This window comes from Sminthopsis crassicaudata, chromosome X, assembly GCF_048593235.1.
Source record: "Sminthopsis crassicaudata isolate SCR6 chromosome X, ASM4859323v1, whole genome shotgun sequence".
NCBI classification, from domain to species: Eukaryota; Metazoa; Chordata; class Mammalia; order Dasyuromorphia; family Dasyuridae; genus Sminthopsis; species Sminthopsis crassicaudata.
Genome location: NC_133623.1, coordinates 70,608,377 through 70,738,889, shown reverse-complemented (window position 1 = coordinate 70,738,889; position 130,513 = coordinate 70,608,377). Strand labels below are relative to the sequence as shown.

Sequence of the window (130,513 nt, the reverse complement as noted above, 5' to 3'; positions counted from 1 at the left end):
TCCTGCTGTAATCCTGAACCACCTAGCCTCATTTTCTTTCATCTGTGAAATGTGTATAATTATAGCACCTATCTCACAAGGATATTGTGTGAATCAATTGAACTAACACGTAAAGTGCTTTGCAAACTGTAAAACATTATATAATGTTAGCTATTTTTAAAAAGAATGAGTCCCTTAGCTAAGACTCTCTGAAATCACTACAGCCTGTTAATCATCTATAATTCCTCTGTTGGGCTGCATTTGACAACCCTTTATGGCAGACATAGGCTCCTAAATTTAGAACTGGTAGGGGCTTTGGAGGACAATTTAGTTCAACTTCCCCATTTGATAGGTGAAGAAACTAAGATCTAGAGGTGAGGTAGATGATTTGCCAAAGATCCACATGAGTAGTCATTGACAGATTGTATTTGAGTTTGTTTTCACACTCACGTGTCCATACCTCTTTCTACCATACCCCAGTACTGAAGGAGGAAATTATAGTTTTAACGTGGCTAACTAGGAATCTCAGTTACCTAATAAACAGAAGATATCAATGCATTTTTTCTCTTATTCCCATTTTTAGAGAAAGTTATTTCTCAAAGGACAAAATTTTTAATAACAAAAATATTAAAATATATATCACGGGATGCCTAACTCCGTTAATGAATGTCGGAGGTATACCTCTTTTGAAACAAAGTTTGGGCTACTCTTTTTGTTTTCAGGGATAGTGTTTGTTGTTTTTGATTCCTGGCCATGAGTAATTTCGAAGTTGGTCAGTAAAAGTGTGTGTTATATACACCCTAAAGAGAAATCAAGAATACTATAAAAAAGAAAAAGCCCTGAACTCAGTAGAAGTGTGATCTTTAAAATGTTGAGGAGAGTTTCTGGGTAATGAATTGTTTTATTATCTGGGTAATGAATTGTTTTATTTTATATATATATATATATATATATATATATATATATATATATATATATATATATATATATATATATATATATATATAAACATTATAAATAAAAAATGCTAGCATTTTATTAACAAAAGCATTAGTGACACTAATGCCAAAGACCAATCTTGGCGATTGGTTTACAAGCCCTTGGAAGAATGAGTGTTCCTGAAGATGGCATTTAACTCTGATTGTAATAGTCATTTTCTCATTACTTGTTAACTAACCAATGAGAGGTGTACCATTTACTTGTAAGTCACCTCCAGTCTCAAGGAAATCACACAGGTGATCATAGGCCAGCATCATATCATCCATATGTGGAATTATCGGTTACTAAATGGAGAAGGTTTTTGAATGCTGTGGATAAATTCACTTCTCCTGGCAGTATACTTTCAAGGGATGTCCACATTGAGGTTGACACACATGTTGCCAGAGATGGCTCAGTGTTTGAAAGACTCTGAAGGAAAATGTGGGCGAGAAAAAGTATTAGACTCGACTACCAAATGAAGGTCCACAGATCCATTGTGCCGACCTCGTTGTGTGCTTAGGAAACCTGGACAGTCTACCAGTACTGTGCCAGGAAAGGTAATCAGTTTCATTTGAATGTCTCTGGGAGATTCTGAAGATCACCTGGCACGATAGGGTAACAAACACTGAAGTCCTTTCTCAAACTAATCTGCCAAGCATTCTACTGCAGAGAGCTTAGCTCCTTTGGACTAGCAACTTTGTTTGAATGTTGAACGTACACTTACGAGAAAGACTGGTTTATAGAGAACTCGCACACAGGGCAAGTATACTCTTATGGTGGTCAGAAACAGTGATTCAAAAACACTCTCAAGATCTCTTAAGACTTTAGAATTGATTGCACAAGTTGGGACATACTGGCACAGGACTGCACAGCATGGCATGCCCCCATCACAAAAGGTCCCATGCTGTATGAGCAAAATGGAATTGAAGTGGCTTAGAAGAAATGTGAGCTGCTCGGAGTTAGAGAATCCACCCCAAATGTTCATATGGACTATTTGTGTCCGACCTGTGGCAGAGCATTCTGAGCTCATATTGGTCTGATCAGCCACAGTTGGACACGTTGGAACTCGACTAACAGTGATGTCATTTTGGTCCTCTTCAAGAACAAAGGACAACAAGGAGCCTAAGAAATCTAAACAAAGAATCTATATTCCCCACCCAAGCCTAAGCAAAGCCTAGTTGTCCATGGGCCAGGAGTTTCATCATAGATTAAATTCCTTGTAAGGCTGGGTGGGGTAACAATGCTGATCCCATCTATCATCAGTCCTATCCTCCAAAACCTTGAAATGAGGTCTTTAGAAATCTAAAGGGGCAGAACTTGGGATTTCCCCAAAATGTTGTAATGATCTTTTTTCTCAGAAGCATTGGCTTCACACCAGCGCTGCCATACATACACTAGCTGGCCAATATTACTAACTTCATCGCTTTTGAGTCTGTTTCCACTGAAAAGGAACTTGACCCTGAGAATTGTCAGACACCTATTTCTGGTGATTTAAATGGGGAGAATCACTGATACTTGTAGAAGAAACCTGTGAAGCAGTGCCTTTTAACCTCTTAGATCCCCTCAGTGTTTGAAAAGGCCTAAAGTAAAATACATAGAATTACAAAGAAAAACAATTATATTGAAGTGATCATCAAAAGTACTTTTTAAAAAGGATTTATATGTACAAAAATATTTGTGGCAGCTTTTTTTGAGGTGGCAAAGAATTGAAAATTGGGGGGGATGCTCATGAATTGGGGATGGCTGAATAAGTTGGGCCATATGATAGTGGTAAAGTACTGTGATGGAGGCAGGGGGTTTCAGAAGAACATGGTAAGACCCATATGAATTGAAGCAAAATGAAGTGAGAAAAACTGAGAAATCAGTGTGCAGTATGCAGCTAACTCCTCATGCCATAACAGCAATGTTGTAATGTTGACCAACTGTGAATGACTTGGCTACGTTGATCAATTACATAACCCAAGACAATTCCAAAGGACTCATGAAGTTCTATTTAGCTCCAGAGAGAAGTGAATGAGCATTCTAAATGCAAAGTGAAGTGTAATTTTCTTGTTTTAAAAAAATAATGGCCAATATGGAAATATGCTTTGCATGATTTCACATGTATAATTCATATATTGCTTGCCTTCTTAGCAGGTAGTAGAGAGGCAGGAAGGAAAGAGAAAATGTAACTCAATTAAAAAGAAAAAAAAACCAAAAAACGAATGCAAGACATATGCATGGGTAATTTTGCAGCATTGACCCTTGCAAAAAGTTGTGTTCCAACTTTTCCCGTCCTCCCCACCCCTTCCCCCAGATGGCAGGTTGACCAATACGTGTTAAATATGTTAAAGTATTTGTTAAATGCAATATATGTATACATATTTACAGTTATCTTGCTGCACAAGAAAAATCGGATGTAGAAATAAGGTAAAAATAACCTGAGAAGGAAATCCAAAATGCAAGTGGACAAAAACAGAAGAAGTGGAAATGCTATGTTATGGTCCACACTCATTTCCCATAGTTCTCTCCCTGGGTAGAGCTGGTTCTCTTCATTACTGAACAATTGGAACTGATTTGGTTCATCTCATTGTTGAAGAGAGCCACGTCCATCAGAATCGATCATCATATAGTATGGTTGTTGAAGTATATAATGATCTCCGGGTCCTGCTCATTTCACTTAACAACAGTTCCTGTCAGTCTCTCCAGGCCTCTCTGAAATCATCCTGCTGGTCGTTTCTTACAGAAAAATAATATTCCATAACATTCACATACCACAATTTATTCAGCCATTCTCCAATTGAGGGGCATCCACTCAGTTTCCATTTTCTGGCCACTACAAAGAGGGCTGCCACATTCTTACACATATAGGTCCCTTTCCCTTCTTTAAATTCTCTTTGGGATATAAGCCCAGTGAGAAACACAGCTGGGTCAAAGGGTGTGCACAGTTTGAAAACTTTTTGAGCATAGTTCTAAATTGCTCTCCAGAATAGTTGAATGCGTTCACAATGCCACCAACAATGTATCAGTGTCCCAATTTTCCCACATCCCCTCCAATATTCATTATCATCTTTTCCTGTCATGTTAGCCAATCTGAGAGGTGTGTAGTGGTATCTCAGAGTTGTCTTAATTTGCATTTCTCTGATCAATAATGATTTGGGCCATCTTTTTATATGGTTACAAATCTACTCATACATTCTTGATACTTTGAGATCCCCAAGAATATAGTGTTCTAGATAGTGCAATAAAGCACTAGCAAAGGATGCTTGTAGGAACTTGGCATGTGGGACGTTGCATATGCCATCAGACAAGTCATTGCTTTTCTGGTTTTATATTTCATTTATATTTTGGGGTTTTTTTTTTCACCTTTATTTCAATGGATAGCTCACTGAGTAGAGGACAGCGGAAGGCTATATTTTGAAGTAAAAGTAAAAATAAAGACATTTTTAAAAATTTGGAAGGTATAATTTAAAAAGAAGAAATTCTTGGGCCCCAGCTTAAGAATCTTTGCTATATAAAGCTTCTTGAAAGGACTAAAATGCTCTAGGGTGGTGGTTTGCTGGGCTTTAAGGTGAAGGTGGAGAAAATTAACAGAGAAAAGTGAACAGTTAGCTCCTCATGATTGAACTACTACACTAGTCTGCAGATTGGTCTGTCTGCCACCAGCCTCTCCATGCTTCAGTCCATCCTCAATTCAGCCATCAAAGTGATTTTCCTAAAGCTCTGGCCTGTTGCCTCCAGTGGCTCCTTAGTATCTCCAGGATCAATATATGTATATTCTACCCCTTGCTCCTTCTCTGAGATGGTAAGCAATCAGATATAAGTTATATGTGGACAATTATATAAAACATTTCCACATTCGTTTTGTACAAGAAAACTGGAATTTGGGGCAGCTAGGGGGCGCAGTGGATAGAGCACCAGCCCTGAAGTCAGGAGGACCTGAGTTCAAATCTGGTCTCAGACACTTAACACTTCCTAGCTGTGTGACCCTGGGCAAGTCACTTAACCTGATTGCCTCAGCAAAAAACAAAACAAAACAAAAAAACCTTCGAATTTAAAAAACAGTGAAAAATAATAGTGCTTCATCATTAATCCTATTGCTAAAAATAGCTAAATCATTCAGAGTTCTTCATCAAGTAGTATTGCTGTTACTGTGTACAACATTCTCCTGGTTCAGTTAACTTTACTTTGCATCAGTTCATGTAAGTCCAGGTTTTTCTTTTTCTTTTTTTTTTTTAATTTATATCTTTTTATTTACAAGATATATGATGGGTAATTTTTCAACATTGATCCTTGCAAAACCTGTTCCAACTTTTCCCCTTCTTCCCCCCCTCCCCCCATGGCAGGTTGACCAATCCATGTTAAATATGTTAAAGTATAAATTAAATACAATATATGTACTACATGTCCAAACAGTTGTTTTGCTGCACAAAAAGAATCAGACTTTGAAACAGTGTACAATTAGCCTGTGAAGGAAATCCAAAATGCAGGCGGACAAAAACAGAGGGACTGGGAATTCTATGTGGTGGTTCATAGTCATCTCCCAGAGTTCTTTCTCTGGGTGCAGCTGGTTCAGTTCATTACTGATGTATTGGATCTGATTTGGTTCATCTCATTGTTGAAGAGGGCCACGTCCATCAGAATTGATCATCATAGAGTATTGTTGTTGAAGTATATAATGATCTCCGGTCCAGGTTTTTCTTAAATCTTCCTGCTTGTCATTTCTATTACAATAATGTACCATTACAATGATATACCATGGCTTGTCTAGTTGTTCCCCAATTGATGGGCATCCCTTTGATTTCCAACCACCACAAAGAGCTGCTATTAATATTTTTGTACATGTGGATCCTTTTTCCCTTTTTTAAGGATCTCTTTGGGATGCACACCTAGCAGTGATGTTGCAGAAACAAAGGATATGCACAGTTTGATTGCCTTTGGCCATCTTCCCAATCACTCTCCAGAGTGATAGTCTCAGTTCACAACTGCACCAGTTCACAACTCCACCCACAGTGCATCAGCTCCCAGTTTTCCCATGCAGGATCAAATACATAAAAGCCTCTAATTTGGTATTCAAAGCTTTTCATAACCTATCCCCATTTCTACTTTTCCAGTTTTGTACTTTAATCCCCTCTGCAGACTCTGAAATCCAGTGGTCTTCTTGCTGTCCTGCCCAGCTCTGAGCGTGTTTTCAGTGAGTGTCCCTTATCCATGGAATAGGGGCAGCTAGGTGGCACTGCAGTGAATAGAGCACTTAGCTTGGAATCAAGAAGACTCCTCTTTCTGAGTTGAAATCTAGCCTCAGGTACTTCCTGGCTGTGTGACCCTGGGTAATTACTTAATTCTGTTTGCCTCAGTTTCCTCATCAGTAAAATGATCTGGAGAAGGAATTGGCAAAGCACTCCAGTATCTTTCCCAAGAAAACCTCAAATGGGGTCATAGTCAAGCATGATTGAAACAACTAAACAACAATAAAACATGAATGAGATGCTCTCCCTTTTCTATCTCTTGCCTCTTGTCTCTTGCCTTCCCCAATGAAAATCCCACCTTCCATTCACCTTTGCTAGTCCTCCTTAATTCTAATAATTTTTCTCTGTTGATTACTTCCTATTTATCCCATCTATATCTTCTTGGTACATAATTGTTTGTGTGTTGTCTTCCCCACTAGATTGTGAGTTCCTTGAGAGCAGAGGGTGTTTTTTGCCTTACTTTGTATCCCTCGTGCTTAGTAGTAGTTGGTGCCTAATAAATGCTTGATACCTGACAGCTGATTTAAAGAGGTGGTATTGATGAATGGGATGCAGATTTCTGGACTAAGGCTTTGGGTAGAGGAATACCGTAGCAAAATGGAACATGACTGAAATATGGGAACAGGAGACACCTTATTATAAAGGAATGGATTGAATTAGAAAGTAGTGAGATCATCCATATTTCACATTTTATTCCTGTGAGGAAATCCATGAAATCCAAGGGAAGCCTTGGTGGGGAAGAGGGATGCAAACAGCTGTGTTGCAGTGAGAATATGCTACTAATTACCTGATGGAGTGCCAGGGAACCTATAGTCAGAATCACATATGGTTGAGCAACTTGAGGGGGGAAATGATTAACATCCTAATAAGGAGAAAAGAGATTCATCCTTCAGAATTACATTTTCTTCCAAGTCAAAGAGAAAACAAAGTTCAGAGCCTGGCTTAAGATAGAAAGGCAACAGAAAGGATACATCAGAGAAGAAATGAGGAGGGAAGAAGAACTTTATATTTCTTACACTTGGGGTCGAGTCAGAATATTCGAATATGAAGATAGGGCATTTTATAACTATCTTTTTCTGAAGTTAATCTTCCAAAAGAAGGTGAGATATATGCACACAGTTTAGTGTAGAATTTCATTAACCATAAATAAGTAGAAAAGGGGAATTAGAGGAGATGAATAGTAAGTGAATAGTCAGGGAGATAATCAAAAGCAAAACAATTGTGAAGTATTTATTATAAAAGGATTAAGGAATTTGGATCTGGACTCTATGAAAAGAAGGGAAAAGTAGGTTCACACCATTTCAATTATAATAGTAGTGTTTATCTCATTTCCTTTATTTTTTCTTGGGGAATGGATAAGGGAGATTGGAAATATAATAGGATGTGGTAGGATAATCATTATTGATTAAAGACCTATGTCCCTGACACTAAGGATATAAATATAAACACTTAATCAGCCATGAATATGAATAGGATGACCTAGACCAGTGGTCCTCAAACTTTGGAAATAGGGGGCCAGTTCCCTGTCCCTCAGACTGTTGGAGGACTGGACTATAGTAAAAACAAAAGCTCCCACTCTGTCTCCGCCCCTCAGCCCATTTGCCATAACTTGCAGCCTGCCAGCCAGAGTTTGAGAACCCCTGACCTAGACTCTTCCCTGCCCCATCCTTTCCCCCAGCCATCCCATAGAAGGAATGGACTGGGGCCTGACCCCGCTACCTCTGTTGTACTCCTTGGAGTCTGAACTTCATTATTCATCAGTCACCTGCGAAAAACAGAAAATTGGTCCCCCGTTTTACTTTGTATTATTTTAAGGCTTAGTCAATTTATTATGTTTTAATGCTCAGTGTTATGTTAGCCTCCTCACTTAACTGTTCAATCAATTCAGTATCTTTCTGTGGCTTTGAAGATCAAATATAAACTCTTCTATTTGGCCTTTACAATCCTATACAACCTGACTCAATTATTTCCTCCCTTCCCCCCAGTGGGGTTTGATAGCATAGCATTTTTTTTAATAGTTTTTATTTACCAGATATATGCATGGGTAATTTTACAACATTGACAATTGCCAAACCTTTTGTTCTAATTTTTCCCTCCCCACCCCCCCCCAGATGGCAGGTCCACCAATACATGTTAAATATGTTAGAGTATAAATTAAATGCAATATATGTATACATATCAAAACAGTTGTTCCAAAACGCAGGCGGACAAAAATAGAGAGATTGGGAGTTCTCTGTAGTGGTTCATAGTCATTTCCCAGAGTTCTTTCGCTGGGTGTAGCTGGTTCAATTCATTACTGCTCTATTGGAACTGATTTAGTTCATCTCATTGTTGAAGAGATCCAAGTCCATCAGAATTGATCATCATATAGTCTTGTTGCCATGTATAATAATCTCCTGGTTCTGCTCATTTCACTCAGCATCAGATCATATAAGTCTCTCCAGGCCTTTCTGAAATCATCCTGTTGGTCATTTCTTACAGAACAATAATATTCCATAATATTCATATGCCATAATTTATTCAGCCATTCTCCAATTGATGGGAATCCACTCAGTTTCCAGTTTCTGGTCAACACAAAGAGGGCTACCACAAACATTCTTGTACATACAGGTCCCTTTCCCTTTTTTAAGATCTCTTTGGGGTACAAACCCAGTAGCAACACTGCTGGGTCAAAGAGTGTGTACAGTTTGATAACTTTTTGAGCATAGTTCCAGATTGCTCTCCAGAATGTCCAGATGTATTCACAACTCCACCAACAATGTATCAGTGTCCCTGTTTTCCTACATCCCCTCCAACATTCATCATTATTTGTTCCTGTCATCTTAGTCAATCTGACAGGTGTGAAGTGGTATCTCAGAGTTGTCTTAATTTGCATCTTTTCATATGACTAGAACTCTGACTCAATTATTTTTAGCTTCTTTGGACATTACTCTTCAACCTACCCAGCATGACCTTCTCAAGAATCATTTTCCATATGAAATCTTTCCTAACCTCCCAAATTGCTAATGCCCTTCCTCTCCTGAGCTATCTTGTATTTAACTACTTTGCATACACTTAATATTAATTAACTGTATTTATTTTTACTGTTAACAAAGCACTTTATTTTAAAAACATTGTTACATCTTATTTTGTTATACTGTATTTTTATGTTTTACTTTGTTTTATGTTATATCTTTGTTTTACATTGTGGAAGTTTCCTCATTTAGCCTTTCACCCTCATCTCTCTTCCCCTCCCCCTGCCCCCCCAGCTCCAGGAGAGTCATCCTTTGTAACAAAATCTGTAAATACTTTTACATGTGCTTATTGTCTCCCTCATTAGAATATAAGCTTCTACTGGGTAGAGAATGTTTCATTCTTTCTATTTGTTGCACAGCTCTTGATATATAATGCACACTAAAGTTAAGCTTGTTGATTACTGAGCTCATCCATAAAACAAAGGAGGGCTGCAAAAGGGATTAGAAAGCTGCATCCAATGCTTTGTTGTTTACAAGAAGCACATTTTAGACACATTCATACAAAATTAAAATTTGAGGACAGAAGAGAATCTTCTATTATGTCTCAAAATAGGATCTATTGTGGATCAAAAAAAAAAGCAGGAATAGCATTTATGATCTTAGGCAAAGTAGTAGTAAAAATAATCATGGTTAAAAGAGATAAGCAAAGATAAAAAAAATTGAATTATGGTTAAAAAATGAAACAACAGCAATATTTAACATATATCACTGAACTGTATCTAAAAACTAAATGGAAAAGTGAATTGAGCTGTTTTCATTTCTTTTTTTTTGTTTGTTTTTGTTTTTTTGTTTTCATTTCTTAAAAAATTAACAAAATGCACAATCATTAGCTACTTTGATTTTTTTTTCCAAAAAAAGAAAAAAAACTCAAGTTACCAAAATCAGTGATGAAAAAAACCTGACAAAAGATGAAGAAATAAAGGAAAGGATTGGAAAACTTTTGTGTTGTTATGTTGTGCCACAGTTGCCATTTATTATCCTGACTCATTTACCCCAAAGTGTTCTGGCTCAGTTTCCCTAAATTGTTCTGTCTCAATCCCCTTAGTTGCAAACCCCCCCTCCTCCGGTTCATTAAGACTGATACAACTCAGGGCTACTTGCTCTATGGTAATAAATTGTCAGTAAATTCAAGATAAGGGGGAGTCCAGACTTCCTGGCTCTAAGCTGGACACCTCTTTAACTCCCAGTTTGTTAGAATTTATGGTCCTAACTCCTCAGCCTGTCAAAACCGGATTGATGGTTCCTGCTTAGAGATTCCCGCTCACCAGAGTTTGGACTGCATCCCCCTGCCTTTGTTTAGCTACTGTGTATAAATGTCATTGAAAACTCACTTTCCTTGCTAGATGCTTTGGACATGCCCCCAGCACAATCTCTCCCTTTCAAATAAAATATTAAAACTCTCTAATCTCTATCCTGCTTCAGTTTCTCCGACATTAGTTACATGCCCAAAAAATCCTGATAAATAAAATTGACATATAGTGACAAAAATATAAAATATGGTCAATAAAACAAAACAAGAAGGAAAGAAACAACCATTTAAGTGTCTGCTAAGTTTCCGAGGTCACATTTGAACTCAGTTCTTCCTGACTTCATGCCCAGCACTATATCAAGAGAAGGTAAATTGCATAAGCCCTAAATAAACTCCCAAAGGAAAGAAAAAGCCCAGACCCAGGTGCATTTATAAATGAATTCTTGCAAAGAAAACTTTACTCCAATATATTGTGTAAATTGTTTGCAAAAACAATAGAGAAAAAAAAGACATTTTACCAAACTACTTCTCAAAAGACAAGAATGATGGATGTGATCAAAGGAGTTTAATGAAAGAAAAATATTAATCAATATATTTAATGAATACTGATGCAAAAATATTTAATAAAATACTATCAAAGGAGAAACAGCACAAAACTAAAATTATTCACCATGACCAAGTTGAACTTATGCCAGGAATTTCAGGTTGTTTCATCATTATGAAAATTATGAATATAAAAAACACAAACAACAAAGAAAAAAAACATTTTAACAAACTGCTTCTAAAAAGACAAAAATGATGTGATCAGAGGAGAGATGGTTTAATGAAAGAAAATTTATAAATCAATACATTAAATGAATACTAATACTAAAATATTATTGGGGCGCTTAGGTGGTACAGTGCATAGAGCACCAGCCCTGAAGTCAGGAGGACCTGAGTTCAAATCTGGTCTCAGACACTTAACACTTCCTGGCTGTGTGACCCTGGGCAAGTCACTTAACCCCAATTGCCTCAGCAATATATATCAAAGGAGGAACAGCAATAAACTTTAAACATTATTTACTATGATCAGATTGAATTTTTACCAGAAATTCCAAGTTGTTTCAACATTAGGAAAATCAGGAACATAAAAAACAAAAACTACATGATTATAGGAATTCTTGTAGAAAAAGCTTTTGGCAAAATACAACATGTTTTTTTAAAAAAAAGTTAAAAAGTATAAGTAAACAGTTTCCTTAATATGGTATAAAAGAAAAATGATTAATTCTTACATTTACTTTGGAATTCAGGCTCCAGTTTGCCAGAAACAGTTTTATATAATTCCCTTTTATCTATATCCAAGTCATAACTTAATTGGACAAAAAGATGTCCATGCCTTTCGAATAACTTCCTCCAGATTTCAGGTAACATTTACAGGAATTTTGAACAAAGAAAATTATTTATAGTTACATTTACAATATGATGAATATAGAGAAAAAAATTAAGAAATACTTTGGAATTCTGATCAGTGCCATAATAAACAAGGAGACTTCTGTCAGAAAGGTAATAAATTTAAATTGTAGCAAAATATGCATGGTTTGGGACACAGTGTGGAAATTTTATTTTGCCACCTATATATTGAAGGCTTTATTTTTCAGATTTTATTTTTAAATTTATTCAATTCAGAGAGTGGGAAGGGGTGACAGTGAAAGGAATTTCCTGTTTATATCTTCTGACCATTTATCTATTAGGAAATGGCTCTTAGTTTTATAAGTCAATTATAAATAAATCAATTCCTTCATATCCTCTTGGACATGAGACCTTTATCAGAGAAATTTGCTGGAAATATTTTTCCCAGTTACTTGCTTGCCACCTAAATTAAATTAGCTACATTCGATTTATTTGTGCAACAATGAAATTATACGTAATCAAAATTCAGGTTTTTTTGTCTTGTGTTCCTTTAAATGACTTGCTTTGATATGAACTGAAAGATAATTTCTTCCTTGCTCCTTTATTTGTTTATGATGTGATCTTAAATATCTAGGTCATATATCCACTTGGAGCTTGTCTTGGTGTATGGTATGAGGGACTGATTTAATTTTAGTAACCAGGTTTCTGTCCAGTTTTCCTAAAAGTTTTGGGGAAATTTTTTTGTTTTGCTTTTTGGTCAGATAACTAGAATCCTTGGATTTATTGAACCCAAATTGCTACTGTGTTTTTTTGTTTGTTTGTTTGTTTTTTATTTTTTATTTTTTTTACTTCTATCTGTGATGCATCTAATCTGTTCCACTGAATGACTTCTTCATTTTTCAAATAGTATCAAATTGTTTTTAATGATTATTGTTTTGTAGTACAGTGTAAGAACTGCCCCCCTTCCTTTACACTTTTCCTAATTATTAGCATGGGGATTCTTAACCTTTTCATTCCTTTATATGAATTTCATTACTGTCTTTTATAGCACTATGAAATGGTCCTTAGGTAGTTTGATTGGTGTAGCACTAAAGAAGAAAATGAATTTAGATAGCATTGTAATTTTTATTGTATTGGCTCAGTCTACTACCCATAAGTTCATTTTTGGCATGAAATGAAGTCATTCATAAGTCAATGCATAATTAACAAAATAGCAGCCCTAACACAGCAAGTTTATGCAACTAGGATACAGTGCAACAAATGCATCTGGTCAGATTGGCAGGGTATGATGATTTCTATGGTATTTAGTCATTCACCAAGTTCCAGATCCACCTGGAACTCAGGAGGAACTTTTTAGGCACTTAAGTGACCAAGAGACTGTATCAAAGGAGATAGATCTCTACAGTATTGTTCTCTTCTAAGGAAGAGTAATCCTTGTTGAAGGGAGAAGGGAAAACCATGCTACAGATTCATCCAATCGTATACCATCCCCATGGTGGCAAGCTTCTGAGGATCTCATGGAAGACCTTCCTCTTATTAAACAATCTTCCCGTTCCTAGATAGGAAAAAAAAGGAAAACTAAAAAATTACAAAGCTCCTTCCTTCCAACCCCGTAGATTCACTAGAAAGGAAGGTGGACACAAGCCAGAAATCCTAAGCTTTATTTCCCCATTCAGAAGGATCAAATTACATCTCAGTAATCTGACCCTTGAGTCAGATGGTGTCTTGTCTTTACAGTTTGTCGTAGATCTTGCCTCCTGATTTAGCTTCAGAGCCCTGAAAATATCAGGGTCACAGCCCAGATGATGACATCTCAGGTAGAGTCAGCAATATATTATACATCAAGGTTATTTCTAGTAAAAATGGTTCTGATCTCAAGATCAAGCTAATACTGAGGCCTTCTCTGTACCCATTCACTAATCCCTGCTTCGTCCCCCAAAACCTTTTCCTTAAGAACCTTGAGGGGCTTCCCATTTCTTTCATGGTGACTAAAGAAAGGTTCTCTATCACCCCCATTCAGGGACTCAGAATCGCCATCAAGTCATCTAGGGGGGAAATCCCTTTTCTTCCAAGTAGATACAAATTCCTCATTATTTCCCATTTGGCTGCTTTCCTGGACTTTATGTTCTGTGGTAACTTATTCTACAAGATGAAATCAGTTCAGGAACTCCCACCTTTGTACACAGGAACAGCAATCTTGTTCAGTGTTACTGTGAATGACAAAGCTATTCTGAGTATTCAATCAAATATGAAGGATTTCTGAAGGAATATGCTCTCTACCTCCAGAGAAAGAGCTAATATATAGAATTATGCATTGTACAGTTCCACATATATCTATACCAAATGTTGGCCTCTAATGCAGGGTTGGGTGGGAAGGAAGGAGACAAATTGGAACTCAGTGCAACAAAAATAAATGATTCCAAAAAAAGAAGCTCCCACCTTCTCAGCACCCTCCTCCCCCTGCTCTTGGGCCCTCTCTACCTCTAGCTGGAAGAGGGGGTAGACTTCTGGGCTTCTCCCATACCCCTGGTTTGAAGAGAGAAGACTATTTTCTATCCAGTTGCTTTCCTAGATTTCATGTCCCCCAGAAACCCATCATTCTGCAAAATGAAATCAGTGCTGAAAACTTTATTCTCCTTCCTGGCTGTGTGACCCTGGGCAAGTCACTTAACCCAATTGCCTAAAAAAGAAAGAAAGAGAAAGAAAGAAAGAAAGAAAGAAAGAAAGAAAGAAAGAAAGAAAGAAAGAAAGAAAGAAAGAAAGAAAGAAAGAAAGAAAGAAAGAAAGAAAGAGAAAGAAAGAAAAGAAGGAAGGAAGGAAGGAAGGAAGGAAGGAAGGAAGGAAGGAAGGAAGGAAGGAAGGAAGGAAGGAAGGAAGGAAGGAAGGAAGGAAGGAAGGAAGGAAGAAAGAAAGAAAACTTTATTTCCTCAGATCACTTCCCACCCTGAGTGTAAGACTCAATCATGTCCCCATAGAGTAACTTACTCCCCACCCCTTTTTCAGCTTTATTGATATCTTCCATTAGATTCCATTAGCACCTTGAGGGCAGAGACTGCCTTATGTCATTCTTTGTGTACCCAAAATAGTGCCTGGCACATAGTATGCACTTGAATGTTTATTAATTCTGACTCTGAAGTTCATCGCTGTTATACACCAATAGTTTCATTTCTGTACCATTAGAAAGCAAGGTGTCTTCTATCGATTGCTTCTCCCTCAAGACTTTTCTGGGAAGTAGTTGTCTGAACCATCCCAGAGGAAAGGTAGTCTGCTAATTAAGGAGAATCTGAATTATTTCTCCATAATATAGATATCTCTCAGAAGGAGTAAAAATGATGGGAGTTGAGGTCCCTTTAAGAACCCCCCCCCCTCCCATGGCTGATCTTTGATTTACAAATCCTGGTTACTAGACTGTCCCAGCCCCCACTGGATCTGAGCCAACTTGGGACACCACCCACAAGCCCCTTTAGGTATAAAAGAGCCAAACTGGAGCTCTCTCTTTGCAGGAGCCCTTCTCCCCCAAACATGGCATCCTTCCGGCCATGTAAGGGTTCCCACCTGCCCAGCGACCACTTCTGGCCCTGGCGTCTTTCTACCTTTAAACTTTACTTCCAAATCCCTACAATAAACCTTTTTATCAATTTAGGTTTTCGGGCCTGTAAATTCCTTTTACAGGGGACTCTGCACCGTCATGTGACTATCTTTGTGCCGACCCAAAAGGGGTTCCCCCTTCCCTAATTCTCGTCAAAAACTTTGAAGCCAAAGCAACTATTCTGGAGAAGGAATAAGGAATAGCTGGAGATGGCTAGTTGAAATTCTGGCCAAAAACCAGTCCATTATTTTCAAATGAGTCTTCCTGGAGACTGGATCCCAGAAACCATGGGACCAAAAACCCTTTCCTCCATAGAATGGCGGCCATTTGTCCCAGACATGACTTCAGGAGGTTGGACACCTGAGCAATTAGGTGCATTAAATGCTGCTGTTGATTAGCAGGAGCAAATCTCTTGCCTTGAGATGGAAATTTTGCCAGTTGGGGATAAGTTGAGAGTCATTTGAGCTAAGTACCACTCCAACTGGCACCGTTTGGTGAGAATATTTGCCTTATTCTTACTTAAGAAGATTGTGCGCACAAGCTCTACACAACATGATATTACCACATCAATGTCTGTTTGACAGTGAATAAATTCCCCAATTTCTGTTGTTGTTGTTTTTTAACAGATTCAACCTGGTTGATGTCTCATGATTGTAACATACCCCACAAGCAACTGAATCCAGTAGAAAGTATCAGCACAATTCCCCCAGTGATCCTGACCCCAAAGGGTGGAGCCTATGCTCTCTAGATCATATATTACTTGGCCAGATTCATTTCCATTACCCAGGAATTACTGTCGATCTAGACCTTCTCTGTTCCATCCTTCAAGGCTTTCCTAGATATGCAGCCTAAAATTTATCCTATTGAAAGGACTTTCCAGGATCCCCAATCAGCAAATTGGCCAGTACCTGTTTTTGTACAGCCAGAGAGATACAAATGGCTTTTACATTTTTAAATAAAATTTTATTGTACTTTAAAATGTAAAAAACATTTCTGGTAGGAAGCCGTACAGCAGGTGGCCAGCTGATTTGGTCACTAAGCATAGTTTGAGGATTCCTGCTCTAGGATATCATTCCCTATTACCAGAGTTGTGACTGATGAAGTACAGTCGTATATGCTTCTCTCGTAGCAGATGGGGTCATTGGCAAACAAATGAAATCAGTGTTGCTTAGGAACCAGAACCTTATTGGTGAGGCCTACTGGACTAACAGAAGAGGCAGGATTCCAGGATGTGTCCTAAACAACCAGTCTCTGACAGTTATTACTTGTTTTTGAAAGGCATTGACACCAGAGGGAGCCAGATAGATGGGATTTTGAATGTACCATTTCCATTTATTAGCAGAAGCTTCCTGTATCCTACCCACTTTGTTTTTGTTTTTTTTAATTTATTTATTTTTAATACACATTGCTTTATGAATCATGTTGGGAGAGAAAAATCAAAGCAAAAGGGAAAAACCATGGGAGAGAGAAAAAAAAGTTTTAAAGGAGTGAAAATAGCATGTATTGATTTATTTTCAGTCTCCTTAGTTCTTTTTCTGGATGCAGATGGCATTTTCTGTACAAAGTCTATTGGGATTGCTTTGGATCACTGAACCGCTGAAAAGAATCAAGTCTTTCAGAGTTGATCATCGCCCATTCTTGCTGTTACTGTGTACAATGTATTCTTGGTTCTGCTTGTTTCTCTCAGTATCAATTCATGGTTATCTTTCCAGGCATTTCTAAAATCAGCCTGTTCACTGATTTCTATAGAACAATAATATTCCATTACCTTCATATGCCACAACTTGTTGAGCCATTCCCCAATTAATTGATGGGCATCTACTCATTTTCCAATTCCTTACTACCACAAAAAAAAGCTGCTACAAACATTTTTGCACAGGTGGGTCCTTTTTCTGCCTTTATGATGTAAAGTTTTTTTTTGTTTTTTGCAAGGCAATTGGAGATAAGTGACTTACCTAGGGTCACACAGCTAGTAAGTATTAAGTATCTGAGGTTGGATTTGTACTCAGGTGTTCCTAACTTCAAGGCCAATGCTCTATCCACTGCACCTAGCTGCCATACCCACTTTGTTAGAGGGACAATTTTTCATCATTCATCTAACTCAGGGGTTCTCAAACTATGGCCGGCCCGCCAGATGCGGCTTGCTGAGGACGTTTATGCAGCCTGCTGGGTTGTGGCAAATGGCCTGAGGGGCAGAGACAGTGTGAGTTTTTGTTTTTACTATAGTCCAGCCCTCCAACAGTCTGAGGGACAGTGAACTGGCCCCTATTTAAAAAGGACCACTGATCTAACTCATACTAAGCAATTCTACACAAAGGGTAATTGTATGACCCTGTGTCATCAGTTCAGTAGCAATTAGGGCCCAGTAATAGGCACACAACCGCTTTTCTTTTTTAAAATGTTTTTTCAATGAAGAAAATCTGTCTTTTCTTCTTTTCACCCCCCCAACTCACCCTGGTCCCCTATTGAGAAATCATGAAAAACAAAACTTCTGTTACAAACATGTATAATCAAACAAAACAAATTCCCTTGTTGACCATACTAAGAAAAGATATCTTGATCTGCACCCTGAGTCCATCATCTTGCTATCAGGAGGTAAGTATCCTTCATTGGCATTAGGAGCATGACTCTCTTGTATTGCCCAGACATAGTTCCAGGGCAAGGAGAAACACTAGCAGTTCAGACCCTGCTCCCAGTTGCAGGACAGAAAGGGGTACTTCTGGTTTTTTACAGGCCAGCACAGCAGTGGTCACACCTCTTCTTAGATTATACCACGTTGAATGAACTGAAAACCTGTAGGCCCCCAGAACAGCCCTGAAAACAGCAGAATAAAAAACCTGAAGTTTGAGATACTGCCACCTCCACTCCAGGAGCAGAGTCCAACTTTAACATAAAAGAGTTAAAAGTCAAGAGATAGGCTGGAAAAATGAGCAAACAACAAAAAGAACCTGACCGTAAAAGTTACCATGATAACAGGGAAGACTAAAACACAAATTGAGAAAATAATAAAATCAAATATGTGAAGCTTCAAAAAATAGTGTGAATTGGTCTTAGGCCCTGGAAGAGCTCAAAAAGCATTTTTAAAAAAACAATAAGAGAGGTAGAAGAAAATTGGGAAGAGAAATGTGAATGTTGGCAAGAAAGTCATGAAAAAGAGTGATCAGCTTGACTAAGAAAGGCATGAAAATAACTCCTTAAAAAGCAGAATAGGTCAAGCTGGTAAAAAGATACAAAAATTCACTGAATAACTGCTTTAAAAAATAGAATTAACCAAATTGGGGAGGGGGAGGATAGAAAAAAATCAATGCTTCACCTGTCTTCATGTTGCCTTTTGGAACAAATTGTTGTCATCTGCCCATTACACCAGAATTCTTTACATGCTTGTGATAAATAATCCCCTAATTTACTGGATGAGACGCTTTGATTACCCTCAACCTGGTTTAGCTTGCCTGCTTAAACGATTTACCAGGGTATGGTTGCTGCACATGGAGCAGATTCTCGGAGCCACAGGTGACAGGTGGATCAGAGGGATACCAAATGTGGAAAGTAGCCTTGTAAAGGGCTTGGCAGTCTTCACACCAGAAGTACTAGTCTTCCCTGAACATACCCTACACTTTGCAACTCTGTCATTATTAGGAGAGTTGGAAAGAGCATATATAGAGAGAGGGCACAATTGTGAGTTGACATGATGGAGTGATATCCAAAAAAAAAAAAAAAAAAAAATTCAGGGTCAGAAAGAGGGATAAGAGAGACACAATGGGGTAAATTATCTCACATAGAAGAAGAACAAAAGAGCTTTTATAGTGGAGGGAAGTATGTGGAGGCAGGCAACATTTGAAACTTACTCTCATTGGAAATGGCTCAAAGAGGGAATGCTGTGTACACTTAGTTATAAATAGAAATCTATCTTACCTACAAGGTAGTAGGAAGGGAGGGGATAAGAAAATGGTATTTGATAGAAAGGAGGGCAGATTAGGAGAATCAGTGGTCAGAAGCAAAAACTTAGGAGGTACAGGATAAAAAGAGAGAAAGAAACAAAAGTTAATGGGATGGAGGGAAATACACAGTAATCATAATGTGATGTGAATGTGATTCAGATGAATTCACCCATAAAACAGAAAAAGATAGCAAAATGGATTAACAACAAGAATCCTAAAATGTGATGATAACAAGAATCACATCAAAATGTAGAAAGAGCAGAGCACTGAATTGGGCATGCAACTGAAAACATTAGAAAAAGAACAAATTAAAACTTCCCAATTAAGCACCACATTGGAAATCCTGAAAAGTAAAGGAGAGATTAATAAAAGTGAATGTAGTTTTCTTCCCTTTTGGTCTTATTTTTCTTGCACAACATAACATACATTGAAATGTTTAAAAGGTTGTATCTATTTAATCTATGTTGGACTGCTTGAGGGGAGAGGGGAAAATAAGGAAGGGAAAGAAAATAAGTTGGAACAGAAAGTCTTACAAAACTGAATGTCAAAATGTGGTTATTCGAGGCAGTTCCAATAAACTTGGGTGGAAAATGCCATCTGCATCCAGAAAGAGAACTGAGGAGACTGAATGTGGATTATAGCATAGTATTTTCACCTTTTTTGTTTTTTCCCCCCTTTTGTCTGATTTTTCTTACACAACATATCAGATATGTTTAAAAGAATTACACATATTTAAACTATATCAGATTGCTTGCTGTCTTATAGAGGGGGAAATAAGAGAATTAGGAAGAAAGATTTGAAACAAACTTTTTAAAAAATGAATGTTGAAAACTATCTTTACATGTATTTGGAAAAATAAAATATTATCGAGAAAAAATAAATAAAATTGAAAGTAAGAAAACAATCGGCCTAATAACATGAAGCTAGGAACTGGTTTTATGAAAAAAAGAAAAAACAATAAAATAGATAAATTATTGATTAATGATTGAAAAAAGAAAGCCATCTTATCAATATCAAAAATGAAAAGGGTAAATTTACCACCAATTAATAAGAAATTAAAATATTAGGAGCTATTTTGACCAATTATATACCAATAAATCTAACAATCTAAGTGAAATGGATGAATATTTACAAAAATATAAATTGCCAGATTAACAACAGAGGAAATAAAATACTTAACCCTATCTTGGAAAAAAGAAATTGCCAAGTATTATATATAATGGGGATAAATTAGAAATATTCCCAGTAAGATCAGAATGTTAGCTTTTAGAGGCAGCTAGTTGAGAGCACCAACCCTGAAGTCAGAAGGACCTGAGTTCAAATGTGACCTCAAACACTAAATACTTCCTAACTGTGACCCTGGGCAAATCACTTAACCCCAAATGCTTCAGAAAAAAAAAATAAGTTAGCTTTAGCAATAAAAGAAGAAAAAGAAATTGAAGGAATTAGATTAGGCAAAAAGATATGATGATATATTTAGAGAATCAACTAAAAAACTACTTGAAATAATTAACAACTTTAGCAAAGTTGAGGGATATAAAACAAACCCACCTAAATCATTGGCATTTCTATATGTTAGGAACAAAACCCAGCAACAACAAATGGAAAAACAAATTCTATTCAAAATAACGAAGCAATATAAAATATTTTGGAGTTTACTTGCCAAGACATACCCAGGAACTATATAAATACAAATGCAAAACACTTTTCATACAAATAAAGTCAGATATATATAATTAGAAAACTATCAATTGCTCATGGCTAGGCCCAGCTAATATAATGTAAATGACAATTCCAACTAAATTAATATACTTATTCAGTGTCATATCAATCAAGATGCCAAATAATTATTTTATAAAAGTAGAAAAAATTTTAATTCATCTGGAGATTTTTTTCTTAGGGAGTTGATTAATAGCTTGTTCAATTTCTTTTTCTAAGATGGGACTATTTAGATGATTTTTTCCTCTTCTGTTAATCTAGGCAATCTATATTTTTGCAGGTATTTCTCCATTTCACTTAAATTATAGAATTTATTGACATATAGTTGGGCAAAATAACTCATACTTATTGCTCTAATTTCCTCTTCATTGATGGAAAGGTCTCCCTTTTCATTTTTAAAACTAATAATTTGATTTTCTACTTTCTTTTTTCTAATCAAATTAACTGAAGGTTTATCTACTTTGCTGGTTTTTTCATAAAACCAACTCTTAGTTTTCTTTATTAATTCAATAGTTTTCTTACTTCCAATTTTATTAATCTCCCTTTTTATTTTCAGAATTTCAAATTTTGATTTGTTCTTTTCTAGCTCTTTTAGCTGCATTCTCAATTCATTGATCTTCTCTTTCTTATTTTATTCAAGTAAAGATCTAGAGGTTTAAAATTTCCCCTAAGAACTGTTTTGGTTGCATCCCACAAATTTTGGTATGTAGTCTCATGTTATTCTCTTGGATGAAATTATTGATTGTATCTATGATTTGTTGTTTCACTCACTCATTCTTTGAGATTAGATTATTTAGTTTCCAATTAATTTTTGGTCTATTTTCCACTGGCCTTTTATTGTGTGTAATTTTTATTGTATCATGATCTGGAAAAAAATGCATTTACTATTTCTGCCTTTCTTCATTTAATTTTGAGGTCTTTATACCCTAGTACATGGTCAATTTTTGTATAGATTCCATGAATTACTAAGAAAAAAAGTGTACTCCTTCCAATTTTTTCCAAAAATTTGTCATACGTAACTTTTAAAAAAATCCTATTTAACTCCTTACCTTCTTATTTATTTTGTGATTTGATTTATGTAGTTCTGAGGGTAGTTCTCACAAGAGTGAGAAGCTGCTCCTCCATGAAGAGCCAGAGCCAGAGGCTGTGTCTGAGGACTGGAGAACGTATGTGGTCACTGGCCGGACACAAATGCTCATGACCTTCTTCAGGGATATAACTCTGGATCCAGACACAGCCCACATTAATCTTGTTGTGTCCAAAGACCTGAAGAGTGTCAAGTACACAAGCGTCCCCCAGGACCAGTCCAACAACAAAGACAGATTTGTCCATTCTCTTACTGTCCTGGGGGAGGTTGAGATCTCCCAATAGTATAATTTTGCTGTCTATTTCTTTTTGCAGCTCTCTTAATTTCTCCTCTAGGAATTTGGGTACTATGACACGGCTCATATATGTTTAGTATTAATATTGCTTCATTATTTATGATACCCTTTAACAAGATACCGTTTCCTTCCTCATCTCTTTTAATTAGCTCTATTTTAGCTTTTGCTTAATCTGAGATCAAGATTGCTACCCCTGCTTTTTTTACTTCACCTGAAGCATAATAGATTCTGCTCCAGCCTTTTACCTTTGCTGTAAATGTATCACTCTGCCTAAAATGTGTTTCTTGTAAACAACATATTGTAGGATTCTGGCTTTTAATCCAGTCTGCTATTTGCTTCCGTTTTGGGGAGAGTTTATCCCATTCACATTCACAGTTAAAATGACTTATATTTCCCACCATCTTATTTACACCAGGTTATGATTTTCTTTTTCCCTTCCCCCTTCCCTCCTCCCCAGTATTTTGCTTCTGATCATCACTACCCACAAATAGCCCTCCCCCTTTCTTATACTTTTTCCCTACTACTTCTGTTTTCCCTTCTATTACCCTTCCCCTTTCCTTTCCCTTTTCCCCTCCCACTTCTCTATAAGGGAAATACAGTGTTAGTAATTTTAACTCAACCTCACTCTATCAGAACTAGATAAATGGAATGACAAAATAACCAAGAAAGAAGTTAAGGCAGTAAATAGAATTTTAGAATAGACCTAGAATAGTGTGATAGACCTTTGGTGTAAATTGAATGGGACGATACTTTTTCTCAGTAATACATTGAACCTACACAAAAATTGACCATGTATTAGGGCATAAAAAACTCAACATCAAATGCAAAAAGGCAGAAATAGTAAATGCATATTTTTCAGATCATGATGTAACAAAAATTACATATAATAATGGGCCAGAAACTATGCTTAAAATGATCAAACTCTGCATACCGTTTGATCCAGCAGTCTTTCTACTGGACTTATATCCAAAGAGATCTTAAAGGAAGGAAAGGGACCCACATGTGCAAAAATGTTTGTGGCAGCCCTTTTTGTAGTGGCAAGAAACTGGAAATTGAGTGAATGCCCATCATTTACAGAATAGTTGGCTAAATTATGATATATGAAAGTTATGGATTATTATTGTTCTCTAAGAAACAACCAACAGGATGATTTCAGGGAGGCCTGGAGAGACTTACGTGAATTGATGCTAAGTGAAATGAGCAGAACCAGGAGATCTTTATACATGGCAACAACAAGATTATAAGATGATCAATTCTGATGGACATGGCTCTCTTCAACATTGAGATGACTCAAACCAGTTCCAATTGCTCAGTAATGAAGAGAGCTATCTACACCCAGAGAGAGAACTATGGGAAATGAGTGTGGACCACAACATAGCATTTTCACACTTTCTATTGTTTGTTTGCATTTTATTTTGCTTCATTTTTCTCTTGTGTAGTACAATAATTATATAAATATGTGTGCATATGTTGTATTTAACATATATTTCTACCATGTTTAACATATATTGGACTATCTGCCATCTAGGGGAGGGCATGGGAGATTGAAGGAGAAATTGGAACACAGGGTTTTGCAAGGGCTAATGTTGAAGAATTGTCCATGCATATGTTTAGAAAAATAAAAAGATTTAATAAAAAAATAAAAAATAAAAATAAAGGGCCAGAGAAAAATAGACCAAAAATTAATTGGAAACTAAATAATCTAATCTCAAAGAATGAGTGAGTGAAACAACAAATCATAGACACAATCAATAATTTCATCCAAGAGAATAACATGAGACTACATACCAAAATTTGTGGGATGCAACCAAAACAGTTCTTAGGGGAAATTTTAAACCTCTAGATCTTTACTTGAATAAAATAAGAAAGAGAAGATCAATGAATTGAGAATGCAACTAAAAAAGCTAGAAAAGAATAAATCAAAAACCTCCAATTAAGTATTAAATTTGAAATTCTGAAAATAAAAAAGGAGATTAATAAAATTGAAAGTAAGAAAACTATTGAACTAATAAAGAAAACTAAGAGTTGGTTTTATGAAAAAACCAACAAAGTAAATAAACCTTTAGTTAATTTTATTTTTAAAAAGGAAAAAAGAAAATCAAATTGCTAGTATCAAAAATGAAAAGGGTGAACTTTCCACCAATGAAAAGGAAATTAGAGCAATAATTGGGAGCTATTTTTCCCAACTGTATGCCAATAAATCTGATAATCTAAGTGAAATGGATGAAGACTTATGAAAATATGGATTGCCTAGATTAACAGAGAAGAAAATAAATTACTTAAATAGTCCCATTCTAGAAAAAGAAATTGAACAAGCTATTAATCAGTTCACTGAGAAAAAAATTTCCAGGGCCAGATGGATTTACATGTGAATTCCAGCAAACATTTCAAGAACAATTTATTCCAGTACTATGCAAACTATTTGAAAAAATAGGGAAATAAGGAGTTCTACCAAATTCCTTTTATGACACAGATGTGGTGGTGATACCTAAACCAGCTAGGGTGAAAACATAGAAAGAAAATTATAGACCAATTTTCCTAATGAATATTGATACAAAAATCTTAAATAAAATATTATCAAAGAGATTACAGCAAGTCATCCCCAAGATAATATGTTCCGATCAAGGAGATTTTATACCAGGAATGCATGGCTGGTTCAATATGGAAAACTGTTAGCATAATTGACTATATCAATAACCAAACTAACCAAAATCATATAATTATCCCAACAGATGCAGAAAAAGCATTTGACAAAATCCAACACCCATTGCTATTAAAAACACTAGAGAGTGGGGCAGCATCAGCCCTGAGTCAGGAGGATCTGAGTTCAAATCCAGCCTCAGCCACTTAACACTTCCTAGTTGTGTGATCCTGGGCAAGTCACTTAACCCCAATTGCCTGGGGGTAGGGGAGAAAGGAAAAGGGAAAAAAAAACATCATCGAGTATAGGAATAAATGGATAATCAGTAACATCTATTTAAACCATCAGCAAGCATCATATATAATAGGGACAAACTAGAACCATTTCCAATATGATCAGGGCTTTAATAAGGTTGCCCACTATCACCATTACTATTCAATATTGTGTTAGAATTGTTAGCCTTGGCATTAAGAGAAGAAAAATAGATTAAGGGAATTAGAACAGGTAATGAGGAAACTGAATTATCACTCTTTGTAGATAAGATGATAGTATACTTATAGAATTAACTAAAAAACTACTAGAAGCAATTCACAACTTTAGCAAAGTTGCAGGATACAAAATAAATCCACATAATTCATCAGCATTTTTATATTACCAAGAAAATCCAACAGCAAGACATACAAAGAGAAATTCTATTTAAAATAACTGTCGATAATATGGGGATATTGGGGAGTCTATCTGCCAAGGCAAAGTTGAACTATATCAACTACAAAACACTTTCTACACAAATAAAATCTGATCTTGGATGTGGTTCTCTTCAACAATGAAATGATTCAAAACAGTTCCAGTTGTTTAATAATGAAGAGAGCCTAGAGAGAGGACTATGGGAACTGAGTGTGGACCACAACATAGCATTTTCACTCTTTCTGTTATTGTTTGCTTGCATTTTTGTTTTCCTTTTCAGGTTTTTTTTCTTTCTAGATCTGATTTTTCTTGTGCAACAAAATAACTACATAAATTTGTATACATATATTGGATTTAACATATATTTTAACATGTATTGGACTACCTGCCAACTAGGGGTGAAGGTGGCGGAAGGAGGGGAAAATTTGGAACAGAAAGTTTTGCAAGGTCAAGTTGAAAGAGTACCCATGTTTATGTTTTGTAAATAAAAAGCTATAATAAAATAAATTTAAAAAAAACAAAAACAAATAAAATTATATGTAATCAATTGGAAAAATATCAAGTGCTCATGGATAGGCTGAGTGAATATAAGAAAAATGACAATCCTACCTAAATTAATTTACTTATTTAGTGCCATACCAATCAAACACAAGAAATTATTTTATATACCTAGAAAATATAACAAAGTTCATCTGAAAGAACAAAACGTCAAGAATTTCAAGGGAATTAATTTTAAAAATGTAAATGAAGGTGGCCTAACTGTGCCAGACCTAAAACTATATTATAAAGCAATGGTCACCAAAACCATTTGGTACTGCATAAGAAACAGAGTAGTCAATCAGTTGAATAGGTTAGGATCACAGGACTAAATAGTCAATAACTATAGCGATCTAGTGTTTGACAAACCCAAAGACCCCAGCTTTTGGGATAAGAACTCACTATTTGACAAAAACTGCTGGGAAAATTGGAAACTAGTATGGCACAAACTAGGCAATGACCTACACCTAACACCATATACCAAGAGTAAATCAAAATGGGTTCATGATTTAGACATTAAGAGTGATAAATTAGAGTAATAAATTGGGAAAACATTTTTACATTTAAGGGTTCTGATAAAGGTCTCATTTCTAAAATAGGTAGAGAATTGACTCAAATTTATAAGAATTCAAGTCATGCTCTAATTGATGAATGGTCAAAGGATATGAACAGACAATTCTCAAATGAAGAAATTAAAACCATTTGTAGTCATATGAAAAGGTGCTCTAAATCACTATTGATCAGAGAAATACAAATTAAGATAACTCTGAAATACCACTACACACCTCTCTGATTGGCTAAGATGATAGGAAAAGATAATGACGAATGTTGGAAGGGATGTAGTAAAACTGGGACACTGATACATTATTGGTGGAACTGTGAATGAATCCAGCCATTCTGTAGAGCAATATGGAACTATGCCCAAAGGACTAGCAAACTGTGCATACCCTTCTATCCAGCAGTGTTTCTACTGGGCTTATATCCCAAAAAGATTTTAAAGTAGGGAAAGGGACCTACATGTGCAAAAATGTTTGTGGTGGCTAGAAACTGAGTGGATGCCCATCAGTTGGAAAATGGCTGAATAAGTTATGGTATATGAATGTTATAGAATGTAATTGTTCTATAAGAAATGACTAGCAGGATGTTTCAGAGAGGCCTGGAGAGACTTCTATGAACTGATGCTGAATGAAATGAGCAGAACCAGGAGATCATTGTACATGGCAACAACAGTATTATGCAAAGATCAATTTTGATAGACGTGATTCTTTCCAATAATGAGATGATTCAGGCCAGTTTCAATAATCTTGTGATGAAGAGAGCCATCTACTCCCAGAGAGAGGACTGTGGGAACTGAAATGTGGATCACAGCATAACATTTTTACTTCTTTTGTTGTTGTTTACTTGGATTTTATTTTCTTTCTCATTTTTTTCCCTTTCAGATCTAATTTTTCTTGTGCCACAAGATAATTCTATAAATAGGTATGCCTATATTGAATTTTCATATATTTTCCTATGTTTAACATGTATTGGATTTCTTGCCATCTAGGAGAGGGAGTGGGGGGAAGGGGGAAAATTGGAACACAAAATTTTGCAAGAGTCAGTGTTGAAAAATTATCTTTGCATAAGTTTTGAAAATAAAAAGCTTCAATAAATAAAACAAATATGTGTGTGGGGAGAAAATTCATCTGGAAGAACAAAAGACTGAGAATATCAACATAATTAATGGGAAAAATGCAAAGGAAGGTGGCCTTGCCATATCAGAGCTAAGATTGTATTATAAAGCAGCAGTCTATTTCGTCCATTTGGTACAGGGGCAGCTAGGTGGCGCAGTGGATAGAGCACCAGCCCTGAATTCAGGAGGACCGGAGTTCAAATCTGGTCTCAGACACTTAACACTTCCTTAGTGCGACCCTGGGCAAGTCACTTAACCCCAGCCTCAGGAAACAAAACAAAACAAAACAACAACAACAAAAAAAAAAAAAAAAAAAGAAAACCAAAACAAAACAACAACAACAAAAAAAAAACATTTGGTACAGCCTAAGAAATAAAGTGTTGAATCAGTGGAATAGGTTAGGTATATAAGACACAGTAGTCAATGATTAAGCTACTATTTGATAAAACCCAAAGAAAGACTCCAATTTCTGGGATAAGAACTCAGTATTTGACAAAAACTGCTGAGAAAACTGGAAAATAGTATGGCTGAAACGAGGATAGACCAATATCTCACACCCTGTTTCAAGATGAGGTTGAAATGGGTTCATGATTTAGACATAAAGCAAATTGGGAGAACAAAGGATAGTTTCTTTGTTTTTTTGTTTTGTTTTGGTTTTGGTTTTTTGGCTGAGGCAATTGAGGTTAAGTGACTTGCCCAGGGTCACACAGCTAGGAAGTATTAAGTGTTTGAGGCCAAATTTGAATTCAAGTCCTCTTGACTTCAGGGCTGGTGCTCTATCCACTGCACCATGTAGCAGCCCTGCAAGGGAAAGTTTACCTGTCAGATCTTTGGAGAAGGAAGGAATTTATGACCAAATAAGAAAATAGAGAGCATTATAAAAGGTAAAATGAATAATTTTGATTATGTTAAATTTAAAAGATTTTGCACACACACACACACCCAACCCAATAATTTCAAGGTCAGAAAAGTAGCAGAGGAGCACCTCAGTAGTACAGTGCATAGAGCATTGCTTCTAAAATCAGGAGGACCTGTATTCAAATATGGTATCAGACATATGTAATCTTGGGCAAGTCACTTAATCCAGCTTGCCTCACACTCACAAATAATAATAATAATAATAATAGTAATAAATTTTAAAAAGAAAAGCAGAAAGTTTGGAAATATTTTTATAGCCAGTGTTTCTGACAAAGGCCTCATTTTTCAAATATATGGAAAACTGAGTCAAATTTATAAGAATATATGTCATTCCTTAATTGATAAATGGTCAAAAATATAGACAGACAATTTTCAAGTGAAGAAATCTTTCATTGCTCTAAATCACTATTTATTAAAGAAATGCAAATAAAAATAACTCTGAAATACTACCTCACACCTATCAAATTGACTAAGATGACAGAAAAAAAAATGATAAATGTTAAAGGGATGTGGAAACACTGGGACATTAATGCACGGTTGGTGGACTTGTGAACTGATCCAATCATTTTGAAAAACAATTTGGAATTATGCTTAAAGAACTATAAAAGTGTCATACTTTTTGATCTAGCTACAAAGAGAACATAAAAAAGAGCACATATGTTTTACAAATGTGTAGCAGCTCTTTTTGTGGTATCAAGGAATTGGAAATTGAGGGGATGCTCATCAATTGGTGAATGACTGAATAAGTTGTGGTATACTCTTGTTCTGTAAGAAATAATGAGCAGAGCAACTTCAGAAAAAACTGGAAAGATTTTCATGAACTGATGCTGAGTAAAGTGAGCAGAACCTGGAGAGCATTGTATAGATTAATAGCAACATTGCTTAATGATCAACTATGATAGATTTACCCTTCTCAGCAACACAGTGATCCAGGATAATTCTAATAGACTTGATGGAAAATGCTATCTACATCCAGAGAAAGAATTATGGAGACTGAATGCAGATAGAAGCATACTGTTTTAGGTGTTTGTTTGCTTTTTTTTTTCCTTTCTCATTTGTGGTAAGTTCGCCCTTTCATTTTTGATGCTAGTAATTTGTTTTTCTTATTTTATTTTTCTAAACAAATTAACAAAAAGTATCTATTTTGTTGGGGTTGGGTTTTATTTTTGCTTGTTTTTTTTTTTTTTTTAACCAACTCCTAATTTATTTACTAATTCAATTGTTTATTTTCAATTTTACTAATCCTTTGATTTTCAGAATTTCTAATTTGGCATTTAATTGGGGGTTTTTAATTTATTCTTTTTCTAGCTTTTTTGGTTGTGTGCCCAATTCATTGATCTCCTCTTTCTCTTTTTTATTCATGTAGGCATCTAGAAATATAAAATTTCCCCAAAGAATTGCTTTGACTGCATCCCATATGTCGTCTCATCATTGTCATTCTCTAGGATGAAATTATTGATCTTATAATTTGTTGTTTGACCCACTTATTCTTTTCTTTAGGAATAGATTGTTTTATTTCTAATTACTTTTTAGTCTTTTCCTTGCTCTTTATTGCATGTAATTTTTATTGCATTGTGATCTGAAAAGGATATATATTATTTCTGCCTTTCTTCATTTGATTGTGAGGTTTTTATGCTCTAATACATGTTCAATTTTTGTGTAGGTGTTAAGTACCACTGAGAAAAGTTATATTTTTTTTCTTTCCCCATTCAATTTTTTCCAGATAACTATAGTATCTAAGTTTCCTAAGATTCTATTAACTTACATAACTTTTTGTGATTAGATTTATCTAATTCTGAGAGGGGGAGGTTTCCCCCACTAGGATAGTTTTGCTATATATTTCTTCCTATAACTGACAACTTATTTTCTAATAATTTGGAAGCTGTGCCACTTGCTGCATATTCATATGACTTCATTGTCTATGGAATCCTTTAGTGAGATGTAGTTTCCTTCCTTATGTCTTTTAATTACATCTATTTTTGCTTTTGCTTTTTATGAGTTCAGAACTGCTAGTCCTGCTTTTTATTCCTTCATTTGAAATATAATATATTCTGTTCCAGTCCTTTATTTTATGTGTATATCTGTTTCGTATGTGTTTCTTGTAAACAACATATTGTAGGATTCTGGTTTTTAATCTACTCTGCTATCTGCTTCTATTTCATGAGAGAGTTCATCCCATTCACATTCAGTTATGATTACTGTTTATTTCTCTGCATCCTATTTTCTCCCTTATATGTCCTTTTTTTCTCTTTCATCTTGTCTCTTCTCACCAGTGTTTTGTTTCTTACCACTCCCTCCCTCAAACTGCCCTCCCTTGTAACACCTCTCCTCCTATCTCTTACTCTTTTTTCCTACTGTTCTCCCTTCTATCTAGACCCTCCTTTTCTCCTCCCATTCTCCGAATTCCCTATAGGGTAAGATAGATTTCTATAACCAGCTATGTTATTCCCTCTTCAAGCCAAAACTGACGAGATTAAGCTTCAGATAGCATTCATCCCTGTCCCCTTTTTACTTTTATTGTAATGTCTTTTTATGCCTATTTATGTGATCTAATTTACCCCATTTTACTTTTCCTTTCTCTCTTCCCAGTACAGTCCTTTTCCCATTCTTTAATGTCTTTTTTAAAAAAAAATATCATCATATCAAAGTCAACTTATATTCATAACATTCCCTAAATACTCTAATAAAAGATACTGTTCTTAAAAGTTACAAGTATCATCTTCCCATTTAAGGATATAAAGAGTTTAATCCTTAAATAATGTTTTTTTTTTCTTTCCTGTTTACCGTTTTATACTTCTTGTGAATCTTGTATTTATACATCAAATTTTCTTTTCCTTTCTGGTTTTTTCAATAGAAATGATCAAAAATCTCTTAGTTCATTTTAGATCCATTTCCTCCCCTAAAAGATTATGCTCAGTCTTTCTGGGTAGTTGATTCTTGGTTTTAATCCCAGATCCTTTGCTTTCCAAAATAGAGTCTTTATTGTGTACAAAGTACCAAATCCTGGGTAATCCTGACTGGCTTCTCAATACTTCATTTGTTTTTGTCTGGCAACTTATAGTATTTTTCCTTGACTTTATAGTTCTGGAGTTTTGCAACAATATTTCTTGGGAGTTTTCCTTGTGGGATCTCTTTCAGGAGGTGATCAATGGATTCTTTCAATGACTATTTTGCCCTCTAAAGTTTGCTCTGAAGAGAGTTTTCTTTAATGATTTCTTGAAGAATGTTGTCCAGGTTATTTTTTGTTGTTATTGTTGTGGCTTTTAGGTAGTTCAGCAGTTTTTAATTTGTCTCTGCTGGATCTGTTTTCCAGTGAGGTAATTTATTTTTTCTTCTATTTTTTTTTTCATTCTTTTTAGTTTAACTGATTCTTAATGTCTCATAGAGTTATTAACTCCCATTTGCCCAGCTTTAATTTTTAATGTATGATTTTCTTCAGTTAGCTTTGGTAGCTCTTTTTCCATTTGATTAATCCTACTTTTAAAAGTGTTTGTTTTTTGTTGTTGTTTTTTTCCTACAGTGGATATTTGTTTGCATTTGGCCAATTGGATTTTTTAAGGAATTGATTTCTTCAGTCAATTTCTGTCCTTCCTTTTCTAAGCTGTTGACTCTCTTGTGTACCCCTTGTTTCTTTTCCCACTTTTTCTTCTACCTCTTTTATTTGACTTTTAAAATCCTTTATGAATTCTTCCAACAAGGTGTTTTGAACTTGAGGTCAATTCATATCCCACTTTAATATTTAGCATGTAGGCATTTTGTTCTCTTCTGATCTGGTGTTTTGGTCTTCCCTGTCACAATTCTAGCTTTCTATGTTCAAGGTTCCTTTTTTGATTCTTGCTCATTTTCTTTCTTTTTTCCCCTATTTTGTGACTTAAGGTTGAGCTCTGCTCCTGGGGGAACAGGAGGCTTTGTCCCAAACTTCTTGTGCAGCTTTGAACACAGGGGCCCCTTGTGTTTAGTGACTTGCTCACTGAACTTGACCTAGTTCTGCCTGTTGTCACCTGATTTCCTAGACTGGTAATTTCCCTTTTGTGGTCAAAAGGGTGCTCCACTGGTATGCTTTGCTACTAATCTACTGAGTCAGTATCAAGGGTCTCAGTTGCTGATCTGCTGTGATTGAAACCCTCCAACTGGCTTTCCCAGATACTGTCTGAGCTTTGCATCCCTTTTCACCCCAATGAAACTGACCTTTCTTTTTTTCCCCAGTTATATTTAAAAAAACATTTTTTTTGGCTATACATGTATAGCCAAATTGCTTTTTTTTTTTTTTTTAACATTTTTTTTTTACATATTTCCTTATGAATCACTGAGAGAGAAAAATCAGAACAAAAGGGGAAAACCACAAGAGGGGGAAAAAAACAGAAGAAAAAGGAAAAAAGTGAATATAGCATGTGTTGATTTACATGAGACTGACTTTTGTTGAAGTGCTTCCAACCTATCTTGAACTGAAAACTTGTTTCATTCTGTCTCTCTGTGAGCTGTCATTCCAGACTCTTTTCAGAGGCTTGGTTTCATGTGGTTTTTGAGAGAAACTAAAAGAGCTTGAGCAGCTTACTGGTTTTACTCTGCCATATTGGCTCCACCCCCTGGAATTTGAGTTGAAAATGAATGTTGAAAATTGATTTTTCCATGTAATTGTGGAGAAATAAAATATTAAATTCTTTAAAAAGACACATACCAAGTGAAGTGAACGGGAGAACATTGTACTCAGTAACAGGAAAATTCTACAGTAATCAACTATGAATGACTTAGTTATTCTCAGCAATACAATGTTCTAAGACAATTTTAAATGACTCATTATGAAAAATGCTATTCACTTCTAGAGAAAAAAACTGATGGAGTCTGAATGAAGACTGAGCATTTTTTAAACTTTCTTTTTCTTGTTTCTTTGGCGGGGTGAGGAAGGGAGGGTTGATGTTTTCTTTCTCAACATGACTAATATGGAAGTGTTTTGCATGATTGCACATGTATAACCTATATCAAATTGCTTGCATTCTCAAGAAGGGAGGAGGGAATGAACATAGGGAGAAAATTTCAAACTTAAAATTTTCCAAAAAAATATTTTTTTAATTTTATGTGTAATTGGAAAATTATAAAATAATGAAGAAATGGAATGTTTGGTTATTTCAAAATATAAGGAACAGCTCTTGTTGCAGCCTTTCAAAGCTTCTAAAATCCAAGGAAAAATCTGACTTCTGCCTTCCTAGTCTGAAGTCTGAAAGTGCCTGACTTGGGTTTGGGTTTGAGCGTGAATTGTAGACTTGCCCAAATCTAGAGTTCCAATAATATACTTTTTGACTCAGCTGTCTGCCAGCTGGAAAGCTCTGATAGTTCAGGGAATAAATAGTCCAAGGGGACTTTGGACTTGAACTTGGTGGGACCCCTGCATTGTTGTTGTTATTGTTTGCTTTCAGTTTTAAAGAGTACCATTGACATCAAGGGATGATGGCTTGGCTTGCAGGTGAATTGGATTTAAGTGAAGAAGAGTTGTACAAAACCTTACTCTCTTCCTGAGTCACCGGTGTCCAGTGGCAGGACAAAAGTCAAGAAAACTGGCAATGGCCCAGGATACAGTGCATGACATTGGTGTCTTCAGTGCCCAACCAAGCTGTAAGTACAATTATAGCAATTGGGACAAATTGTTCTCATCTGCCCATTCTGCCAAGGAGAATCTTAACATGCTCGATGGTAGACATCATCTTCCTAGAGAATGAGGTGGTATAAGGAGGATAGTAGCCCCAAGATGCTGGGGGAAATGTTTGTATACTTGTTTTTGCTATGCCTTTAAAGTAAATAATACTCTGTCAAAACTTAGTATTAAGTAGTTAAATGAAAGTGGGATGCTAATCACTGGGCCCTAGAAAAGGGGAAACACAATTGATGGGGGTATGAATCAATTTGAAAAAAAGACATACCCCCCCAACTCACTCAGAATATTGGAGAACTCTTGGGAGTGAATGAAATGTAAGAGATCTGTCCTTCAGACATGGGGCCAGAGAAAACTTAAATTATCGAAGACTATGGGAAAATCATATTAAGGACTGTTAAGGTCAATTCTGAACTTTTTGGTTCCTCAATTTGCTTATTTCCCATGATATACTCTACTATAGCTACACACAAAGATGTTCATAGCCTTGACTTGCCTTCACCCACAAAGGTTCTACTTCCATTTTCATGAACTCTGAAATTCCTTTATTTGGCCTTAATTTTTTTGTAGAGATATATTTTGTTTTGTTTTGTTTTGTTTTGTTTTTTGTTTTTAACTTTACAATTCTTTTAGCTACATCCCAGAAATTTTGTTATATAGTTTCTTCATAATAATTTTTTAAGAAAATTTCAGTAGTATTTCATTTTAGTTTTCATTCATTTCTGTAAGATTTTGAGTTCCATTTTTTTCCTCCTTCCTCCCTTACCTCCCTCTTCTCCAAGGTAGCAAGCAATCTGATATAGGTTATGAATGTACAATTATTTTAAACATATTTCCATATTAATCATGTTGTGAAAGAAAAATCAGAACGAAAGGGGAAAATCATGAGAAAAAAAAGCAAACAACAGAAGGTGAAAATAGTATCTTGGATCTGCATTCAATCTTCATTGTTCTCTCTCTAGATTTAGATGACATTTTCCCATCCCAAATCTATTGGAATTGTCTTGAATCACCACATTGCTGAGAAGTACCTTATCCATTATAGTTGATTATCACAGTCTTGCTGTTATGATATACAATGTTCTCTTGGTTCTATTCACTCAGCATGAGTTCATGTAAGTCTTTTCAGGCCTCTCTGAAATCAGTCTGCTCATCATTTCTTACAGAATAAGAATCCATTACATTCATATGCAATTCTTTGTCACCACAAAAAAAGCTGCTACAAACATTTTTGCACATGTGAGTCCTTTCCCTATTTTTGTGATCTTTTTGGAATACAAAATTAGTAGTGACATTGCTGGATCAAAGAATCATTTTTTCTATGACTTGTTCTTTGACCCACTCATTATTTAGGATTTCATTTTTAAATTTCCATTTGGGTCTATGTCTTTTGTTTATGGCTCCTGAACCAACTACTATTTTTATTGTATCATGTTCGGTAGTGGATACATTAACTATTTCTGCTTTTTGACATTCGTTTACAATATCGCTGTGACCTGATATATAGCCATTTTAAAAAATTCTATGTAGTATTGAGAAACATGTATGTTCTTTTGTTTTCCTATTTAGGAGATACTATAAGTCTTTCACCACTAGCTTTTCCAACAATTTGTTCAATTCCACATTTTCCCTTTTGTTTATCTTTTTGTTGAAAGAGTGATATTAAAGTCCCCTGTCACTATTGTGTTACTCCCTTCTAGTAGTGCAGGTAGTATTTATTTCCTTTATGAATTTGTATGCTAAGGAATTTGGAGTGTATAAGTTTATTACTGATATTGGTTTGTTTTCTGTGGTGCCTTTTACCATAATGTTTCGTTTTTATCCCTTTTTAAGTTTTTGGATGTTTGTCTTTGTTTTGTCAGATAGAATGATTGTAACTCTTACTTTTTTTGGATTTACTCAATGCATAGTAAATCTTTTTTCTATTCTCTCAGTTTTTATTTTGTGTATGTCTTTGTTTTTTAAAAGTGTTTCTTTTAAGCAACAAATTGTAAAGCTTTGTTTTCTTATCCAATCTGCTTCTCTTTTTTGTTTTATTGGATTGTTTAATCCGATAACATTTGTTATGAGTTATTTTTATACTTTTATCAGTTTATCTTTAATATTGAGTTTTCTTTTTCAAGTTATGATTTTTCCTTTTCTATAAACACAGCAATATAATTTTTTTCCTTTTTTAATTGTTTTATTCTGGTTATACATGTATAATAACGTTTTAAATAAACATTTCGTTATGAATCATGTTGGGAGAGAAAAATCAGAACAAAAGGGAAAAACCACAAGAGGAAAAAAACACAGAAAAAAGTGAACATAGCATGTGTTGATTTACATTCAATCTCCATAGCTCGCTCTCTGGATGCCGAAGGCATTTTCTATTTAAAGTTTATTGGGATTGTCTTGGATCACTAAACCACTGAGAAGAGCCAAGTCTTTCATAGTGGATCATCACACAATCTTATTATTACTGTGCACAATATATTCCTGGTTCTACTTATTTTGCTCAGCATCGGTTTGTATAAATCTTTCCAGGCCTTTCTAAAATCAGCTTGTTCCATCATTTTTAATAGAACAATAATATTCCATTACCTTCAAATACCATAACTTGTTCAGCCCTTCCCCAATTGATAGGCATCTAGTCATTTTTCAGTTTTTTGCTACTACAAAAAGAGCTCCTGCAAACATTTTTGCACATGTGGATCTTTTTCCTTCCTTTATGATTTCCTTGGAATATAAACCCTGTAGAAACACTGTTGGATCAAAGGGTATGCACAGTTTGATAGCCCTTTGGGCATAGTTCCAGATTGCTCTCCAGAATGGCTGGATCATTTCATAACTCCATCAACCATGTCTAATGGCCTTTTTTCAATCTTCATCCTTCCTGACCTCTCTGCAGTTTTTACACTGTCAGCCATCCTCTCCTTGATTCTTTTCTTCCTAGGTTTGATTTTATAGCTTTTTTCTTTCTTTGTTGTTGTTTTGATATTGCCCTCTCCTGATTCTCTTCAGTCCTACCTGACCAGTCTTTCTCAGTCTCTTTTGCCTTGTGGAAGTATATTTAAAAAGCAAACAAATACCTCCCTTGCAGTTTCTCTAAAAGTATTAAGTAACATTTCTCTGATCTAAAACTCTTTTCAGACTTTTCCCTTTAGGAAAAAGCTAAGGCCTTTCCTAGGGAAATGGATTAATATTGATAACCAAACTTGTGCAAGTAAGATCATTGTTTCTCTACCCATCTAAAAATGGTTTTCATCATTATTTCCTTAACAGTATTGTCTTATTTTTCATTCAAGGTAAAGATATTGATCACAAGAAGAAACTCTTTTTAATCCTTAGGGAAAGAGAAATGAGCATTTAAATAGCATCTATGTTGCAGACATTGTGCTACATTTTTTCCAAATTTTATCTAATTCTGTCTTCACAACACCCTTGAAGGCATTATTTCCACTTGCCATTTGAGGAAACTGAGGCAAACAGAGGCTCCATGATTTTCCCAGTGTCACACAGTATATAAGTGTCTAAGGCAGGTTTTGAATTCAAGTCTTCCTGACACCAGGCCCAGAGCTCTGTGCCTTTAATTCTCTGAAAAAGAATTGTCCAGAAAAGAACTGAACAGTTATTATTCTGAAATGTTATTATATTTTAACATGTTGTCTTCTTTCCTCGTTCAAGGTTTCATAGTGTTTTGGGGAAGAAAGATATGTTCGATGGCACGAGAGACTGTTGGTTTGGACATTTTTTTTTCTCTTTAAGGTAGAAAAGGTTTGAATATTGATTAATATTTTATTAAATAAAATAATTTCTATCAGGAAAACCTAAGTCACACAGTGCTATATTAATATGAATCTCTTTTCTCCCACTGTTTAGTGTTGTTTAATAAAAGTCAGCATCAGCCCTAAGACTGCTTCTCTTTGAAAGCCATCCATGGCCAGTGATGAGACCCCTTTTCAGTCTCTCACTCTCTTGGAAAAGGTATGCCCCAGCCTTGCTGTCTTCTGACTGGACTCACAAAATCTACCTATTTGAGAGACACGCCAAGTGTGTCATACATTACAAGGAGTATGTGTACATGGCTGTGATTGAACTGGTAACCCACCCATCTTGGATATTACATGTGGGAAGCCAGTAGAAAGCCTTCTTTTGCAGCTTTAAATCCCCTATTCACACTGGTACTAAACCAATTTTAGCTACTACCAAAACACTGACAATTCAGTAAGGGATCTCTGATGACAAGGGAAGTTGCATCTCAACCCTTGAGCAGGGATGCCCAGTAAACTTTCTTTCCTTCTTCTTGTGCCGGGCAGCAGATCTCCTGGGTATACTGACCCAGTCCATCACTATGAGCACAACTGTTCCTAGCCACAGTTCTCAGTCCAGAGACTCCTAGCTGGCTGAAAAGGATATGTTTTCACAGTTTTATACTTATTTTAATGTTTATCAGTCTTTTCTGTAGTGAGAGAGAGAGAGAGACAGAGAGAGAAAGAGAGAGAGAGAGAGAGAGAGAGAGAGAGAGAGAGAGACAGAGAGACAGAGAGACAGAGACAGAGACAGAGAGAGAGAGAGACAGAGAGAGAGACAGAGAGAGAGAGAGAGAGAGAGAGAGAGAGACAGAGAGACAGAGAGACAGAGACAGAGACAGAGAGAGAGAGAGAGACAGAGAGAGAGACAGAGAGAGAGAGAGAGAGAGAGAGAGAGAGAGAGAGAGAGAGAGAGAGAAAGAGAGACAGAGAGAGAGGAGAGACAGAGAGAGAGAGAGAGACAGAGAGAGACAGAGAGAGAGACAGAGAGACAGAGACAGAGAGAGAGACAGAGAGAGAGAGAGGAGAGACAGAGAGAAAAACAGAGACAGAGACAGAGAGAGACAGAGAGACAGAGAGAGACAGAGAGAGAGAGAGAGAGTCCTAAAGGAGTGACTGATTGATGATCTTAAAATCACCAGGCCCTCCACTGTAAAGGGGTAAATGATCACACGATCACAAAGATCTTCATTCTTCTTCTCCCTCCCCTCTCCGGCCACACAGCGTTCAATTTCTTGCTCAGTAGATGCTCCTGGTCGTTTTCAGTGTGCTTGACTAAAATTGTCTACAGCATCTTCTTTCCTGAGAATTACTGAGCTGAGAAAATGAGGCTCCAGATGTCTCTGTGCTCCCAAAAAGACCAGGTTCTCTGCTCTAAGGGTAGAAAGAAACGTAGGCTCCTGAGAGTCAGTCAATGAGCTTTAAGAACAATTCCTCCACTATATGGAGGAATTTTAGAAGAGGATCTGCCATATCAAGGGTGATGGCTTGGTTTGCAGGTGAATTGAGTTCAAGTGAGGCAGAGTTGCATAGAGTCATCAGCCTCACTCTCTCTTCCAGAGTCAACAAAGTTCAGTACCAGGACAAAGATCAAGATGACCAAGATGACCTGGGATGCAATGGATGACCCTCGGTATCGTGTTTGACCAAGCTCTAAACACTCCACAGTACCTTCATCGCCACTGGAACCCAGGAATGCAGCTAAACACTGAATGTCCACCTTGGAAAAAGTTAGGGGGGCCTCAAACTGGGGAACAATGTCTCTATCCTTGGAAAAGCTGACATTTTAGCTCATCCATCTGAGAATTAAAACATGCAAATTCTTGAACAACATGATTAGACCACAAATTTTTCAGAGGCTTCTCCTTTAATCTAAATCTCTGGAGTTTTGGTTGCATGAATAAACGGAATGTTTGTATCTTATCTTGCCTATGAGTTTATGTTCAGTATAAAAGATGCTCCAGTCCATAAACTGAACTGAAGTTCATTTAAAAGGTTTTCCTCCAATGATCCCAAAAACAACATAGAAAAAAAGGAAAGAATTAAAAAGGAAATTATAGTTTACAATGTCATGGTGTGGATGTGTGAAACTCAATTTAAAGATAACGAGAAACTATTAGGGGCTCTTAAAAGTAAAAAATGCTAAACATACAACTCTGCACACTTTTATTACTTCATCTAGAACCCAGATGAATGACTTTTAATTCCTCATCTCATTCTTCAAAAGCAAAAAAACAGAAGAGTGATTTTTTCACTTAAACAGGGACCGTGGAGGGTCCTCATTTTTGCCAGCTATCAAAATCTCTTTCAAGGGTTAACTTAGAAAAATAAAACAAAAGTTTAAAAGCCATGAAACTATTGTATACAAATGTTTTTGATTGCTTTGCAACATTTGGAGGTTAGGTTCTCCTTGATCAGAATTCTGTGATTGCTTATCCAAGCAAGATTAAGTCTGGAATAGTGAGTACTCTTAGTTTGGTAAATAACTGTCTAAAGTATTCAAATGTAACTCTTCCAGATTATGAAAGCAGTATTTTGCATGTGGTACACAGTGCTGCTGACCTTGGAATGTTTATCAATAGATGTTGCAATTGGGCCTGAATATTGCCTTCTCTGGGACTTGAAGATATCATTCCGGTACTGGAAGTATTGTGAAGGTTCTTCTATAAATGAATATGAAAGCTGTTCCCAGGAATTTAGGATTAAAGAAAGTTTAAAAAAAAAAATCTTAATAGAAAAAATTCAGGCCATAACCAAATTCTGGTGTTTGTTAAGCACACGAAATCTTCGCAGAGGAGTTTTTCAGAAGTCTGATCCAAGGCCATCCTACTAATGGCTGGCCAGGCAATTTAGAGAAAGGAGATCTAGGCTGGCAGAACAATTATGACTTAATGTTGTTGTTGCTGGAGTACAGAATTTTGGTTGGGGATAAAAAACATCGGTTGAAAATTTGTCTTGAATAGCTCAACAATGTACTTGTAAAAATTGTAGCTGCCTCATCCACCATCTAGGTAACATAATCTTAGAATCAGGAGGATCCAAGCTCAAATCTGGCCTCAGACACTTAACACTTAATATTTGTGTAACCCTATGTATGTCACTTAACCTCAATTGCCTCAACAAAACAAAGAAACAGGACTTCTTAAACTTTTGCCACTGGTGACCCCTTTTCTGCCAAGAAATTTTACATGACCCTGGGTATATAGGTATAAAAATATGTACGCAAATCAAATATTTACTAATACTAAATCATAATTTTGCAAACTCCCCATATGGGATCATGAGCCTCAGTTTAAGAAGCTGGGATCTATAATAAGATCAGAATAAAAGAATAAAATTCGATGATATTTGCCAAAAGCTTTGCAAACCTTAAATCATTTTATACATGCTAGCTATTATTATTATTATTATCCCACCAAACACATCATTTTGGGAAACTAGGCCAAGACAGAACCAGCTACGTGGCTTAGGAAATGGCTCTTGGAGTCAGAGAGACCCGAGTTCTCTCATGGATTCTTGATCCTGGTCAATTACCCAGTTAGCCTCAGCCTCGGTCTTCTTATTTGTGAGACTGCATTTATATCACAAGGGTTCTTGTGAAGTTCAAGTGCCTTGCAGACCCGAAAGGGTTCCATAAAGGCTTTCAGTTAAGTTGGAAAACAGCACACAGAATTTGGACCGTTTTCTCTTGTTATCCTGTAAGTTAATTCAAACCACATGACAAAATTCTATAATATCTAACATTGATATCATTCTCTAAGATTCACTACGCACTTTATAGTTATCTCATTTGATCCTCATAACAACCCTGGGAGGTAGATGCTCTTATTATCCTCATTTTAGAGATGGAAATATTGATGCTGGGAGAGGTTTAATGATGTTCCAAGAGTCATACAGCTAGTCTGAGGTACATACAGTGTCTGAGATAAGATTTGAACTCAAAACTTCCTGACTATACAAGAGGACCTGAGTTTAAATCTGGTTTCAGATACTTAACACTTCCTAGCTGTGTGATCCTGGGCAAGTCACTTAACCCCAATTGCCTCAGCAAAAATAAACAAACAAACAAATAAATAAATGAAATAAACAAATGAGAAAAAACTTCCTGACTACAGTCCCAGAGGTCTATTTACTGTGCTACCTAGCTGCTTCTTGTTTGATTGCTTGATAAGATATATGCTGTTCTTATTAGAGTATATATGTTTTTAGGATGAACTGAAGTTAATCCTGCTAATAAAAGACTCCAAGGCAGTTGGGAACGGAAACTGAAGGACTTTTATAAACAGATTACTGTTAATGCCCCAAAAGGCAGCTAAAAGCCAGGGCTGTCAATATTAACCTCGTGTATTCCACTCTAAATAAGCCTTTGCCTTATTAAGGGCTAATCCATGTTTAATGAGTTAATGGTATAAGGGTTACTATGACTGATTTTTTTAACTGGGAAGCAGCTCTATTGCTCATTAGGGCTGAGGAAGGGACCTCTGCCTAGAAGTGGTGTTCCAGGGTGAGCAGCAATCACAGGCCCTGGACTGTATGGAGAAAGGAGCAACTTTGGAAGTAGGCAGCAGTTCGGTGGCTCTGGTGGGGTCTCAGTCCAACTTCTAGCTCAATCTGCAGGAATCCCAAACCAAAGCAGAGCTTTCATTTCTGTCACTGAATTAGCAGAACGATCCTGCTGGCTGATAGTGGTTGAGTTGAACAGCCATCTACTGGAAATCCAGCCAGAGGCAAGATGCTCATTCCCAAACACGGATCACTAACATGCAGAGGTCAAATCTAGAAGGCCGAGATCATACTGTGCCCTGGAGCAAACCTCTTTGGAAGCACTGAAACGTGGTAGGTTCCCAGCCTGGGCTGTCTCTGACAAGCTAGAATAATTCAACATTCACTTCCTCAAAAAGTAGGAGCAGGACCAGCCCAGAAATTCGTACCCAAAGTGGATACACCCTGATCCTAATATGTCTCAAGTCAGGCAGCAGGCTTGGAAGAATGAGCTGGGGGAGGGGGGTGAATCCCACAACAATCTGGTGCTTCCTACTAGTTGTGTGTGTGTGTGTGTGTGTGTGTGTGTGTGTGTGTGTGTGTGTGGTTAAGACCATTTCACTGTAACTGAGTAGCACTTGAGGGCTGTTACTGCCTGGGAGAATTGACAAAATAAACAAGCTGATAGGCTGACAAAACTGACTGGGCTTGTTTGTACCTCTACTGGAAGAGAACTGAATCTTTCCTCAGTATAAAGAGCTATCTGGACTTATGTGAAAAGGAAAACATCTTTTTTATGGCCTTTATATTTTCAAAATATATGCATGGTTAATTTTTCAACACTGACCTTTGCATAGCCTTGTGTTTCAGCTTTTCCCCTCTTTCCTCCCACCCCCTCCCCTAGATGGAAAGCAAGCCAATATATGTTATACATGGTAAAATATATGTTAAATCCAATTTATGTAAACATATTTATACAATTCTCTTGCTGCACAAGAAAATTCAGTTCAAAAAGGAAAGAAAATGAGTAAGAAAACAAAATGCAAGTGAATAACATCAAAAAGAGTGAAATGTTATGTTGTGATCCCCACTCAGTTCCCACAGTCCTTTCATTGGGTGTAGATGGCTCTCTTCATCCCAAGATCATTGGAACTGGCATCAGTCATGTCATTATTGGAAAGAGTCTTGTTCATCAGAATTGATCATCATATAGTATTGTTATTGAAGTATATAATGATCTTCTGGTCCTGCTCATTTCACTCAGCATCAGTTCCTGTCAGTCTCCCCCGGCCTTTCTGAAATCATCCTGCTGGTTATTTCTTACAGAACAATAATATTCCATAACATTCATACACCACAATTTATTCAGCCATTCTCCAATGGATGGGCATCTACTCAGTTTCCAGTTTCTCACCACTATGAAAAGGACTGCCACAAACATTTGTGCACATGTGGGTTCCTTTCCCTGAAGGAAAACATCTTTGATGTGCTTGTGTTGTTGCCTTCTCTGGTTTGGGAGGGAGAAACAAGAGCAATCCCAGAATTTGTATCTGTTTTCTTATGGGAATGGGCTCTGTAGTTGTTTGGACAAAGACTGGACAAATAGGGTACTATTTGAAAAGTTGATTTCGAGAAAGTATTACTGCTGCGGAGTCCAGTTTGACAGAAAATTCTCGGAGTCCCGGAGCAGATCTGAGGAACGTGTTGGTTTTGTGACTTAAAGAAAGTGCTTTTCAGTGAAAGAATGGAACACTGTTTCAGTGCCCTGCTAAGGGTGGTTATATATTCAAAGTATCTCTCATTTCTTTAGTAACAGAGTAGCCAGAAAGTAGCTTTGCCCAATAGGGTCACTCCTCTTGCTGACTGTTTTCTGATGACACCCAGGGCATCAAGACCTGCCCCAAAGAATTGTGGGTAACCGCAAGCATTTATTTGTGCTTCCCTATTCCCTTGCTTACCTGCTAGATTTCTCTAAGGGCAGTCTCTCCACCGACACTGGGGCATAACTTGCGAGTGTCTGATTCAGATTTAAGGATCATGTCCTCCTTGTTCTTGTCTCATAGTCAGAAACTGCTTTTAGGTCATGACTGTTCCTTGTTTTTGCCTTTTTAAGAGCTAATAAGGGGTTTAGTGAAAGATTAACTTCGAGGTTAATAGGGCTCCTAACCAGGTTTGGTGTGGGCTGGCGGGACCCCTTGCAGACCCTCTGCAGCAGGTAGGCTGAGTGGGCCGGCCCAGGAAGAAAAGGGCTATGGGTAACGAGGCCAAATGGCTATGCCAATGGCTGAAGGAGGACTAAATCACTCTAGAGCTAGAAGGGACCTGGGGGGCATCTAGTCCCACCTCCTCATTTCACGGGAGAGGAAGTTAAGGAGACCAGGCGCCTTGACTTAAATTAAAGGGAAAAGCAGTATTTGAACCCGCACCCTCGGCCTGCGGTCCCGAAGCACTTTCCCCAGTTCATTTCTTTTGCTCACTAGTGGAGAAGGAAGCTGTGAGTGAGGGGAGCGAACGATACAAAGGAAGAAAAGGGCCGCCAGCGAGGACTAGGCAAACTGGAAGCCGTCCCTCCCCTCCAGCTCGAGGCCGGGGGAGGTGGCGCGGGGGCCTCCGGCTTCGCCCTGGGAGGTCTCCTGCAGTGAGGAAGCGCTCAGGCGCTCCTGCGCACGCGCCAGCCCTCACGCCGCAGTGTTCCCCGCCTTCCCGAGTTCTTGGCGTTCGCGAGGCATTGTGGGCTTTGCAGTCCGCAGCCGTCGGGATCCAGAGCACAGCAGCGGCGTCGGCTCTAGAGGCAACATGAAGAGGTGAGGGCTCCCGGGGCTGGGGCCTCGGGAGCGGGGCCCGGGGCCCCGGTTTCGCCCCCTGGCGGGCCGGGACTGAGCCCGGGGCTCCCGAGCTCTCCCCGCACCGGCCCCTTCGAGCTCAGGGGAGCGGCGGCTTCCCAGGGAGCGGGGGTGGGGTGCCCGGGATTAGAGATGCGGGGACGCGGGGTGCAGCGCCAGTTCCCCCTTCTCCGCTCCCGACGCGGCTTCTCCCGGACGGCTGCGGGGGCGGCGGACGCCTGGCCCCCTCCGTTCGATTTTCCTTTGTTCTGAAGGAATCGGAAAGCAGATATGGGGGAGGGGGAGAACGGGGAAGCTTGGAAGACCCCAATAAGAGGAGATGAGAAAGGGGGGGACCCCAGGGGCTGGGGCAGAGGCTCCCCCTCAGGCACTGCGGTGACCGCTGCCTGCCCCCCCCTTTTAGGACGGTGGCTAGCTGCTCCCCGATGTCTTTAAGCCGCATAGGATCCCTCACCCCCCCTCCCGGCACCCCACTGCCACCCCAGCCCGGGCTGCCCATTTCCGGCTAAGTTGCATAATCGCGGCTCAGTTCGGCGAGGCGGCTATTTGGGCGAATTGCGATAGTTTCCAAATCCTCCTCCTGGCTCTTTGGGGGAAGAAAGAGTGGCTGTCAAGGAGAAAAATGGCAGGGTGCTCGCTTAGTCCTTGAAATCGGAGGGTGAAGGGGGGAGGGAGGGAGGGGGGAGTCTGGGGGAGGGAGCGATCCCTGCCCTAACCATTTGCCGGGGCCCCTCAGACCACAGCCCTCCTCCGTGCCCCCGCCTCGGCGCACTCGCGGTCTGTCCGGCCGGCCCTTCGTCCTCCCGTCGCCCCCGGGTTCCGATCGCTCGCTCCCCCCCCCCCCAACCGCCAGCTCCCCCGAATGTACTGCGCTGCCAAGGGCACGAAAGTCGGCTGCTCGCGATTGTCTGTCGATGTCTTCTCCTGGCGCTTTGCACCGATAGCTTTTGTTTTTACCTCGGCTTCACTCCCTCCGCATTCCTCCTCCTCCTCCTCCTCCTCCCCTTCCTCCCCCTCCCCCTCCCTCTGAGCCATCCCTTATAACAAAGAATTTTTTAAAGAGGGAGGGGGACGAGAAAAAAGATCCAGCCAAACTGATCGATACCTCGGAAAAAAAATCCGACTGGATCTGTATGCCATGGTCCACACCTGTGGCCCCCTCCCCTTCCCCCCTCTGCAGAGAAAGGGGGGGAGGGGACGTGCGATCATTCTCCGGGCTCTTTCTTGGGGCCAGGCTTGTGCTTTCTCGTTTCGTAGCGTTCCTTTTCGATTGTTCTGCAGGAGATTCTTTCCACAAATTGTTTTGCTGCCTTGATTCTGCATCAGCTCAGCCAAGTCTTTCGGGCTTCTCTGTATTCATCCTGTTTGCCGGGGTTTTGTTTTGTTTTTTTTTTAATAGCACGGCTCTATTCTGCGTATCCTTCCCCAAGCGATGGGCACCCACTTTGTTCTTTGCCATCACCAGCAGGGCTTGGCGTGAATGTTTGGCCGGGTGTGGAGCCCTCCTTTTTGTCTGTGACCTCCGCTTAGCGGGAGAATCTGGGATCGGGGCATTTTCCTCGATTTACATAAGCCCACCTTGCTTTTCTGAAGGCTTAGCCTAATTCGCAGTTCCCCCTGAGGGCTTTTGGGAGCCTCTCCTGCCCCCATCCCTCTGACTTTTGACAATTGCCATCTTTTGTCAATTTCCTATTTGCTGGTGTGAGGTGAATCTTAGGCTTAGTTTGATTGGCATTTCTCTTTTTATTACTTCTTTCCTCTAAGGGTGTTCCTAGGGGGCTGATTTTCCTTTTGGGGACTTTCCCTAGCTTTCTGATTCTATCTGGCTGCAAGGATTTAAGGGCCTCCCTGGTGCCAGTCCCTGTGCTCATTGTCTGCCATCGAGGCACAAAAACCATCGGAGACTGGCTTTTATTCAGTGGCACTAATTATTGGTAGGACTGATAACACGTCTACATAGCGCTAGTACTTAATAAATGTTATATCAGGTTGTTTACCATGTGCCAGGAGATTGCCTTCGAGGTGCTTAATCTACGAGAGGGACCCAGATTTAGAGCTAGAAGGGACCTCCAAAACCCATCTAGCCTAACCTCCTTATTTTCCAAAAAAAGGAAACTGAGGCTCAGGGAAGGGAAATGACTGGCCTAAGGTCACTCATAGATACATAGCTAGAAGGGACCTCAGAAGAGGTGGCTGCTGGGTAGGGACAATCCAAGGTAGGGCTTGGCCAGGTTATTGAAGGATTCCAGAGTAGGGGATGGGGTAAAGTGCCACTTTCAGAGCCAGAGCTGGAGTGATGCCTTGGTCCACCACCGAGGGGCAAGGGGCACTAAGGGAGGGCTGCACAGGGAGACCGGAAGTTATGGTCTTAGGGAAATCCTTGGCCGTGCTGGAAGTGGACCATCGTGGGTGATGGTGAGAGCTAGGGTGTGACCCTTTGTGTCCCTTTGTGTGCCTGAGGACGACTGAAAAGATGGTGGTCTTGAGAAATTGCACATCAAGGCATCGAAAAAGAAATGAAGTTAATGTGTTCTGCTTGGCTACTTCTCTGACTGAGTCATTTAAAGTTAAGTAAGATCTTTTTCAAATGAAATTAAAATATTACAGAAAAGTTTAAAAACATTCTTTTTTTAGGGATCTTTTAACATTTTTTTTTCAAATATGAGCCCAAATCCCTGAAAAGCTTAATAATTTGCTTGCTTAGGGAAGATCATTTTTCCTGCTTTCCTACGACCCCAGTGCTAAAAGGCTGCTGCTGATTTTGTTTTGCTTGTTAGCTTGGTTTTTGAAAAGGCAAATATCCATCCACATCAAAGTCCTTTATTTTTCCAAATTCTCTTCCAATCTTAATGTACCTGTAAGGGAATTATAATAAATACACCCAGATTAATACTATAATCTAGCCTGTGTTTTCGTTTTTGACTTCACTGTTGTGCAATATATTTTTATGCATCACCATGCTCTACAGCTTTGATATTTTGCATAGTTCTAGTCCCTTCTTGTTCTTAGAGCAGAATGTTCTTGACCATTCCCTTAGTGTAGGGTTTTTAGGTTGTTTCCAGTTCTTCATTTGTATAGATAGCAACTACTGTAAATATCTTTCTACATTTTTTTTTTAGTTATTTTCTTTGGAGTACATTCCCTTAAAGAGGAATTACTCAGTCAGCTGGTCTGAACAGTGTTCTAGCTCTGCTTACAGTTTGCCAGAATGTTCTTTAAGAAGACGACACTAGTTTTGCAGTGCCCCCAGCGATGCTTGCTTCCATGTTTTACGTATACCAGATTCCTGGTAAATGCTTGTTGAATAATTGTATAGATTTTTTTTTATGAATTTTAATAAGCAATTAATGAACATTTCTTTCATTGTCAGCAAACCTGGGCAGCTTTTCCATGTGATGAATTTCTGGTTACATATTCTGTCTCCCTTAATCATCTATTTACTGGGGGCAGCTAGGTGGTGCAGTGGATAGAGAGATTCAGGAGGACCCGAGTTCAAATTTGGCCTCTTAGCTGTGTGACCCTGGGCAAGTCACTTAACCCCAGCCTAGAATTTAAAAAAAAAATCATTTATTTACTGAAGTTTGTGTCTTGACCACCTTATACCAATTTAGAATAACCTCTGGATCAAAAGCTTCTATTGATTCTATTTATTACATAGAGTTTTGAAGTGATAATAAAGGTACCAATATGAAATAGATTTGGGAGAGCACACGTATAATTATGCTTCTAATTATAATAATTAATAATAAAAATACTATAATGGAGATACAGTTTGCCACGTGGAGCAACTGTGACAAGCCTTGCATCACAGGTAGCAGAGATTTGCTATTTTATCCCATGAATAGCACACAGGCTCAAACAAATATGAGTAGGCAAGGCAGAATCATAAATGAATGAGTAATTTGCTTTGGGGAGGGACTTTTATAGCTCTGGGGAGACCGATGAGTGGGGGTGGGGACCTGTTTTAGAGAGTGAGGGGTGGGATCAGGAAGGAGTTTGGTAGCTCAGAGGGAGTAACAAGGATGTGTATTGAGATGTGGAGACTAAGACCGGCTGGGAAAACTGAGTTCCCATCCAGGAACTGTCTCAAATATGCTAATCAAGACAGTCTGGGAAAACTGGAGTTCCCATCAGGGTTAACAATAAGAACTAGATGGGCTGCTTTAGCCAGCCATGAGAATAAGCTGATCTAGAGTTCTCACAGGTTTTTCCAATCCCCTTGCCTGTTAAAAGGCTGCCTTCAGCCTTTCCTGTGTAGTAAGTCTACAGTAGTATTCATTCAATAGCTATTTCATGTATATTCTTGTAGGTAGATAGTGAAAGAAAATATTCCTCCTGCACCAAGTGGGGGGAAGAAAGCTGCAGCAGTAGGGATGGGAGAGGAATAAGGTGCAGTTCTTAACAAGGAGTTAATATAGGGGGTGAGATACATAAATAACTACTATAGGTTGCAGAATATGGTAAATGGCATAGGACAGGTCCAGTACTTCTGGGGTTTTATGGAGGGAGAGAGCATCTTTGGTTAAATGGATTGGGAAAAATATTCATGAAATAGCAGCTGAGCTGAACCTTTAAAGACTGGGTACAATCTCAGCAGGTAGAGGAGAGACACACTCAATGTAAGTGGAGGGGACTAGATAATCAAAGATGTGGAGAGTGGGCAGTGTTAAACAAAATCCAAGGCTAGCAGGTCTAGAGAATAACTGGAAGTTAGATTGGAAAGTTGGACTGAGGCTCTAGCACGGAGGGCTTTGAATGTCAGACTAAGGAGTTTGAATTTAATTGCATAGATAATATTTTTTAAGCAGTAGAAACCATTATCAAAGATAGGAAGAATAATCTGCGGAGCATGAATTAGGGGTGAGACTGAAAATGAAGAGACCCGGTGAGAAGTTATTGCACATATGCTAGCAAAACATAATTTAAACGAATTGTATGATTACTAACAAAAATATAAAATCCTAAATTAATAAAAATAGAAAATAGAGATTGTAAAGAACCCAGTCTCAGAAAGGGAGATTGAACAAAGCTTGAAGGAACAGCTGGGGAGGGGGAGGAAGGGGGAAAAAAATCCTGATCCAGACATAGAAATAATTTTTTGTTTGTTTTTGCTGAGGCAATTGGGGTTAAGTGACTTACCCAGGGTCACATAGCTAAGAAGTGTTAAGTGTCTGGGATCAGATTTGAACTCAGGTCCTCCTGACTTCAGGGCTGGTGCTCTATCCACTGCGCCACCTAGCTGCCCCAATAAATCCTTCTTTAAATCACCAAAATTTCCACCAGGGCTCCTCCTCCTCAACCCTTCCAGAGAGCCATGCCATCTAACAAATAGCATTTTTAAAAGAAAAAGAAAAAATGAAGAGAAAAAAAAACCCAGCAAAACTGATCAGTACATCAAAAAAAATCAGAAAATGTATGCAATGGTCACACCCATATGAAGAGGTAAAATAGACATTAAGGAGTGGTAAATCTCCATGGAGATTTCTTCTGGTTAATTTTGAGTTCCATTAGGGAACTTGTAGGGGAAGAGAAAGACACCCTAAGGTGACTAACCCAAAAGGGATTCTGCAAAGAGGCCATGTATAGATTTATAAGGGAAATGTAACCATTTAACCTCAGGGGGTTGTCATTATAACTTGGCTTTCTGGTTATTGGGATAGTACTGTAAGGCTCAGCTGATCCCCTTCCCTGCTAGCCTCAGAGTATTATAATCTTATCAGTATTTCAGGCTTTCTCTGCCAACCCCACCTAGTAACCAGCCCACATGGACCCTCCTCCCGCTCCTCCCCAAGGAGTGGGTTCTGGATGTCCTGTGTCTTTTTTAGAGACATAATTTTGCAACATTTGCTTTTGCTCTGTGTGTGTGTGTGTGTTTCTTTCCATTTACATTGTAATCATGTACATTGTTTTCTTGACTCTGTTTACTTCATTCTACATCTGTTCATGTAAATCTTTCCATGCTTCTTTGTATTCAGCATTTTGACTTATTCTGCTACATTCGTGTGCCACATTTTATGTAGCTGTTCCCCCAGTAGTGGGTGCATCTACTTTGTTGTTAATTCTTTGTATCAAAAAGTGATACTATAAATAATTCGGTATGTATGGGTACTTTCTTCTTACCCATGGCCTCCTGGGGGGATATACCCAGTAATAGAATCTCCAGGCCAAAGGGTATGGACATTTTAGTCACTTTGCATAATTCCAAATTACTTTCCACAAAGCTTGTACTGATTCACTACTCCACTAGCCATGCAGTACTTGTATCACAATCCCTTCCATGCCAACTATCTTTTGTTATCTTTGCCAATTTCCTGAGTATGCCATAAAACCTCCGAGTTGCTTTGATTTACATTTCTTTTATTATCATTGATGATTTGGAGCAATTCTTTTATATACACAGTTGTTGATAATCATGTGATTGTGATTTGTTTACAGTTCTCTTAAGAATTGTTTATATCCTTAGATCACTTATCTATTAGGGAATGGCTTTGGGTTTTATATATCTTAATTGTTTATATATTTTGGATACTAAAGCCTTACCAGAGAAATTTGATACCAAGATTTTTTTTTTTTCTTTCTTATCTTGGCGCGTTAATTTTCTCCCTGCAGAAACTTTTCATTTATTCAAAAGTTAGCCATTTTATGTTGTAATCTCTCTTCTGTGTTTGGTATTCTTAGAATACCTACCTGTAGATATGAAAGTAAATGGTTCGCTCTTCTAGTTTTTTTTTTTTTTTTTTATGGTATGATCTTTAATATTAAGATCAGGTAGCTATTTTGAATTTATTGTATAATTTCTTCCAGACTGCTTTCTGGTTTTCCCAAAAGTTTTTAATAAATAAGGAGTTCTGATCTGTGTAATTTGTGTTTTCTGGTTTATTGAATATTGAGTTTCAGTGTTTAATTCCCCTTGCTAGTTTTTTTTCAGTTATCTATTTCTCTGTTTTTTAACCAATAGCAGCCCTCCCTCAGAAACTGGTGTCTGGTAGCAAGACATTTACCTGCTTCTGAGGATTCTGTAAAATGGGCATAAGAATAGTACCTTATTGAAGTGGAAATCTTCAACATGAAGAAGATCCAACTCACTTCCAGCTGATCAATGATGGACAGAAACAACTAAACCCAGAGAAGGAACACTGGGAAGTGAATGTAAATTGTTAGCACTACTGTCTGTCTGCCCAGGTTACTTGTACTTTCGGAATCTAATGCTTATTGTGCAACAAGAAAATGGTATTTACACACATGTATTGTATCTAGGTTATATTGTAACACATGTAAAATGTATGGGATTGCCTGTCATCGGGGGAGGGAATAGAGGGAGGGGGGGATAATTTGGAAAAATGAATACAAGGGATAATATTATAAAAATATATATATATGTATATAAAAGAATAGTACCTTATTTACAGAGTTGTGAGGATTGAGGTATATAGGGTTGAGACCAATGAGGTGATATGTGAAGCATTTTACCAAACTGAAGTTGCTATAAAAATTTACAAGCAAATTCTGTCAAATATATAAAGAGTAATTGAAACCTATGTTACACACATTATCCTCAATTGAGAGGGGGTAGACTAGCTGGAGGGCCAGTTAGGGGAACTTTGTAGTATGAATATATATATATATGGAGAGAGAGAGAGAGAAAGTATGAATAGATAGATAGCAATTGGGCTATGGATGATAATTTAGCAGAAGATACTAAGAAGAAGCACATATCCAAATGGATATGTATACGTGAATCTTGGGAAAGAGATTATTCAGTAAAACAAAATATCTTACTCCCTGCCCTCATAGAATTTTCAGTCTTCTGCTGGAATATATTTGTTCACAGATAAATAAATTTAAGCTTTGTATAAAATAAATTCATAGTGATGGGAGAAATGAGGTATCTGCTCTTGAAGGAGTTGGCATCTGAGCTGAGCCTTGAAGGGAGCTAGAGAAGAAGTGGCAGGCATTCCAGGTATGGGGAACAGCCTATATAAAGACATGCAAGTGAGAGACAAGAAGCACAGTTAGATCATTTTGTCTAGAATATATAGAATTAGTGAGGGGGGAATAATGTGAAATTAGTCTGGAAAGCTCTCTTAGCACCAAACTGAGGAGGCTTTTAAATTCCCAACAAAAGAGAAATTTGTTTTATATCCTAGACACAAAAGTGCTTAAGGCAGGGGGATAACACGGTCAGAGCTATGCTTTGGGAATACCTGTTTGACAGATGGGTGGGAGATGGGACCTTGGAAAACGAGAGTCAGCAAGACCACGCTGGAGGCTATGTAGATAGTTGGATTGAGAAGGAATGTTCCATACAAGGGACTGTGACAGATGCTTTTGGTCATGCCTCAATGATTCTGCCTTACCCTTCTTAAGAGTACCCTTATCTTCCAAGGATATATTGATTCTCCATCCTGCCTGCCATGTGATCATTTCATTACTCCTTGACGGTTTTTCCTTGAACAACATACAGATTTGGGAATCATTTGAATTTAGCAAACCTCGTTTAAGCATCTCCTGGGCCCAAAGCCTTTTTATCAAGGGGCTCATTGAGGGAGTAAGAATAGATGAGGTGTTTGAGCAAGTAGTCCAGGGAGAAAGAAGTATGAAGAAGTGAGGAAACAATTAAAGGAAGAGTGGAGGACAGTTTTAAGAGAGAGAAGGGGGGGGGCAGCTAGGTGGCGCAGTGGATAGAGCACCAGCCTTGAATTCAGGAGGACCAGACTTCAAATCTGGTCTCAGCCACTTAACACTTCCTAGCTGTGTGACCCTGGGCAAGTCACTTAACCCCAGCCTCAGGGGGAAAAAAAGAGAGAGAGAGAGAGAAGGGTAGTGTGACATGTGGGGAAGCCAAGAGCTGGGGTGTGTGTGTGTGTGTGTGTGTGTGTGTGTGTTTAGGGTACACAATTCAAGAAGACTAATAGACTGAGAAGAGATCTCCCTTAGGAAAGAGCTGCTTTATAAGGAAAGTAATCTTCAGTACTTTTCCTCATGTAGGCTTCCTATCCCCTGGCAGAGAGATGGGGTACTGGAGGTACAGGATGCAGCCTGCGTTTTCAGACATGACAATTCTCTGTTACATGGGAGTTCATTTTTTTGGGGGGAAGGAATTATGGAAGGAGTGGAGGTAGGTAGTAATAGTAATACAAAAGAAGGAGAATTGAAAGAAAATGTCTGTGAAATATTTTCAAATACAAAGAAAAAAAAACAGTTCAGAAGGGGAGGATAGTGTTGGAACTACCATATTAAATTATCCATAATTTTTTAAAAATCCAAGCTATCTAGAATAGAGACTCACAATTTCATCTACAAGCTTCTTTTTCTGATCTTGGTATATGGAAATGTTCGTGTTTTTTGGTGTTTGGCAAGTTCACAATTCAGAAAAAGAATACTTAAAAAGAATTTCCCACATAGTAAACATGGGATGGTTTCTGAATACATCTGTAAATATACCTAAACTGCTCTGCCATTTCTTCATTTGTTAGTTATCTTCTAAGCCTCATTTGACTCCAGCTACTAAAGGTAGATTATATAACCTAAATGTAACATTGGCGATTTATGCCTATATACAACCTGAGTTGAAAAATTATAAATGTTCTTGGGAGACCCTCTGCTTTTTCTTCTCTATCTTTTAATTCATCTCTTTGGTCCACGTGGGCTAAAATCAAATTCGTCACCATCTTTGCAAAGCTATGATCAGTTTTATCATCACTGATGCCTCTCTTTCCATTTCTGTCCCAGGTTCTGTTGATTCTCCTTCCCCTTTTGTTTCTCACATCCATCCCTTCATTCCTATATCTCCCACCTTAGTCTAGCCCTTCTCATCTCCTACCTGGGCTATTTCAAGATTATAATATTTGATCCCCCTTGTACAGGTTCCCAAATTACTCTTCTTTCTGCTTTGAGCATCACTTGGATTGTGTCACCCTCCTTTTCACAAACTCAAAACTTTAAAAAAGTATTTCCTCCCTTAAAGAAAAAGATAAAACTAAAACCATGTAACATAGTCAAGACAAACTTCAGCACTACTCCTTTGGACTTGTGGCTATTCTCCTTATCTTTAATTTCTTAATTAAAATTTTTTCAGCTAATGAGCATTTATTTTCTTTCCTTCCTGGCTTCCCCACTGGAAAAGAATTTTTCTTTGTCTCTTCCTTCTAGTTTTGCTGTTTTATGTATAGAAATGCTGATGGGTATGTGGATTTACTTTATATCCAGCACTTTTGCCAAAGTTATTGGTTCAGTTAATTTTTAAATTTACTTTCTAGGATTCTCTAAGAAAACTGTTATCCCATCTGTGGAAAGCAAACATTTTGTTTCCTGTCTGCCTACACTTAGTCCCTTAATTTCTTTTTTTTTCTTTTTTGTCTTATTGTTATCGTTAGCATTTTTTCTAGCACAGTATCAGATAGTAGTGGTCATAATGGACACTCTTGCTTTATCCCTGACCTTATTGGAAAGATCCATTTAACTCTGTTTTCTAGTGTTTCTAGTCCAAATGAGTAAAAGTCCAAACCTCTTAGTCTGACCTGTGATATCCTATAAAATCTTCCAAAAACTGAGCTCTCCAACTCCACCCAGACTGATCAGTTCATTCCAAGCACTCCATGAAAACTGCTACATCTTTGCCTTTAATGATACTGTTCTCCCTGTGTAGCATGCCTTATCCTTTGTCAGTGTCATATCAAAACTCCTCTCTTCTGGGAAGTTTTCCCTGTCATCCTCAGCCCAAAGCATTCCCTCCCTCTGATTTCTTATGGCGTGTACTTGTCTGTAACATACGCTGTCCTACGAGATTAATCATTTTATGTGCGAATTCTGTGTCACCAACCTAGATTGTAAACTAGCTTGGCAGCAGACACAGGCAACTTGCTAACCCCACCATGCCAGAGAGCTTGATAAAAGATAGTGGGTCTAGATCCAAACTGGCAGCTTAAAGTAAATTTAAAGTTGAAGAAGAGAACAATGCTCGTATGCACATTCTCATTTTCTCCCTGTATTATTTTGTTCTTTCTACTTCAGGATAAATAGCAACCTTTCCAGTGATGAACTTATTCTGGAGGACTTGGAAACAGAAGGAGAACGGCAGCTGCGGAGCCTCCTTCACCATCAGCTTGATACTTCTGTTTCCGTTGAGGAGTAAGTGTTGATTTTGTGAGCAAGATGGGAGAGCGGTACCAGAGAGTTCAGGTGATGTTGGGCAGAGTTGCTTCATCAGCTCTGTGGGAGGTGGCGATTCCTGGGGCTTTAGCCTAGAAATAGGCTTGGAGATGGAGCTGAACTGGTCTGTCCTGCCCACACCGTAATGCCTAGCTAGCACCTTGTTTCTTTCTACTTTAATAAATCATAACCCTTGTTAATTGTTTGCCAGGTGTGTATCCAAGAAACAATGCTTTGCCCCTGCTGCAGTGTACAAGCCCTTTGGGGAGGAGGCAGCTGGGGCCTTGAGCTTGTCCCAGTTTCAAGCACTGCAGAAGAACGATCAGGAAATCGCATCTCTGAGGGACTTGGGGCTTAATGATAGAGAGATTATGCTGTGGAAGAACCGGACTTCCTCCGAGAGGGTCAGTAGCTTGCATTTTTCTAAATTTATTTTTATTTTGAACTCGACAGACTCTAAATACATAAAATGGGCATTTCTCTATATGTAATAAAACCGAGAAAAGAGGATTATGCATGCAGCTGCCAATGCCTGTTACATTAAGTTTACTTTTCTAAGATGCACATTTTTCTAGAGATTAAGGAGAGAGTGAATTTTTCCATTTGACATTTAGAATCTTCACATTTTCGAGCCTTTAAGACACACATCCCTAAGTCTGAATCTTCATGAATTTCTAGGCCAGAGACATTGTTACAAGGAAATAAAGAAATTCCATAACTAGCTTGGATAAAATCCCTTCCTTCCTTCTTTGGGCAGCTAGGTGAAGCGGTGGGCTTGAAGTTAGGAAGACTCCTCATCCTGAGTTGAAATCTGACCTCAGACTCTTATTAGATGTGTGACTTTGGGCAAGTCACTTCACCCTGTTTGCTCTTAGTCTCCTCATCTGTGAAATATGGCTGGGGACAACTAGTGATGCGGTGGATAGAGCACTGGACTGGAGTCTGGAAATCCAGCCTCAGACACTTCCTAGTTGTGTGACCCTGAGCAAGTCACTTCACCCTGTTTGCTTCGGATCTTTATCTATAAAATGAGCTGAAGAAGGAAATGGCAAATCACTCTTCTGTCTCTGCCAAGAAAACCCCAAATGGGGTCATGAAGAGTGAGCTGTGACTAAAACGACCGAACAACAAACAAAACTTCCGTCCGCTCCCTCTGCTTTGCTACTTCTGTATCGCATCATGACTTGCTGCCTGTACCTTCTCTCTTCACTGTCTGTAATTCCCTTTCTCTGGTTTTAGGGTACAGGGCTGGGAGCAGCCCCTGAAGCAACACAGGATCGTCTTCGAGACATTGAACAGAAGATCTCGGAGCATCAGCGCATTCTGGCCTTGCCCCAGAGGTTTGCAGGGAGTAAACAGCTGAACCGGCGAGAGATGGAGATAGAGAAGGCTTTGTTTCAGGGGAATGATCGCCATTCCTTCCTGAGGGCTCTCTATTACCAAGGTGTGTAGTCCCCATTGATTTTAATATGACCTTGTGCTGAAAAAATGATCAGAGTGCAGGTCAGGGTGTCAGCAGTGAAGGAGTGAACAAACTGCTTTGGATTTCCATAGATAACTCTCATTTTTGGTTTATTTGGTTTTTTTGCCCTAAGTCACACAGCTAGTAAGTGGTAGTTGTATTTTATACCCATTATAAAATTAATCTTAATTTTTAAAAAATTAATCTTAATTGGGTTGACTTGTAGAACATGAAAACCGTACCTGCCTGCTGCCAGGGGACTCATCTGGCATCAGAGGTGGGAACTGGGTTTCCAGCTATCACTATCCCCTGGCCCAGTGTCACTGTAACACTTGCCTATTCATCGTCATGGCTAGCAGCAAACGTGTATTCCGGGTCTGCCACGTGGAAGGCACTGTGCGGAGCTCTGTGGACACAGGTGATAAGCCGTGGCCATGCCTTGGAGGTTCATGGGATCTGTTGGGGGGATGAGACCATGCATCTCTACACATACGCACACAAGCACATATCTCAATACACGGTGGCATGTTAAATGAATTGTACAGAGAATCAAGGCCTTGGGAGTTGAGAGAAATGACTGATCACTCAAGGTTAAGGTGGTTGGGGATGGATTCACAGAAGGGAGAGCCCTTAAAGGAAAAGCTAAATGGTGCTGCAGCAATAGAGTGCTGGGCCTGGAGTCAGTAAGCCTCATTGTCTTGAGTTCAAATCCATCCCCAAACACTTCCTAGCTTTGTGACCCTGGGCAAGTCACTTTATCCTGTTTGCCTCAGTTTCTTCATCTGTAAAAGGAACTGGAGAAGGAAATGGCATATCTCTGGCAAGAAAACCCCAAATGGGGTCACAAAGAGTCAGCTACTACTGAAAAACAATAAAGGAAAAGTAGTAGTTGGGAAGTTGCTGGAAAATAACAGGAGGATGCTCCAAGGACAGACGATACTGGAAGCAAAGGCCGGAGGAACATTGAACCAATGAATAGGCTACTTGGGCTGGAACAGGATTTGCATCAACCAGAGGTTCTTAACCCTTTGTGTATATCATAAGCCAGCCTATTAATCCCTTCTCTGAATAACATTTTTAAAATTCATAAAATCAAAGGCACAGAATTGTAAAGGAAAGCAATTTTATTGAGATTTTTTAAAAAAAACCCCAAGTTCATATACCCCAGAGTCATACTCCTGGCAGAGGAACAAAGGAGATAAAGTTAGAGGTAGGGGCCAGTTGTGAAGGCATTTGAATGCCACGTTAAAGAGATTAAATTTTAGATTTTATTTTATTGGTGATGGAGGAGCCATTGAAGGGTTGTGTATAAGTAGAGAGGGTTATGAAGGGAAGGTCCAAGGACCATTTTGAAGACAGAATTAATAGGACGGGAGGCTTGTCACCCTTAGGGGTACAATGCCAGATTTCAAAAGACCATTGGGCAGGAAAAAGCGTAATAGGCCCGGAGCCTAACTAGTTACTGAAGAGGGGGTATCTCAAGGTGTGTGGAGACAGAGGGGGAATGTCAGGATCATATTGAACAGATGAGATCTCTTGAGGCAGTTAGGCAAGAAAACTATTTTCTGACATTTGTGTTGGGACAGAACGTGGAACTAAGGTGCCTGATTCCCGATTAAGCAAAATCTCGGAGTTGGAAGGGATGGTCCAGATCTGCGCCTCATAACCTGGGTTTACAAATTCCCAACATGTTTGTGGATTGATTGAGGGAAGGGCAGTCTGAACTTGGAAACAAATTGCATCTTTCTTTTCTCTAATGTCTAACTAAAGCTACTAAATTACACTAAAATTTTTTACTTCGCATAAACATAGGAGTTGATAAGCCTCGCCAGACTACCAAGAGGGGAAGGAAAGGGGATAAGCATTTTTTTTTAAGTGCCTACTATGTGTCCGACACCGTGCCCTTTCCAGATAATATGGCAGGACACAAAAGAGCTTAAGAATCCCTGATCTAGGCCATTCTGTAGCTAAACAAAAATCCCTTTGTTTGAAGAGCTCCATTGAGAAAGCACCCATTACCTCCTGAGGCAGCCACTCGGGGAGAGATCAAAGGCAGTTTTTTCTTGTCAAGCCTCAGTTTGCTTGTGATAGCTTGACAGACAAGCCAGGCGGTGCCCCGCGCTGAATTCAGAGATGTAAGAAGTGACTGCACGACAAGAAGAAATGATGCAAGGCTTATTGCAAGGAGATGCAAGAACAAGTGGCAAGCGGTGCTCCTTCAGCAGCGAGTGCCCTGGGGCAGGTTGGAGAGTTGAGGTTCACCGTTGACTTCAGATTAGTGATTTCCTTGTGACCTGGAGGGTCACCAAGAAAGAGCTGGGAATTCAAGGCCTCTGTTCCATGAGCAACAACAAGTGAGAATCCTCTCACTTCCCACTATGGACAAGGATGAGCCAAGAGGGGAATGGGGAGGGGGGGGTGTCACTTAGAGCAAAGGGGCAAGCCATAGCTGTCTAGGAGGGGAAAGAGAGTGGGGAAAAAAGTTAGACAGGAGAGAGAAGCTTCCTGCTCAAGTTCAAGGTTATTTGAAGGTTGTTTCATTTGGTCCTCATCCCAACCCTGCAAGGTAAGTACTGCAGAGTAAACTGAGGCTCAGAGAGACCAAACTAGCTTTGTCACAGGATGCAGAGTTGGAAGAGATCTTAGAGATAGTCTTATTCCAAAGCCCACTTTTTACAGAGGAGGAAACTGAGACTCTGGGATGGTAGATAGCTTTGGTCATGGCCACTCATCAGTAAGTAGCAAAGGGGAACAGATATTTCTGCCTCCCGAGGCCTTTTTGCTTTGTACTGCTGCTACTCCAGCCTCCGGAGCTGCAGAGAGAGCCAGGAGTAAAAGGATGAGGCCCTGGGGTAGGGATTTGGGGATTGTGGGCTTTCTGCTGAGTGGTGGGGTCAGAAGCCAGATTGCAAGGGATGGAGAAATGAGTGGCGGGGAAGTAAAGGGGGAGACAATTTTTTGAAAGAGAGGACACTAACTTGGAGGATTGGCAGGGTCAGATGAAGATGTTTTATACCTTCCGTGGTTTTTGCTTACATGGAAAGAGCCCACAACTGTAGACCCTACAGTTAAGGAAGAAGGGAAATGAATGATGAACAAGACTTGTGGAAGGGAGAGGAGGGGATGAGTTTAAGGGCACAGTTAAAATGGTTGGCTTTGGCAAGAAGAAAGGCCACTTCTCTTGAGAGGATAGGTAAAGATACAGAGCACGGTTTTGAAGTGTTGAGGGAGGTCTGGACATTTGCTGAGAGTGAGGGGGTTGAAGGGAAGGTACTGGGGCCAAAGGAAGAACGGCTCCTTAAGGATAAAGAATCAAGGAAGAACAAGAGTTGCTGGGGAGCATTGAAGGTCTAGTTGAAATTCAATAACATGAATTTTACTGGACTCGGCCAATGGGATGACTTCCATTTGGCCATTTCTGATTATGAATGAGTCAGGCACGTGGTAGAGGGTGATCCAAGGTCAAGGACCAACAAGGAGTAAATGGAGATGGGATCAGGAGACGTGAGAATCCCAGGCAAAGGACAATGTGGAGCTGAAGCAGTTAACTGTGAGGTGGAGGCTGAGGTGGAAGCTGAGGACAGCTGGTGTGATAGATGGGGAGAATAGTGAGGGATGCAGTATCTCGACATTGTGTGAGGGAAAGATGAAAGAACAAGAGATTCTGATTAGAGAGAAGAATTTGAAATCCTGCAGGTGACACAGTTAGAGGAAATAGTGAGACATAAGGGACGACTATATCTTTGTTGGGTACAGCCAAACTAGCGATCGTGGGGATCTTTGAGAAGAATGTTGAATTTGGAAGTCAATGTGTGGCCATGAGCAAAGATATTTACTATTCTGGAGCCTCAGTTTTCTCTATAAAACGTGGGCTTTGGAATAGACCATCTCTGAGGTCTCTTCCAACTCTGTATCCTGTGACAAAGCTAGTTTGGTCTCTCTGAGCCTCAGTTTACCCTGCAGTACTTATCTTGCAGGGTTGTGATGAGGACCAAATGAAACAACCTTCAAATAACTTTGAACTTGAGCCGTCTGTGGCTTGTCCCTTTGCTCTGAGTGATCCCCTCTCCCCACTCCCTCCTTGGCTCCCTTTTGCCCCAAGTGGGCAGGGAAACAGTGCCTTTGAATTGCTTGAATTTCCAGCTCTTTATTGATATGACCAGCAGGAATCAGAAATCTGAGATCGAGAGTAAAAGAAGAGGCCTCAAAGAGCTTATAATCTGATGGGGAGACAACACACAAGCAACTATATGCAAAACAAGCTCTATACGGGACAAATAGGAGCTAGTTAATAAAAAGGAGGAAGACATTGGAGTGGGAAGGGCTTGGGGAAAGCTCCCTGAAGAGGGTAGGGTTTGAGTTGAGAATTAAAGTTAGGGAGGTTGCTAGTCACATCAGAGGAGGGAAAAATATCCCTTTAGGGATAACCAGAGAGAATGCCTGGGACAGAGAGAAGTTACTGGACAGCCAGATGAGCTGTAGGCCTTTGCCTGAAGTCCCAGTCTTAATAACTCTACGCGTGACACCTGAAATCCCAAATGGGGCAGTTCTAGCCCAGGAAGCTGCCAGTCTTTATTTCCCTTTTATCTTTAGCTCTTTGACAAAACAAAATTGAAAGCTATTTTTTACTGAACTGAGAGAAAAGTTGGGTTTAGATTTTGGCTTTGCCCACAGCTTACACAAGTGATTTAACATCTCGGAGCCTTAGTTTCTGATGAAATGTTTGTGTTTTAAAACCCATAAGGTTATTGTGGAAATCAAGTGAGCTAATAGAAGTAAAGTGCTTTGTGTCCCCAAAGTACTATATGAATGTAAATCATCGTTTTGTGAGAAAATAATCACTTTTCCTTTAAATATTTCTTCAATACTTGAATGACTCCATGATCTAATGAAGGTAGGTACTTCTTCCTCTGGTCTAGATTGCGGCTCATCTACACTTTCTCATCTCAAGCAATTCCCATCCGTGTCCTCCTGACATAGAGTAGATATCCGTGTCGCCGGTGGGCTACCCATTTGTGAGACCAAGCTTTTGCTCCATGCCAGCCCACCGCCTTTTGGGTCATCCATTCATCTCTGTACTTAGATCTTTTATGCTACTCCCCAGTACAGTTCATTGTTCATAATATTCCTTTAAAGCATGTGCTTTGCAAATGTTTTAAATTGGAATTGAATGAAAATTTCTTTAAACGTTTTTAATTTTGATTGCATTGCTAATGCTGATTGCTACTATTCTCTTGGGGCCAACATTTTTTTCCTGAAGAACCTACTTCCAATTCTATAACCCTAAATAAATGGAAAAATAGAATTTGTATACAAATATCTCTTGACCTAAATCTTTTCTAGCCAAATCATCTATATGATAAAATATATCCATATGTATTATCAAGTGAGAAGATACGGACAAAGTATTTCCAACTTTAAAGGACTATATAGTCAATTAGTTGTTATTACACGTGTTTATTCATGCACATATGTGAGAGGCGGAGGAAGAAGTGTCTCAAAAGTCAGTGTTAGTTGTAGGTTTTCAAGCTTACAATTGTACTAAGCCTTTTGGGACACCCTGTATATAGCCTTAATTTCTATTTTGAAAAGGACAGTGGGATGGCACGTGCCATTTGGAAGTGAAAGTCAGTGGGCAGAGGATGGTGTTCTGCCAGATCCAAGAGACTGCCATATGGAAAGCAGTCCATCGCTCAGCCACCTGGCTCCACTGCCTGGGACAAGAGATCTCCTCCTTTGGGAGTTAGGAAAGGAAATAGCCTCATTGCCTGAAATTTTCTCAAAGTTTGGTTCGTTAGGCCCTTTTAGGCTGATTTTATCTTCGGTTCCCTAACCTGCAATCTCACCATATGGAAAGACCCATAAATAATTTTGCTTTAAATCGAACACATCTGTTTTGTATAGCAAAGATACTGATGTAACCCAATCCATTTTCCAAATGATGCACATAACAAGCAAAGATGCAGATATAACCAATCCCATTTTCCAAATGATGCACATAACAAGCAAAGATACAGATATAACCAATCCCATTTTCCAAATGATGCACAGAACAAGCAAAGATACAGATATAACCAATAGATTTTCAAAATGGCGCACAGAACAATTTTCCTGATTGTCTCCTAGTGCCAGCTAGGACAGGCTTTAAAGAGCTGCCCCTCAGCAGAATATCTTCTGAGTCTCAGGGCCTGGGCTCATTGGTTGATTTTTGTCATGAGCTATAATGGATTTTGAATAACTTTTCTTCCTCTTTGCCTTGATTCAGGTGAATCCCATAAGAGGCTAGAGGCTGAGAAGGACCCCATTAACAATCTGGAGACTGTTTACCAAGAGATGATGGCCAAACCACATCCCGAAGAGGCTCAGCTTATGAGAGGTGAACCCTTTGCTTCCCCCTCATTGGACCCAGATGCATTAGTGGACACTAGTGTCACAGCTAAGAACCTGTCAGTACCTAAGGATCAGGGAAACCAGGCAGCACAGGCTGAGGGGCCTAGCCTCCATGTGGTGAAAGCTATTGAATTTGAGTCTCAGCATTGTCTTACTGGGCCCAAGAAGGTGACAGAACTAGTGGAGTTTGTCCCAGAAGATGAGATCGAGAGAAATCGTCTGTCAGAGGAGGACATCCGAAAAATTCCTATGTTTGCTTCATACAGTCCTGGAGAGCCGAACAAGGTATAGGCCAAAGCAAGCTTGGCACCCGTAGGCTGCGTTCCTTTTTTGTCTACTGAAACAGGACTGTAGTTAGGCCTTGTAATAAGATGGAAGTCGTGACATCATAGCAACCGGGTTGGCCTTCAGCTTGAGGAGTCACGCCCTCATCTGTCAGTGAGAGGCCTCCGAGAGATCATGTAGCCTAGCCTCCTGGTCCTGGATGCCTTCTCCTCTTGAACGGCCCCAGGAATAGCTTTGCACGCTGGCTGGCTGCCTTAGGCTCTGCTCACCACCCTTTCTTGATCCTCACTTGGCCACTCTTGGCATTCTAAGCGTGATGCTCTTGATGAGAATCACTGTCTTATTCTGTGTTAGAAACCCCGAGTTTAGGGGCTTCTTAGTGGGACAAGAGCAGCCACAAGATAGGCAGCCAGCTTTCAAGTGCTAGGGAAATAGGAGTTACTTTGACTAGAAACAATCCTAGCATAGTAAACAGTAGAGCCACCTGCTGCTCGGGCCCCTGGCTCCTGGCTAGTGCAGCCCCATGGCCCTTATCTCTTCAGCATGGCCTTAATTAAGCAAGTTTCCGGAGGATAGGGAAGAATTGCTTCTTAGGGCAGCTTTGTTGCTATCCAAGGTAGCTGGCAATTTAGGTGCCTAATAGTGAGGTTATCAGCCAGTCAACCAGCAAGCATTTATCAGAGCCATCGATGTTCCGGGCACCTTGCCAGGTGCTGGGGACGCAGAGACAAAAGTGAGACCTCTCTTGTCCCCAAGGAGTTCACCTTCTATTGGAAGAGACAACGTACGTACACATATGAGTAGATACAAAATAAACACAAGGTAACTGTGGGCATGGGAGACATTAGTGCCCGGAGCGGGGTGGGGAGAAGGAAGGGGGAATCAGGGAAGATCTCCTGCAGGAGGTGCAATGTGAATTGTGCCTTTAAGGACAAAAGATTCTGAGAGGTCAAGTTGAAGATATTATTACTAATCCCTATTTATATTGGGCTTTAAGATATATAAAACATCAAAGACTTCCTTCACACTGACCCTATGAGGTATAGGTAATACAAGTGTTACCATTTTACAGACGAGAAAACTGAGGCTCACAGAATTTCAGAGTTGGAAGACTCCTTAGATCTGTACCTGAAAAGTAGTGGCTTTATCATGTTCCATAGGCCATGCCTAATTAAAGACATCCAGCGCAAGGGAGGAGGATTTCACTGGTCTCCATCTACCTTTGGATAACTCTTATTACTTAGAAATTTTTCTTATTGTTGCATCGCAGAAGTTGGCAACTTCTACCCATTGTTTCTCATTCTGTCTCGGGGGCCAAGCAGAGCAAGGCTAATCTGTTTTCCATATGACAGCTCTTCCGAGACTCAAAGCCAGTCATGGTCCTGCTAATTCATCTGTTCTCCAGGATAAACATTCCCATTCAAATGACAGGAATCCAAGGCCCTTGAGCAGCCCCGTTGCTCTCCTCTGGAAGCATTCCAGCTTATTGGTTGGTGTCCTTCCTAAAATCGGTGCCTCCAGATCTGGTCTGGGACAGAGCTGGGTACTCTAGGTCTATTGCCCCCCCCTATTCCTGGCAACTGTATGTGTCTGTGTGCGGCTTGACTACCATATCACATGATTATCTCCTGTTGAGCTTGTAGGCCATTAAAAACCCTAGATCTTTTTGAGATCTGCTTTCTAACCAGGTCTCCCCCAGTTAGTGCTTGTGAAGTCGATCTTTTGAAGCCATGTAAGTTTAATACTTTTCATTTATCCCTCTTAAATCTCTTCTTCTACTTGGCTCCATGTTTTGTTCTAGTTTTCCAGACCTTGTTGGATGCTGAGTTTTACTTAGCGTTTGCTAGCGCTTCCAGCTGGCAATCCTTCGGTATCATAGGAGTGGTGGAGGTGAGGGGTATTAACGCAACATCTTTTCGAGGACTTCGTTTCTAAAACATTTTTGCTGTTACTTCTTGCTTATGACTTGAAGGCTTTGTTTGGGACAGATCAAAGAAGTAAATCTCCATGTGGACCTTTCCTAGAGGGTAAGAACATTGGTCCAACTTTATTCACTTCTTTTTCCCAAAAAAGAAAAAGAAAAGAACCCAAGAGAAGTACTTTGACTTAATGATGCTTCATGCTGAGTACTTGAAAACTCAGATCCTTTCCTTTACCTCCAGAAATGACTTCAATTAAGTCACAGGATTCCAGTCTTCCTTTAAGAGCTGACCACCCTTAAGTCATTTCAGACAAGTGAGTTCTGGTTTTAGCAAGGAACTCGCTCGCTGGCTTAGGGGCCAGAGCACTGACCTTGGAGTCAAGAAGTGCCTTGGACACGTAGTAGCTATAGGGCTAGTCACTTAACCTCTCAGTTTCCTCATCTGTAAAATGGGGATAGCAATAACACCTACCTCACAGGGTTGTTGTGAGGATCAAACGAGGTAATGACTGTGAAGCACTTAGTTGTTGTTCTCGTTGTTCCTAGAGTTGTACAAATCGAGTGAGTGCAATCTGCCGACACACTTGCAGGCAGGTCTCGGCTACGAATTCTTTGTTCTGCAGCATGTTAAATTTTTTTGTTTATGTGGAGAATGGAGAATCACCCTCATCTGTATGAGAATCCTTCATTATACTGGAAATCTATTTTTCAGTTACCCACAAGACTTCAGTTCATTTCAGTAAATGTTGATTATTTACCTCTTGTGCTCAGAGCATTGTACTAAACTCTAGGAATGCAAAGCAAAAAAATATAATCGTTTGACCTCAAGGAGCTTGCATTCTCCTTAGGGAGATACAACATATATGCGGATTAGGAAGTGGCCACTTAACGGTCCCCATGGGGTATGGGTGGGGCTCACCCTCTTTGCAAGATGGCACCTACAGTGAACCTTGAAAGGGGTGGAAGGATTCTTAAGAGGCCGAGATGAAGAGGTAGCGTATTCCATTGTCACCCTGTGCAGAGGCATGAATTAGACTCAGTTCGACAAGCATTTCTTAATCGCCTCCATTGTGTCGGGCTCCATGCCAGGCACTGGGAAGACAAGGACAAAAAGGAAACACTCCCTGCCCTCAGTTTATTGGGTGAAAGCAATATATACTCGATAAGTAAATTCAAAATAGAGTGATTTGGGGGAGATCGGGGAGAGCGTTACAAGCAAAGGTCCTGGGAAAGGTCTCGTGCAGAAGGTGGCACTTGAGCTGAGTTCCCAGTGCAAGGGGAGAGAGTGTTCCTGACAAGAGGGACCTATCGCCTGGGGAAGGGCGTGGAGGTGGAAGATGGTAGCGTAGGAATATGGGTCAGAGCCAGGTTGTGAAAGGCATTCGAAATGCTCCAATAAAGAACTTGTGTTTTATCCTACAGAGGATAAAAGGAAGAAGCCACTGAAGCTCCTTGGTGAGGGGAATGGCATGCTCAGGCCTGTACTTTGGGAACACAGTGGTGGAGTAGCATCTTACCCAGAGTTTAGTTTCCAAGGCAGTGTCTGTATAGCAAAAAAACTGGCAAGGAGAATGTTTTCAAATCCCTCAAGTCATTCCAAAAGTCCAACAGAGTGTCTTTAAATCACTGAAGCTGTGTAAGGGGCCGGATCTCTTTTTTTAAGAAGCAATCGATAGCGGCTTTTGGTTACCCTGAAAAGGTTAAGACACAGGTTGGAGTTTTCCCTGCTCCCAGCTAATCTGGTAATGAGGAGTAGAGCATAACCACAACTTTTACTCAAATAGAAGAAGAAAAACAACAACAGGTAAAGCCTTAGCTGATAGGAAAAGTAAGGGTTAGGGAATAATACTCTTAAAAATACTCTGTATGTTGTAAGTGCCATTATATTAAATCAAACGACCCCGATTCTGGTCTCCTTCCCAACAGTAAGCGAGGACACATTGAAGTTAAGGGAAGCACAGCGGGGGCCTTCTAGCTGGTCAGGAAGGTTGAGGAGGCCTGTGGCCTTCATCTTTAGAAAGCCTGTGCTGATAATGAATGAAGAGCCTGTGGGGCTAATGAGGAGATTCTAGAGTGGTTCTCATGCTCTGAGAACCCCACAGCAACTGACGCCACCTAGAGGAAGGGCACATTCATATCTTTCATCTCATGCTCACTGTTGGGGGCGGCAGGGAGGGGAGGAAATAGACTCACTGAATGGAATGGGGGAAGAAATTGCTTGTGTTTTTTAATTGATTTTTTTTCCTTTTGATTTTGCCAGAGTTAGATGCGCATACGATGGGACTCCATTGTATCACTTTGGCAGCTGTGTGGAGCTTGGATTGGAGAGGGGAGAGACTGGAGACAGGGAGACCAATTAGAAGGCCAATGTAATAGTTCATCGAGGGCCTAGACCATGGGGATGGCTATGAGAGTAGAAAAAAAAAGGGATGGACATTAGAGATGTGGAGGTAAAATCAATACATGACAAATGGTGGAATTTGAAAGAAAAGGGAGAAAAAAAAAAGCTCTTAAGCACGACCTCCAAGGATGCAAAGCTGGGTGACTGAACGTATAATGATACCCTAGCTAAAAATAAGAAAGTAGGGCAGAGGGAAAAGAGTGGATTTAGAGGAGAAAAATAATGCAATTTGTTTGGGACGTGTTAAGTTTGTTCTGCCTTTGGAAATGTCAGGCATAAGTCTGGAGCTCAGAAAACAGATATATAGGCCGGACATCGTATTCCCTTAGCCCCTCCATTAGACTGTGAGCTCCTTCAGGGCAGATCTTTGCCATCTTTTAATCCCCATAGCTTAGCACAGTGGCTCACATATAGTAAGTGTTTAATAAATGCATAGTCTTGGCTTGGGAGTCATCTGTCTAGAGGTGATAATTAAACACCATGAGAGCTGGTCACCAAGAGAAAAGAGAAGAAAGAATAGGCCCCAGAGCCTGGGATGTACCTAGGACTGGATCCTGCAGAGAGGCTGAAAGATGTTAATCATATGGGAGGAGAAATAAAAGAGAGCAGAGCCATGGAAACTGAGTGGAGATGACAGGTCGCTCTGGAAGGAGGGAGGCTGGTTTAGCAGAAATGTAATATAAACCTGTAATTGTCGGGGAGAGCTTTAAAATGGCAGCTTATATTTTATCCTAGAGATAATAATAATGAGCAACCAAAGATGTTAGAACAGGAGACTGGGATGGTCAGGCCTGTGACTTAGAAATAGAAATCTCTAGCTGGTGCGGAAAATAATCACAGAGAGGGGAGAAACTGGAGGCAGAGACACCAATAAGTGTCTCCAGGTGAGAGCGATAAGGGCATACACCAGAGTAGTGACTGTGAGTGAGGAGAAGAAAGAAGACATGAGAGATGTTGTAAAGGAAGAATCAGCAAGACTTGGCAACTGATCAAGATCCAAGGTGGTGAGCCTGGACAACTAAAATGAGGGAACCTGGAGGAGGAATGGGTTTAGGGGAGACACCTGAATTCCATTTTGAACATATTAATCCATTAGACATTCCAGGTAGAGAGATATCTAACAGGCAAGTGGTAATAGTGAAAATGGAGTTTAGGAAAAAAAAAAAAAAAGAAAATGGAGTTTAGGGAAAAAAAAAAAAAGAAAATGGAGTTTAGGGAAAAAAAAAAAGAAAATGGAGTTTAGGGGAAAAAAAGAAAATGGAGTTTAGGAGAGAGGTAAGGGCTGGTTATTTAGATTTGGTAGCCCTCTGCATGAAGATAATATCTGAACCCATTGGAGCTGATGAGATGACCCAAGAAAAAAATAGAGAAAGGAAAGAGGAGGGCCCAGGGGATAAAGCTTCAGAGTATAGCCATGCTTAAGGGGACAGAAGCTGAATGATGATCCAATAGAGGAGAAGCTGGGCGGCACAGTGGAGAGAGTGCCAAGTCAGGAAGACTAATCTTTGGGACTTCAAATCTGACCTCAGACACTTACTAGCTATGTGACTCTGGTCAAGTCACTTTCTCCTCAGTTTGCCTCCATTTCCCCATCTGTAAAATGAGCTGGAAAAAGAAATGACAAACCGCTCTAGTAACTCTGCCAAGAAAACTCCAAATGGGGTTAAGAAGAGTTGGAAACATCTGAAAAACAACTCAAGAGCAGTTCAAACAGGAAGAGAGTATCTACAAAGAAAATATGAGAGTCAGAAGCCTTAGAGTTAAGATGATGACTGAGAAATGGCCACTTGATTTAGAAGTTCGGATCTCCGGTAACTTTGGAGAGGACAGTTTCAATAGGATGCTAGCATCCAAAACCGAGTTCCAAGGCTTTGAGGAAATGAGTGAACCTTGAGGAAGTGAGGTCAGTATCAGAGCTCATTCATCGTTTCCAGGAGTTAGCTATAGAGGGAAGAAGAAATGCTTGGGGGGAATGCTATGATTCTTTAAGGATCAAGGAGACCTGTAGGCTGCCGTGAAAGAGCCAGCGGTTAAGGAGAATCTGAAGGTGAGAGGGGAAGTGGGCAAAGAGGCATGTCTGGGAAAAGATGGCAGGAAATGAGGTCAAGCACACAAGAGGGGTTAAGCTTGCTAAGAAGGACCACCTCTTCCTTAAGACTAGAGCAAAGGAAGAATTTCCTTGGTGTAGAAAAGGAGAGAAAACCGGAGCTGCCCAGAAGTGCTTTAAGGCTTTCGAGGAGAAGAAATTAGAAACGGTCGTTCCACATGTTGGGGCCAAAAAACAACAAAAAAGGACTGTAATACAACCATGAGAGCCCAGTTGAGATTAGACAACCTACGTCTGTAATGGTCTCAGCATGGTTATATGACAACTTTTTTTTTTCCTCATAGCTGTTCTTGATGCACTTTTATTAACTTCTTTTAAAAATACCACTTCCCAGCAGAAGCATCTCTTGTAATAAGTACAGATCGAGCAAACAAATCAGCACCTTGGTCGTGTTTGGAAATCTATGCCTGTAGCTCCCCACCTCTGCCAAGAGATGGAAGGCATATTTCACTATCAGTTTTCCCTTTATGCCCTGTCATGGTGTGGGACTCTCTCCAGCTACCCCCAAGTAAGAATGGAGAAGAAACGGTCTCAAGTTCCCAGCTTTTTAAGCCTTTTTGTAGTTGCTGCTCCCTTTTCCATTAGGCTCTTCACCCAAAGCTGAGCCTAGAACACCAGGAAAGTCTGGCTAGTACTAACTATAATGACTAAATTACCTTGTACTTCCTTCATGTAATATTCCTATTGAACCTGAATTTGATTTAGGTACTGTATTTGAAGAACCTCAGTCCTCGGGTGACTGAGAAGGAACTTGTCTCCTTGTTTGCCCGGTTCCAGGAGAAAAAAGGACCCCCGATTCAATTCCGAGTGTTGACTGGCCGCATGAAGGGCCAGGCCTTCGTCACCTTCCCCAGTAAGTAGCTTCACTCAGTTATCAGTAAGATAACCACTAAATTATAGCATTCTTTTAAACCAAAAGCTACCTACCAACTCTTCTAAGGCAGAAGGACAATTTGCTATTGGAAGACCATCAGATCTTACAAATATTTACCTTTGAATATTTGAATTTCAAGATATAAAATGTCCACAACCCACTGACCAGTTATCCCCTCTGAGTCTCTTGTACCTTCCCTTTTTGACCGTTCATTCCCACGATTTTCCTTCAGATGTAGTCAGCCTGAGCCTGCTCTGGTGCTTCTTCCTTCCCTTCATGTGTGTCCTAGCTCTCTCTCTCCCCAGACCTCTGAACAATTTTTTGCAGCTATTCCCTCACTGTTCAACATTTTGATTAGTCCCAATTTTTTGCAATAATAATGCTGCTACAAAAATCGTTGAATGTACAAGATTTGGTTTTGTTTTTTGAATAAGAGAATTCAGGCCAGGTATATTTTTGATATGAGTAAAGGAATATGATTATTTTAGTAATTTTTACAATTCCCTGCCAGATTGCCCTCCAAAAAGATTTCACCATTTTGCAAAACCTAGACACAAATGGATTTTGTTTCTCCGTGTCCCTGTAAGCACGGACACTTGCTTTGAACATTTTGGCATTTTGATAACTATGAAGATCAACTTTCAAGTGTTTTTTTTTTCCCCCAAAATAATTTTGTTTCTCCATTTGTAAATTGTTTATATTTTTTGTTTTGCTTTTATTTTCTTTTTCAACTTATTTTTTATTTTTAATGTTCATTTTAAAATTTTCTTTATTTCTATGATATCAGTTATACATGTGAAATCAGTTCATAGTCTTTGAATATTCATTCACTGAGGACTAAGGTTTTGCTCTTGATTATTTTTATCAGTGCTTTAATAAATTTTAGAGATTTACTTTGTCATCCTGGGCAATTCACTTAACACCCCAGGCAACTCTTAGATTTGTTTGTCTTAGAGCCGGTACTGACTTGCATTGAACTTTTCCATGTACCTAATGAAATTGCAAGTCCAGTAGTACCTTTCTCTCTCTCTCTTTTTTTTTTTCCATATTTTCTTTGGTTTTATAGAGATGTTTTACAGTCAGTTGCATTTACCTCTATTTACTTAATAGATAAAAATATACTTCCCCATCACAATTGCTTAATCGTTTTAAGTGGCTGTAATTTAGTGTTGTAGAGTGAGATGTAGATTTTTTTGTTATTTTTATGTATAACTATCATTTGTAATAAACAGCTCATATGTTGATTGACAGTATATGTGGCTTTCTGCCTCTGTAAGCCACCACTTCTCTAGTAGAGAAGAGGGAAATATGGTTCATCAGAATCGAGATTGGCCATTACTTGAATCTATCACTGTTTTTTTTTTCTTTTATATTATGATCATTGTATATATTGCTCTTAGCTGTCTTGTCTTCACATTGTATCATTTTATATAAGTTCCATTCTAGTTTCTCTGAATTCCTCCTATACGTCATTTCTAATTATTCAATTATATTCCATTATATTTGTCATAATTTGTTCAGCCATTGAGAAAGTATATGCGAATAATAGCACTTGTATCAAAGGGTTAAACAGTTTCATTACTTTTCTCAAATAATTCTGTTTTCCAGAATAGAGATATCCCAATTTCTGACCATTTCCCTTAACTACATTAAATAACGAATCTTTTCCACAGTTCTTATTTTGTTTGCGTGTGTATGTGTCTATCTGTAGCTATATATTAGGCACTGACTTTTTATACATATTTGGTTTAATATCTGGGATCTGCATTCTGTTCTATTGATCTATATTTTGTCCATTTGGGGATGGTTTTGCTAACTACTTTATAATGTTTTAAAATTTGGAAGTACAAATCTATCTTTAGCATGTTTTTTTTTTTATTTTTCCAGAGTACCCTTTGACATCTTTAGCTTGCTTTTCCTTATTAATTTTGTTATGATTTTATCTAATTCTATAAAGAAATTTCTTTTGGTATCTTCCTGGGTATTACATTAAATTTGTAGATTAATTTAGGAAGTAGTGACATTTTTACTAAGTTACTCTGACCCATCTATAAACATGAAACATCCCTCCTTTTATTCAGGTCTTCCTTTGTTTTTCATTATAGCCTTGTCATTCCCTTTTTACAAAGGTCACATGTATATCTAGATTAGTCAGTTCCCAAGCCCTTAATTTTTGTTGTAAATTGAGTTTCTTTTTTAATAATGTTTCATTTTTTTATTTTTAGTGTATACATATGCAAATTATCTTTGTGAATTTATCTTGCATCCAGCTGACTTATGAAACTTATTTATTAGTTTAAGTCATTTTTTGTTTGGATGGTTAGCTTTTCTAGATAGAGTATCATGTCATTTGCAAATAACAATATTTTGACTTCATTGCAACATTAATCTTCTAATGTTTTTTTTTTCCTATCTTACTGCAATTGCTATCATTTCTAATACTACATCAAATACAAATAGTGAAAGTTTTGTACCTGTTTTTAATGGAAATATTTCAGATATTTCTCAGTTACTGAAAGAAAGAACCACCATTATATGCCTCAGCTTCATCTTTTTTATTGTGTTGAGGTAAATAAAATTTCTATTCCTATTCATTTTAATTTTTTTAAAAACTGGGATTTGAATTTTGGGTTGTTTTCAAAAGGCTTTTATGGCATCTGGTGATAAGAACATGATTTGTTTTTCATTTTTTAATGTATTAGATCAATTCTTCAGTGGATGATCTGTGATCATCTGTATTCATTAGGAAAATGGCTCTGTAATTTTATTTTTTGTTTTGGATTTCAAATCAGTACCATATTTGACTCATAGAAGGAATTGGATAATGTTCATCTTTGTCTATATTTAGGAATAGTCTACGTAATAAAGGGATTATTCATTCTTTGAAGGTTCATCTAAAAACCCTTCTGGACCAGATGCCTTTCTGCTGGGTAATTCATATTGCTTGCTTTGAGTTTGGGCTTTTTAAGTTATAAATTTCCTGATGTGTAAGTGTTGGCAGTTTATATTTTCGCAAATAATCTCTATTTCATTATAGTTTTCTCGTTTGTTAGTAGTAACTGCACGAATTTTGTTGATTTGTGTTTTCTCTCCCTTTTTGATTGTTTTGCTAATGGTTTGTCTCTTTTTGTTCTTGCTTTTGGGAACTTTTTTGGTCTTAAAAAAACAGCCACATGATCTTGGGTCTTGATTTCCTCATTTGTTAAATGAGGGAGTTAGATTAGATTACCTGAGATCCTTTCTAGCCCTAAATCTATGTTCCTATTGTGATTTTCATTTTTCTGTTCTTTTTTTCCCCCCCTGCTAAATAGCTTCTTTCTAATGTCATTCAGCTTTGGGTTCTTGATTCTTCTGCTAAATCATGAATCACCACTCATTGGTCTTTAGAAGAAGCATGCGGCAAAATTTATTTTGATCCTTCTTTTATTTTTCTGTTTCCCTCCTTCTCTTCCCTTCCCTTTCTTGGGTCATCCTACTGCTGTGCTCCCCCTTATACACACCCCATTCCCACTGTGACCTGTCTCATTCTTCACTGCCTCTAAACAATGAAACATCATTTGAGCCTACCATTTCTTCTGTCTTCTCATTTACTTCGTGGTAACTCCTCTATTTAAAGTTACTAGTAATCTTTGTCTTTTTATCTAGGCCATTGGGGTCAAGTGGCTTGCCCAGGGTCACACAGCTAATAAATGTTAAATGTCTGAGGCTAGATTTGAACTCAACTTCTCCTGACTCCAGTACTGGTGCTCTATATCCATTGCACCATCTATCTAGCTGCCCCAACGAGTGATCTCTTAATGGCCAAATCTGATGGTCTTTTTTCAGTCTTTATCCCTCTGGACCCAGAGCTCATCAGCATTTGGTACTTTTGATTATTCTTTCCTCATAACTATTCTTTGTTTTCTTGGTTTTTATGACACCACTCCCATTGCATGTACTCATGTGACCAGTCTTTCTCTGACTCCTTTGCTGGATCATTGTCTTGTCCCCTAACTGAACCTTCTTCTCTCTCATTTTCTCTCTTGGTCGATCGACCATGGGTTTAATGATCTCTGTGTAAAAGATTTCCTAGATCCAGCTTTGATCTACCTCACTAATAATTTTGAACTGTTATGTCCTATAGGCATCTCAAGCTCAGCTTGTCTCATCCCAAAGTCATTATCTTTTCCCCCAAATCCAGCCTTCTTTTGGATTTTACTATTTCCGTCAAGGGTTCCACCATCCTCCTAGTCACTTAGATGTGGATCTTCATCGTTACCCTTGAGTTCTCACTTTCAATTCTGCATCCAGTCAGTTGCAAAGTGCTGCAGATTCTACATCCGCGATATCTCTCTCAGCTTTTCCTTTCTCTCTATTCATCTTGTCACCAGCCTGGGTCCAGGCTCTCATTACCTCTTGCCTAGACTATAATGAGAGCTGGCTAATTTCTCTTCCCACCTCAGATCTCTACTCTTCATTCCATCCTCCCTCTGGCTCCCTGCAGGATAGGTCTGACTATATCACTCCTCTGCTCCATAAGCCTCAGAGGCACTGTCACCTCCGGGATCAGATGCCAGCTCCTTGGGTCCACATTGAAAGCCTTTCACAATCTGGCTTTAACGTGCCTTTCAACCTTCTTATATAATCTATGCCTCTTGAGATCCCCGGTGTCCTTCCAAGCTCAACCTAAGTAAATTGCCACTTCCTTCAGGAGACTTCATCTCCTTCGCTGCTAGGGCTACACCACTTACTCCCATGATCCAGATGTATTCATTTGGTATATATTTAGCATATACTTAGATGTGTACTACATGGTATTTCTCTCAATAGAATGTGAGCTCCTTGAGGGCAAGGACTATTTGGTTTTTGTCTCTGTATCCCTAGTGTCTAGCTTGATGGATTGTTTGCTGTGCCTTTTGTTTTGCTGGATTTTTGGTCAGAGATGGATGTCCGTCTCTGGCTCTAAAGTTTGGATTAGCCATCGAAGAAAGGAACATACAAAGAGCAAGGCATTTATGGGTGATGAGGGAATGGAAGGTGGTTAAGAAACGGTGTAGAGTTGTGGTGGTTGACAAAGTTTCCAGCTTCCAAGGTCTCTGGCATCCCTTCAACCTTTGGTTTGAGGAACACTTCTTTAGGAAATGCAGATGCATGTTGGATGCATTTTCTTAAGTAACTGATTTAGTTCTGGCTTCGATTTCTCCTCTAGTGAAGCATTCACATCAATTTCTTCTTTTGTATACTCAAACGCATCTGTGATGTCATCGATGTGGATATTCCCTTCGACAGTGCAGATTGCCACCCACCTATGCCCGCCCATCCATGTCTTCCCAGAAGTACATCGCAAGATGTCCATCCACTGTGTGCTGAGAGCCTTCCTCGATCTCTCTTGATGTTTCGAAGATGCTAATGGAATACGCGGGCCTTTTGTTTTTCCTTTCACCACATGATGGGCCCATCTTTCCGTCTGGTGCCTTTCTTTGACTCCTTTTGTACTGACAGAAAAATTGGAGAGGACCACAAGCTTCCAGTTACATTGAGATGCTGGCAAATGTTATTATCAGAAGGAGCCAGCTAGCCTGGAGGCCTGATGTTCAACCCTAATATAAACTCCCCCGATCCAGTTCAGTCCATGGAATCAAGTTGGTGAGCCCTTAGTAAATTCACTTTTATTTTCTCTTATAGATATGGAGATGGCCCAGCAGGCATTGCTGCTGGTGAATGGATACAACCTACTGGGGAAAACACTGGTGATAGAGTTTGGCAAGAACAAAACGCAGATGTCGAGGCTTCAGTCAGCTTCTCCCATCCCGTGTGCAACAGATAGGATGACAGAACGTGATGGGAGCTAAAAGGGAAACGGACCAGGGTCCTTAATGTGTTCTCACTTGTATTTGCAACTCACTTCTAGGGTCTGTATATAAAAGAACCATCTCATAGGAGAGAGTGATTAGAAAGCACCTAAGAGTCCTTTTCAAGTGTTCATTATGGTAACTTTTGGAAACATTTCCCTCAGTGAGAGACCATATGGGATAGAGGAGATACTGAGAATCAAGTTTGCCTTCCCCCACCCACCCCCACTCCCATCCCCCATCCCTAGGCTAAGATAGAGTAGTCATCAGATTGTTTCTGTTTGATCTTCCTAGATCTTCCACTAGCTTACAGAGGCTGACAAAACTTGCCAGCCTGTCTCCTGTTAATCCCAAGGGAAGGGCCTCAGTCTCACTCCGTGTCACCTCCTCCAATCCCCCCCACCCCAGCCAGTTATCTAGGCGTGCAGGAGAGCAGCCAGCTCCAAAGTGTATTTAATTTGTGTAGCTTGACTTCCCAGCTAAACTATATGCTTCTTGAGGGCAGGGACCATGTCCTACATTTCCTTGTCTTCCCCGTAGTGTCTAGCCCAGTGCCCTGTACATAGTCGATGGGTAACAAACATTTGTGAGTGGTCGATTCCATAAAACACGAGAGGCCAGTAGAGCATCACCCTGGGAATCTTTTCCCTTAGAAGGCCTATACTCCTTGGGCCCCTGCTCCCCAGAAGCTTCTCCCTCAGCTTTGCCCTGGTGACCTGGCTTTCCTCTTAGTTTGGCAAGCCTGCTCCGTTGGGGCCGATGGAAGACACGGATATCCTGGGCAGACTTTGACATTTCTCTGAGAGCCTGCTGGCCTGGACACAACTCTCCCACTCCACAGGGCAGGCCTTCTTCCAGTCTGTGTTCACACAGCTCGTCTCCTTTGTTCAGAGCAAACCCTTCTGATACTTTCCTCATCCAGGGCCTGGACTGGCAGTTTGGAGTGTGTCTCCGAGTGTATCCCATACTCCCCTGCCCAGGGCCAGATCAGCTTTCACAAAAGTGGATTCCGAACAGTCCTTGGGGACTCAGGGAAGGGCGAGAGTAGCGTTGGTGGTTGTGGCCAGTCCAGAAACCTCGAGAAAGGGAAGCAGCAGAGGGGCCTGCCCCTAGTCTCACGGTGTGTGGTGGGACCCATCTTTCCCAGCTCCTACGTGTTCTGTCCTCCTGCCTAGATGAACTAGCTCTTCCTCCGGGACCAAACAGACCCCAAGCCCCAATATATCCCGCTCTCCCCGTGATTTCTTCCTCCCTCAGTGTCCTGGGAACAGTTCATTTGGAGCCAAAATGCATAGCACCCTGGGGAAGGAAGGAAAAGGGAATTTGTGTCCAAGAGAATTTGGGAAGCAAGGAAAGTTTTCACAAACGATGGGCACAGATAAGACTCATCAAATCATGGCTATATGTGTACTATTTTGTGATGTACCAACACAACTGTACCGTGGCGTGGGCAGATACCTGTTTGTGTATTAGGCTTGGTACATTATGTGAATGTGTGTCCATGAGTGTTTGTATCTCTGTGGAGAGGTGTTAGAGGGCTGTGTATTTGTTTCTTTGGTTCCCCAGCTGGGATCTAGGGCCCCTGCTCACCTTGCTCCCGGAAGCACTTTAGCTTTAGTGCTTTTCCATGTTCAAGGGGACTCTTCCCAGCGGGGTGCTTTCTAGTGTTTTCCCATCTTTCCGTTCAAAGAACTCTTAGCTAGTGATTCCTCTCTTCCCTTCTCCACTGTCTCAGCAATGTCCTGTGCGTCACAGATATTAGAACATATTAGAGAAATAGGGATACGTAGAGAAACCGTTTTCTTGAAACTTAGTTACAACACACAAATACAGAATACATGATCAGTAGTCGGGTCCAACCATCGGGAGGGGCCCCGGCTCAGTGAGCAAGAGTTTGTCACCTTTGCGTTGGGCTTCTGTTCTCTGACCAGCTCAAGGAGATGTGACTAGCCAGCGGTTCGGGTGAAAGAGATCTCGGGTGGATTCATTCAGTGAGTGACCGGCGATGACTTCAGAGGCCTAACAGTGAAGCACACCTCCAGTCTCTGTAGGGAGGTGGCCTAGAGACGCAGGCTGGGGCATACGCTTGCAGACATGGCCGATGTGTTGATTTGTTTTGCTTGACTGTACTTATTTGTTACAAAAGAAGGTTCCATTGGGGGTCGCGGGTGGGGGGAAGTCATTGAGAAGTGACAATGATGTTAAAAAAAAAAAAAGATTCAATAAAGCATTTAAAAAGAAAAGAAACGATCTTGATGTTTTAGTGAACTGCATACTCAGTACGAGCTGCGGGACATGGCCACCCAAAATTGGAGATGCAAGCAGCGGCCCCTGGGGGGATCCCGAGATCGCGTCCATGTCCGGTGGCGGGAAGGATAGGAGGGAGGACGGCGGGCCGCCAAGATTGAGGGGACTCGGCCCGGTTGCACGAGGCTCAATTGAAGAAAGTTGGGATGGCAGCTTTGGACAAGAAAAGGCTTAGGACGATGGGACAGCTGGGAAATGGAAGCGAGATGGGCACCTCTTTTCCTTAACCCCAGACTGCTGGACTAGGACTGTGGGGTGGAAGCTACAGAAGTCAGGTTTCAGCTTAACAGAAGATGGGAAGTTAGAGTGAGATTAAAAGGAGATTCGGTTCAAAGCACTACCTTAAAAACGTCCCGAGGGTTTGTCGGAAGGGTGACTGAGAACCCCTGTGGTAGTGGCCAGAGATTTAAGATGGCTTCTTGACCCAAGGTCTGTGAACTGAATATTTTGATGACTTTGGATCTAATTGGGGTCCTTAGCGATCCTGATGCATTTCCAAACGTGATTCTGAGGAAGGATCCGCGACACACGGTCTTGTTCTTGGGCTGTAAATTGCTTAAAAAAAGTGTTGGGCCTGCTTTGGTAGAGAAGTTTCCTGTTGAGGAAGTTCCCTAGGCTAATGAAATCCCTGGTCTGGCCTGTACCCTTAGTAGAACTGATTTCCTCCTAGCTATCCCAAAAGGGAACCGGAGGAATCCAGGAATGAACGGAGGCCTCGGGCAGAGGGAGTCTGGGATAGCAGAGGAGCCCAAATCTGGGCCTGGCCGCACTACGGGGTATTGGAGGCCCCTCCCGTGAATGGGGCGCAGAGTTTGGGAACTGATAGCACGCAAGTCAGAACCCGGATTTTTAGGCTCTTCTAAACTCTCCATGGGCCACGGATACTATTGACCAAACCTGACGTAGCCAGCGGGGAAGGTTTACATTATGGAGCCTGGCAGTTAGCGTAAACAAATGACCACATGTGGAAGGAGTTTGGGCAGTTTAGTCTCTCAGCAATGGCCCGCCCTGGGAGAGGTATCTCTTCCGAGTCTTGCCCCAGTAGCCTGAGCCCCAAATTCAGCTGCTTAATCTTGCCTCCTGAGAATGGACATCCTGACCTCTGACACCGACGCCCCTCCTGAATGGGGGGGGGGGGATTTGAACCCAGTTAGTCTTTCCACTGTTGCTCGCCCCCCACGTCCCCGTCCCTCAGGTATAAAAGGGTGAGAAACTGAGGTTCAGAGAGGTGGGGGTGGGGGGGGTTGGGAGCCAGGGCTCTTGGTATCAGTTACCCCGAGCTGGCTCCTCCCTTCCCTCTCCTTCCTTCCTCCCTCTTTCCCTCCCTCCCTCCCTCCTTCCTTCCTCTCCTCCCTTCCTCCCTCCCTCCCTTCCTTCCTCCGTGGTCCCGTCCTTCCTTCCCTCGCTCGGGGCCCCGCGGCCCCCAGACACACGCAGGGCGGCTGGAAGGCGCCCCTCGGCCGCGGGCCCCAGGCCGTGTGACCCGGGCTGGCTCGGCCCGAGCCCGGCTCCTCCTTCCTGCCTTTCCCAGCTGGGAGCCAGAAGGAGGCGAGGAGAGGCCCCGCCCACGCCCCGCCCCCGACGGCCTTGGCCTTGCCCCTGAGCGCGGTGGGGGGGGAGGGACGGTTTTCAGCGGGAGGGAGGAAGGGAGGAAGGGAGAGAGGGAGGGAGGGAGAGAGAGAGAGAGAGAGATTGAAAGAGAGAGAGGAAGGAAGAGAGAGAGGGGGAAAGAGGGAGAACGGGAGGGAGCGAGAGGCGAGCCCGGGCGGGCGGGCAGGGCGGCAGGTGGGCTCGGGCCACCTCTCGGGCACAGGTGAGCCCCGGGGACCTGCCCAGCGGCGCCCTCGGTCCCACGTGGCCCCCCTTCGGTGCCCTCGCCAAGCTACCAGGTGAGCGCCCTGCCAGGTAGGTGAGCGAGGAGCGGGAGCCGGGGTCCCCCGGCGGGCCGGGGCAGCCTCCGGCGCGGGAGCGGGCGCGGGGGGCCCGGGCGGGCCGGGGCGGGGCGGCGCGGCGCCCGGGCCGCCTCTAGGTGTACAGGGCACTTCGGAATAGGCTGGCCGCCGGCCCGCAGACGAGGCGAGAAAAGCACATAACGGGCGCAGAGCAGGCGGCTGCCCTGCGGTGCGAATGTAAACTGAAGCCTGGCGCGGGGGGAGGGGGCGGAGAGGGAGAGCGAGCCCCGGAGCCCGAGGGGGGGAGGGGCGGGGGAGGAGCAGGGGCCGGGGAGCGGAGAGGAGCGACGGGAGGAGGGGGCTGGGAGCAGGAAAGAGCTGGGAGCGTGGAGCGCTCCACTGTTTGAACAAGAGGCCTGGCCTGCCAGGTGAACCTGCGGAGCTCTGGCGCCTGGGGCCCGGGGAGGAGGAGGAGGACAGCCCGGGCCGCCGGCCCCCGGCCCGCTTGCAACATCTTCCCTTTAAGTCACTCGACTACCAGTTAGGAAGCAGCCGCTCACAGCCGGGCCTTGCCAGTGACTCCAAAGAAACAAATAAAATAAGCTCTGCCGTCCCCAAGTTTCTCCTCTGCGGGAGAAAGACCCGCAACTTAGGCGAGAACATTGATTAAGCTCCTACTGTGTGCCAGGCCCTGTGCGAAGCACTCAGGATGGAAAGGAGACAGCTGGGCCTTGCTCTTGAGGAACCACAAGTGCCGTGGGAGCCCCAAGGTGCTCGTCCCTGTGTTCAGACAGCTCTGGGCAGGAGCAGTTAGAGGGGGTCAGCAGCAAGAAAGCGCAGGGGGGGGGGGTTTCACATACCTAGAGCCTATACAAACGTTCCAGACTCAGATGTAGAAGAAGCCAAATAAATGCAGGGTAATTGGGGAGGCACTGGGGATCAGAGGAAAGCTCCTCTAGAACATCATTCTCAGAGCCGGGGCTGAAAGGATCCTTGGGTCCCTCCTTTCCGGGGCACAGGAGGTAAAAACTATCTTCATAATCATCTAAGACATCTTCATTTCAAATATGGTAAATACCCATGGGTCAAACCCACATAAAAGCTCTTTGTCATTTTAAGAGTATAAATGGGCCCTGATTCCAACAAAATTGGGGAATGGCTCCTCAAAGAGGTGGCCCCGAGAATGAGAGGAAGTGGGATTCATAGAGGGTTAAGGGGGGGGGGGGGGGAACGAAGGGAGAGTACGCTTAAGTCACAGGAGATAGCCTGAGCCGGAACTCCCAGATAGAAGATGAAATGTCACGTGAGGGATGATGAGGCCATTTTGGCCTAAGAGTAGAGTGTGTGGAGGGAGTAACATTGTTTCCAAACCCCTGGGGGGTCCAGATGTTGATCCAAGCGCTTTGCGCTAAATATTCTCTGAAATAACTCTCTAAGCCTTAAGTAAGTAATTGCCTAATTTGTTACAATATATCTTATATCACCACAGACACAGATACATTGTATCCCCACCCCAGGGATTACATAGTATTTGTTTTTCCTTTTTGTTACTTTTGAAATGGATTTGCAGAACCAGAATAGAGCCCATTGGAGTCAGGGATAATGAAAGTACAACCAGACTGGTATCGATAAATGCCAAACCCAGGGGTCTGCATTTGATCCCAGAGGTAATAGGGAGCCCCTGAAGTTTGTGGAGCAGAAGACTGTGCTTTTTTCCTACTTAACTTTTTCAATGCAGACACTGGTGACTTAGACATTGTATCCCTGTAATGATAGGTCCTGAAGAGACCTGAGTTTACTCTTTTCAAGAAATGGAAACTCTTGATTGGTTGTTCCTACCCACGAGTGCAGGTAAACTGTAGCTATTAGTAAACTAAACTGTTAGTATAGCTAATCCCCCAATTGTGGGTGCCATTTGGAATGCATTTTCATACTTTTGGGGTCTGAGAATGCCCAGTTAAGAGAAGTCTTTTGTAGAAACCTGCCTTGGAAGTTGCACAACATTCCGGGCTCCCCTCCTGTTTTTGGAATACATGATCTCACTCCTCACACTAATGCAAGGACCAGACCTAAAAAGCCATCTGAGCTGAGTTGCTGTCTGTCTTAGGGTCAAAAGAGGCAATTAAATGGCTCTGGCTTTAAAGCAATGAATCTCAAACCTCCTTTCCCGACTAGAGATGATGATATTAACAAAGATTTTGTTTAAGGAAAAGAAATGATCATTTTCTTGTTGAAAACAAGATTTGTTTAAGGTAAAACAGACAATCTAGAATTGATTGCGGCCGGATTGTTTTACCTTTTGCTCACTGGCGTCCTTTTCTTCAAGGTGCATCAACAAAATGGCGCACAGTCAGACAATGAGAGGGGAATAAAAAGAAGAGGTTTGGGCCTTAGGAAAATTACTCCCCCCACTAGCTCCCCTCCTACCCTCAGAATGTATTTTTCAGGGAAGGAGCAGGCCTGGTGACTACATGAAATGCAGAAGTGAGTTTCAGAGCCTCCCTGTCACCTGACCACACACAGTCCATTAAGCTGCCCCCACTTCGCCCCCTTTGCCCCTGTCTACATCTGTTCTTTGGGCTGCTCATTCCCCAACTCGCCATCGGCCTCAGATCCAAAGCTATGCCGGCAGATGATGAGCCACAAGCTAGTTAAAGCAAAGAATAATCAAGGGCTGACAAAACACAAGATGATGAAGAGGGTTGAGAGACTCGCAGAGGAGAGATTAACTGCTGAGTTAGTGTCAAGTAGCACTTAGGTGTCAGAAAAGAGATCTATGCAAAGAGCAAGTGAGAAGACTGGTGATAATGAAGTGGACTTGAAAATCCTTGGAGTGGTGGAATAAACGAGGTCACTCAAGAACAAAATATGGAGCAGCACAAGGAAATTAAGGCCAGGAAGCTGTGAGATAACAATTGGCCTTGGTTCCTTTCTCTTAGGACAGAAGTTTCCCAATCTTCTTTCTCTGTTTTTCACTAAACTCTCCCATACTTTCTATCCGGGATGAAATGATAGAAATTCTAGGGTTTCCCGTGTAGATACATTAAAATATAAAGTAGAGAGATTGATTCATCTTAGTGAAATCATCTCATTTGCCTATGATTTCCCTGTATCCCCCTGGAGTATATTTACCTCAGGTTGGGAATCTCCTGTCTTAAAAAAGAAGCAAATCCTGATCAGCTGAAGGGAATGCTGAATAGGAAATAAACATTTATTAAGCGCCTACTGTGAGCTAGGCCCTGCTTCCTTAGCAACCCCTGCATCCCCCACGGACACAATGATTTAGGCAAACGTCAGGAGGGAGCGTGGAAGAGTGCACCAGAGGACGGCCGAGACTGGCATCTTGTTTCAGAGTTTCCCGTCTTTTGCAGACCATGCCACAGATGCCAGGGGGTTGGCCTACGTGTTCTGCCTAGAAGTTGAGGAGGTCAAGAATGAACTTTGACCTTTCCTGATACTGGTGGTGGAATGACACCTGGAGACCTGTACCGAGTGCTCAGGTAACAACATCTCTTTCCTACCTCATCTCTTGGCGTGTTTTGGGTTGCTGTTGAAGCTTAACTTCTTGGCCTTCTTTGTCAGGCTTCGGTATTCATCCCCAAAGGTCCCTTTCCGACTCTTGATTCCAATACTAATTATGCTACAGAAGGCACCACGCCAGGCTCATGGGCATAGAGCTAAAAGCACGGGCAGTCGACTTTATAAGCAAGTGGTTGTCACTGGGGGTGCAGAGAGAGAAGGGAAACAATCCTCCTTCACCCGCAGGGAGCTTATATTCTAAAGGGGAAGATAATATGGATACGTTTACACATGACAAGTACAGCATTCCAAATGGAGCCTTGGAGCTTAAGTCCCAAACCCCCACTGTGCAGAGGAAGAAACTGAGGCCCCCAATGCTCGGCCAGAGCTGACATTGGAGCCCCAGTTCCTCTTTCCTCAGGGCCTGTGATGAATGTACAGTTTGTCTTGCCACGATGCGGGGTGGGGGGAGGGAAGGCGGGGAGAGGAGACAGAGGAGGGAGCCTACGAGGCTCATAACTGGACGAGACCAAGCTCTCCTGTTACAAAGGAAGAAAAAGTGAGGTCCAGAGAACCCTCAGAGATGCCAATCTAGCTGAAGGATGAGATAAGTACAAAAATAACTGGGTCAAGAGGACACGGAGAGGGTTGGCCTTGGGCAGGAGAAAGCCTCTTCAGCCTTTGAGACTATGAAGTGTTCCACATTTTTCATTTTCCAGAGTGCTTTCTCAATATCAAATGAATTCTTCCTGGCATCCCTCTAGGAGAACTAGAAGGGAGGTATTTTGCTTGCTTAAAAAAAATAGTACTGAGAAACCGAGGTCTAAAAATGAAACGATTCTCAAAACCCGGGGTATTACTGGAGTGACACGAGAACCATGTTCTATCCCTGCTGCTTTTATCGGACTATCAGATTGAGCTGGAAGGGTGACTCCCCTGCCCCCATTTTATAGAGGAAAAAACTGAGGCACAGGGAGAGGAAGGGACTTGCTTGATGTCATACTTAGGATGCCACTAAGACACCACTAAGTTCAATCCCCTCCTTTTTTAGTGAGGGAAACTGAGACCCCGGGAAGGGAAGGGACTTGCCCAAAGTGGCACAGAGGTGGGACTCCAGAGCCGGTGGTGTTTCTGCTTCCGCCCAATCATTTAGCCTTCTGCTTAGAAGCCTCAAAGCTCCATCACCAAGAGATTGTTTAGAACTCTTTACGCCCAGGGTTCCCGTGGCCAGCTCTAGGCCAGGGGTCTGGTTCGGCTGAGTTCCAACGTGGGCTCAGGAACTTCTCGGCTGGGCCGGCTGACTCAAAGTACTTTGCCTTTCTGCCTCCGTTTCCTCATCTGTGAAATGGGGGTGATAAGAATAGTACCTCCTTTACCTTCCCTTAGTTGAGGATTAAGTGAGATAATATTTGTAAACTGCTTCTCAAATCTTGCTCGTTAATATTATTGCTATTGATTTGAATCTGTGCTGTCTCTCACCACGTGGGTTTGGGGCTTATTTTGCGAGTCACCTGGCCCAGCACTCCCCCAGCACATCCACTTAGGCACACTCTCTGTGTCAACCCCAAACCCCCATCAGTAAATGGAAATCAGATCTTGAAGGCTTCATCCCAAAAGTACATTTCGGAGGGAGGGGAGAAGGCCTTTTGGGACACTAGAAATGTTTCCCTGGGCCTTCCTTGGACCAGGAGAGGAGTGAACCTTGTCCCCTGCCCCTGGTGCCGAGGGTGGGATGGGGCCCAGCCCCTTACACGTACTCAGACGAGTCGGGGCAGTCTCACGGCCTTGGCCTCCGTGATGTTCTTCTGGGAGCTTCCAAAAAAGGTATTGCCTTTCATTGCTGAATGTAGGCCCCACCTCGGCCCGTCCCGGTGAGACATCCCTTGTAACAAAGAATGACAGAGTAAGAGAAAAAAAGCAAACTTGTCCAATGCAGCAGTTGTGTCTGATGGCGTATGCGGTGCTCCACACCCATAGGCCCCCAGCTCTGCACAGACACGGGGAGGTGCGTTTTCTCCACCCAAGCTTGTTCAAAGACCCATTTGACAAGGATTGACTCTGTGCCAAATCTGTCCTAATCCTGGGGATGCTGAGACTCAAGGAAAACAACCTGGAAGGAGTTTATATTCTGGGAGGGGAGGGGGCAATGGGCAGGGGGCCCTGCATTTAGGTGGAGATTTGTTTGTTCTTTCATTTGTGTTGTCATACTTATTGTGTGTATTCTCCTGATAACTTTTAAATTTTAAAATAAAAATCAAAATGCTCACTATAATTTTAAATAAAAATTATCTCTTTCCCCCCTCTCATCCTCCCTTTCCCTACTCTTTGTCTCCTCTTTCTCTCTTCCCTCCCTTCCCCCTTCTTTCCCTTTGTCACCTCTTCCCTTTCCTTTCTACCTCCCCCCTTCTCTTTTCTACCCCCTTTCTTCTTCTTTCTTTTCCCTTCCCTCTCTTTCCCTTTGCTCTCTCTTCTTTTTCCCCTTTCCCCCCTTCATTCCCCTCACTGCTTCTTCCTTTCCCACTTTCCCCCTTCTCTTTCCTCTCTTTTCCCCCTCTCCTCCCCTCGTCCCTCCTCTTTTCCTTCTCCTCGTCCCTCGGCTTTTCTCCCTCCTCCTTTTCCTCCTCTTTGTTCCTTCTCCCCTTTCCTTCCTCTCCCCTCCCCAATCAGGAGGCTTCAGCTACCCCGTTTCTCACCACAAACAAGGCAGGGCTCTGCCCTCCTCCTCTCAGATCCACTGGAGTGCTAGATGCATATCCCCGGACCACACGCCTCCCAAGCAGAAAGGCTGGGCCCATCACGAGCCTGCCTAAAGGTTATGTCTCTGGAACTCTCAGAATCTAGGAAGACTTTTCCCTATTCCAGGTGATGCTTAGCTTGTCATGCCAAGGGTGCCCCTTGCTAAGTACCCTGCATGCCATTGTTCACTTAAAACAATTTTAAATTCAGAATCTAAACACCAAAAAGGAGCATTATATGCCGGGCAGAACCGCGAAAGAGGCCGTCCTGTGAGACTTCGAATCTCCATTTCTTCTCGCTTGCTTTTTCAGGAAAAAAAAAAAAAAAAAGAAAAAAGAAAAAAAAAAAAAAAGGATGTAATAAATTCCACACGTCACTTTCAAAACTGTCCTGCTCGTCTTTGCTTCCTTCTGAACTTCCTTCTGTACTCTCTGTCAATCAACAAGCATCTCGTAAGCACTTACTGGGTGCCAGCTCCCATACTGAGGATCCAAAGAGAGGCGAAAGCCTGGGACCACCCCCAAGGAGCTCACGTCCCGATGGGGTACACAACTTGACACAGACTGGATATATGTCCACAATCCAAATGGGAGGTGATCTCGTAGCACTGGGGGGTGGGGGTGGAATTTGAGCTGAGCCTGGAAGGGAGACCAAAGTGAGCAGGGAGAGTGTTCCACACTTAGGGGATAGCCGGGGAACCTGCCTGGAGCCACTGGTTCACAGACCAACCAGGACACGGATGTCATGGGATCAGAATATATTGGGAAGGAATCAGTTTGAAGAAGACTAGAAAGTCTGGTTGGGGAGTGCTATAAATGACAAATCGAGGATTTCCTATTTGCTCCTGAAGATAATGGGGAGCTGCGGGAGCATATTGAATAGAAATATATAGAATAGAAAAATGACACGGTCAGATTTGCCCTTTTGGAAAATCCCTTTAACAGTTGAGTATAGAGCATGAATTGGAATGGGGAGAGACTTAAGGCGGGGAGAACCCGAAAAAGGGCATCTGCACCAGAGTGGGGGCAGGGCCAGAGGAGAAATGGGGACGGCTACAAGGAATGCCGTGAAGGTTAGAAGAGACAGTGGGTGGCCACAGAGTGGACGTGGGAGGGAAGAGTGTGAGGAGGCCAGGAGGAGGGTGAGCTAGGGAGATCTGGGTGGCCGGGAGGATGGCCCTATGTTAGTAATCGAGAAGTTGGGGAGATGAGGGATCTGTTTTAGATAGGTTGAGTTTGAGATGCCTGGGGCACGGCTGTTTTGAGGTATCCCAAGGGTAATTAGTGCTGCCAAACAGAAGTATGGTAGAGAGGTGAGAGTTGGATTTGACCATCATCCACAGTAAGATGATAACTGGACCCTTGGAAGCTTAGGAATCACCAAGAGAGATGGTTTAGAGGGAGAAGAGGACAGAGCCTTGAGGGATACCTTTAATGGGTGTGACCTAGACAAAGATCCAACAATAGAGACTGAGGAACATTTTTTTTTTATTTCAATGACCTTACTGCTAACCCTCCTCACTTCTCCCCATTTCCTGACCCCCATGAAAAGTTCAGAGAAAGGAAAAAAACATCCTTTAGCCAAGAAACCAAACTAAGCAAAACAAATCCACCCATTGGCCGAGTCCAAAAATAGGCCTCTGTACCATGTGTCCTTGAGCTCCGTATCAGGAGGCTGATAAAGTGTTTTCAGGAGACGCGGCTGATTACCTCTTCTATCCAAGTTCTCAAGTCTCTCAGAGTGGTTCACAACAGCACTGCTGTCCTCGTTAAAATTGTTCCCCTGGCTCCGTTCGCTTCTGTGTCAGCTCATACCATCCAGATGGTATGTCTTTTGTTATTTCTAGTAGAGCAATATTATTCCATTCTATTCGCATCCCATGCTCCACTTCCCCACTGGACTTTCAGATGGGCTAATCAGCCCTGCTGGGCCTGCTCCGGGCCACCTGGTTTTCTACACTGACCGCCTCATCTGAGGATGTCCCACCCTTGCACAGGAGGTTCAGAACACTGGATCTTTGATGCCATCTGTGGCATCTCAGGACAGCATGCTGGGGGCCTTTGAGCTCCTGACCTTGGGGTATCCTAGTACCGTTGCTACCCCACTGGCCGCTGACAATTCCTGGGACTTCCTGAGTCCTCACCCTGAACTTTTTTTTTTTTAGCTCCCTGGGTATACTTCTCAGTTCTTGCTGCTCCCAGTTACAGAGCCACACAGGCTCCATGTATCTCTGGCTCATTGCTGGTCATGCTGGGAAGCTCTCTGGTACTCCCTTTTCCTGTCCTTGGGCTTCTGACCTATTTTGATCACTGGCTTTGACACTCTCCATTACCCTCTTCTCCTGGATATTTTAATGATCTTGTTCTCTCCACGTTTTCCTCCTATCCATCTGATTGCTCCCCTTCTGTCTTCCTCCAGTCATGCTCACTGGCTCTGATCATCTCCCAGGCTCATTTCACTTGGCGGCCTCATCAGTTCCCATGGATTCAGTTATCATCTCTCTGTTCATGATTCTCACATCTACTTGTCCAGTCTTAAATTCTCTCAACCTCCAGCCTTACAGACATCTCAAACTGAATGTCTGCTAGACATCTTACACTTACCACGTCCAACGTGAACTCAGTATCTGTTCTCCCCAAAGCTCCCTCTTCCCAAATTTTCCTGTTACCATTGAGTGTACCGCCATCCTCCCATCTCCCAGTTTTAAGCCCTCACTCTCTCATCTCCCCATATCTAGTCTGATGCCAAATCCTATTGATTTTACTTCCACAACATCTCTCCGATGTACCCTCTTCACTTCTCTGACCCATATCACCTCACACCTGGACTACTGCAATAGTGTTAAGTCCGGCCTAGCTCCCTGGAGGCCTCGGGGTCTGCCAGAGTCAGGACAAGGACAAGCAAAAGTCCTTGGTTTTTAGGGGGAGAAGCAGGCAAACTGCCAGGAGTTTTGCCAAAGATTTCTTCTCGATTCAGGAGTCCAGAATCTCCACCTCTCTACTCCTCGTCCTGCCACCAAGTGAGTCTACTCTCTCTCACCCCACCCTCTAATCCTAGCCTACGGTTATCTTAACCCCAAACATTGAACTGCCATTTATCTAAACATATGCTAGTAGAGTCATTGTCTCATATCTAACAGGTAATTAGCCTTAAGTGCTTCCTTGTCTGATTCAAGTACAACTTTTCCTAGTTTCAGCCCTTTACAAGATAGCTGAATACATACATACATACACACATATGTATGTGTATATATATTTATATATAATCGTCTCCCTGCCCCAAGTCTCAGCCCATTCCAGTCTCTAAAAGAACCCGTCTGCCCATGTCACGTCCCCCAGTCCCAACATCCACTCACTTAACCTCGGGATCCAATGCAGAATGCCCTGCTTTAAAGCTCTCCTGCCTTTCTATTCTTTTCACATCTGACTCCTTTTGCTCCAGTGACAGTGATGTCCTGGCCGTTCCTTCCACATGAAGCTCCATCTCCTGATTCAGGGCATTTTCCCAGGGAGGCCCCATGTCTAGAAGACACTCCCTTATTCCTGTCTCCTACTTCATGGATTTCTTCAAGGTCCATCCCAAATCTCACCTTCTATAGGAACCCCCCCCCACTCCACCCCTTTTATTTCTAGTACCTCCCCTCTGGTGACAATTTCCTGTTGATCCTTTCTGGAGCTTGTCTGTGCAGTTATTTGCACGTCGTCTCCCCCGTTAGACCATGAGTTCCTCTAGGGTAGGGCTTCTTAACCTTTTTACTCATGACTCCTCTTCTCCTGAGAACTTTTTCTGTGATGTGATCCTGAGTAAATAGGAATATACAGCGCTATACAAATGAAACATTTCCTGATAATAAATCATAAAGAAATGTATTTCAAAACAATTCTCTTGTAGACACATAATTTTTCCATTTATTAAAGATGAAGGCAAATTCACATACTAATGAGATGGATGTGCTTGTTTATTTTTACATAAAGAATTAAATCTTGCTGGAATATTTGATCCCTTTTACTGTTGCCAAATTTTTCACAACACCCACATTCAAATGCACGACTCCATATGGGTTCAAGACACACAGTTTAAAAAGCTTTGCTCTACAGGCGGGCCTGACTTTTCCCTTCCTTTGTATCCCTACTGCTTAGCGCACTGTCTGGCACATCGGAGCTTCAGAAATATCTATTGACTGCTTGAATTCCGGGCTGGAAGGCACTCATTGTACTTTCGGATTGGATTTCTTGATCGTCTCTTAGTCTTGGGTAAATCTCAGATTTTTGCTAGAGTAGGTGTTTGGGAACCGGTGGCCATTTGACGGGAAGAGAGATCGACCGTGAAGATACTCCCCCCAACCCCTACCCCACGTGCAAAAAGAGAACATATTAAGAGGCAGTAGAGACAGTATTGACTTTGGAGTTAGAGGACCCAGGTTCACATTCTTAACCCCAGGAAAAGCACTTCCCCTCCTGGACCTCAATTTCCATCTCTGTAAATGAAGAGGTCAGATTAGATGGCCTCTGAGGTCCTGTCCAACTCTGGCTCTAGGAGCCTATGCGTTACCTTGGGCGAATCCCTTCCCTGGCCCTCAGTTTCCTCATCTGTAAAATGAGAGGATCAGCCTCAGTGACTTTTGGAGTCCTGCCAGTTCTAGATCTCTGATCCAATGAACAGTTTTTCTTTTTCCTTTTCTTCAGCCGAGTCCTCAATATCATCCTCTTTGTGAAGCATCTGCTACATCTTTGTTTAGCACATGTTCCCGATTGTAGGGTGGGAGGAAGAGGTTGGAGATGAGAGAGCAGGGAGGGAGAATCATCCTCTGGGTGGTCAGCTCTTCCATTGCTGCCATTGGGGAAATCAAAAATACTAAAAACCGGTGCCCTTTTCTTGAGAAATCCTTAGCATTTTACACATATCGAGCACATTTGTCCAGTGCTTATTTATTGCCTGAATGTTAAATGAGTCATTTGTGAACAAGACTATTTTACTAACTCAATTGTATTTGTTTTAATTTTAAATTTCAGCTTACAGCACCTTCATTGTCAAAGGCGTCTCCTTCTCCATTGTAAGACATCCCTTGTAACAAAAAAAAAAAAAAAAAAAATTAGAAAAAGGGAAAAAAACAATTCTATAAAACTTAATCTGTATATCAGGGCTCCTCAAACTTTCTCCACTCATGACCCCTTTTTGCCCAAGAAATTTTTATGTGACGCCAGGTATATAAAATAGGTATACAGAGCAGACATTTACGGATAAGTCAGAATTTTGTGAGCCCCACATTCAGTTACGTGACCCCATAGGAGACTGCAACCCACAATTTAAGAAGCTTTACCATGTAGTCTGTCTGTGTGTGCAATATCCCATCACCCTTTGCAAAGCCATTTGTTTGCTGATGTCTTCTTTGGGAATTAGCTTGGCTTCTATAATTATTCCATGTTCTCTTCCTTCTCTCAATTTTCTTTCACTACAAAGAAACATTTTAAACTTTCTGTCAATAGGACATATGCCTTGAGTTTCCTTTTCGGATAGAGGGACTAGGCTAGATGGTACCATTGCCAGCCTGTTGCTCAAGCCCCTTTAGCCCGGGGGCATGTGTGTGTGCCAGGTGGGTATTAGGGCATGGACTCCAACCCTCACATCAAACAGAGCCGTTGGATGGCTGCTTATGGAACCTGGAATGAAGGATGAGCTCCTAGTTAAAGGGATGCCCCTGCCATCAGGCCACTAGGGGGCTGAAGCAGCCAGTCCTTGTTCCTGAAGAGGCCCTGAGAACCCTTCAAGAGCTAGCACAACTTTGACAAGCTTCTCCTCTCTCCCTAGGGAGTAGCCTATTTACTGGGAAAAGTCTGAGGTGGCACAGCACTTCCCGTTCTGGCATCTGTGGCGTCAGACAAGACTGAGCCAAGCACAGGCCTTTACACATAGTAAGCGATTAATTAATAAGTGTTTGTGGGATTCCTCCTCCTGGCCATCTCGGTTGATGCTTTGGTTTTGCTGAAATGCTTTTTTTTCCTTCTCTTTCTCCCCTAGTCTCTGGTGCCTGGGACAGTGGCTGGCTGAGTAGGTTCAGAGGGAAAGCACAGGGCTTCGGGGCCAAGGGTATTAAAGCTGTAAATTCCAATTATATGAATTGCCCTCTTTGTTCAGAAAATGGGCTGGCAAGAGCCTCAGGTAACTTATCTGCCATAATTATGGTGACGGCCCTTGAGCAAAGGGCCTTTCATGTATCTAGAGCGGTGGTCCTCAAACTTTTGAAATAGGGGCCCAGTTCCCTGTCCTTCTGACTGTTGGAGGGCCAGACTGTAGTAAAAACAAAAGCTCACCCTCTGTCTCCGCCCCTCAGCCCATTTGCCATAACCCGGCGGGCCACATAAACGTCCTCAGCGGCCGCATCTGGCCCACGGGCCGTAGTTTGAGAACCCCTGCTCTAGAGAATAGACTCTCCATTTCTGTTGAAAACATTCTGGTTGGTTCCTAAATCCAATCAGCAAACATTGACTAATTATGTGCCAAGAACTAGAGAGACCAAGACCAAAATGAATGGAATATTTGGTCCCTGTCCTCAAGGAGCTTCCATTGTGGACGTAGCCCATATTCCTATAAGTATATACGAGGAAATTTGGAATAGAAACCCTGGGGCTGGAGGGAGCATAGGCTCCTGGTTCTAGAGCTGACAGATCAGAAACCCGAGGTCCAGGAAAGGTTGCCCAGATTGGAAACATGGAGGACAGATCCCTTCCCCTCCCTGAGCCTCAGTACAACAAAGAGGTTAGACCTGATGGCCTCTGAGGTCCCTTCCAGCGTGAGAACTAGGATCCCTATGAGCGTACCTTCACAGTCACATCATGACTGAAATGAATAATAATTCCTGATTTGTAAAACAAGCAGCTGACTTAATGGGCTTTAAAGCTGGCTGCCCTGCTGTGGGTGTAAAAGTCTGGGATGTCTTGTGCAGAGTCACATAGGTGGGAGAATCTTCTACCCATGGGGTGGTTGTCCAGAGGCTCCTGACGTGGGATTGCCTGTGTCTGCATGAAGCCCCACAAAGCTCTAGGCCAGAGACCCCTCCAGTGAGATCCGAGGCCACTCAAAAGTGATTGACATGGTGAGCCATAAGGGAACATGTCCGGCTCAGTGCCCAGGCTATGCCCCTGGAGATATGCCCTAGGATGAGCAACCCATCATTGGCGTCTGTCTCGGACAGGCCCAGAATTCAACCAGAGGGAGAAATTGGATGGGATCACATGTTGGCAACTCTCGGTGATCCCAGCCTGCACAAAAACCGTATCCTTTTCTTGCTTGTGATGCTCCAGGGCTGCCAATCGCTCAATGCCATCATCACCAGAGCCCACGTGGTGTGGCTCAAAAGTGCGACAGAAAGACACAAGGTGTGGACAGGTGGAATGAGGAGCTTTTGTAGAAAATACCTCCAAAGATGTATATGTCCAGGAAAGAAGAGGGGTGAACAATCACATGCTGCCCTATAATTTAACTCAGGGAAGTCGATGAAGTCAGCTGGAGGGAGGACAAAAGGAAAACAGAAGCTGGCCCAGGACGCATCCCGGCATGACTCCTCATACTGGGCGGGGGGGAGCAGGGGGGGTGATGATGGACGAGCCAGTGTAAAAGGCCGAGAAGTCACAGTAATACGGCATGGGGGGAGACACTGGAGGGGAATAGTGTCGAGGAAAACCAGGCAGGAGACTGGCTGGGGAAGGTGAGGCCCCGGTGTCAGAAGCGGTGCATCCTGAGACAAGGCCCGAGCTCCCAGAGGGTAACTTCATAGAGAGCACTGTGGTGGGGCACTGGGGTCAGAAGCCAGATCACAAGAGTGATCAGGAAGTGGGTGGGGAGGAAAGAGGCCGACGGGGGGCTGTCCTTTGTAGGGGTTTAGCAGTGAAAGGAAAGGGGTTGATAGCATCAAGGAAAGGCTTTTGTTGAAGGATAGGGAGAACCTGAGTTTGTAGCTGGAGGTTCCACCTTGACTTGGGCTGTACTCCTAGGGAGTAAAGGTCGAGGCGAAAAGCTGCTGGCTTGAGCCGGGCTAGAGCCATAATTTGGGAGGTGTTCCTGGGACTAAGACGCGACCAGCCAGAAGCTAAAAGACTTGTCACTTGTGGGTAGAAATGGTTTTTTTTTTTGGGGGGGGGAGGGATCCACCCTTGTCACTTCCTGCACAAGAAGCTTGGCCACCTTTTTCTGTAAATGGGAGCTTAAGTGACTAGCCCAGGGCCATACATATAGCAGGGAGACAAGTCAGAGGCTGGACTTGAATCCAGACCTTCCCGATTCCCAGAGCCCCTCTTTGTGGAAAGGAAACCCCTTGTTTACAATTTAGGTCCTTTATCAGGAGAAGGCATTTATGAGCCTCTTTAGGGGCAGCTAGGTGGCCCAGTGGATAGAGCATTTGCCCTGGAGTCAGGAAGGCCCAAATGGAAATCTGGCTCCATACAACAGCCAGGTGACCCTGGTTAAACACCGTCAGCCTCAGTTCCTCATCTGTAAAATGGGGATCGTAATAACACCCACCTGCCAGGCTTGTTGTGGAGACCGAGTGAGATAACATGGATAGCACTTTGCAAACCTGAAAGTATTCTATAACTGCAAAATTCTAGACTTATGAGTGAGGCAGAGAAATGTATCCTGGAATCATTGATTTAGAACTGGAAAGGCTCTTGGAGGTTGAGTTCAATCCCTTCCTTTTCAAGTGACTTATCCAGAGTCACGCAGCTCCTGAATGTCTATAGCAGGTTTGAAGTCAGGTCTTCAGAGATTCCCATTCTAATGGGAGCTTGGAGGAACCTTAGAGGCCTCTGAGATCAACCCCTTCATTTTACAAATGAGGAAACTGAGGCCCAGAGGGATTAAATGAATTGCCCAGATAGTGCATTTCTAGGGTAAGATTTGAACTCAGATCTCCCTGTCTTCAAGGTCCAGCATCTCCACTGGGCCACCTCGCTGCCAAGGAGGAAGGGCAAACGAGCTTCTGGATAAGTGCCATTTTCCACAGGTATTTGTGGTATAAAGGAAACAGTCAGTCACTCTGGATTTCCTGCCACTCAGTCACTGGCCTTGTGGGCTGTTTGTTGTGTTTGGGGGCGGGGAGAGAGGACAGAGGCTTTCTGAGCTCCCAGCTTGTCGCTGGCCTTGGGCTTCTGAGATAGGCAGCCTTGTCTTTTGGTTGGCCTTGCCCGTGATCTATTTGGATTTGTAAAGGAAGGCACAATCCAGGGATTAGATGTGACTTAAACAGAAATGGAGGCCGCTCTAAAATGGCATTAATCATGTCAAGAAAGGAAAATACTGTACCCTTCTCTCCACACCCCCTCCTTTCCCCCACACCCTCCCCCCTACTATTGACTCAGCCACGTTGCACAGGCCCTAAATAATCCTTGCATCCGAACTTTTTCTTATGGCATGGCTTGGCCTGGGGCTGGGGTCCGCTGCTCTTCATAAGCCTTGTGGATGGTGCTGGGGGAGGAGCACGGCAAGCACCAGGGCTGTAGGTGAGCTGCTGCCTTGCTGGGTACACCATTTGGGTCAGGGGTCGCGGAGACAGACACGGAGTCACGGAAAAGGCCCTACTGAAGAGATCTGAAATCCGTTCTATTGATCATCTGGCTTGGTAACTTGATCTTTGTCAATCCCTCGCAGCAGGCCCCGGATAGGACGGCCTCTAAACTTCCCATGAGCCTGCTAACCAGCCCCACCCTGCAACTTGAGCCGGCTTTATTTGAGCCTCTGTCAACGCTGCTCCTTGAATCTTTTTCGCAAATGGCTCCACAAGGCCTGAGAAATGGCCTGGCGTGGTGGTGCCAGGCCCTGTGAACTCCTTTAAACTTCCACCCCAAATCAATTTCCAGCATTACGTTTGCTGTCTCGTGTGTGACTGGAGAAGGCCATGGGCCCCTGCCTTGGGTCTGCTCAAAATAGCAACAACAGCTTGCTTGTGGACTCTGTTAAGACACCAGAGAGGCAGGCACCTGTCCCTGAGCTGGGTAATTATGGCCAGACCCTGAAATCCCTCTCTCTCTGCTATTTTTCTTCAGGTTGACTCGAGCTGCCCTTATCCAGAAGTTCAGTGCTCGTTGGAAGGAGAAGGCATCCCAGAAAAATGTTTCCAGCTCAGCTGCAGCCAGACCAATAGTGTGAGTCAGATGGGCCACACCCACAGACAGGACAGGGGAGGAAGGAGTGTGGCCGGGAAGGCCTGCAAAATAACTCTCACATTAGAGTAGTCGCCCAGAATCCTTTCTTTGGGGCCGTCAATTAACAAGGTCTTACTTCGAGCCTACTACGTGCTAGGAATTGCGCTAGTCATTAGAGATACAGAAACAAAACAGCCCTCGGCACCAGGACCTTGTATTCCATAGGGCGAATGTAGACATCAACAAGCTTTTATTAATTGCCTACTGTGTGCCAGACACTGTGCTGGGTCCTAGGGATACAAAGGAAAAAAAAGGGGGAAAACTCCTACCCTTGGGGGAAATGTGTGGGTGCCCACATATGTATATATGTAGTAGTTGGTGGCCTGGTATGGAAAGAGAGGAATAAGCATTTATATGGTACCTACTGTGTGCCAGGCACTATGCTAAGCATTTTTCAAATATTTTATTTGATCTTCACAACCTTGATGCATGTAAGTATGTATGTATGTAAGGTATGATCCCTATTTTACAGACGAGGAAACTAAGGCAGGTAGAAGTGAAATGACTTGCCCAGGATCCTGAAGCTAAAGGTGCCTTGAGGCTAGATTTGAACTCAGGTCTTCTGACCCTTCAAAGAAAAGAGACTGTGGGTAGCAGATTTAAGGTTACTGATGGATTGAGTTTAATTCCATCATGGCTACTAAATCTATATGCAAACTCAATAAGAATTCTGTCAAGCCGTTTAGGGTTAAATGCCTGGTAATTGACCAGGGAATTCAACAAGTCAGAAAGAGAACAGTTGGTAACAGATGAAATTCCCAGAAGCCTCAGAGAGGGGGCATTGTCAGACACACACATACCCCATCACGCTCCCCGTACAAGGTCACCAGTATATACAAATCTAGGAACTTGATTTTTACAGTGAAAGTCACTTCAAAAAATGTTTCCCTCCATTTTTTGCCCTACAACATAGCCTTTTAAAGAAGCCTGCTCTTAAAATCCGCCCCTTCCCTTCATTGCAGAGGTGGGGGACTGTGACTGCAGAATGCTGCATCCACTATTGGATGCAGTGACTTTGTTCCTACAAGAGATGCTGGGCTGGATAGGGGAAAGGAGAAGGTGATATTTGAAAATGAAGGTGCTTTTAAAAGAAAACTACCCTTAGGGGGAAATGTGTGGTTGTACATATATATACACATGTAGTAGCTGGTGGCCTGGTATGGAAAGAGAGGAATAAGCATTTATATAGCACCTACTGTGTGCTCTCTCCCTGAGGATGCCTGTATTTCCATAGGACCATTTTTTCCCCCTGAGGACACAGGCCCTCAGGACAGATGTCATTTTTGTGAGAGCACTTGCCATTTTTTTTTTTTTTTTTTTTGCCTGATTTGAGATTTATAAGAGCCCCGTAGAGAGACCCTAGGGAAAAAATGCTTGAAGATCCCAGCCTCCAGGACTTGATGTGGTATTCTTGAACAGGTCATGTTTTCTGCTAGAACCTCGTCTCTGTTTCCTTCTGTTTAAAATGAGAGGGTTTAGACTAAAAGAGCTTCTGAGATCCCCTTTTTGCCTGTGACCCCATGACCTTATGATAAAACCTGAGTTATGGATGATATTTCTTTAAGAAAAAAGGGCTTTGTGTGTGTGTGTGTGTGTGTGTGTGTGTGTGCGCGCGTGAGCGCGTGTGCATAGTGAGGGGAGAGAGTGGGGTGGGAGATACTGCTCTGGTGACTCCTGTAAATGTATTTTTAGCCTGGCCAAGTGTCAGGCAAATTGACACCATGGGCCCCAGGCCTTGCTGAGCTTGTCGCCGCCGCAGGGGTGGGGCAGAGGGAACTTGGGCCGAATCTGTTCCTCCTTTGTACTTTTGGGAAATTGATTGTGGCCTGTTTGCATTAGGTAAGGCATGCTTGTTTCACTGACTCCAGAGCAGGGTTCTTATCTTACTGCGGTCCTAATCTCTTTTCTGACTGAAATAACCCAGGGAGCCGTTGGGTGGGAGCTTGTAAACTCCTTCGGAGATCCTGAGGCCTTTCAGAATTGTTCAGGATATGTCTGACTCTTTCTGTAATTTTATATACATCTATATAATGATTATATATACATATGTAAATTTATTCATATAAGCAAATATGCGTGTATGTGTGTGCGCAGATGGATATATACACACACGGACACACATATACACATACACACGTTCGTTAAACAATCAAGCTGATGGTTCCAGGATGTTTTCCATCCAAAAGCAAAGTCCTTGTGTGTGATTGGCGATGCCAAGTGAGTTAGGAGATGCACAGCTGGTATATAACTCCCTCTCCCGCTCCTTCGTGCAGTGGGGCTCTTGACCAGATCCAGGGACAGTGGGAGAAGCGTCTCCATGGATGCAGCTTCCTGACAAGGCTGACCCGTCTCGCTTACCTGAGAAGTGTTTCTCTTGCCTTAATCCCCATCCAAGGTACAGGTAAGAACCCCTGTGTCGGAGACGGTGGCCGGCAACGTGTTCTTTCTGCCTCCCACCCGACCCAAAGGACCCTCTTGTCTGCCATCTGGCTTCATTAGACCTAATCAACCTTTTGTTCGCTGTTCTTTAAAAAACAACTTTTGATGTTGACTTTTATCTTTCGAGTATAAGTTTACTTTTCCCTTCCAGATTCCCTTCCAGAACAAAAAAAAAAAAAAATCAAATGAAGTCAACGTTTATCTGAGAATATATTATAGGATCGGAGGTCTAGATCTGGAAGGCATTTCAGAGGCCAGTGAATCCACACCCCTGTCCTTTTACAGAGGAAAAAACTGAGGCCCAGAGAGAGAAAATGATTTGCCTAGGGTCACGCAACTTCTAAGTGTGAGATAGGATTTGAACCCGGGTCTTTCTGACTTTAAACCTAAGACAACAGGCTATTTCACTCCATTCTGTCCTAAGAGAGCCATCTGGGAGCTAAGAGAATAGGTGACTCTCTCAGGTGGAATCTCATCTGTCCTAGTGATAATAGCCAGGATTTTCTCATCTTTCTTTGCCCTAATCTCCATCCATTAAACATGAGGGAAAACTTTTATTTCATTGTACTTTTATTGTGTCTTTATGTATCACCATTAATGATTTTGAGCATGTTTTCCTGGAAGTCATTTACAATTTATCATCCTTTTGAAAACCATATTCTTTGACAATAGATCCATTGGAAAGTAGCTCTCAGTGTTATGTTTGTGTCGATTCCCCGTGTATTTGGAGGATCAGACTTTTATCAGTGCCATTTCATGCAAATGTTTTTTCTACTCAATTATTTTCCTTTTCATTCTATCTTCATTGACTTTTATTGTACATTTTTAGACTTTATGGAGTCTCTTGTTTAGTTAAGAATTCTCTACCAGTTATGGTTGTAAAAAGATATCACCTGATCTCATTCTTTTCTAGCACAAATCCTCTGACCAGGTCAGCCGTCTAACATTCCCCTACACATGACAGGATCATTTCGGCTTTCATATCCTTACTGAGATTCATTCTGCCTTCTGCCTATCCCAATTCTCCCCCCCTCCCCCCCGCAAGGCTTAACTCAAGTCTCAGCTCCTCTGGAAAGGTTTCTCTGGTGTTTCTAGCTAACATTCTTTTCTTTTCAGACTTTCTGAATTTTTTTTCCTCTATCAGATATTTTGGAATTTGATAATACACTATATTGAATTGGTTTCTGTATCTAGAATTCTTTTTTTTTTATTATAACTTTTTATTGACATTACATATGCTTGGGTAATTTTTACAACATTATTCCTTTTTTAATTTTTTAAAAATTAATTTTATAATTATAAATTTTTTGACAGTACATATGCATGGGTAATTTTTTTTTACAACATTATCCCTCGCACTCCCTTCTGTTCCGAATTTTCCCCTCCTTCCCTCCATCCCCTCCCCTAGATGGCAGGTAGTCCCATACATGTTACATGTGTTATAGTATATCCTAAATACAATCTATGTGTGCAGAACCGAATTTCTTGTTGCACAGGAAGAATTGGATTCAGAAGGTAAAAATAACCTGGGAAGAAAAACAAAAATGCAAACAGTTTACATTCATTTCTCAGTGTTCCTTCTCTGGGTGTAGTTATTTCTGTCCATCATTGATCATCTGGAAGTGAGTTGGATCTTCTTTATGTTGAAGATATCCACTTCCATCACAATACATCCTCATAATATCGTTGTTGAAGTGTATAATGATCTCCTGGTTCTGCTCATTTCACTCCGCATAAACCATTATCCCTTGCACTTATGTTCCGATTTTTCCCTTCCCTTCCCTAAATGGCAGGCGGTCTTATACATGTTAACTGTGTTATAGTATATCCTAGTGTATCTAGATTTCTAAAAGAGATCATAAGCACTTTTTTTGGTGGTTATTCAATCATTCAGAAATGTCCTAATCCATGGCTCTGTGGAGCAAAGCACCTCCTCTAGACGAAGACTTCTTAAACTTTTTCCATTTGTGACCCTTTCCACCTGAGAATTTTTTACCTAACCCCAGGTATATAGACATATGAATTCGGTATACAAATCAAACATTTACTGGTGACAAATCATAAAGAAATTTATTCTTAAAAAAGAATTCTTTGTTATATGTATAATTTTGCCATTTATTAAAGACAAAAACTCATTTGCTTCCTAATGAGATGGATACGCTTGTTTATTTTTACATAAAGAATTTCATCTTGGCAGAATATTTGATACCTTTTTCTGTTGCCACCTATTTTTGCAACCTACACTTTCAGTTAGGGGATCACGATCCACAATTTAAGAAGCTTCGCTCTAGAATTCTGTCCATGAGATTTTCTTGGCGAAGACGCTGCAGTGGGTTTTGCTATTTCCTTCTCTAGCAGATCACCTCTTCTCAGAACTCTCCACTACAATGTGTTTATCTTAGGTAACCCTGACTAGCTTAGCTTATAGTTTCATTTAGCTACTTTCTGCCAAGACAAGGAAGTGATCCAGGAGGAGGGAAGCACCTTTAGAACATGGCTAACACTTCTTATGGTCCTCACCGGGATAGGCTTCCCCAAAATGGACATGATTCTAGTTACCTGCTGACTGTAATCCTCTGAAGCTTTATTGCAGAGCCTGAAAATAAGAGGAAAGGGCAGTAATTTTTTGTTTTGTTGCTGTTGTTGGGATAGGGAAGAGCTACAATATTGGAAGTATTCTAGAAAAAGAATAATCTTAGTGGCAAAAATGAACAAATGAATCATGTTTGGTTTTAGTTTCGGAAAAATAAAGCCAAGCTAGAGGTCATCTAGAAGAAGGTAACCAGGATGGTGAGATGATGAGGGACCACGCCATGCAAAGATGGTTTGGAGGAGGGAGAGGGAGGACTGAAGTAGGACATCATATTAGTCCTCAAATATTTGAAGAGTTCTATGTGGGAAAGGGAATACATTGTTCTGGAAGACCAAGAGGACAGAACTAGAAATGGTGGGTAGAAATTGTAGAGAGGCAGGTTTTATGTAGGAGAAATCAGCCTAATGGTTAAATCCTACATTACTGCTCATCAGGGAGGGCTTAGAAGGGGTTTTTCTTCAGTTAGATTCTGAGATTCTATGCTATTATTCTATCCAGATTATCTACATAGTTTTCTCCTGGATTTTTTCCTCCTCTACTGTCATTTTCCAGTATATCTCTTTCTGCATCGTGGAACTCTTTTATTTTCAGATTCCCAAGACAGTTTTTTTTTCTGTTTATTTAAAAAAAAAATAGAAAAAAGAAAAAAGGAAAAAGGAAAATAAAATGAAACAAAATAAAACAGAACATTGTCATGTGCCCAGCAGAACATCAGGGAGGATTCAAAATATGTAACAAATAAATTTCTAGGTCAAGAAAGGCTATATCATAGTAGAAGAAATTATATTTGTGAGTGTCCATCTTTGCTTTCTTGGAGGTTGTTCTTTTGTTTTCTGCTGATCAGTTTTTTTACTTTATTCTTTTTTTTCCCTTTCATCCCTCCCACCTCCCCCAAGCATAGATATATTGAATAAATAATGTACACTTATACACACATACACACACATTCATACCCATCCATAAACTCACACATATATACATATATCTATATACACAGTTACATAAAGTGACATACATATAAATCTATATATACTCAGACTCATATATATACACACACATTTACCCATATGTAAACATGCATCTAAAACTATATATAGTATGGCTGAGATAAAATGTAGATTTCTCTCTTGATTGAATCTTTAAGTTTGTCTAAGCTTAATGATTACTAGCCGTACTTTTTTTAATCCAACAAATTCGACTCCTGCTCCTTGTTATAGTGTTTGTGTGTATATATATATATATATATATATATATATATATATATATATATATATCTTTTCTTTCCTATCTTACTAACTCTTCTACTTAAATTCTGCTCCTTAACTTGCCTTGCTACGATCTAACCTCTTCCCACCATGGATTCCTCCTTTGTCTTCTTCCCCACCCCCTTTGCTTCCCTCTCCTCTACCCCTCTTCCTTTATTTCTTTATAGATTTTGAAGTGTGCTATACCCTTTATGTATATATGTAGTGTTGCCTATTAAACCCATTCCTGATGTGAATAGCTTTCAGAACTATAGCCTCCTCCCCCCTCATGCCTCTGAGTCTATTCTTCTGTACTTCATTTGTATATAACTTTATTTTGAGCTATCCAATTACTGATGTTAATCTTAAACATATGGCGTACATTTCCATGCAAACAAACATAAACAATTTGTCCATGTTAAATTCCTTGAAACATATCTTGGATATTGGCTTTTATATGTTAAATTTTCTTTTGAGTTTGTGTTTGGTTGAAAGTATGTTCTGAAAATCTACAGGTTTATTGAATGTCCATTTTTTAAATTTAATATTATGGATAATTCTGCTGGATATGACATTTTTGGCCACAGACCTAGTTCTTTTGATTTGCTGGTATATGGTACATATGACCTACAGTCTTTTATTGTGGCTACTGATAAGTCTAATTGTACCACATTTGAATTGTTTTTTTTCTTGCCTCTTGCAAATTTTTCTCTGTGATTTAGGGGTTTTGCAATTTGGTAATAATATTCCTATGTGTTTTCTACAAAGGTCTCTCTTTGATGTGGGGATCGGGAGATTTTTTCTATTTTTACTTTCCCCTCCTGTTCTATCAGTCCAAGACAAATTTCTTAGATTATTTCTTGCATTATTATGTCAAGGTTCTATTTTTGATCACAGTTTTCAGGTAGCTCAATTGTTTTTAGATTTTCTTTTCTTGATCTGTTCTCCAGATCTGCTGTTTCTGGTATAATTCATATTCTGTTCTATTTTTTTCATTCTTAATATTCTGTTTTGTTATCTCTTGTTTTCTTATACCTCCACTCGCTTCCCATTGGCCAATTCTAATTTTCAAAGAGTTATTTTAATTTTTCTTGGTTTTTTTCATCAAACCAATTCTTAGTTTTATTAATTAGTTCAGCAGTTTTCTTAGTTTCAATCTTATTAATCTCCTTTGACTTTTAGAATTTATAATTTGGCATTTAATTGGAGGTAAATTATTTTCTTTTTCTTTTTTTCTTTTTTTTTTGGCTGAGGCAATTAGGATTAAGTGACTTGCCCAGAGTCACACAGCTAGGAAGTATTAAGTGTCTGACGTCACATTTGAACTCAGGTCCTCCTGATTTCAGGGCTGGTGCTCTATGTACTGCACCAGATTGTTTTCATCTTTAAGACTATTTCTTTTTCTAGGTGGACAATTTTTTTTTAAATCATAATCTTATTTTTCTTGGATTTTTTTTCCTCAGTGTCTCTCATTTGATTTTTAAATTCTTTTTTAAGTTTTATAAATTCTTTCTGAGCAGGGAATCATTTAATGTTGTTCTTTGGAGTAAAAGAAGCTTTTTTTTTTTTACTCTCATGTTCTTCTCTGAAGATAAGAACCCTTTCTTACAAAAAATACCTTTTTCTAGTGGGGGAGATGGACCATACTTGTATTTTTATTCCTTCCAATGAAGAAATTCAGTTAAGCAATACAGATTGGCAACTGTTCTGCAACTTGGAGTCTTGGAGAGCTGCTAGAGCTCAGAGAGGTTATTGGAAATCACATTGTCAGTAGATGCCAGAAGCAGAATATAAACCCAGGTCTTCCTGACTCTTAGACATCCTCTCCACTCATACAATGGGATGCCCTTCACTACTTCATCATTTCATATGATGCAGTCATATTTCATTAGGTTCATTTATCACAATTTGCTTAATTGCTCTTCCAGATGATGACTAAACCCCTTCTATTGGCAACACACACACACACACACACACACACACACACACACATACACACACACACACACATACACACACACACACACATACACACACACACACATACACACACACACACACACACACATACACACACACACACACACACACACACACACACACACCCCTAGAAACAAAGAGCATTGCAATGAATATTTTGTTATATAATAGGACTTTGCATTTCTGTCGTCGTTCTTCATGAGGTATGTGACCAGTAGCAAAATTGCTAGTTCACAGGCTATGAAGAATTTAGTGATTTTTTTCCCCTCAATTCCAACTTGACTTTACTTTTTTTTTTCTTTTTTTTATTATAGCTTTTCATTTACAAGTTATATGCATGGGTAATTTTTCAGCATTGACAATTGCAAAACCTTTTGTTCTCATTTTTCCCCTCCTTCCCCCCACCTCCTTCCCCCAGATGGCAGATAGACGAATACATGTTAAATATGTTAAAGTATAAGTTAAATACAATATATGTCTACATGTCCAAACAGTTATTTTGTTGTACAAAAAGAATCGGACTTTGAAATAGTGCACAATTAGCCTGTGAAAGAAATAAAAAATGCAGGCAGACAAAAACAGAGGGAGTAGAAATGCTATGCTGTGGTTCACACTCATTTCCCAGAGTTCTTTTGCTGGGTGTAGCTGGTTCTATTCATTATTGAACAAATAGAACTGATTGGGTTCATCTCATTGTTGAAGAGGGCCATGTCCATCAGAATTGATCATCTTATAGCATTGTTGTTGAAATTGCTCATTTCACTCAGCATCAGTTCATGTAAGTGTCTCCAGGCCTTGCTGAAATCATCCTGCTGGCCATTTCTTACAGAACAATAATATTCCATAATATTCATATACCACAGTTTATTCAGCCATTCTCCAATTGATGGGCATCCATTCAGTTTCCAGTTTCTGGCCACTATGAAAAGGGCTGCCACAAACAGTTTTGCACGTGCAGGTCCCTTTCCCTTTAAGATTTCTTTGGGATATATTGCCTTTACTTTTCCCAGAATGTTCAGATTAATTCACAGTTCCACCAACACTATATTAACATATATGAATTTCCCCTCTAACCTTTCTCCAGTGTTGAGTATTTCCATTTATTGGTCTTGCGTACTTGATGTACCTCAAAGCTATTGTAACTTGCCTTTTTTTTTTATTAGTGATTGGAGCATTTTTAAATGTGGCATTATTAGCTTTCTACCATTTCTATTGGGAAATGGCTCTTGCCATATTTATATTTGTTTGCTATATGGCTCTTCTTTTAGGAGATGGAAGGGACTAAATCTGTCAGTTCATTCAAATAGAGAGCTCCCAAATGAGGAAACCCCCCCTTATTGATTTCTCTGCAATATGTCATCTTAGCTGCCTGGTGATCTGCAGAAGAAAAATGCCTTGCCTTGAGTTAAGCAGCTAGTTTGTATTAGAGTCAGGACTGGAACTTGGGTCTTCCTACCTCCAAGGCTAGCTCCCTCTCCAGTAAACCATTTGTCTCTCATTTTCGACTTTTATCCAAGATCGTTTGGTATAAAGATTTCCCCATAATTGACTGTTTCCCTTATTCTAGCTGCTGCATTTATTTTGTTCATGCAAAAGCTTTTATGTAGTCAGAATTTTCTTTTTCATCACTCATTCAAAAAAAGGAAAAAAAACACTCATATGGCCATATACAGACAGGAGTAAGCAGAACCTGAAAACCTATCTATAATAATATGTGGAAAAAGAAAAACAAACAAACTGAATGTTTTTAATAATCAAGAATGGCCTGGGAAAACCCCTTTTTCCCTTCACTGTTGGGGCATGTGGGGAGTGGAAGGCTTGTGTCAGCTAATTTTTTGAACTACTTTTTTTTGTTTAATCTTTGTTACAAAGTCACCAGGTTGTGAAGGGAGAGGGATAGATTCAGAATAGAAACAAAAGACATAAATAAAAATAGGATAAACATTTTAAAAACCCTCTGTCAAAATTACAAATGTACATTCATTCATTTTCCTCTAGTGTTTTTTTAAAATAATGTGATGTGTCATATTTAGGTTGCATGTTCACATGGCACTTTTTGTGGTATAAGATGCTCCTCTGAGCATCATTTCTGCTGAAGCACTTTAGAGTTGGTCCAGCTAGTCTCAATGAATAGAGGATCCTTCCCCTGCTGGTTTGCATTCTTTGGTTTAATGAACATTAGGTTATTGTGCCCTGTTCCTTAAGCAGTTTATATCAATCTACTTTTCCATCTTTTAGCCAATATCAAATAGTTCAAATGATTATGCCTTTAGAAAATATGAGGCTTCTTTATTCCAGCTTTTTCTTCATTATTTTTCTTGTGATTTTTGACCATTTCCTTTAAATTAATCTTATTTTATGTAGTTCTGTAAAACTAGCCAGTTATTTGGCATTACACTGATTTTATAGATAATTTCAGTGATAGTATCATTTTTATTATATTGACATAACCTAACCACGAACAATGGACAGCTGTCTACTTACTTAAATCTTCCATTATTTCTGGAGCATGCTTTGTAATTGGGTTTCCATAAAGCCAAAGCATAACTTTGGAGGTTAAATCCTGGATATTTTATGGATTTTGAAGTAATTTTAAATGGAATTTCTCTCTCACCCCCTTCTATGAGGTTTGTTTTTTTTTTTTAGCAATACAGGGACTTCCAAAATTCTTGGTGCAGTTTTAAGCTTAAATATCTCAAATAGCTTAAAACTAAATTTAAGCTTTAATAGCTTGACTAGGTTAAAGATACATGAAGACAGCTTGAATGTGGAAAGGCTGAGGCTTTCTGTGAATTTATTTTAATTCTACTGAAGTTAGTCACTTTTTCCTTTTGTTCATATACAACATAGTGCCTGTAAATTGAGACAATTTAGTCTCATCTTGTCCTATGCTTATGTTTGGGACAAAAAGACCTACCCAAATTGATTACTCAGACATCACTCACAGAAAGCAGAGTTATTTATTAGAATCTTGAGAAGCAGACCCCATTCCTGGTCTGCGAGCCAAATTTCACAGCAGGAGAGAGCCACTCCCCTGAAAATGTTCACAGCTTTTATACATTTCAGACAAAGAACCTCCAAAATCCCGCCCTCTATATGTTGTGATTGATCACATAGGTCTACTGTTCCCCTAGTCGGTCAGTAGAATGTAGTAGACAAAGTGATATACAGCTTCTTCGGCCACATTGGACAATGGGATGTAGTCCAGGCCTTAGCTAAAATCACGCGACTCCGGAAAAGCTGAAACTGAGGCCTATAGGCTTGATTTACTTTAGAAGAACTTACAGATCTTCACCCTTTCCCCATACACTTACTTCCCAAGAGTCATTCTTTGGGTCAGTGAGCTTAGAAGCCTGCCTAAGATATTTTTCCTGATGTAAAATGGAGTTACTAAACTCAAGAAGCAGAAAACTGCCTGGAGAGATGAGAGGCTACAGGCTTCCTGGCCTTTTTTTTTTCTTTATAAGATCTTTGATCACTGAATAATTCAATTTCAAAATGGAAATGTTTTTCCCTTTTCACATTTTCCTGGAGAAGTTTACCAAGATGGTAAACCTCTGGTGTTTCCTCCCCCATCTCCACGGTTTGATTTAGTATCCATGCTTCTCTGTGGCCATGTCGCACCCCACATCGGGAGAGTGCAGGGGCCCTCTTAAGGGACAGGGAAATGTACTTTTTCATCTAGCACCTAATCTAAGGCCTCACATATAGTGGGCACTTGGTCAATATTTGTTGACTTGTATGCGGTATCTCATCTTCCCCTCTTCTAATGCTCCATGGTAAGCTAGCTTTATTTGGAAACATCTCCATCTTCTTCCCTTTCATCCTTTACCTACCCAGAAATATCTGTTCGTCTCGTTGTGAATTACTACTGTTGCATAGATCCTGATCCCTTCTTTCTGGAGGAGGATCTTAGTCTTCTGTATCAGGAGATAAAAGGAATCTTCAGATTCCATCGAGTCCAACCCCCTCATTTTACAAAGGAGGAAACCAAGGCCTAGGGAAGAGAAGGGACTTGCCCCTTGCCCTTTACATGTTGTATGAGAAACAGGAGTTGAATCCAAGGGCTGCAATTTCCAAAGCAACGCTTTCTCCCTTGGTAATTTGCTTCCTTTCTTTTATTCTTATTTTGAAGGATAATGCGAAGGGGCTAATGAAATTTTTAAAAATAAGAGAACAATCCAGAGCAGAACAACAGGAATAATTCATACCAAAAATCAGTAAACAAGTAGCTGGGCTGCATGGTGCCCAAGGCCCTTTGCCTCCCACACAGCCTCCAGGAGCAAGGCCCACTTGTGTGTATCAATATAATCTCAGTCCTTACCCATTGCCCACAGTGCTTCCCCCTCCACATTTATGTTGCTATTCTTCATATCCTTAGGACATCACGACCTAAATGCCAAATAATCATCATCAAATAGTCACGTAATGTTCCCAAGCAAAACAAAATAAATCTGTTAAATTACAGGCATTGGAAATTTTGAAAAAATTGTTAGCACAGCATGCACATCTACTCAGAGCTCCCCCATCAGTACACAGAGTAACAAAGTGTTACTCTTCACTCCTGAATATAGCCCTTTAGAAAAACAGAGGCCATGATAAACAATCTTTGCTGATCCTACTCAAAGGGGGGGGATATTTGGTTCTACATGCATATACTGTTGCCAAGGACCTCTGTTCAGGGAAAAAAAATCCCACAAAAATAAAATATTATGGAGAAATAGAAGCATCATATTCACTCTGATGGAACTTAGGAAGTGCTTCTCCAAAAGAGGGAGAGCAGTCAGTCAATAAATATTTATCAAGTGCCTGGTATGTTCCAGGCCCAGTGCTAAAAGACAGTCCCTGCCCTCAAGGAGTTCACAATCTAATGAGGGAGATGACAAGCCAGAGATGGGAGAAGTGAGAGAGAATTGACAGAGAGAAGGCACTAGCTTTCTCGGGATTCGTGGGGAAAAAGGTCTTGAAAAGGTGGGATTTTAGCTGAGACTTGGAGGAATCCAGGGAAGCCGAGAAAGGGAGATGAGAAAAGAGAAATACGGGAATAGGGGCCAGCCAGGGAAAATGCCCAGAAACAGGAGATCTGGTGTGAGGAGCCACAAGGGGACCAAGTATATAGGGCAGCTACGGGGAGGTGGTGTAAGGTGTGAGAAAATCAGAAAGCTGACTGGGGGGGGGCATTGAGGGCTTTCAAAGACCAACGAAGATCCTGGAGGGGATAGGGTGCCAGTGGAGTTTATTGATTGGGAGAAAGACTGTGCTTTAGAAGGACCATTTTGACAGTTGAGTGGAGAATGGAGTAGAGTGGGGAGAGACTGGAAGCAGTGCTTTGTAATATTCTGAGAATGAAGTGATAAGGGCCTGTACCAGTATCAGAGGGCCTGTGGCAATATTGTGGCAAGCATACAAGAGATGTTACAAAAAAGTAACAAGCCTTGGCCACTGATGGACCATGGGATGGGGTGGGGTGGGGAGAGAGTGAGGAATCAAGGATAACACTTCCGCTTCAAGCAGGGTGACTTGAAGGATAGTGCTGCCCTCAATAGTAACAGGGGAGTGAAGAAGAAGTTTTGGGGAGTTTTGGTTTTGGATTTGTTCAGTTGAAGATGTCTGTTCTGAAGATGGCAGTTGGAGACACAAGAATGGAGGTGAGCAGAGAGCTTAAGCCTATGTAAGTTGGAGAGAGGGGTGTCCCAAAACCTAGACAGAAGAGAGCAGCCAGGAAGGGAAAACAATTGACCACGCAGACAACCTCAGATGAAAAAGGATGAGGACCAAGAAAATGCCTTCTTCGATACCACAATAATCATTGATCACTTTGAAGAGAGCAGTTTTAGTCAAATGATGAATTTGTAAGCCAGACTGTAGAGAGTTGAGAGAGGGGAGGAAAGGGGGAGAGAGAGAGAGAGAGAGAGAGAGAGAGAGAGAGAGAGAGAGAGAGAGAGAGAGAGAGAGAGAGAGAGAGAGAGAGAGAGAGAGAGAGAGAGGGGTAGAGCCATCAATTGTAGATGCCCTTTTCGGGGAGCTTAGCTCTAAAAAGGAGAAGAGATATGGGATTATAACTAGTGGGACTAAACAGATCAAGTGAACTTTGTTTTGAGGATGGGCAGTGAAGGGGAGAGACACAGGCCTGTTTGTAGGAAACAGCCAACAGACAGTTAAAGATAGAAGTTAAGTTCTGGGAGGGGGCAGTCTGCCAGAGGAGACGGAATGGACTGGGATCCCTTGTGAAGAGGGACATAGTGTTGGGAGGTATCTGGATGATTTGAGATGAAGGGGGAACTCACAGCAAATGATCTCAGTACTTTTCTATAAAATATGAGACAGAGTTCTCATCTGGGGGGGAGGGGAGGAAAGCTTTGGGAGGGTTGAAAAGGTTTGGAAGAGGTACTTTAAGATAGGAATCATAAGGCATGGTAGAGAAAGATTGCCTGGCAGCAGTGAGGGCCCAGACATCCCATAGCATCACTTTGTGGTGAATCCAGCCAGTGTGGTTTGGGGGATTTCCCCCCAGCTTTATTTAGCAACACATGAGTAAGAGTGATGGCAAGAGAAAAATAGGGAAATTATATTATATGCCAGCCATATTAATCAATATTGCTTTAGACTTAAAATAACCAGATAGTATAAAGGTTGGAATATTGCTAAAATGTTTAGAGTTGGTAAATTTAGAAAAAATCCTTACGTAGATGTATATGAAATATATATGGCTATAAATATGTATGATTATAGCTATCAGAGTATGTATTTGTGCATATATGTACATAGGAATATCCACACTTAATTGTTGCCTTCTTGGGGGAAATGGGAGGTAGGAAAGGGAAAAAAAGAATAAAAAAAAACTGCACAAGGAAATGAGAAAAGCTCCAAATACAGTGTGTGGTATATATTATATAGACTTTCTAGAAAAGGAAATTTATTTTCTCATATTTTGAATCCTCTCTGTGTACATGGCAACATGTTTTTTTTTTTTAAATTTTGTGTTTAAGTTTTATATCATTCAATCCATGTTTTAAAAGAAGAATGAAAGCAGTAGGTGGTGGGAATGATCCAGGACTTGGACCCGGCGGGCAAGATTGGCAAGAGAATAAAGGGGCAAGGGACTTGAGAGGAGAGGACATGGGCACAGTGGCTGATATGCTGGATCTGAGCTCAGAAAACCTAAGCTTACTTCCAGAGTGACCTGACATCTCTCATCTCTGGGTTCCAGTTTCCTTGAGACTAATTGTAAGTGGACAGAGCACTGGGCTTAAAGTCAGCAAAGATCTGAGTTTGAATTTTGCCTCGGATACTTAAGAGCCATTTTGATTCTGGAAAAGTCACCTAACCTCTTTAGGCTTCAATTTCCTTCTCTGTAAAATGGCCAAGGTCGGAGCAAATGGCCTCTGAGGTCCTTTCCAATTGTTGATTGCGCATCTATGCAAGAAATATCTATGACCTAATCCTTCTTGGTCTCTGGGGGGTCAAACTTCTTGAGGCCACTTTTAGCTATGGAGCCAAGTCACCCGTAGGGTACAGTAAGGTTGGCTGCTCTTTCCAGAACGTTCTCTTCCCATTGTCTACCTTCACCCCACCTTGTCCTTCTGTACATTCTTTCCTCCAGCCTTGTTCCCCAAGAGAACTAACTGCTCATTATATGCTGAGCTCATCTTCTCTTTGTTCAATCAAGGAACGTCAGACTTGGGGGAGAAACAAGGGGCAATAATTAATTGCTCATCTGAAACTACACTAATTGTCATATGTGTCAGTGGTGCATTCGCTGTTCAGCCTCACTGTCCTGGCCTGAAGGTGTGGACCACAGATTAAGTACGTCCTTAGGGTTGCCTTGTCTTTCCTCAGATTGATTTCTCTTTGTCCACCTTTGTTTTCATCTTTCAAGCTCGAGATACCTGATCCTGTGGGGGAATCATAAGATATTCCCGCCATGGGAATCCCATCCCATCCCATCAGCACTTTGGTTTTGTGTATATGTCTTTGGAAAAATTGCCTTGAGTTTATGCCTTGCATATGTTTTTTGGTGTAACCAACTCACAAGTTTTGTCTCTATTTCTTCCTCTGAATGACCCCCCCACCCCGGTGGATCCCCGAGGGCTGGAAGCCCTGCCCTCCTACTGTGTCAGAACTGGACAATGATTAAGAGTTCTGCGTCCACTTCCTGGGTGGGAGAGTTTTGGGAGCCAATGTCCAACTGAGAGGGAGGTTGGCTCTTGGTGGCCAGCTGATAAGGGACGATGACTGAGCTTGCCTGAGGTCAGTGTCCCAGCGTATTTCACTGGGCTCTGTTTATCTTGAATGAGAATGAATTTGTTGTGATTTGTCTAACTCATCTTTTTTGAGGGTTCTTCTCGGAAAGCGAGCCTTTCTAAATCTTGTTTCTCTTTGCCAGGTACTTACTGCTCCACTGAAGTCCATTCCTATGCAGGCTAAAACTGAATCAGAGGACCTCAAGGAAGTGAGGGGCGATGGAGCTGGCAGCTCTCATACACCTTTGCTGCCGGCAGAGTGTCCGGCTCCCAGTCTTGTGCCCAGGCCCCCAGAGACGATGTACCTCCACTTATCTGGGTGGGTAAGAAATAATAGCACTTTCCTTCCAGCTGCAGGCCCAGCAAGAGTCCTGGCTGTCTGGGCTTGGGTTTGGACTCAGTTTTTATTGTAGCCAAGCACAGAACTCGGAAGGATTCATGGTACTTTTAGCTGGTAGGATGGTTTGTGCATATATGGCTATGTGCCTCTATGTGTCTATTATATGTATCTGTGTCTGGATATGTACATGTATATTGGGTGTAACTATATATATATATGTATATATATATATATATATATATATATATATATATATTTATATATGTAATATACACACCGACACACCCACACCCACACACCCCTGCTTTGCTGTAGCTGCTTATAGAGTAGTGCTACTCACATATGAGTTGCCAGAGGCATCATGGGATCATCAGATTATATATTTAGAGCTGAAAGGGACCCCAGTGGTCCTCCTGTCCTACCTTGTTTTACTCATCGAACTACATTTTTTTTTCAATGAACAGAATCTGTTTTTTCCCCTTTTATCTGCCTCCTAACCCCCATTGGAGAACAAAAACAAAAACAAAATCCTTTAAACACAGATGCATAGTCCAACAAAACAAATTCCCCCTCCATCCTATTATTTTAAAAAGGAGGAAATGAGGCTCAATGAGGGGCAGTCATTTGTCTATTGTAACACACAGGGTCCTAGATCTAGGGGTGGAAGGGATCTTAGAAGATTCTTGAATCTACTCTCCTCATTTTACAGAAGGAGAAACTAAGGCCTAGGAAATGGAAGGGACTTGACTAGGGTCATACATAGACTCCTGTGGAGTTAAGAGGGACTTTAGAGGCCCTTGAGTCCAACTCCTTCATTTTACAAAGGAGGCAGCTGAGGTCCAAGGAGGAGGAAGTAAGTTGTAAGTGATGGGGATGGAGTTTGAACCCAGTTCTTTTCCCCACCATATGGTAGTATGATCATCATCAGTAGCCTCTGAACTTTGTGTAAACTTTTTTACAAGATGAGGTGGATTTGGGCAGCATGGTCCAGGGAGCAGAGTGCTGGCTCTGGAGTCCTTCTTTCCCTCTTTTATTCCCTGCATCTCTTCCTTCTCTCCTTCCTTTTCTTCTGCTTATCCTCTTCTTCTTTCTTTCTTTCTTTCTTTCTTTCTTTCTTTCTTTCTTTCTTTCTTTCTTTCTTTCTTTCTTTCTTTCTTTCTTTCTTTCTTTCTTTCTTTCTTTCTTTCTTTCTTTCTTTCTTTCTTTCTTTCTTTCTTTCTTTCTTTCTTTCTTTCTTTCTTTCTTTCTTTCTTTCTTTCTTTCTTCCTTCCTTCCTTCTTCCTTCCTTCCTTCCTTCCTTCCTTCTTCCTTCTTCCTTCTTCTTCCTTTCTTCTTCTTTTCTTCTTTTCTCTTTCTCTCTTTCTCTCTCTCTCTCTGTCTCTGTCTCTCTCTTTCTTCCTGTCTCTCTCTTTTTCTCTCTTCCTCTCTCTCTTTCTTCCTCTCTGTCTCTTTCTCTTTTCTCTCTTTCTCTTTTTTTTCTCTCTCTCTTCCCTCCCTTCCTTCCTTTTTCTTTATTTTCCTGCTTTTTATTCATTCCTGTTTTCATTTTTCTTCTTCTTTTCCTTTCCCTTTGTTCTCTTCCCATCTCTTTTCTGCAGCCCCTCCCTTTTTCTCCCCCTTTTTGTCCCCTCCTTCTCTACCTCTTGCTACTGTAATTGGTGAAGGGGAGTGTCTGTGCTCTGAGGAAAGGAGAGGATTGTGGGTATGTGTTCTGGGTGCAATATAACCTTTGCCAGTAGGTGGCGCACTTCAACAGTCTCTCTTTAATGTGGCAGTTTGGCCTTGGAGTTCTTTCTTCCTGGCACAGCCTGTTCATTTATGTCTTAGAGTCTGTTGAGAACAGCCATTGTTCTCTTCAGAAAAAGAGGTAGGTGGCAACTAATGACAATAATTCATCTATTCATATTGTGTGGGTATGGTAAATGATATTGTGCCTTTTGGCTGCTGGGCTAGAGATTTCCAACTACCTCAGGGATTTGGAAGCCTGTGGACCCTCTTCCATTTTGTGTGAGCTCAGGGACTCCTGGTAAAATGTGGGCATTGGGTACCTCAGGCGTCACCCAGCAACTGGGAGAGGGTGCAAATCTTTTAGTAAGACTAGTTTGACCAACAGGCTCAAACGCAAATAGAAACAATCTGTGCGTCACACTCTGACTTAGGAAACCCCAAATGAACATCCTCTGATGCTGTGTTATGGGTATTTCTTTTGTGAAACATTTCCCAGTGACATTTGAATCCCATTCCTATACTCGAGATGTCTCATGGGCTGGGTGTGGACGTAGAGATTGACCCTCCAACTCCACCATAGTGAGTCCAGCAATAACAGAAACCAGCCTCGCTGTGGGGAGGATAGACCAGGGTGCAGGGCCCCACACGGTGAGTCTCAGAAGGCCCGAACAGCACAGCAGCAGACGTAGATTTCCTTTACGAGCTTAGGAGAACCAGATGGCTTGTGTTGTTGCTACATTTTCAAGTAGAAAACAACTAATTCTCTTTCATCATGAGAAAACTTAAGCCAATTCGAAAGATTATTGGGTGTTTACAAAACACCTCATGAACACAATCTCACTGAAGCATATCCCAGAAGGATCATTAATGATGATGATGACGGTAACAATAATAAAAATAACTAGCATTTATGTGATGCTTTTAGCATCCTATAAAGGGATGGTGCTATCATCATCCCTACTTTACAGATGAGGAAACCGAGACCCTTGACTAGCCCAAGGTAAGACAACTGTTAAACATCCGAGCATGCATCAGAAGCCACCTTGTGCTGACTCCAACTCTTGTTTTACACCCATTATATCTCCTGGCTGCTGGAGGTTAAAATTCAAGCTTCAGATTTAAATGACCAAATATATCCTTACACTTTGATCAGAGCTTCTAGGAAACATTATTAGGCAGAGCAGCAAGAGTAGAAAGGCTTCTTTTTGGCATCCACAATGCTTAAAAAATGCTGTTGACTTTTTTTGTTTCTTATACCACCAGTTATTCGGAAAACTCCTTGACAGCCATCCCCTATGACAAATAGTATTTTTTAGAGAGAACAAAAAGTCTGCACAACTGACAGATGTATTGAAAATAGCTAAGAACACATGTGACATAGAGTACCTGTAGAGTTCCCCTCTCCCTCCCTGCACCCAGGTCTTGCCCATACCTTCTAATTTGGGTACATTTGCTTCTGATTCAGGAAATTAGTTACTCTTCCAGTGACATCATTGCGGCTATTGCTTTTTTTCTCCACTAACTTTGTTCAGCTTCATTCTACGTAGCTGTCACTTCAGTACAACCATCACACACACGCTATCTCCCAGCACAGACATATCCCATGATGCCCATGGACCACCATGTCTTTAGCCAGTCTCTAATCTCTGGTTGCTTTATAGGAAAATCTTGTGTTTCTCACCGAGAGGAATTTGTTTATTGTTTCATTCAGCAAAGCTATATAAGCATGTTGCTAAGTTGCATGTCTGTGATTGTGTATATACCCACACATACAAATACACATGTGCAAAACAGGATCCTGGCTTCAAGAGAACATCTGGTTCTAGAAGGGAAGGAAAGATCAACCACTTACCAGTGTTTGGAAGAGATATTTCTGTAAATGCCACAAGACAAATGCACACTCACATTCAAAATACAGATAAGCCTGTTGACAAAGACCATGACCAGCAGATAGAGATTACTCAGATCTTCCAAAAGCCATACAGTACAAAAAAAAAAAAGGAGCCCCCAAACCAAAAAAGAATACTTATTGAGACACCAAGCTAGGCACTTGAGAACACCAAAATACAACTGAAAAACATTCCCCTCCCAAAAAGTGATGGCCCGCTTCAACAAGGCTGCATACTAAACATTTTTGTTTATTTTAAAGAGAGGCCAAGGCTCTCCCCAGAGCCCCTAAAATGCAGCCACAGTCTGATTGGAATCTTACAGTCCTGTGGCTTAAAGCATTTGTTCTTGGCACAGATCTTTGATTTCATTGGTATATAGGAAAGCTCCGGTATGAAAACCCCCTCCAGGAATGCAAATCAGCACTGGTTCTGCAACTTGTCATCTTCCAAAAGAGCTGATTGCCTTGCCCAGGGTCCCAGAGCTCCTCGGCTTATCTGAGGTGCTTATCAGAACCCAGGCCAAACAGTTCTCCCCATTGCCTCGAATCGTCATCAGGATCCAACCAATTGTTGGGAGCTTGTAATTTTTGGAAACCATCTATTCCCCTTTGCACTGAATAAGCCGCCTTTAACACAATGCAGTGAGTCGTAACCCTGTTAGCGTGTGACAATCTGACTCCTGCAGTTTCGTCCACCCTGCCAAAGCCTTCCTTTGTGTCCCAGCTTAAAATGGCACTGAGAATTTGGGGACACCCAGTATGCCCTGGCCTTGAGTTTACTTTCTCCTTTGAGCTGCCATTTCAGACTCATCGGGGTGCCTTAGCTGCCATCTTTTACTATTACACCCAGTGGTCTGCTATGAAGTCCCTGTCCCCAAAGCCCATCTCTACTGCCTCCTTGGCTCTCCTGAGGTACCTTGGTGCTAACATTTCATTGGTTTTATTTCTATGAGAACCGAGTTCAAATGCAGGGGAGCATGAAGCTTTCTCTGCCCTCTTCCAAACATTTAACAACTCCCTTTAAACTCCTGAAGGACTTGCTTTGTGTCCCTCAACTTCGTTGGCCAGCTGCAAACATCATTAGTAGCTACGTGCCACAAGGGAGAAAACGCAAGTGTTGGAGTCAGGAAAAACCAAGCTCCAATCCTGCCTCAAACCCCGTCTAGCTGTGTGACCCTAGGCAAGTCACTTAAGCTCTCTTAGCCTCTGTTTCCTTGTCCACGAAATGGGAACAATGATAGTACTTGCCTCCCAGAGGAGGCAAATTATAAGGATCAAATGAAATAATATTTGCCAGGCAGTTTGCAAATCTAAAAGCATCATGTAAATGCTAGTTATTTCTATTATCATCATTAGTGAACATTCTAAGGTGTGCCTCAGTTTACCCTTCTCTTCAGATTGACCCCAAACTATTTATGACTATATTTCGGATGTGGGCCCCTGCCTGATGACGGCACGATTCATCTCGATTCATTCCTAGCTTTTTCACGAGGAGCCCATGGGGCCAAATCTGAAATTGTAATCTGGCATTTTCATTTCTTCATGGAGTTAATCACTACCTTGTGCTGCGTCCTCCCCGATGTTGGTCTGCTATCACGAGTGGTGCTAATGAGATGCCCACTGTGTGCCAGTCACTGCCTTAGACTCTCCAGACCACAAAGTCAAAGTCAGAGTCCTGCCTGGGAACGATGCGCGTTCTCTCTGGGAGACTGTTCTCTAAGAGTAGGCCGTCCGTCCACCATGGAGCGCTTCTGAAATACCTGCTCCGCTCCAGGCACTGTGCTAAGTACTTTGGAAATAAATGCCAAGACAAAAAGGAAAGCCCCTGCCCTTGAGAAGCTTGCTTCCTACTATCAGATCCATAAGCAGTTGCCTACTAGGTGTGAGTCATTGTGCTGGAGCTGGAGATGATAGAGAAAAGTCAAGTAATCTCTTCCTGCCCGGAGCTTTCCTCTTGAATACCCCGGCCTAGTGGGCCAGTCCCAAAAGTGGGCCTGAAGGTCTTTGGAGAACGGCTGAGGAAGCTAAGGCTTTGGGAGGGTCTCACCGGAGGCTGCCCCTGGCCATAGTGCCCAATGCTCTCTATGGCCCGGTGGCAGCGCCACAGGTGGGTAGGGGAACGGGGTGCTGATTTACCAGTGAGGGTGCTACTGCCCGGAGGGCAGGACAGTAGACAAAGTTTGTCTTTGGGCCTGACGTGCCTGGGTAGGAAGTGGTTGCTGATTGCTTTTTTTTTTTTAATTGAAAAACTGAAAGTCACGTTTTCAGTTTCAATTAGGGAGGGGAGGCACTCCCTGAAAGTAACGCATTCCTTCCAGGACTAGAGAGTCCCTTGCCTAAGAGTCAAGGTCGCAGCTCGTTCCCGCACCTCCGAGGAGGGCGTCCTCGGTCTCAACAGGCGGTAGTTGGCCACGGCTTGAATTAGCTCAGGTCAGGCTGATTGGGTTTCTTTGTTTCTGGCGAGGACCCTGTGTTTTAATTAACTTTTACAAGTGAATAATGGGCCGTAGCCGCAATCCAGGTGGCTGGCAAAGAGACCCAATGGCGTTCCATTGCAGTATAACAACATGTGCCTGAGTCTGAAATTGGCTGCCTTTGTGACACTTTACGATGAACAGGCTGGCTCTGTTGGCCTCTACATATCCCACCAGGCCTTTGTGTGACCTTAGTTTTTTCTGTCATTACATTAGGGGCTTGTTTTATGTATTTCTTTTTTCTTTTTTTTTTCTTCTCTCTCTATTTGCATTTGGGAGACTTCAAAGCTGGGCTGATTTCAGTGACTGTGTCCAAAATTCCTGTAAAGGTCAGGTTGCTCCTGCCTGAGGCAGGCTCCTTCTCCGCCCCTTCCCCAATTGGAGCCCAGGCCAGCTGCTGCTCAGCAAAAGGGGCTGGGGGGGATGTTAGAGGGTAGACTTGAGTCCCGAAGCTCTCCTGAGTCGTGATCTGCAGCTAATGAGGGTCTGACTGTGGGGAACTGCCGAGGGGGACGCCAGCAAAAGGTGGACTCGGTAGGGTCCATGCTAATCACGTGTTTTTTGGTTCTTGCAGCAAGCACAAGGTGTTCCTAGATGAGGAGCCACTGGTAAAGCGCAAAAGGTCCCAGAAGTCAGGGATGGCCTCTGATTCCCAGAAAAGGGCAGAGTTGGCTGCCCTCCACCAAGAAATGGAGGGTGGCAAAAGTGAGCCTGACCTTGGGGGAAGCCCCCTCCCAGAGGCAGGCCAGAAGAGCAGTGAGGCTTGGGTGGCACCTCTTGGAGAGGTAGGCCCAGGTCAAGGAGCCCTGATGAGTCCCCGAGAGGATGGGGCACCTGGGAAGCACCTCGAGGAGCCTGGAAGTCAACGGCCACCTGGGATGGCTGAGGTGGCCAACAAAGCTTGGCCACCCTCGAGCCGGAGCTCTCTGGGGGCAGAGCAGGGCAGAGCACCATCCCAGGAAGTGGCCAAAGGTCCGTTTGTGGCTGTGGTTGGAATCACCGAAGCCGTCGTGGACGGCGGGGCTCCCATCCAGCTGATTCCATTTGGTCGAGAGGAGAGAGCTGAGCACAGACGGGGGGCCGAAGAACGTAGCCAGGTCCGTGCCGTGCCCGGCAGCGAGAAGGGGGAAGCCGGGGATAACGGAGCTTTGAGTCAGCCCAAGGCCAAGGACCAGAAGACCGAGAGACGACTGGAAAGCATCTTGTCTGAAAGGGATCTGCTGCAGCAGAAGGTCAGGGATGCGGTGGTGCTGGGGATCAAAAGTGATGAGCGAGGGGAAGGTGGTGGTGTGGAAGTTCCATATAAAGGAACCTCAACTAGAAGGGGTCTTAGAGTTCACTCGGGCTCCATCTCTCCTTTTTCACCCATAAGGAAACTGAGGCAGGCCCAGGGATGCTGGGACTTGCCCCAGGAAGTTGGCAGGTCTAGAATTTAAACCCAGCTCCTCCAACTCCCGAGCTCATGCCCAAGCTGGCATTGGGATACTCAATAGTAATTCATAAGTGGTGCAAACCCCGGGAAGGGTCTGTACAAGGTAGGCCGAGGTAGGGTCTAGCCGGTGGCACGAGGTGCACGGTGGCTCGGCCGCGTGGTGTCCATGTGTGTGTGTGTCCTTTGGGCTGCAGGTTCAAGAGCTGGAAGAGGAGAAGAGACACTGGCAGAACGAGTTTGAGAGAACCCAACACGAACTGATGACCCTGCGGGCCCGCGAGAGCGAGAGCTTGTACTGGAGCAAGAAGCACATGGGCTACCGCCAGGCCGAGCTTCAGGTGCTCAAGTCCGAGCTGGAGAGAAGCATGGAGGAGAAGAGCGAGCTCAAGGAGCGTCTCAAGGCCATGGAGATGCGCATGGAGGTTCTGCACGAGGCTCAGGGCTCCTTCCAGAACCTGCAGGAAGAAGATACGAGGTCATTACCAGGGTGGGTTGGTCTGCGACAGGGAATGCGCGGGGCCCTCTCCCTAGTCTCTAGTTTGTTTGGGGAGGTAGGGTGAGGCAGTGGCTAGGGAACTGGTCAGGAACAAGTCCAGCCTCCCTGGCATTAGACAGGTCATTCAAGGCTCCAAAGATTCTGAAATTGCCCAGAAAGGGCTGGCCTCCCTTAGGAAATTTCCCATCTGGAAGCTCCCCATGCTGATGGAACTACCTTCCCGTAGTGAGTCTCCATTTCTCTCTAAAAGCCTCCTCTCATAACAAAGAGGGAAGACAATGAGTTTGATCAATTCCCAAATGCTTATTAAGCACCCACAATGTGCCGGGCCCTGCAGGAAGCAAAACAAAACAGTCCTGTTCCGAGGACACATGTGCGTGCAGCATTCCACGCCGGTAGCCCCCCACTTCTGCAAAGAGCTAGTCTCATATCTTTTCCTTTGGTCGTTATAATTGCACGGCAAGTTGAATTTCTAAATCTGGGCTTGAGAGGAAGAAAAGAGAGCCTCCCCACTCCGTTCTTAGAATCCTCAGCTTGCACCCCCTCCATGATCTCCAACTCCATAAGGGAAGCCCGAGCCCTACTTTGGTTTTGATTTGTTCTTTAGCAGTTCATGAATCACAACAAGGTTTGCTGGAGGAGAACTGGCTCCAGAAGTAGCTTGAACGGGCGTTATCCCCTTTTGGCAGACCGGGGAAACAGACTCGGGCTAAGCTAGCCCAATGTTGTGTGGCCAGCTAGGGGTGAGAGGTCTCAGACCCGCTGTACTGAGAAGGAAGCAGCTCCCAGGCCATTAACTCAAATTGGCTGAACCCCCTCTTGTGCCCGGAAGTCATGTTTTGGTGCCCTAGATTGCTTAGTTGGTTATGGTCTCATTCAAGAGGAAAAAAAAAAAGAATGCATAAAGAAGTTTAGATTGAGCTTTTAAGAACAGGGCAGAAGTGGAGAGACGGCCCGGCCTTTTGGGTCAGGGGTCAGGTGTTCTAGTCCTCCTGTTGGGTTAGGAACTGGGAGTGAGGAGAGTGAGCCCCCTCTGTTCTCCCCTTTTATGGCTGAGCCCCTCACCGTTGTCCCTTCTCTTCCTCCACGTCAGCACCCTGGAAAAGCTGAAAGGCCTCCGGGTGAACGTCAGCCGGCTGCTGGCCTCCATCCTTCCTCACCTGGAGCTGGAAGAGGTCAACTTCGAGTCTGATCAGGTGGATGAGATCCTGCAAACTGTGTTAGAGACCAACCACATCCTGGAGTGAGCAGCGCTGGCTCCCTCGCCTTTGCTTGGAAGAAATTATTGCCTGCCCCATGTTAGCTGCCTTCTTGCCTTATTATGTACAGAATCAGTTAATAAATGATGGCTTTCAGTCTTGTTGCTCCTCTCCCCGCCTTTTGGGATGGAGCGGGTGGGCCTGGGGGGAGGGAATACTCAGCACCCTCAGAAATCAAGGATTAAAGTGTTGGAAGGGCCTTAGCCACCATCTTGTCCAATCCACATCCCAGAATGCCCGCTGCCACCTACTTGGTGAACGGTTATCCAGCATTTGCTTGGAGACATCGGTGGGGGAGGGACGACAGCCCATCGTGGGGGACAATCTGGTGTGGGGGAAACTGCATTGACTGTGGGGCCAGAGGAACAGGCTCAACTGCTGCCTTAGCCACTCTGCCTTTGTGTCCTAGGGGCAAGTGTCTGTTTTCTCCCTGTTATATCAGTCATTGGACTCAGTGGCCTCCAAAGGTCCCTCTGGCTGTAGATACAGGAGCCTATGGTGAGGTTAGGCTGTTTCTCTTTTGGGGTCTCTTTAAAGCAGATCATTCCACTTTGGATCAGCTCTGAGTATAAGTTCTTTTTTTTTTAATTTTATGATTATAAGTTGTTTTTTTTTTTGACAGTACGTATGCATGAGTAATTTTTTTATTTTATTTTATTTTTATTTTTAATTTTTAAAATTAATTTTATAATTATAATTTTTGACAGTACATATGCATGGGTAATTATTTTATTTTATTTTATTTTTAATTTTTAAAATTAATTTTATAATTATAATTTTTTTGACAGTACATATGCATAGGTAATTTTTTTTTACAACATTGTCCCTTGCAGTCACTTCTGTTCCGATTTTTCCCTTCCTTCCCTCCACCCGCTCTCTTAGATGGCAGGCAGTCTTATACATGTTAAATATGTGATAGTATATCTTAGATACAATATCTGTGTGCAGAGCCGAACAGTTCTCTTGTTGCACAGGAAGAATTGGATTCAGAAGGTAAAAATAACCTGGGAAGAAAAACAAAAATGCAAACAGTTTACACTCATTTCTCAGTGTTCCTTCTCTGGGTGTAGCTGATTCTGTCCATCATTGATCAATTGGAATTGGATTAGCTCTTCTCTTTGTCGAAGATTTCCACTTCCATCAGAATTGATCCTCATACAGTATTGTTGTTGAAGTGTATAATGATCTCCTGGCTCTGCTCATTTCACTCAGCATCAGTTGATGTAAGTCTCTCCAGGCCTCTCTGTATTCCTCCTGCTGGTCATTTCTTACAGAGCAATAATATTCCATAACCTTCATATACCACAATTTACTCAGCCATTCTCCAATTGATGGGCATCCATTCATCTTCCAGCTTCTAGCCACTACAAAAAGGGGCTGCCACAAACATTTTGGCACATACAGGTCCCTTTCCCTTCTTTAGTATTTCCTTGGGATATAAGCCCAGTAGCAGCACTGCTGGGTGAAAGGGTATGCACAGTTTGATAACTTTTTGGGCATAATTCCAGATTGCTCTCAGAATGGTTGGATTCTTTTACAATTCCACCAACAATGCATCAGTGTCCCAGTTTTCCCACATCCCCTCCAACATCCATCATTATTTGTTCCTGTCATCTTAGCCAATCTGACAGGTGTGTAGTGGTATCTCAGAGTGGTCTTAATTTGCATTTCTCTGATCAATAGTGATTTGGAACACAGCTCTGAGTATAATTTCCTGATGAGCAGCCTCAGTTTACCTCTCTGCAACTTCTCATTACTCTTAATTATTCTCTCTGGAGTAAAATGGAAACACCTGTTTTTCAGGAGCTGGATCTTCAGGTACTTCTAGTCCCCATGTCATCCTTGAGCCTTCTTTTTCCCAAGCTAACTAGGCCCGATTTGTTCACCTGAGCCTCATGTGATGTGGACTTAAGGCCCTTCCTCATCCTGGCTGCCCTTCTCTGGATGCTTTCCAGCTTATTGATGCCTCCCCAAGATGCACCCAGAACTGACCCCAGTTCTAATGAAGTCTAACCAGTATAGTGGGAACATTTCTCTGTTTTTGGGCCCTGGTGGCGCTGCATTGGGTAGAACGCTGGGCTTGGAGTCAGGAAAGCCTGAATTCAAATTCACCCTCATATATTAGTTGTATGACTCGGGACAAGTCATTTAACTTCTGTTTGCCTCAGTTTCTTTTGCTGTAAAAATGAAGATAACAATAGCACAGCTGTCTAAACATGCTTCCCCCAGTGTGTACTCATGTGGTTTATTCTTTGAACTCAAGCATAAAACTTTACATTCGTCCTTCAGTACATGTATTTTATTAGATTTGTTTTGATATTCCAGCATGTTCAGCTGTAACTGCAGCCTGATTCCCTCCCAGATTTATGTCGCCTGCATACTTAATAAATAAAAATGCCAACTAGGCCTTGATCCAAGTTGTTGATTAAAACATGTTGAAGACCACTCGTGGCTATCCTTCGTGGCCGGCCATCCAAACTGGATCCTTCTATTTGCTGGTCTTATGTCTACCCACCTTCTCTAGTCCTTGAAATGGAATCAGAGCCACAAGCTGGTTTTGTGTCCCAAGAGCTCTGCCGGTTCTTTCCAAATAGATCTGCTCTTCTTGGTTTAATCATCCGATAAATCTGAATTGAGCACCTACTATGTGCGAAGCATTATTCGAGGCCCTAGGCTGTGCTGTGAGAGTTGCCAAGAAGTGTAATACAAGTCCCTTTATGTGCAGTAAAGTAGATGAGTACCAGGTGCTACAGGAGGTTGGTGTAGGTTGGGGTGGCCAAGGAAAGCGGCATTGAAGAATTTCAATTTGGCCTTGCCCAATAGGTAAGGATTGGCAATTGTCTGGTCCAACCCCTTCAGTTTACAGATAAAGAAATAATAGCTCCAGGGAGAGGGAAGGACTTAGTCAAGGTCCCGCAAGCAGGAAGTGGCCCGAGCCAGGATCTTCTGACTCCAGTGTTTTTCCCGTTCTACCACATGGCCTCCAAGATGGGCCTCGGGAAGGCTATTCCGGGTTGGGGGATGGGGTAGCCATGTACAAAGAAGGCAGGAATGGACCAAGTCTCTTGGGAATGGGGGGATGGCAGGGGGAGGGATAGGAGGAAAGAGAGCAGTCCAGTTTAAGGGCAGAGTAAGTTGGAGCTGGCTTGGTGAGGGCCTATGCTAAGGTCAAAGGTGGTTTCAACAAATTGTCTTACCTATGTATCCAGACCTACAGCAAAGCCAAGCACTATGGGAAGCAGAGGTATTGTCTGGAGTGGGTACGCTCCTTCCTCTCAGCCCTACCAGTTGTTCACTTTTGGACTTCTCGGGCTTTGTTCCTTTGTGAATAACTGAGCAAAAGCAGAGAGAGTCCCTCCCGCTTGCTGAGAGCCTCTGGAAGAAGTCTCTGCTGAACTTGCTTTATTTCCCCAGGGCAAATCATTGTGTTTGCATTCTATAATAAGCAATCCCTTACTGGGTGCCTATTATGGGCTGCCGGAAAGAATACAAAAGACATGGCGCCTGCCTTCTCAAGTTTGCAATGGGACACCATAATTAAATTATGTCTTTTTAATGTACCCACAAGCTCCCTTCCCCCCCAGTCGTTTCTATTCCTTCTTTCTCACTTTTTATGGTTAATCAATTGTCAAGACTTTGGCAGCGATACAGCATTGTCTCCCATTTCTCTTCCACTCATGCTGCTGCCCTTCTAGTGTGGGCCCTCACTGCCTGTGACTTAGTCTCCCCACTTCCGGTGCTATCCCGCTCCTCCCTCCCGGGAGACTCTTCCTAATGCACAGCAGCCATCACGTAACCTCCCAGCTCCAATCCCGTAACCATTCCCAATTATGTGCTGAATAAAGCCCAGACTTCTTAAGCTGGCATTCAGGTCTCTTTGTAGACTGTGTCTAACGAACTTTTCCCACTGATGTCCCATGATTCCCCCACCCAAAGTCTCGGCTTTAGACAGACTAGACTCCTCGGTTTTCTAGCCCTACTCTTCCCACCTTTGCTCACCAAAAATACTATTTGAGAGTAGCTCAATCCATATGGTATGAGCCAATGAAAACTGGACTGCTTGCTATGGCACCAGCCCCAGGCCCAGAGGTTGCGTGTATGTTAAGCCTTAATTAACGAGGCATTGCCCCTCCTTTCCAGTCTCTTGCTTGCTAGATTAAGTCCTGTGGGTCCCTGTTCCTCATTTCTCATTCCTTACTAAGTAATTCAGAGGCTACCTCGACTTTGGGGGTCCCCACTCCCTCTCCCCAATTGTGTTGGCTTAGTGGTGATTATTATTGCCTATGAACGCCACTTCAGCTCTCTGTCCAAAACACAATAGAAATTTGAACCCAAAGCAGCTTTAGAGAGGCTTAGGGGCCTTGCATCTCACTTCCCATCTAAATCATCAGCCAGCCCACAGAGCTGGAGGCCACAGAGGCCCCACACCTATGCTCTTCCCTGTTGGCATTAGTTTTCACATAACAGCCATCCATGGGTGGCAATGTCACTCTTCCGAAACAGTGCCCTCCCCTTTTACGCTGAGCTTGAAATGCCCTCTGCCCATCTCTGCCTCTTTGAAGCACATAAATTATCTCTCAGTTTCCTTAATGCTAAGATTTTATTGGTGTTATTTCCTTTTAAACAGAGTTCAAATGTTGCCTTCTCCATGAAGGCCCTCCCAAAATCCTCTGCAAAGACATTTAACACTTTCCTCTTAACTAAACTCTAAACTCCTCTAAACTCTTGAAGGACTTACTTTGTGCCGCTCACAATTCTTGCATACCTACTTGTGATGATCATTCATTCATTCAACAAACATTTTAAAATTGGTTTCATAGTATTTTATTTTTCCAAATAGCTGCAAAGATACTTTTCAACATTCGTCTTTGCAAAACCTCATGTTCCAAACCTTTCTCTTTGTCTCCCCCACCCCAAGACATAAAGCAATCTGATATAGGTTAAATATGTACAATTCTTCTAAACATATTTCCATACTTGTCGTGCTGCACAAGAAAAATCAGATCAAAAAGGAAAAAAAACACAAGAAAGGGAGAAAAAAATCTAACAGCAAAGAGGTGAAAATACTATGTTGTGATCCACATTCAATCTCCCCAGTTCTCTCTCTGGATGCAGCTGGCACTTTCCATCACAAGTCTGTTGAACTTGCCTTGAATCACCTCATTGTTGAAAAGAGCCAAATCTTATTTCTGAAATATATAGAGAATTGACTCAAATTTATAAGAATGCAAGCCATTCTCCAATTGATAAACAGACAAAGGATATTAACAGACAATTTTCAGATGAAGAAATTGAAACTACTTCTAGTTATATGAAAAAATGCTCTAAATCGCTATTGATTAGAGAATGAAAATTAAGACAACCTGAGGTACCACCTCATACCTGTCAGATTGGCTAAGATGACAGGAAAAGAAAATGACAAATGTAGGAGAGGATGTGGGAAAACTGGGACACAGATACATGGTTGGTGGAATTGTGAATTGAACCCACCATTTTGGAGAGCAATTTGAAACTCTGCTCAGAGGGCTATTAAGCTGTGCATACCCTTTGACCCAGCAGTGTTACTACTAGGCTTATATCCCAAAGAGATCTTAAAGTAAGAAAAGGGACCCATGTGTGCCAAAATGTTTGTAATGGCAAGGAAA

At 41.5% G+C, this 130,513-nt stretch overlaps 2 protein-coding genes and 1 long non-coding RNA gene across 20 annotated transcripts; all 3 read left to right on the top strand.

Annotated features, from left to right (window-relative positions):
* The first annotated feature begins 33,832 nt into the window (after positions 1 to 33,832).
* LOC141548755 (uncharacterized) lies at positions 33,833 to 40,359 on the top strand. The gene is made up of 4 exons (XR_012484046.1): positions 33,833 to 34,527; positions 38,231 to 38,311; positions 38,426 to 38,530; positions 39,916 to 40,359. It is a non-coding gene; the product is annotated as an uncharacterized LOC141548755 (long non-coding RNA).
* Positions 40,360 to 45,510: 5,151 nt separating this feature from the next.
* On the top strand, positions 45,511 to 80,349 carry RBM41 (RNA binding motif protein 41). The gene is made up of 7 exons (XM_074277914.1): positions 45,511 to 45,641; positions 56,694 to 56,810; positions 57,043 to 57,235; positions 58,071 to 58,275; positions 64,559 to 64,968; positions 72,103 to 72,250; positions 77,936 to 80,349. The coding sequence occupies exons 1-7, from the start codon at positions 45,634 to 45,636 to the stop codon at positions 78,100 to 78,102; spliced, it is 1,248 nt and encodes a 415-aa protein (XP_074134015.1). The 5' UTR covers positions 45,511 to 45,633; the 3' UTR covers positions 78,103 to 80,349.
* Positions 80,350 to 82,021: 1,672 nt separating this feature from the next.
* Positions 82,022 to 124,964, top strand: MORC4 (MORC family CW-type zinc finger 4). Of its 18 annotated transcripts, none has more exons than XM_074278037.1 (9): positions 82,022 to 82,298; positions 85,673 to 85,801; positions 94,365 to 94,468; positions 98,594 to 98,692; positions 101,026 to 101,153; positions 115,395 to 115,570; positions 122,256 to 122,913; positions 123,308 to 123,600; positions 124,703 to 124,964. In XM_074278037.1, the coding sequence occupies exons 6-9, from the start codon at positions 115,425 to 115,427 to the stop codon at positions 124,854 to 124,856; spliced, it is 1,251 nt and encodes a 416-aa protein (XP_074134138.1). In that variant the 5' UTR covers positions 82,022 to 82,298; positions 85,673 to 85,801; positions 94,365 to 94,468; positions 98,594 to 98,692; positions 101,026 to 101,153; positions 115,395 to 115,424; the 3' UTR covers positions 124,857 to 124,964. The 18 variants fall into 18 exon arrangements, with proteins under 18 accessions (XP_074134138.1, XP_074134143.1, XP_074134145.1 ...); XM_074278042.1 differs by having other exon boundaries at positions 82,029 to 82,298; positions 123,308 to 123,588; XM_074278043.1 differs by having other exon boundaries at positions 82,081 to 82,314; positions 123,308 to 123,588.
* Positions 124,965 to 130,513: the final 5,549 nt, after the last annotated feature.

Excerpts from the sequence above, each read along its gene's own strand:
- RBM41 (XM_074277914.1), top strand. Across the intron at positions 57,236-58,070 it reads ACCGGACTTCCTCCGAGAGG|GGTACAGGGCTGGGAGCAGC; the intron begins GTCAGTAGCTTG and ends CTCTGGTTTTAG. Across the intron at positions 64,969-72,102 it reads GTCCTGGAGAGCCGAACAAG|GTACTGTATTTGAAGAACCT; the intron begins GTATAGGCCAAA and ends AATTTGATTTAG.
- MORC4 (XM_074278027.1), top strand. The coding sequence starts at position 112,615 with ATGTCTGTTCTGAAGATGGCAGTTGGAGACACAAGAATGGAG. Across the intron at positions 112,657-115,394 it reads TTGGAGACACAAGAATGGAG|GTACTTACTGCTCCACTGAA; the intron begins GTGAGCAGAGAG and ends TCTCTTTGCCAG. Across the intron at positions 122,914-123,307 it reads GGGATCTGCTGCAGCAGAAG|GTTCAAGAGCTGGAAGAGGA; the intron begins GTCAGGGATGCG and ends TTTGGGCTGCAG.